The sequence below is a fragment of the Scomber japonicus genome, chromosome 17, assembly GCF_027409825.1.
Source record: "Scomber japonicus isolate fScoJap1 chromosome 17, fScoJap1.pri, whole genome shotgun sequence".
Lineage (NCBI taxonomy): Eukaryota > Metazoa > Chordata > Actinopteri > Scombriformes > Scombridae > Scomber > Scomber japonicus.
In genome coordinates, this window is record NC_070594.1 from 13,112,824 (window position 1) to 13,234,719 (window position 121,896).

General features: G+C 40.0%; 1 protein-coding gene across 2 annotated transcripts; it reads left to right on the plus strand.

Annotated features, from left to right (window-relative positions):
- Window positions 1-8,966: 8,966 nt before the first annotated feature.
- Window positions 8,967-121,200, plus strand: LOC128377130 (1-phosphatidylinositol 4,5-bisphosphate phosphodiesterase beta-1). 2 transcript variants are annotated; one of them, XM_053337030.1, is made up of 33 exons: window positions 8,967-9,269; window positions 13,963-14,040; window positions 43,210-43,278; window positions 73,610-73,750; window positions 74,544-74,623; window positions 77,136-77,189; window positions 78,844-78,919; window positions 81,126-81,226; window positions 82,048-82,214; window positions 86,781-86,927; window positions 88,275-88,432; window positions 91,039-91,121; window positions 91,373-91,457; window positions 94,843-95,017; window positions 96,413-96,499; window positions 96,949-97,019; window positions 97,899-97,995; window positions 98,141-98,225; window positions 98,594-98,718; window positions 98,855-99,009; window positions 99,111-99,275; window positions 99,825-99,924; window positions 100,098-100,202; window positions 100,295-100,410; window positions 102,838-102,976; window positions 103,133-103,186; window positions 103,360-103,579; window positions 105,493-105,661; window positions 106,846-106,922; window positions 107,136-107,225; window positions 107,362-107,419; window positions 107,606-107,692; window positions 119,016-121,200. In XM_053337030.1, the coding sequence occupies exons 1-33, from the start codon at window positions 9,171-9,173 to the stop codon at window positions 119,238-119,240; spliced, it is 3,738 nt and encodes a 1,245-aa protein (XP_053193005.1). In that variant the 5' UTR covers window positions 8,967-9,170; the 3' UTR covers window positions 119,241-121,200. The 2 variants fall into 2 exon arrangements, with proteins under 2 accessions (XP_053193005.1, XP_053193006.1); XM_053337031.1 differs by lacking the exons at window positions 106,846-106,922; window positions 107,136-107,225; window positions 107,362-107,419; window positions 107,606-107,692; window positions 119,016-121,200 and having other exon boundaries at window positions 103,360-103,569; window positions 105,493-105,653.
- Window positions 121,201-121,896: the final 696 nt, after the last annotated feature.

The following is a 121,896-nucleotide window of genomic DNA, read 5'->3' on the forward strand; positions in this document are numbered from 1 at the left end:
TTTTCAATGTCCATCCTGCTCTTATGTTATTGTACTGGCATGCCTGAACCAGATGGTGGTGCTGATCAACTGGCCTCAAACCTCTGATGGATGCAATATGTTGATTTTGCACACATACACACACAGCTATATACACATATGTATATATTTTACCTTGATACACACTGCCAGCTCAGGATGTCAATTTAAAACACAGGCTGTAGACACATACATGACACCTACTGAAGTGTTTGTAAGAAGAGACATTGCTGTAGTCCATACTTATATTGGGTCTTTCAAACCACAACAGAAACAACACAGGATACAATAAAACTTTAACCAATAAAATTGGTCAATTATAGCAAAATTGTAGCCACTCAAGACTGAATATGGCAGCATGCGGGGATCTAATTACACGCTTATAGTACATTAGACATTTGGTGTGCTTTAAGTATTTTCTTCCAATTTATTGTTTATTAAACAAATCCTATACAGAATCCTGATGTTTTATAAATGGCTATTTTAGTGTCAAATACACCTTAAATCCTTCCTTCCAGTGATACATTGCATGAAATTGGAAACATCTTTTTTGCAGATCCTTTTGGTTATATTCAATCATCGTGTCACTACTGACAATTATAAATGCAGTGGAGGTTTAGAAATATACCATCACCTGCCACTTGTAACTTTATTTGAGAAAAAGGTTTTTTCAAAACACTTGTTGTATAATAAAATTGTTGGACCTCAGTGTGCACTAGTGTGGTGGTTGTACCTGCCATTGTGGACAATTGTGTGCTGTATTTGATGAATTAGTCAAAAACATGAATAGAGAGGTCCAAAGTCCAAAACAGACTCTTTAAAGAGTTTTCATAAAATGTCCATTAACACGTATTGATATTACAATTTAAGTTATAATCCAGTTATTAAATTACAAATATACCTCAAAGAACTTCATGAGAATAAATTACAACATAGGATTTCAGTGTTCTGATCATTTAAGGTTTAAGGTTGTAGATTTTTTTCTTTTCACCCCGTAGAAATAAAAATAAAAATCATTTAAAAGACCTGATGGAGCTAGGTTGTGTGTAATCAAAATCATAATTCACAGCACCAAAACGGGTTTGTACACCCAAATCAATCAGATATTTTCATTTGTTTGTTGTTTAAATCGTCCAGTACAAGCACACAGGAATAGGTGTGAAGAGGGTGTGGGAACCACTTTTTGTGCTTTGGAGATTTATGTCAACCACTGGCCATTAATATTTTATGTCTTAAGGCTGTATAACCTTATAATAAACTAATATGCAGGGTATTCATACAGTATGTAATTCAATCTTACAATATATTATTCAATATTACAAACATTCAGTCCAATGTGAAAACACATTATCATGAAGTGCACTGGCAGGAGAGATCCAGAAGATGCTGCTAATGTGCTGCCTTTGTACTGTATGATTCTGTTTGGGTTCATACACAGGACAATACAGGCATCAACTGAAACAGACCTCTTGCCATTCCCAGAGGCTTTATTTATATATTCATATACTTTAGTCCACAGATCTCTTCGCCCTTTCACATCTGAAAGGCTGGATAACTGATTCAACAATTCTTGAAATTTAATCTAATCAATTGTCTTAGATTGATTGAAATATATGTTGAACACAGATGTTATTTTGTGCCCTGATAAATCCAGCAGGCTCATTGGCAAAAAACATCTGCATCGTTGTCACACAGAGCTGTACAAGCAATGAACCCTAACCCCTATTTGTGCTGCTAATAAATGTTAATCAGTTTGAGCTTTGACTTCTCAGGTTTTTTCATAAATACTCATATTGGTCTAATAAGATTTCAAATGGATATATCCTGTAAAAAAAACAAGCCAGTATTGACATCTAAAGATGAATGATACAGCAAAATGAACAGTGGATACTTGAAAGTGAAGGGGCAAACAGGTTTGACACATTGAGCTTCATCATAACCCGTAATTCAGTATAATCAATGGTATGCTGAATGTGCAGATTAGGGAAGATCTTGAGTTAACATTGATAATGAAAGCTCCAGCAGACAGTCATTTGAGAACACCTGCTCCTCGTAATGCACAAGTAGAAACCCTGACACAATGCTGCATTGTTTTTCATTCTCTCTTGTCACTGCATATGAAGCAAATCACCCATCTCACCTTCACAATTACACCAGTGTAAGGACCTGTTTAGGAGTCACTTGTCTGTATGTGTGTGAATAATGAACTAAAGAAACAAACAAAAAAACCCCGCAAAAAACATCGATCTACACACCAGCAAATACCAATATACATCACGCACCCACCGAAAAAAAGAAGGAAACAAAACGAGAACATACAGGTCAGAACAGTACCAGTGATCATAAGATGTTGCATATATTCCTGCAACCAAAACTCCTGCAGCCCATCCCCCTCCACACTGAGAATTGTAGTGCCCAGTCCTTTGCCACGACGCTAAGAATAAGTACCACTGTGCCTGACGTCATGCCCTACGCCGAGAATTACAGAGAATTAAATTCTAAATATTTTCTCCACTTATTAAGATATTTTCCACCATCATGATACGAATTTGTATCCAGTCTGCTACTGGTTTTGAGATATGCTAGAGAGGGGGCGAGGATTTCTGAGAACGTATAACCCAGGACCAAATTTTCGGTCTTCGTGATTGCCACAATATGATTGTGAATACTGTTCCAAAAGTCACTAATCTTCGGGCATGTATTGCATTACACTGTAGTCTTTAATTTACAGAGATACAACATTCCCCTGTGAGCAAGCACTTGGCAGTAAGAAAAACTGCCCTTTTACAGGAAGAAACCCCGACCAGAACTGGGTCAATGTGGGCGGCGATCTGTCCAGCTTGATACCCATTGCTGCTGTTAGTATTATTTGTCATTTTTTCCCCCACATCTAACACTATTATTTATACTAGTCATATTTCTGTTATCACTACGGTTATTATTGTTAATATTGTTGTTGCTGTGCTTCTCTGTGTGTGTCTCTTTCTCCTTACCCCCTTCTCTCTTTTTCTCTCAAACCAATCGGTCAAGGCAGATGACCGCCCACCCGGTTCTGCTTGAGGTTTCTTCTCGTTAAAGGGGAGTTTTTCCTCGCCACTGTCGACAAGTGCTTGCTCATAGGGGAATGTTGGCTCTTTGTAAATTAAAGAGTGCTGTCTAGACTAGCTCTATTTGAAAAGTGCCCTGAGATAACTTCTGTTGTAATTTTGTGCTATATAAATAAAATTGAAACATTGAGTTGTTACTACTGAGAGCTATAGGAATACATGGAGTTATGACTCTTTGTCAACTTGGCCAAAGTGCTAAAGAGTAACCTAGAGCTGTTTTTATTCTCCACTGTTAATGATGGCATTACAAAGAGCCTATGTTTCAATACTATTTTGCCAGACTGAATTAGATTCTCCAGTTTGGTGGAATGTCATTTCCTTTCAGGTTTTCATGTTTTTAATTTGCAGGTTATACCATGGAACTAAATTATTTTGTTTTATTATCTTCCTTTTTGAAAGGGCAATGGAGTAGAGAGTCATTCGCAGTGAGCCTATGATACTATTAACAAGATTATCAATTTGGGAGGAATATAAGAGTCTTCTGTTGTATTGAGACATGGCATTACATTAAATAATGATGGAATCACTTCCTTAAAATGTACGACATCTAGTCAAGATATTTTTGGCTAGTAGTGTGTAGTCTAGTAATAGAAATTCAAAAGTTATTAAACACAGATCCGATAAAAAGGGATTCTGTGGAAAGACAAACACAGTTTCTATGGGGTTTTGGGTGGGTAACTGCTCTAATGGAATCATGTAGGACTGTAACTCTGCCTCCTGGTCTCAACACTGAGTTGTCATGGTTTTGGTCTACTAATAAACTCCATATTTTTAGATATGAGAGCTGCACCATCCAAAGTGGAATGTATGCTGTCTCTTCAAATCAGACCAGGTCTTACCCAGAAGGTCCGCCAATTATCTTCAGTGGGTGAAAGATGATATGCAGCTATACATGTCATCGTTGGTCAGATTTGGCAGTGGAAAACTAAAGAGTCTGACATGGTCTTTACATTTGCACACATCGACTCTAATTTGTGTAAACAGGAGTCATTACCACCGCCATGAATAATTATTCTACTATATACGCTTATATCCTTAGCCAGCAGTTTTAAATATGGGATTCTATGTCATCCTCTCTGGACCCAGGAATACATTTGACTAAGGTTGCCAGTGTCACTAACTTCACATTTCTCATGATAGAGCTGTCAGAGTTAGTTTCTCAGCGGGTGTGCCGCTGAGTGGGGAGAACCTCTTAGAAACCACTTAACCAATGCAGGTTCAACAGCAAGGTCAGTGCAACATCTTGGATATTCGGTGTGCAGAGGACAGCACTATTGACCTCAAGTGGATTCTGAATGCAAACAGAGCCTTGAGTGTGGTCTTGAATACAAAAAAATTCAAATCTTAAAGGAAAATGCAAATCAGCTAATAGCCAACCAACCAATGATCCTTCCTTCCATAAAAGTGTTCAATATCTCGAACATGACTGAGATTACACTCTTTACTTGGCAAGTTGTCTGCTCAGTCTTGAGTTTATTTGTTTAATCTTTTGTAAAGCGTCCTTTGGTTTGTGAAAGGCGCTATATAAATCACACCTATTATTATTACCATCATCATTATTATTATTAAAGGTGTAGTAAACGATAATAATCCAATACATTTTTTGTCAAAATCACCAAATCTCTCCTCACTATCCACTAGCTGTCCCAAGTGCACGCTGAAAAAAAGTCCGGCTTCTATACACAGCCTGGCTCTGAGATTCAGCAGATAAACAACACAACAATGCTCCAGCCAATCAGAGACAGGGAGCGTTCATGCACGTTTACTGTCAGACCAGAGCGATATATATAATATTCTATCTCTCTATGGCTCTGGGTCAGACAGATGGGGGTAGGCAGGGGGTCACGTAGTGTACGCAGTCGTGGCGAGAAACGTCTGGTACAAATATAGTGGAGAAGGAGAGGTGGCCAAGAAACATCCAGAGAGGACAAAGTAAGAAGAACATTTCATATAAAAGAAGGACTTTGACCAGTCAAGGACTCACATCAGTGTGGTTTTCCCCCGGCGGAGGATCGGAGAGTGAAGGCGGACGCTGATCTGCCGGACAGGTGAGTAGGTAGTTAGCCATGATATGTTGTTATGATGTTATCTGTAAAGTAGCAGAGCAGAGTTGTTACTACAGCTGTTTGACGCTCTGCACATTAGCTTTGCAGCTAAAGTTAGCAGCGTGCTAACGTAACCTACGGGTGCGTACCTATGTTCCCCGGGTCCTATGTTCCCCGATCGCGGCTAACTCGACTGCTAGCTCGGCGGCTAACTCATCTGCTAACTAGGCTGCTAACTCGGCTGCTAACTCAGCGGCTAACTCAGCTAACTGGCTAACTGTAGGTCACATACAAAGCGGGGAACACAGGGATGATCCCGTAACCTACACCGTAGCTGCTGTGTATCTGTTGTTTGTTCACTGCTTTCAAAGTGTTTACAGTCATGAAAACATATAAACACAGGTTTGCTATCACAATAATCTCACATGAGATTGAGACGCGGTCTGGTGTTAGCCAGGTTAGCCACCTGTACTATCAGAGAAATAAATGCTGCAAACTTACCGTCCCACAGCAGACGCTTCAGACTCCGCCATGTTGGTCAGTTTGCGCAGTGGTTACGACTAATAGCCATGCCAGTTATTCTGTGAGGCTGTACTTAAGTCCTTTGAGCTTAATGTTAACACAGTCATGCTAACATGCCCACATTTCAGCTAATTAGCAAAAATAAACCATTTTGGTCAATAAAGTTATTACAAATTATCCTGAAGGTTACATGAATGTGTGTGCCAAGTTTTATAGCAATTAATCCAATAGTTGTTGAGCTACAGTATTTCAATAAAAACCACAAAAGTCAGCTTCATGGTGGTGCTAGAGAAAAAGTCAGAGCATCACCGAAGTCAGTGACTGGAGGAAGTCAGATTCAGGAGGAACTTCTGTTTTTGAAATGAAATAAATATGCTGTGCTGCTTACAGAGGACAAGCAACAGCTATATAAGATGAGCTTGATGCTCTTCACCAACTAGACTACTACTGTCTTTTCCAATGAACATATAGTGCAAGAGAAATTGTGATGCACGTGGACAATTTGGGTCACTTGACAAATCCACACTGCTTATTTAATAAAAGCCTCCTTAATTCTCATCTCTGCCTCATTTCCCCCTGAGACATCACTGATTATTTCTAACACGCCATCTACATTTTATTCTCTTTACCAAAAAGTAAAGAAAAAAAACCTCTATTCAGAACTTGCTAGCTTTCACTTTAAAAGCTTAGTGTTCGTCAGAATGAAAGTAATGGGAAATGTGTGGTCTAAGTGGTTTTATATACTGACAGTCCAATTATTTCACATTACTGTAGGCCTTGTCTTTCACACAAAAGCACTGTGGCTTATTTTAGAGCTAGTTGGAAACTCAGGGCTGATAGGAAGACAGATGATGGATACCAAAGTCTGAAGCATTGAGGATAACAATGAGTCATTCACAGTATAAAAACATTTGTGTCTTGGCATAACTATATAGATTTGTTGTTTTTGCCCTAAAATGAGTACCTCTGGTTTTAAATTGTGACTCATCAGAAAATACTGTCTTGAAAAGCTAATTTGTTCTTTGTTTTTTAAATTGTCATTGCCTGTTTCTCTCACACACACTTGTATCCCTCTCTCTGCCAACTCATGACTATTCAGAGCCTGGTCCCCAAACTGTCACTGTTAATCAATCATTAATGACAGGAGGCAAACTCAAACAAACTACTATTAAGACTGACATGAAAAGCACCAGTCAGGATTTGACAGATTTGACATGTCTGATGGTCAGCGGCAGTCAGTGACTGACCACAGAGAGAGAAAGAGGAAAAACTGCTCAGAGGACTCTCTTTTCGGAAATGGCAGAAAATAAACATTGTGGGTGGTACAAAGCCCACAGGGTCTCTGTTTTATTTAATAAAAAAGTTAAACTTAAAAAAAGAACCAAAAGCAATGACGCACTCTTGACTCACAGAACTTTGTGGAAGTTTAGTCATGAAGAAGTAAAACAGCCCAAAGTTGTATGGCTACATTCATTGCCCAAACATGGCACACTTCTTAAAAGCTTTCCTTATTTTCAGTCATATATATATGATCTTCTAATGTCAGACGTTCATATTAAATGTGGTCAAAGTGTTAAATAATGATGTAAATGTATGTAGAAGTAATCTTTGTGAACAAAAACACCATCCTCAGATGCTTTGAATGCTCCATTTTCAATTATTTTTTTCTACTTTCAGCAGAAGTCAACATTGGCTCATGGTGGGTGTCTTTATACGGTCATTTCCTCTACACACTGTGTGTGAATTCACTGCTCTGCTCCCCTAACATTATGGCATTTTTTTCATTGTTTTGGGAGTGATCACACTGAGCCATGACTCAAGTTGAGCTGGCTTGCTGTGTGTGTTTTTCCACTCCACAGCACAACAAAGTTTCGGTAAGGAACATGTTTGATTTCCTGTAAATTCTTTACAGTAAAAGTGTTTTATTATGTAGTCATTTAAAAGTGTTGACGAACTCAAGCAAGAAATGTTGTGTTTGCGTCGACAGTAACTTCACCCAACTCTGATAGAGCTGCACCTCGGCAGCCTTTTGGAAAGCTGGTCTATCAGAGCAAAGTGGGCCTAAAAGAGACAGGTGCTAAAACTGCCTGTTAAGAGACAGAGGCCAAATTGAGAAGCTGCATAAAGGGCCAGTATAAGATAAATTAGGAGTTTTTTTGAACTGTGAATCATGCAAAGCTACCCTAGTGGAGTCCCAGAATAGAAATATAGAACTGGAAATGGGCATAATAGGTCTCATTATACTATTCCATTATATTTTTTGTAAATGTAATCTCCATACATGATCATCAAAATAACATATAAATAATAAATCTGTCACCAACCTCCAAATCAAGAACATATGGTCCAAGTTACCTTTTTTAACATTATTATTTTAATTAAATAAGAGAAGCATAGCCTGCAAGCTGATTCAGTCAACTGAAGTCTGTCGTTACACTCACATGGCATACTCCTCTGCATAGTGCCATACTGCATCCAACACCCTTTCAGTTATGACAGTTTGTTTAAGCTTTAAGTGTTCTGCTCTTTGCAGCATGCCTCTTGTCACACTCCTCACCTGAAGGCTATGCTGCCACTTGCTTCTGCTGCCTGTACAGCATTATGAGCTTTACCTCCACTGCTGGGGAGTTACGAGGCCAGAGCCCTGACACCAACTATCAACACTATATTCTACATTCACATAATAATCCAAGCTATGATTGCAATCCTGGCCACAAAGACACACCATGCAACTCCACGAGAAAAGGCTGCACCACTGTTTTCTGCACCAAAGCAATAAATCATTAGGAAATGTTCCTGTCCTGCAGTGAAGGGCACACAAAAACAAAAAGCTTCCTGTACATCTCACAACGAAAAAGAAACTACTCTCTCATTTTGAGCACACACTAATATTTTCACAAACCATGAATAACCAATCAAAACTGTTTCATACACCTGCTCTGTATGACACAATCCAAGTTTTTTTTTTTTTTTTTTTAAACACCCGTGGCATTACATCCGGTCGTAGTTTGGCCACTTGTACCCATATCTTGGCTCCATATTGCCTCGGACGCACGGAGGCGCTAGATCACTTCAAGCATCGATCCTGTCCCTTCATTGACTTGTACAATTTGAAACCAGACGTGTAACTCATTCAGACACCCCTCCTTCTCTCTGTCACACACACACACACACACACTCTCTCTCTCTCTCTCTCTCTCTCTCCCCTCGTCTTCGCTGTAGCTGCATGTCGCGCAGTCAGTCAGTCAGTCAGTCAGTGGCCCTGGTCCGCTGCGCCTGCGTCCGCCTCAGCAGCTCTCCAAAGCCGAGACGCGCCACCGCCGCCGTCAATGCGGGCATGACATACTGGCAGCAGTAGTGGGCTTCCGTCTGCCTGCTTTTAAGCAGATTACAAAGGAGAGGAGGAGAAATAAGAGTAGAAGAGAGTGAAGTGACTCATTTCTACCCCTGCTGTGCGTCGAGAAGAGTAGATGAGTCAATGGCAGGGGCACAGCCTGGAGTTCATGCGCTGCAGCTCAAGCCAGTGTCCGTGCCAGAGAGCCTAAGAAAGGGCAACAAATTTATGAAATGGGATGATGTAAGTAATGGCGAGAGAGACCGGCAGTGAATCTTTCTTTTTTTCACTGTCGTGTGATTTATGCACGCTTTATTTTCATTCATGTACCACTAGGATGTATTACACAATCTATAGGCTACTCATGCAACAGTAGTCGATAGATTCAATTGTCAGTGAAGACCGCACTGAAAGCTGCTTGCCTGCCTTTGGCTTTGCTGGTTAACGGTTAACATGAAATGCAGCAGCTTTTGTGTCTGCTGGCATGTGCTTTGTTTACATTTCCCGGTGTGCAGCACTTGTATGTGGGCGCGCGTGTGAATGAGTGCACGCGCGTTTGAGAGTTGGTGTGTGTGAGAAATTTGCGCGCCGCTCATTAAATCAAATTAAACATTTGAACTAAGCTCGCCCCTCCCCATGCACTGGAAACGTTTGATCAATTAACTACAATTAATTAGCGTATCGGGGCACAGCACGCAGATCATAGTGTAACCATCAGGCACGAGTTGAATAAGGATGGTGCGTTTTGCTTCTATATAGTGGGTTATCATTCGCCCATACTCCTGGCAGTCTAGCTGTAGAGAAATGACCTTGATTAATATTGATTGCACACTGCTATTGAGTAGGGGGGGAAAACATACAGTTGTGGCTTTTTAACAAACAGCCTTGGCCACACTGCACCATCCATCCCCAAACAACAAATTAACACATCCCTCTAATAATCCTGTAGAGACTGGACATTTAGCTGTTGCTTTCAAAACTGAGTTTAAAACTGAATGACCTTATTATACCTAATGGATTTCTTTATCTTATGTGTTGCCACCACAGTAGCTCTCTACATTGTGACCGGGGACTTTCTGTTATATTTGTTTCACATATTTCCGCAACCCCATCTCATTTGAATAACTGCATGCATTCCTCTGGTTTCTCAAACATTGATGCATGTATATTGTGTGAGCATTTGAATATGAGCACAGTCATGATTCATGTCATTCCAAGCAAACAGTCTCGCTCTTTTTTTTCTCTCACTGAAAATGCAGAAAGAAATGTCCAGCTGTTAATAGGTGTTAATTATAGTGCTATTGTCTCCTGTAGTGGTGAAAATCTTAAATCTCATTAAAAATCACAATGTATTTAGATCTTCCATGTAGAGCAGTATAGTCAGTCAGTTTTTTTTTATGATAAACTGTTTTGTTGTGCTAGTTTTATATAAGTGACATTTTGAAATATAGTTTTATAAGATCACCAAATAAAGCAGTGAAATGATCTTAATCGCTGAGCTCAGGTGATTCAAGCACAGCACAGATGGTGTTATGTAGTGTTAGAAGAGTGTGAATTTGGTCAGTGCAGATGGCAAAGATGCAATTTTGCACCTTTTGTATACCACTCTGTCAATCAACAATCTTATACTCAAGAAAGCTGAAGTTCCTTTACTAGTAATTACTAATGAGCCTGAAGCTCTTTCAGGTCTGTGGTTGATATGTTGTGAGAATAAGTGTGAGGTGTGTGTTTGTGTACTGGAGTTTGGTACATGTGGCCCTATCTCCAGAACCAAATGCCCAAAAGGTCTTTCCTGTGAAAACACACAATCTCCAACACAGACGTACACACAGATACTTTCTCTGTTTCATTTCTGACGCACTCCTTCCTTCCTCTTTCCTCTCTCTTTATCATTTCATGGAAAGAATCACAGAGGAATACAAAGACAGACAGAGAGAGAGAAAAAAGCTATGATAAATCTCAAGTGAAAAAGGACTGAATTAAATATATTTTCATCTTGTCTTGGTTTTCAGATTGTGGGTCCACTTAAACATCTCTTAAGGCATCAGACAAGTGTGTAGGCTTTCATTTATTGCTTTACTCCAGAGGGGATTTTTGTTAGTTTCAGGGAAACTCACAGCTGAATTCAGGGGAGACAGAAAAGGTGTACACTTTTGTTTACTCTGTCAAGATGGTATACTGTATTGTATGAACAATAGATGTGGCTTTAAAATTTGAGGTGTCTGAGTTGGTGAAGAAAAAGCACCACAGACTTCAATACACAGTGCTAGGTGGTCGGTCGCCTGTTGAAAAAGAATATATATAGCAATCAGAAAACCTCTCAAAATGTTGGTGAAATCCTGGAAGATTCAGACCTGTCCGACCTGTCTCTCTCACACACACACACACACATACACACACACACACACACGCACACACACCCTGTATTTTAGGTGCTGCCACAGTGCTACTTCTTGCCTGGCAGATTATTGTTTGTCAGTCAGTTCAAATGGCAGATTCAGCACCATTGTGTGTCATATTGCTGCTTTCTGCTAAGAGGGAGTGGAGGGCAGGGAGACATCCAAAGCCTCTCGGAAAGGGACCCTTCATCTGAAAGATCATTGACAGATGCTGGCAGGAAATATGTGACAGATGATGGTGGGTCAGTGTAAACCCAGATTTGTGTAAGTTTATGCTTGTATCAGGCGTTTTGGTCTCACGTGTATTAAATAAGATATTATCAGGCTTGGCAGGGGATCTTAAAATCCCATAAAAGTAGTAGAATGTGTTATTAGCATACAGAAGAGAAATATGCTGAGCTCAAATCCCTTCTCTAACATACCCCCTCAGGTGATGGCTAATGGTACAGACTCCTCACTAAAAATAATGGCAACAGCTACTGCTTGGAATCGGATCCCTAAGGGCTTTTGTACTGTTTTCGCAAGTCAGTCACTAATCTCATCTTATTTCAGCTAAAAGAAGGCCGCCGCAGCCTAATGTCACACCATTAATAACAAATCTTCCAAATAGTCAATTGACAATAAAAACCATGAACTGTACCACTCCAGAGATAGTAATTTCAGAAAATCACTCTGAAGTCTAATCTGCAATGTTATAAGTACTGTTGTTTTTCTTATATGTGCAGCAGACCCATGAGAAAATCTTTACTAAGAGTCCATAATGACCTAATGTGTTTGTAGTGGTGGCCATGGAGAGTTAGGACATTAAGGAAGAAGCTGGTGAAAATGACTGCTCTCACGTCATTAGGTTGATTCCCAGTGCTCTCAGACTGTCCTCTTTCTTTCTCTCTGACAGCACAGGCAATCCATCAATTACCATGTTGTGTCTGCTGAGCGATGTCTTAACTCGGTTTACTGAAAATATGAACAACTTGTCATAATTTGATGAAACCCATGATCATTTGATAAAGTCTTCCTAGAATAATTGGTGCCTTTATGAAAGATGGCAAAGAGATTTTCCATCTGTAAAAACTGAATTGAAGAAATGTGGCTGTGTATCTTAACTTAAGTGGAGATCAGAGATTATGGGGCTGCGGTTGATATGAGACATTATATCTAAGAACTGTGAACATGAGGCTTTTTTCCTGCCCTCAGGCTCTAAGCACAGTGTGAGAGCATGTGTATGCTGCATGCATTTAGTGGTATGAACTCTGTCTTTTGTAATTCAATCAAGTCTGCAAAGATTGTGAAATCATGTGAACACAACCAAAACGATACCTCTTGAGTCTCTAATAGATTTCACAGGAATGGTGGGTTGCCATAGCAAACGTCACTATAGTGAAATGCTTCTGATATGACAGTTTACCATTTCCAGTTTACCATTTTCCGAAACCAGCTGCTCCTTTCCCTTTCACTCAATACCTGTTTGTTTGTTTCCTTCCTTGTTTCCTTTTTCTTTTTACATTTTTCTTTCACTTTCTTGCTGTTCTCTAGGGGTTCATAAATGTTTGGAATTCAGTATTATTCTTTCATGGAGCAGTTGCATCAGGTTCCATAAACTGTGATTGACTTGTTTAGACAGTATGAAATGATTTCAGAACACTAATGGTCCTCTACACCCCATCAGACTTTGACTCCTCCACTGTCTACCGTCTACCAGCTCCCAGCTCAACCCTTTCATGATACCCTACACTGTGTGTCACATAGGGTCGCACCCGAATATGACGAGCGAGTAGCAGATGCAGACCATTAGCTCTATCTCCCAATGCTGTGATAGGGACATCATTAGAAGCCACATGAAGACACTTTGAAGATTTTCTTGCTCTGTGCAGCAAATGCGTTTTTCATCTCTCTGATCTCATAGCCATGGCTGATTGAGAAGGACAATATGCTACTGTTCAGCTGAACCACAGCCACAGTGGACACAGAAAAAAGCAAAGGCTCTTTCTTTTTATAGAAGCATCCAATAATATCTGGCGTTGCCATGTATGCCTCAGGGTCAAACTGTGTTTGTGTGTGTGAGGGTTAGAGCCGTCTGTATGTGGGAACTGTGGGAAAGCATTTGTCTGTTACAAGAGGGGGAAATGGGAACATCAGCTGTGAAACAACCTGCACTTCATGATTGCAGTTGTCTCAAATATGCGTACGCACACATGTACACTAGCACACACATGCACACACACCAGGCTTCTTAGTCATTTGCTGTGATGTCAGGTCATGATGGGAAAAGTGTTCTACTACCCTAGAAGGAAATTATTATGTGCATGCTTACAACATAAACAGCCCTTTTGATGTCATTTCAAACTCTAGTATGCATGTGGGATTACACAAACAGCGCTTTGATACTGACAAATAAATTAATTGATTTACCCAGAGAATATTCTGCCATACACTCAAAAGCCTGCACTTATGTAAAAACACAGACTCAGACAGGGATACACAGACATAAGCAGACACACACGTTGACTCCAGATGTCCTTTTCTTTGTTTTCCTCCAGGATTCTACCACTGTGACCCCGGTGACTCTAACTGTCGACCCCAAAGGTTACTTCCTGTATTGGACCGACCAGAACAAGGTGAGACAATGCACACCAACCCAACTGTTTTGGTCTGGCCAAGCCTAGAAGCTTGCAAATTTCACCTGAGACGCCGGTTACATCCTAATCCATCAACTCTTTGGGTAGATTCAGATCAACAGTAGCAGTACAGCACAACAACAGGAGGGCAGGTACAGATAGAAGATTAAATTCAAACCAGGAAGCTCAAATTATAAGGTTTATTAAACAGCAAGACCCCCAGGGCAAGTTATAGACCTTTGAGTCCAGATTCTGCAAAGTTATCACTGTGCAAAAATGGTTTCCCGTTTTAAAAAGATACATATCAAATTAGTTCAATTGCATGACATACGGTACATGTTGTGAGGTATTGCATCTAGATTGTGTGCTTGTACATAAATTGTTGGCCAACCCTGAAAATTACTGGTTGTGCTGCATTGCGCTGTGGTAAATTGTTGCGTCAGTGCTAATCTGGATGATCTGACTGGGCTGTAAAGGAAGTAGGAAATAAGTATATTTATACCCTATCAGAGATATCAGGAGCTCCACAGTACTTCCTGTTTTGTTGCTGTCTATAATCAAAATGAATATTGCTCATTTTTTTTAACATGAACAGGTGTCAGCAGAAGGTATAGCATGCACCTGTAGACACATAATTGAAAAAATAGAATGGACCCTTGTGTTCACGTAGTGCATACATTAAAGTTTTTGGTGGCGATGTGGGCCAGCTGTCACAGAACTGGTCTCTGTTGTGTTTGAATTGTGTTGGCAGAGAATGTTACAGTACTCCAGGGTTGGAAAGCTGATAAATTACTGCAGTAAAGGCCTCACTTGTTCACTCATTTCACAGACAGTTTCTTGAACTATCCAACTTTGTCATGTACTGTCTTTGCGTGATCCAGTACTCATAACCATGGCAACACCATTAGAATGATGGCTATGTTCGGCATTTCAGCTGTAATAAGTAGTATAGCACACCTGGGATTAGAAAAGGTTCGGAAGCTGTCTGGGAAACGTCGAAGCTCTTGGAAACAGCATCTGGAACTGTGTTGCTGCCAGAAATGAGCAGAATTATGATATCTTGTTTTATCTTTTTTTCTTTGATTTGCTTTTTTTTTTTGTAAGCATGTTGTAAATCTTTCATTTATAGCCTTAGTAGCCCACCAGGAGGCCAAGTCCCTCCTATCCATTTTGAGTGAAGCCTGTAAAAGAGCAGCATTGGAAAAAGCACAGAAATATGAACTGCTGCACCTGCAGTGCTTAACTTGACACCTGTGAGAATATTCCATAGCACATTGTGTGTTTTGTCCTCCCCAGTTATGGCAAATACTTTTATAATAACCAGGAACATGGTTGTGAAATTTAAGATACTCAATGCTATCAGTAACCTTATGAAGCAGGTGACGTCCTCTCATTTTAACCTTGAAAGTGTGTACATGCATTGGCACAGACTATTAGAGTTTTGTAAAGTTGTTTTATTTGTTATAATTACATAATACTACATTTAACTACAAGTCTACCCATTCAGTTCTCAGCAGGCTTCACATGTTCCTGTTCTATTTTTGTTTATATCTGTATCAGCAATGGCAGTCAGGCAGGTAGACTAATTAATTGATACCATTGATTTTATGTTTGCCCAGATGAGGGTATTTCACTGCAGCCACACTAAAGCATAGACAGGACTGCTGACCAAGACTTCACCTCAGTACACACATGCACTTCCATACACAAATTACCACATAGACCAATCATTTAAGAGTGCAGTTACTCCGGTTAGGTAGTTGAAGAGGAATCCCATTATGTTTAAATTACAGTAATATACTATAGCTATATATAGAAATGGAGGGATGTCTTTAGGATGTTTATTATATTTTACTGAACAATCAATGAGGAAAGACTTCTCATTCTGGAAAGAGAGAGAGAGATAGACAGAGAGAAAAACTGACAACCACTTTTGATTGAGAGAAACTCTTTGGCATCAATTTGTCATTATTTCCTGTTCCTCTGTCATAAGGCGAGAATTTTGAATGATGAGGCTTTTGTGTTTGTGTGTTTCCATGTGTAGGTGTCTGTTCTGTCTCTCAGCATTGAGTGCAGTCTTGTCACACACATAATAACTCAAATTGATATCTAACACAGCCTGGACAAAACTCTATTAGGACATAAAGAAAGGCATGGTATTGCACATCTGTTCAGCAGCCCAATTTAAACAAGCGATGATGCTCTGTCCAGGTTTTACGTGTGTGTTTGTCGGAGACTCAGCCTGATGGCCTGCAGAGCAAAAGCATTCCTCAGATTCTTCAGAAGCACAGCAGAACTGTACTCAGTGTGCCCACTGTGCTCACTTTCAAATACACATAGTCACTGATGGATGCAGCTTTTACCATTTACTGTATTTTCAATACTATTATTTACTGGAAGCCTGAATCAGGCTTACGATGAGTAATTGTGCATTTGAAATACATGTTTTCCTTTAAAGGTCTGATCAAAGGAAACAGTTTTTATTCAATAAACATACAGACTCATAATGTTTAATGTGCCATTAAAGGAATTGTTTGATTTGTTTGATATTTTGGGAAATGTGCTCAGCTGTGTGCTAAGAGTTAAATATTTGACATCACTCTCATGTCTGTCTGTCATAAGCTACAGCCAGCAGCAGCCGATTAGCTGAGATTAGCATTGAGGCCGCTGGAAACAAGCTGAAGCGGCCAGCTTGCATTTGTCCAGAAGTAAATAAAATTCACCTATCAGCACCTCTCAGGCTTATTAATCAAAATATTACATTTGTTTACACAAACAGGAAAATATCAAGTTGTGGTTTTACAGGGAGTTATGTAGCTGTTTACAGTCTTGTGCTAAGCTAATATGGTCATCTGCTGGTTGAGGCTTCATAATTGATGGTGCAGATTTTAGATTTGAGAGTGAACATGTAACTCTCAGCAAGAAAGTCTTAGCACATTTTCCAAGATGTCAAACTATTCCTTTAGGGAATAGTGTGTGTAAACAATATCTTGGCATGTGTGAGACACCGAGGCAGCGAGAGGGGATAGGCAATAGAAGAACGTTGCTGTTAATCCCCAAAGTTTTGTCTTTCCCAACTAGTCGTGAGTGCTGCTGTTAGAATCTATCCACAGTGGATTTCAGCCATGTTTTAAGGTGAGAAGGGAAAAGTTTAGTTTTGACGGCAGTAGAAACTCAATGTCAGATCTGTTTAGGCGTGATGTTCTTTGCCTTTTCTTTCTGGCTAGCTTTTTATTTGATGACTCAAGGCTAAGGGATTCCTTGAGTTTCATCTGGATGCCTTTGTTGTAATCACAGTAAGACGTGCGGACAAAACTCGAAAGAGACAGTATTCTGTGTAGGTGTTATCAAAATGTAATAATACATACTTTTATTGATTCGTGACTGAGTCTGTCAAGGTAATGGAGGTGACTTAATGATAGTGGGAGCTCAGGAGATGAGCTAGGAGACCCTGGATCCAGAGATAAGCTTTAATTAGATTTTCCCTTCACTGGTGAACGGTTAAAAAGAGTTTGAACAGTGCTATTCTTGTTGAAGGTAGTTAATCTAGTCTGGTATAGTTGAAGTGTATTGCATAATCTATTTTCCACTGTGGATTAAAACAGGTGCAAACTGTGTGGATACTAGTATGATGTAAGCTCAGATCCTCAATATCATCAAACACACCTGGCATATATTACACAGTGATACATCCTTGCACAAATTGTTTCCCGAACCTCCTAAATGTTGTCTTTAGATGGGCTCCCACCATACAAGACAAGCTGGTCCACAGCCATCTATCACCAAAGACTTGTGGTTGTGTTTACCAATAAGACATTAAACAATAAATCACTTCTATGATAACATCCTATCTGGTATATTGCCTTGATTGTCCTTGTGGACTTCTCTATGTGTGGCAGAACAAAAAAGGAGATTTAAAGACAGACTTGGAGAGCATAAAACTGCCAAATGCACAAAAAACTATCCTATGGCTGTCTATTACAGTCAAGTGGGACATTGTTGATAATATTTTTTTATCGTCACACTAAAGGCCACTAAGTCTCCAGGAATGACTTTCTGCCATTTTTGTAATATCCGGTGGCTTTCCATATGCTCATAGGTTATTGTGAAATTTTAATATTTGCTCAGTTAATGACTATGTACATGTAATAACCAGTGACTATCATCAATCCATATATATAGTACTTTTATACTAATATTTTGCTGCTATTCACTTTACAGCATAATATTTTTTGATCTTGGATATGCTTGTTCATCCCTCTTAGCCCACATGCCAACTTTAATTTACAACAAACTCCAGCACCTGCTTTAATCATTTGGTCATTCTACAGGGGATCAGGTAAATTATTGTCAAACTTAGATTTGTCTATCTAGCACTTGAGCTAGATAGGACACCACACTTGAGCACTTGCAAAAGCACTTACTGTAACATATTGCTTCATTGCAATTCTTGCTGTGTGTGTGTGTGTGTGTTTGTGTGTGTGTGTGTGTGTGTGTGTGTGTGTGCATGTGCTTGGAACATATTATTTCACCCTAAGATGGACTGCTTTGGTTTTTTTCACCACAGAAGGAAACATATCAGTAAAGATCTCCCGGATCTTGTTTTTTGTACTTTCACCTGCTGTACTAAAGAGCATCTGTATGAGCCATCAGAACATGCAGCCCTTCTTCCTTCTCCCATTATGAAATGATGTCAGCTATGTCTGCATTTCTGCACAGTGCTGTATTTTTAAACAGGGCTCTGCTATGTAAACTCCTGCAGTCATAACTCTCCCTTGTTTGTATGTGTTTGGTTCAGAGTCCATTTGGCCAGCTTTTTCTGTTTCTGCAGGCGCTCTCCTTCACCTTGAAAGCCCCACTGTTATGAATGTGCATGCACACACACACACACACACACACACACACACACACACACACACACACACACACACACACACACGCAGATTTGACAACAGCAATGATGATTGTGATTATGGTAATGACAGTGATGATGCTGTTTATAACAATTATGATGACCCCATGATAACATCAGTAATGCAAATGATTACTATACAGTGACCTTATGTCAACATATTTCCATCCTACATTTGAAATACACTAACAGTGTGATAAATATTGGTGGAAAGTGACCGTATCTCCCATAACTGTGAATCAACAAAAAGTTAGTTTCAAAATCGAAAGGGTTAGGGTTAGGCAGGTTTCTGAATCTATTAACATAGAGTCTTCATACAATCAAAGCAGGAACAGGTGAGGTGCTTTCCAATATACAAGGTAAAGTATACTACACTTATGAACAAGGAAACTTAATATATTTAACGGTTCCTTGTTCAAATGTTCGAAATAACTTCCTTTTGGAAGGTTTACAGCAGTTCTGCATCACTGACTTTGAATTGGGCTATTACATAGCTTCTGTTAAAGGACCAGTGACCAGGAATTTAGTGACATCTAGCAGTGGAGTTACAGATTGCAACCAACTGAATACTCCTTCCCTGCCCCTCCCCTTCAAAGCACTCATGAAAAAACACAAAAGGCCCTATCTGGAGCCAGTGTTTGGATTGTCTGCTCTGGGCTGCTGCAGAAACATGGCAGTGCAACATGGGGAGCCGTGAATGAAGGGGACCCGTTCCCTATTTAGATATGAAGTAGAGATGTCTGATAATATCGGCCCTCGGCAAGTATCGGTATCAAGTTTTTATAACTGAAGTTTGTTCTGTAGGCTTCAGCATTTCCGAGCCTGCATGAACGCAGCATGGGACGTTTACCGGCGCTTGATGACGTATAACAACACTCACATCACTAACTGTGGCTAACAAGCTTGCTCACCCGGTGCATGACGTTATGTCTGTGGTTTGGAACTATTTCCAAGTGTGTCATACGGATTAATGATTGTATTATTTGCCTAGTTATGGCCAGTTACAGCCAGTCAGGTGTCAGGCTTGTTTATTGAACTTGGACTAAAAGAGGACTATGTTAATTGTTGTTTGAGGCAAAATGTTCGAAGTAATGAACTCTAAAAAATAATAAATATGGCACTTTTTTCCATGACTTAAGTTAAAGTTGTTCTCTTATTTTGCACAGACAGTGTTTACATTTGGAAAGGCATGTTGTATTTATGTATGCATCCAGTGGGGCATCACAATAAAATTAGGCATAATGTGTTAATTCCACAATGGGAGATATGTTATGTTGTAACAGTTTTGGTGTAAAAATGCCTGCATATATCGTTATCGGGTGATATCGGTATTGGAAATTAAGAGTTGGACAATATCGTAATATCGGATATCGGCAGAAAAGCCAATATCGAGCATCCTTAATATGAAGGACACATTCTAAGGTAACAAAAAACACAAAAATTCTTACTTTAATGGCATTATACACTAGTTAAAACACACTTATGAATATTTTCAATTTCTGCCATGTCTGTTCTGCTAGGTGCCACTAAATTCTACACAGTGCACCTTTAAATTGTATTGGTGACTGGCAAATTTATACAGCTTTTATTTTTGGAGTATGGTTGTTTTGCTCAGAAATGAGGCAGAAATTGCCTTAAAATCATCACAAGTACGCCTATGAGATACTTGACAGGATCCTTTATTGCACTGAAGTACAGCAAGTCACTAAGTAACCGTTTCCACCCTCCACTATGACTACTTTACATATCACACTTACAGTGCCATGGTAACCATGAAATCAGCCTGAGGTATTTAGAGCCAGTTCATTTGACCACATTTACATGTGTATGTTATGCTTCAAGAAACAAACTGGGATAAATGCACGTAGTATACAGTACCAGTGTTACCAATGCACCAACATACAACACAAAACACACAGAGACAAGCATGCACACAGAGAGTCACACACATTCCTGTAATGTCCAACCAGGAACAGGTGCTTCTTTAGGAGGTTAAAAATAATTTTTGCTCCTGTTGGTTGATCCTGCTTTGAAGGGGAGGAGCTATGCAACACTGAGAGGTGGACTGACTCAGTCAAATTAACGGTCTTTTGGTTTAGTTGCCATGGTTGCCATGCGACAGCACACACCTTGGAAATGTCACGTTCTCTTTCGGCCCCCGCTCATATTCTGGAGAATGTTGCCGCTTTGAAAGTGATATCATTGTTTCCTTGTCTGCATGCATATGAGTGTGAGTGGTTGTGCACTTGTGTGTGTTCTCCAGAGCAGGTTGTGGTTATAACGAAAGGTTAAATGATTTCTCTCAGGAGATTTATGTTTCAGCAGTGTGCCAATTTTCAGGACATTCACTGGACAAGCACTCAGCATATGGCATTGAATGATGTTCAGAGTTGAAAAACAGTTCACCCTGGACCACAACCAGATGCACACAGTTGGTATCAGGTGTGTGTGGGACATTTATGAATGAGCCTTGAATTGACCTAATCCTGATCATGAATAAAGCTGTTTTATTTTTATTATATTTATATTGTTAAATCTAAAACACATTTGATGCACAAACACAAACACACACACTCTTCTCTTCACTCTGTCATAGCAGAGTTCACACATCTGTTTCCCCCAACACAGCAATTTTCTGTGATTACCGGGGCTGCTGCTCCTCCACCTCCGTCAGCACTATATGGGAGTGAGAGAGAAGGCATAAATCTGCAGCCAGTCTACTGAAAGTGAATTGTGACCTCTGCCAAGTTATAGGCTGGCACACCAAGGCCCTATTTCATCTTTAACAGCGGAGAGAAACAGACAGAATAAGAAAAGGAAAAAAGAAGAAATAGGAAGAAGATGAGAACCATCATGAACATATTGAAGTGACTTTTTTGTTTTTAATGTCCCCTTTTATTATCTGTGGCATCAGTTCATTTACTTAATGAGTCTCTTTCATGGTACATATTTTAGGCTGGTATTTCATTTTGATTGGCCTTAGACTTAGATTTTGATTGGCTTTTAGCAGATTTGCTGATGTAAACTGATCATGCCATTGTTAAAAATTGCCATATTTGCAGCTAGCCTACGTGAGAATTAGCAATAATGAAGCATATTAACACTTTGGCAGTAAACATTTAAGATATGTCTAGAAATCCATAAAGTAACACAATGTGTACTGTATATTTCTACTGGAGTCACATGACCTTGCATTTTGCAGTCTTGTTACATTATGACAGATCTGCCTCTCCACTTGAGTTGTAGAATTCAGTTCATAAAGGGAGTTTGATGACCTCTGATGCAGCACTGGCTCAAATATCTAATGTTATTGGCATGAACAAGTGATAAAAATGAATTTCCAAAAATAAGTGTAAAGGCAGTTGTAGTTAATGTAGCATAACCAGTAATAGTAAAAACTGCTCTTAACAATTAAAATCAACTTATCTTGGTATTACTACACACAACATTATATTGTGTATTGTCAAAGCAGATTTGAATAGGCAAAATGATAATAGCCCTCACACAGTATTGTGCTGTAGGTTCTTTGTCAGTGCTGTGCTTCATAAAACATTACTTCTGGATAAGTTTTCCTCGTGAAAGCTGAGATAAATATTTCCAAATAGGTTTTTAAAAAATTGCTCAGGTAATTTATTCAGATGTTACCATTACTGGTAGTGAGAGGGTTAAGCGTTACAGTCCACACTGAATGGTTACAGCTGACAGCAAAAAGTCAGCGTAGGGAGTTATTGATGTCGACCATAGATGTCTCTGCACAGTAATTTTATATCTGTTATTTATTAGTTTTCAGGCACTGGACCAAAACTGTTGTCCTCATTGTCACTGCAGCACTTAAATATTATGACAGTTAGGAAAGCCACTTTATGCTGTGTTGTTTGAGAACAGCAAATGTTCCTACAATGAAATGTAAAACAAAGATTGCCTTTTTTTCATCTTGCAGTTTTTGTTATGTGCCATGCAGTTTGGCACGTTCCCCAAAATTAGGAGAATGTAAACTGTTGACTTGTCTGCTCTGTAGGGCTGTAAGTGTAACGTAGAGAACCGGTAGTCTGTATGTGTTGCACTGTAGAGTAGGCTTAAGTGTCAGAGCTGGGAGTCAAAAGCAGAAAAAGAAAAGTGTTAAAAGAAGAAAAGCACTGCCAAACATTTTGGATTAGCAGTTCCTGCATGACTTCAGAAGGCTTTGTTTGTGTTTGAGTTAGCCCTGTTTTACTCCTTGAATTCCAATTAGGACTTCTTCTTTTCTGCTGCTCTGTAGGGTTGGGAACGGAAAACTGATTCCAAGTTAGAACCAAATCCAAAAAGCCTAGAACCATGTACCATTTAAATTCTGCTTATTGGTTCCTAAACACTATTACCCTTTATTATGGCAAACAAAAGGCTAAATATTTGGCTACGTCATGCATCAACACAACAGCATGTCTTTTTTTTCTTTTGTTTTTTTAGATATGAGCATGCATGGCTGACATCACAACAGTGAAAGATAGACTGTGGTAAACGCTCAAAAACGACAAATCAAAATACAGTGATTATTGGAAGTTAATTATCTGTGAGTCAGGTTGCTCTTCAAAATTGAGCAGACATTAAAGGAAGCACGTTGTACATCTAAAAGAAAATCCAATGTCTTGCTGTCTTTTAGTCAGAATGTGTCATCAGCCAGTGTTAGCACCTTACCTGCCTATAGCTGTGACACACCATATATGCATTTACTGTATTCTTGTCATTAAACTGGAAACTGGAAACTGTTCTATGTAAAACAACACCTGTGTTGGCGTGGGGCGTGTTGTTTAAAGTGAAACTTGTAATAATCATTGACTGGATTTTACAACTCTGGAAATTTATCTCTGTGACACCCTGTTTATCAATGCACACATTACCCCCACCCCACGTCTGTGTCGTCAGACCTCGGAAAAATATATGTATGGAACTGCGTCTACGTGCAAGTCCACTGTTGTCCAGCATAAATTGGCTTTTGAGGTGACGCACTATTTACTGAAGGAAAGATGAGACAGAAATAACTCAAAACAAAAGCAGTTAAGTTAAAAGCCTTTGAATGAACTTAATTGAATGAACTTATAAAAGTCAAAGTAAATGCTTAAAGAATAAAGATATTTTTCTTTTTTTTTACCATGTTGGAATTGAAACTGGGATTAGCAGAATCAGGTTATATCCAATCCTATTGCTCTGTGCTTGTCCACTAGTAAACAAATGCTTGCTCAAGCAGGCAAACACACACACACAAACACACACACACACACACACACACACACAGTAGCACTGAGGTGGAGGAAAGACATGGTTCTGTTCATTTCCTCCTTGGAATCACACATCCAGAAAAGAAGCTGTTTTGTCCATTTAGAGCCTTTCCGTTCTGATCAGTATTGGTGCCGACACCGTTCATTGTGTCTACCAGAGCAACGGAAGTGAATAAATGATGGCAGCAGCTCTGACTGGGCAGCTAAGACATCCTGGATTCAAGTGATAAGCTTAACCAATCACATGGTTTGTGAATGATGTTGATAATGCAGCAGTAACTGAAGAATAACTGTTATGTCAGCACTGCCATTTATGCTCCAGTCTTATTGGTAGTTTGTTAAAAGGTTGTTGAATCCTTTAATGTGGTGACCAACACCTTGTAAACATGATGTTGATTTTGAATACTCAGACTGATGTATAAAAGATAACATCAGCATCTGTAATTTTAGTAGCCTCTTATCACTGTGATTAGTATCCATGACGAATAAACCTGTTTTGTCATTGCCACTGAACACCAGAACCTACCTCTGTCTGTTCCACTGCAAGTTTATTGGATCAACCAACTATTTTTTAGGAAATCCATCATCAAAACTAAATGTTCTGCTTTTCAATTTATATTAAAAAATACTGTAAAATTGTATTGACTTAAATGCAATTTTCTCATAGACAAACAAAAGTTACATTTAGGCTCCATTTAACTGCATTACTGTAATACTGCAGTCATGTGATGCATACTGTGGGGTTGAGCTCATTATAGTCATCACAACATTTCTTTAAAAATATCAACCATGTTGATATGCGGTAATACAGTGGAGATGTAGTAGGCTGTAGTATGTTGCCTTGAAGGAGTGCCCTCTTCGCCACTGAAGAGGGCACTTTGGTGCATGTTTTTGCCACCCAAGAGAGCAGTTTTGCGTGTTTTGCCAACCAGGAGGGCACCGTAGCACGAGTTTTGGCTCCCAAGAGGGCATCTTAGCACGAGTTTTGGCTCTCAAGAGGGCACTTTAGCACGAGTTTTGGCTCTCAAGAGGGCACTTTAACACGAGTTTTGGCTCTCAAGAGGGCACTTTAGCATGAGTTTTGGCTCTCAAGAGGGTACTTTAGCATGAGTTTTGGCTCCCAAGAGGGCACCTTAGCACACATTTTGGCTCCCAAGAGGGCACCTTAGCACACGTTTTGCCATCCAAGAGGGCAGTTTAGTGTGTTTTGCCAACCAGGAGGGCACCTTAGCATGCGTTTTGGCTCTCAAGAGGGCACCTTAGCACGCGTTTTGGCTCCCAAGAGGGCATTTTAGTGCGCGTTTTTCAACAATGCATCTTCTTCACTTCCTTTGTTGGTGCATTACTGTGTTTTTTTAATGTTAATGCCAACCAATTGTCGATGAGTGGAATAGCTAGAAACCAACTTCTGTATTTTTTCTGTGTTCAGCTGTAAAAACATGGCATTATAGCATCACTAAAGGTAACTTTGATAACACTAAAATTATATTGTGGTTGTAACTGTATGAAAAGTTATATTTTAGTGCCAAGTTATTTCTAAAAATGTGCGTTAAGGGAAAATGGTATCTGTGTTTTTAATTGATAAACACAAACAAAACTGTATTCATTTCAAAATAATGTAATAGTAGTAACAATTTTACAGCCTATACTCTGGCATAAAATTTATGTTCAACTCCACTGAACATGATAGCCCTTTACTGTTAATGTGACTGGAAAAAAATATGACCATATTACAGTAATTTATTAAAGTGCTCCAGTAGAATTACATCACTTACATTACAGACAAGCAATGAGTCTGTAATCTGTAAAAAAAAAAAAGGAAAAAAAAGATTGCAATCAGAAAATTATATTAGTTATCGATGATTTAAGACTTTACAACAAAATAGATGATATAATGTGATTATTGTTAGACTAAGTGCGCGTATACAGTATGGCTTACTGTCCACAAACAATAAGTCATGTTGGCCTAATCAAAGATGCTCTGTCTGACTGCCTGGTTATATGACAGCAGAGTGAAGAGGATGATTAAGCTTCTCATTGTCTCATGAGTCCAGGTATTTATAACATTTATGCTGGCCTATTTCTGAGCCACTTATTCAAAAATGATCTTTATAATGTTGACTCCTTTCATCTGACACAGTTCACACAGATTGCAGATTGACAATAAGTGCTCAGTATTTGCATGGCGGGGATGTTACACACGGTCACACAACAGAAAAGAAGAGCGGGAACGAGAGACTTCCATTGGATGAGGATGACTGATAATTATTCTGCCATTCTCTCCAGCTGTCTCGTTCCTCTCACTTGAGCATTGTCAAAAAACAACACATCTTAAAAAATAAAGGAAGCCTTTCTGGTGTCAAAGAAAAGGCTTAATGAAATTTTGATGCACAGTACTGAGATGTGTGGTTAACAGTGACCCTGTTAAATTGACTTTTATCTTTGCTCTATAGACTGCAGTCAGCTGAAATGTCTGCTTCACCCTGTTTTTTGTTGAATTCTGTCACTGTCTCTACCATTGTCTGTCTTTGTCTCTCTGTGCACTCTGTGTCATTCTACTTCCTGATAACCTCTTCATTATTACCTGCCTGGGTTCATATATTGGTTTTGCTGCAATAATAAGATGCAGTGCTCTACGAGTTGCCACCCTTATTTTACAGATGACACATGTAACAGATGTAGCAGGTGGGGTTTGGGATTGTGTGAGAGTCCTGTTGGTGTTACTTTGTTGAATCTTTGAGTTGTTGTGTTGTTTAATGTATTATCTTTACAATTACTAATGTATTCTGTTTTGTTTAAATGTTGTAATTATCCCTTTAAAAACAGGATAGTGCATCTCAAGGGGTTTATCCTCCATTTAAATGTTGAAATAAATCAATTTTACACAAGTAATTTTTTTTCTGTTGCTACCCTTACATACACAAAGTTGCTCTCTGAGGCAACGGGGAGTCATTTTATAACAGGAAGTAAGTTGTGCCAAATTTGGATCCTGAATATTCGAACCTTTACCATGAAATATCAAGATTACAGCTCTGTACTTTTTAGCTCCCCCCCCCCCCCCTCCCAGGCAGCAGCATTTGCCAGAGTTTCGAGTTGTCATTCCAGCATAGCTATTATTTGAATAGATTTAAATGTGCAGCGGAGGCCAGGCGGCTGTTGTAGCTGTCAGTTAGATATTTGCATGGATGAGACAGAGCTTAGCTGTTGGTTGAGCTCTGCATCACAACACAGCTGAATCAGTGAGTGTCATCTTGTTTGTGCTTGTTTTGCTCTGCGCTGATCAGGCAGTGCCACCAAGCTGAACAAGTAAAGAATGCCTGAAGTGCATAGATGTCATGAATGTGCATAAGACTATACACTACAAGCATTAAATGTATCCTTGCTTTCCCATTATATTGAAGGCATTTTAACTTTACCATGACACCACTGAGTAACAACTAAAACAAATGAACTTCAATGGTGCGACACGTAATCTAACCATGTGTGTATTCCCGTTCTGAATGGCCACACCCAAAGGTAGAGTAAAAAAAAAAAAAAAACTGGTGTCATAGAGAGTGGCAAGTCACAAGTATATACTTTCAGACACTCTGTCCTCAAAGGCTTTCATGGTTTTGTATTCAATTTCACGCACAAGAAGTGAAGGAAGTAGTTGTCTGAAGAATGAAAGAGAGAGAGTGAGAGCTTCACACTTTGCTTTCTTTCTTTCTCTCCTCCAGACTCCTGACCAGTCGCTGTGTGAACTATGAATGATCATTAGATTGTCAGTAGGGCAAAGCAATGCTAGATCAGAAGATGAAGCAATGCTAAATGTTGCAAGCCTTTTGTATAGGCAGGGCAGGAATGATTGGCGTGAAATCATCAGCCTAGAAATTTGACCCACATATGACCAAAAAATCAAATAAATACAGCACCACTCAAAAGTTTGGACACAGTTTTTCATTCAGCTTATAAATAAAAAAAAAAAAGTGAATGTGTTGATTCAGCTGAGCAAATTTCACTATTGTTTTTCTCCTGTCCCTAACTAACACTGATGTGAATGATTTTTGCTTGGCTCACTAGAGTGTGCCTTAATAAGATGATGGCTGCACATTGAGTGCTATGGTCAAACGTCAATAAAATGTGTGAATCTGTGGTTTGTGTGTCGCAATGGGATGACCTGACATTTTGAAGATGGGGTCAGAGATCAGAAGTTACTGTACAGTTGGTCACAGTAGTTTATAGATCTCTGATAACTGTTCCTCTGAGAAAGACTAAATGCTACTGTTACAGGTCACAAGGCGTAAATTAAATCTCTCAGACATCGATTTGCTCTATTAGTTTTAATTATGCTTAATCAGCGGTGGTGGAGAATTTATAGCTTAGACATTTAAACACTCATGCTTCTAGTAAACTGACATTTAAAATTTGTGAGGACTGTGTTTTATGAGTCAGCTGGTACACAGTGAGACAGACAGACACTCTCTTTTCTTCCTCCATTCCCTTCCTTCCACTTCAAACGCTAACCCAGCCCAGTTGCCATGACAATCCAATCCATGCAGCTTGTTTTTTGATGCTGCAAAGTACTCAAAACCCCCCTGCTGCTGTGATTTGACTGCCATCGCCGTACCGAGCCAGGTGGCTGCTTTCCTCAGGGAGCCCTTTCAAATAAAGGCATTCAGCCAGAAGACTTTGAAGTCCCACTGTAGACAAGCCCTCAATAAGAGAACACACTTCCTTCCTGTTTTATCCCTGGCTTTGATGGGGAAACTTCGATGGAGGACAACCTCATATTTCACATCATTTTGTTGCGGCGCTAATACTACAAAAAATACACAGTGACTTTTAATCCTCAGTCCAACTCTGTCCAACTTTCTATGAAATAATGTTACAGAGATTTTTGGTTGTTAAATGAAGGGATTAGAATGAAATGAAATCAAATGGAGTTACTGAAAGCTAATTAGTCTAGAAAAAACTTGGAACAGACCGTACTCACACTCATGTTCAGACAAAACAAGCAATTTGAAGATGTCACTTTGAGCTCTAAGACATTGTGATGGCTTTTTTTTTTAATTGTCGTAATTTTTCACAGTTGGGGTAAACAAACATTTTTATGCTAACAATCACTCTAATTTTAGAATCTCCAGTTAAGCTGAATTGCTGAATTTGTCTCTTTAATTGTAAAGAGAAAATGATGCCAACTGCACACAGAAAGGATTGGAACCTTGGATTTTCTTTCTTTCTTTTTTTAATAATTATTTTTATTTGCTTTTTATATCAATTTCAGAGATCACATGCTCATACCAGTACATTCATAAACTAAACAAAACAAAAAAAGGAAATAGCATGTCTACCCCAAAATTCATTATCTCTCCACCTCCCCAAGGTGCACACATACACTCCATACATTCCCACAACTCATTCTCCCCACCCATAACACTAGCACAAATACACACCCATAACAGTAGCACAAATACACACCCATAAGCATAACACATACACATCAAAACATTCACACAACTCATTTTCCCAAACATATAACTTAACATGAATTACACACCACAATATTCTCTCTCAACCAGTTTTATAACTCCACATCCACTCTTTCATTCTTACACCCACCATTCAGACTGTAATAATAATAATATTAGTGTACGCATTTTTTGTTTAAATTTGAAGTTTTTAGATCTTTATTCCAGTCCTCATATATTTTATGTAATGAATATCTATCAATTTGTGCTTCAATCAGATAATTATATACCTTGCCTATCAATTTAGTTTTTTTCTGTTTTATCTAACAAAAGTTTCTCCATAAGTGAAGGTTCATTAGCATCATTTAGCACAAAAGTTTGGGTTAACCAATTTTTTAGTTGTAAATATCTAAACATATCTTTACTGGTTAGATTCAATTTCCTTCTAAATTGTTCAAATGGCATTTTTTTATTTTGAGAAATGATATCTAACACCGTTTTTATTCCTCCATTAATCCATGATGTCCAGTTTAATTTTTCATTATTGATGGTAACTGCTGGGTTGTTCTATAATTCTGTTGTTTTGGGAACATTAATGTATATTCCTAAGATATTTTTTAGTCTTTTCCATGCTCTAAGTGTACTGTTTATCACAAAGCTTGCGTTTTTAATCTTTTGGGTAGATAACATAGCTGAAAGCCAATTGTCTGACCCAAGTATGTGGTCTTTGTACTGGCATATTTTATGACCTCAAGAAATAGAGGCCTTATGTGTAACCAAAATGTTCGATAAAACTCAGGAAGGAATACTTCAAAGACCTCCTCAATCCCACTGACATGCCTTCCGGTAAGGAAGCAGGGTCTGGGGACCCGGGTGTGGGCTCTCCTATCTCTGGGGCTGAGGTCACGAGGTTGTCAAAAAGCTCCTTGGTGGCAGGATAAGAGCCGCCCGGAGTTCCTCAAGGCCCTGGATGTTGTGGGGCTGTCATGGTTGACACAACTCTGCAACATCGCGTGGACATCGGGGGCAGTGCCTCTGGAATGGCAGACTGGGGTGGTGGTCCCTCTTTTTAAGAAGGGGGACCAGAGGGTGTGTTTCAACTATAGGGGGATCACACTCCTCAGCCTCTCTGGAGGAGCAATATGGTTTTCGTCCGGGTCGTGGAACTGTGGACCAGCTCTACACCCTCTGCAGGATCCTTGAGGGTGCATGGGAGTTTGCCCAACCAGTCCACATGTGTTTTGTGGACTTGGAGAAGGCATTCAACTGTGTCCCTCGGGGAGTCCTGTGGGTGGTTCTCCGGGGGTACGAGGTATCGGACCCCCTGATATGGGCTGTCCTGCCAAAATGAGTTTCCTCCTTAGGGTGGCTGGGCTCTCCCTTAGAGATAGGGTGAGAAGCTCGGTCATCCGGGAGGAGCTCGGAGTAGACCCGCTGCTCCTCTGTGTTGAGAGGAGCCAGATGAGGTGTCTCGGACATCTAGTCAGGATGCCTCCCGGACGCCTCCCTGGTGAGGTGTTCAGGGCACGTCCCACCGGTAGAAGACCCCGGGGAAGACCCAGGACACGCTGGAGAGACTATGTCTCTCGGCTGGCCTGGGAACGCCTCGGTATCCACCGGGAAGAGCTGGACGAAGTGGCTGGGGAGAGGGAAGTCTGGGCTTCACTGCTTAGGCTGCTGCCCCTGTGACCCGACCCCGGATAAGCGGAAGAGGATGGATGGATGGATGGATGGATGGATCTGTACATCACCATCTATCACCCTCTTATCTTGCGAGACAGCTGGATTGGCAGTACTGATTGGTCCAATCCACTTGATTGGGCTTGTGATTTGATCTTGTAAATCCAGCTGCCTCACAAGGTAATTTTTCTCCAGGTACCAATTAAAAACACTTAGCTATCCTGCTACGCATTTTTAATTCAACAATTAACATTCCAAACACATTAGATCATTTTATGTCATAAACAGTTCCATTATAAAACAAAACTAAAACACAGTAAATCTTATACTTAATATCAGAACCTTTCACTTCACTGTAAAGTCAACTAATCAAGATTAAACTAGGATATGTCTCAAAAATGAGATTCAGTTCCTTTTTCATGTGAGGTTTAAAGTCTAGGACAGAAGAATACACAACTCATTTGTTAAGCTATTTGATTTCCCTTTCATTTAAGGTCTTTGCCTGTGCTGTGTAGGTCATAAGTTTACCCAGTAATGAAGTTCTCCCTTTCTCTTCCTCATCTCTTTCATCTACACTGCTGCTGAGAACAGAAAGATGAGAACTGAAATTAAAATAATATTGAAGTCTGAATTGCACATCATAATTTAGACCCTTCTCCTCTGAAGAATGTTGTAAAATTGACACCAGTTCCCTTTTGTTAGTTTTCCCTTTGATGGCAAATCCATCATTATTTTTTTTGTAATTTAAGTGGGGCAATACTATTGTTGCTATCCTTTCATGTGTGTAAATGTGCCAGCCTTAGCAAAAGGACTCCATCTGCTTACAATGGGAAGGTTAATGTTAAAAGTTAAATGAACATATATAATTTTAGAATGCAGTATATTTTGTTGGCGTGCAGATTGTTGAACTATTAAACTACTACAATAAGAATGTCATTTGCCTGTTGAACAATGCTGAATGAGACTGAAATAGACCAACATGATGAACCTCTTCATTCATTTATTATATGGATGTATAAAGAGTTGTTATTTGTCTGCTATCCCCTTCTTCTTTCACTCTTAACTAACAGGTTTTTTCCGCATTCATGGAAATGCTCAATAAATGCTACTTAACTCATTCTGCTGGAGGAATCAGGCCAGTGGATGGCTTACACTCAAGTCCCATTTCCTAATAGGGCAATTATAGGCTTTTTGCTTTAGAACTATTTCCAGTGCTTCCTGCACGTAAATGAATGACCAATTGCTCAAGTGGGCGACTGGAAAGAAAAGGTCTTTAACTTAATTTCAAAGAGACAGACATAGAGCGATCATTTGGATAGTAAGTACAGATAATCACAAAGAGCAAAGAGTGATTTTTTTTTTCTTCTTCCGTGGACTGGTCTCGTTAATGATTTACAAACGTGTTAGAAAAAGCTGCATATCTTGTGTTCACTCTGAGAAACCTTGAACTGTGCTTGTCTTGTATTGTGACAGCTCTCAGACAGATTTTACTTTGTATTATTGATTGCTCCGATACAGGCTCATCGTAATAATTACATTAGATGATCCTCTGGTGTTTGAGAGGGCTGTAATTCCAACCAGCCAGGGGTTTCTGAGTTTTTAATACCACCCTGCTGCTTGTCACTGAATTCCTGTGTACCCTGACGCAATTATCCAGCTGCTGCCTCAGACAGCTTATTAAAAACACACTGATGGACTCATTATGGCCGCTATTTTAATTTATTAACATCTCTACATAGACACATAAACGTAGGTAAACAAAAACAAAAAAACTACAGAAATCCCCTTTATCTACTATCATATGAATGTTAACTGTGTCTTACATTGCAGACCGACTTGACACCATAGTGTTTTTTGATTGATAAATGGAGTGCTGGAGTGAATTCTGCCAAGCTGGATCTGTTGTCCATCCCCGAATTTCAGATCCCTCAGACTTCCCTCATCCTCTTGCCGTTCCATTTCTGCTCGAGCAACTAAGTGTGTCACAAATGTGGGTCAGTCGCCTTTCTTTACTCCACCAAAGACAATTCAGTTTGGTGGAATTATAAGAAGGTATCAAATTTAAACAGCTTGGAAGTGCTCTGGGGCAAGACAAAAAGCGCATACTGTGTCTGCCATACTTAAAATACAAACTCCTCTTTGAGAGCCTTCCTCGAGAGTTACATGATGGGAGGGAAAAGAGCAACACCTGGCCCATTAGAAGAGAATAAGAGAGGGACATGGAGAATTAGTTTTCATCAGTACATTAGGAGACAAACTGAGGCCAGGGTGGCAGTGAAACCTTTTAGAGACATTTTCTCCATTTGACTGTCTGATTGTGTTGATGCTGATATTGTTTGTTTGTTCTTTTTTTTTTTTGTATGAAACACTTTTAGGACCTATTGACAAGCACTCATAATTGCCTGTGGTTTTTTTAGACAGGAAAAAGGATAAAAAGACACTTTGCTTCAGTGTAGCAGCGGGTCGAGAGTGGAACCTGACCGATACATCAGCGTGGCTCATTTTACATGATTTTATTTTAGTTAGCAATTCAATAATGCCAAGGAGCAAGAACTCAGAGAAATACAAAATACATGATTTAGAAGCAGTGTGGCTGTTACAGTGTTTGGTTTGGATGGAACTGGAACCTTTATTGGCAGCAGCGCCAGGCCTATAAACGTGAATGTCCACGGCTGAGTGACTGAGACCCTTCGTCCTGGCTGGTTATCTTCTTGTGTTGCCACTACCTGTATGTGTTACATTAGCCCTCCAGCCATGTTGTAGGTTTTGACCTAGTCCTGTTTTTAGCCATGCTAATGATATAGCTGTAGTTATAGAAAATGTTTGTTGATCAATTAGTTTAAGACCAAATATCTGCAAAACTACAGATGTTCCATTTCACCTTCAGCTGTAATTTGTGTTTTGTGCTAATAAACAAACAGTGACAGAGGCCTCAGTGACATACTTATGTCTTGATAAACACTTTCAGTGGCGACTTATTCAAACTGTTCAGTTGACATCATGGAAATGACACAGAATGTGTAAACAATACTCTTAACTCTGTTTATGCTTGTGTGTGGTGTCACAAAGCCAATGTCCCATCCTCTTCTCTCTCTCATTGTATTCAAGTTGTATCTAATGTTAACATGCCATTATCAAACTGTTCAAGTTAGAGCTACAAGAAAAGTGAAGTGACAAACAGAGCGAAAAGAGTTTTGCCTGCAGAAAGAAAGTGAAAAATGTATTTCTCTAAGCCGTCCGATTTGTCCTGACTTCAAAGGGCCCATGGATTGCACTTAGGAGGTGTCTAAATGAGGTGATGTGAAAGATGAGAGCCAGAGCTGCACTGTATCTGCCACTGGCAGTGATTCTCAAAGGACTTCAGCCACAGCACAAGCACACACAGGCACGCTGCTCACTTGTAGCTTATAGTCATGAATTGAGAGACGTGTTGTGGTTGAGCGTACTTTGCCTGTGTGTGTGTGTGTGTGTGTGTGTGTGTTTGTGTGTGTGTGCGTGAAAATCTGCAATAATGTTGTGAGATCATTACTCAGAAAGAAGAAGAATAGAAGGATAGGTTGTATAGAGGCCCAGAGGAAACTGGATTTTCTGACTATAGAAATAGAAACGTGTACAGGTACATTGTAGTATGTGAGCATGTATCTACTGCAGTGTCTGGCCCTCAGTTCCAGCTTTCTGTGGGTTTTATATGTTTGTACAATCCTGTGAATGTGTTGTGCATGAGTCACTCGTTCCAGGACACTGAAGAGGATCTCAGATGTTTCACTGCAGCAGATAAGAGTCATCCACAGTGTGCCTGAAGAAAGCCACACAGATAGAGGAGCAGACTTAAATGGTGTGGAGGAGTAAGGACGGAAGAAGGGATGGGGGTGGTGTGTTAGCGTGTGTGCATGCGTGTGTCGACAGGGGATCAGACAAGATGTGAACTGTCATTCAAAAACACGAGAGCTGCTGTTAAGATGCGAGAAGACAGGAGGGAAGCACGGAGGGAGGGAGGGAGGGAGGGAGGGAGGGAAGGAGGGAGGAAGGGAGGGAGAGGAGGACTAGAGGAGGCAGATGTCCAGAGAGAGGATAGGTGAGACAAGTGAAACAGAGAGGCACATGTCCAAGACAGCGGAGGCAGAGATGGACATGAGAGGATAGAGTAAGTGAGGGAAGGAGGAGGGAGAAGTAAAAATCCAGCCAAAAGCATAACCATGAGAGAGAGAGAGAGAGAGAGAGAGAGAGAGAGAGAGAGAGAGAGAGAGAGAGAGAGAGAGAGAGAGAGAGAGAGAGAGAGAGAGAGAGAGAGAGAGAGAGAGAGAGAGAGAGAGAGGAGAGAGAGAGAGAGAGAGAGAGAACAACAGAGGTGATGGACAGATGAGGGAAGCAGCTTTGCTTTCTCTGTCATCCCACTCAGTTCTGCTATCTATCAGAGAGGAGTACACTCCCTCCAGTATCCCTCACTACACCTTCCATCCATCACTGTGTGTGTCTGCGTGTGTGTGCCCGCGATTTGATTGGTCTGGCACGCTCCAAGGAAAATGGTGACCAATGCGAGCTGAAGAGCCGGTCACATCATCACTCTCAGTCACTGAGTATTTATAATGACTGAACACAACAGACACTGCAGACTGATGATAGAGAAGAGTTAGTTTGTGTGTATGTATGCACAAGCACGCACGTGTGTGTGTATATATATATATATGCCCATAGAGTGGTTTGTGAGGGTGTGCTTTACCTGATTTGTGTGTGTGTGCATTTGTGTGCGAAGCATGAGTGTGTGCGCTGATGTATAGAACAAAGCTTCCTGTGGCCTTTATCTGAACGTTGGCTGTTTTGTGGAGCATGTCAGCAACTGATAGCCTCTATCAGCCATAGCCACGCTCCTCCACTGCTTGGCCTCAGTGTTTTTTTTTTTTGTTTTATTTTACCACAAAGCTGTTTCTCCCTTACTCCTCCTTCTCCATCGTTTCCTCATTCCTTCCCTCAATCCTCTTGACCTCTAATCCACGTGTCCTCTATCCATCTGTCAGACCATGAACCCAACCTCAAACTGATAACCAAAGTCATGCGACTCCACATATTTATGACTTAACTCACGTTTTTTTTTATCACGTAACTCCACATGTGTTTCTAGCCGTCCTTATCCAAACCATCAAAGGCACATTTCAATGTATATGTTTACCTGCATGATACCTCACCATGAGGGTTTAGTGGAATAAGGGTAAATCCAGAGAGATATTCTATTTGTAGGTGTTACAGATTAATCCTGATCCTGAATTTGTCCTGACAAATAACTTAAAGATGAGAAATCAGGAGATGAGTGAATCATACAGTCTGAAAGAAGATCCATCCACAATCCCTCCAGCTGGCTTCCATATTATCTTCTTGACATTATTCCAGTGTTTGTGAAAATCTGTACATACTTTTTAAAAAATAGCATTAAGTCTGTTGAAATTTGGCTAAATCTGTGTCAACAATCAATGAAATGTTAAAGTGAAGGGACTGAAGGTTTGAACTTGAAGGCTGCAACAGGGGACGACTAATGTACATTTAGTGACAGTGAACAAGTTATTAAAGAACCATTGTAATGCCTGTTTAGAGTATTTACATTACAGGAGGATGAGGAAGGGCATAGGACTAAAGGCTGTGCCAAAGCATTATATTAATTAACCTCATTGTAGCTGCGCAGCATCCGTCCAGTAGAAAACAAACAATGTCCCTATGTACCTACAGTGTCAATTTCCCTTTAAAAGACTACAATACAAATTGAATTAGAGCTAACAGTAACACGGAAAGAAACATGATCTTGTCAAAGATGCTCAAGCAGAATGAAGAAACAGGGATTTAATTTTTTGTTTTTGTTTCAAGGAATGGATTATTTGTGAGACCTAAACCAGTCAGTTTAGATCAGATCTGTAAGGATAGGTGTGTGAACCAGGCGTGACCGCACCTGCTAAAGATAACAGGTAGATAGGGAGCATGTGAGAGACAAAATAAGTAACTCTTTAAAAATTCTCCATGTTTTCTCTACTTGCATTTGACTTTTAAATGTCAGGGTAAAATTAGGGTCAGATAAAGCAACACATGATGGATTTAAGATACTCAAAAGCTTTCTGGCATTCACCTGACCAGGTATGGGGCATACAGGGGGTCAGACTAAGTGTGAGCAAAGCTGGAGAAGCCTTTACAGAATTTATGATTAAACCCAAACAGACGTACATGGTGGCTGGCAGAGATTTCTGCATCAGCACAGCATATTTGTTCACTGGCTGAGATAGATGGGCTGCACCCTTTCAAAACCACAGATTTTCCAGCAGTAAAAGGTTAGGGACAAACTAGTCAATTTTAGGGACCTTTCTCAGAGTGGATACAAGAGCAGCACATCAGCACAAAAAATGAAGGCTTATGAATGAGACTTTTAGGCTTTTCTTGTGCTTCTCGAACTTATTTGAATTCAATTCATTTTACAGATGTACATTTCAGAATTTATTTTTCAATTGAGAGATGTTTGACCTTTGCACAATCACTACCAAATGAGACTTTACGCAAAAATACCCAGCTGGGCTGAGGGTAACTGCTTTCAATCCATTTGATTGCCTTTGTAATGAGAAATTGTCCTTTGTTGGTTGTTTGTGACAGAGCATTGATTTGTTTGAATTGCATTTTTTTTTAATATTGCACTGGAAGATAAGCAAGGGGGAGAACTGGAGACAGAACAGAGAGGATAGATGAAAATCAGAGCGAGTTTAAATAGACCCTTGGGCAGCCCTGTGGCAATGTCAGACTCCAATTTGGCTCAAGGCCTTTGTCATATGCCATGCCTGATTTCTCACCCACTTTTGCTGCTACGCCCCACTTCATACTGTCTAATAATGCATTTGATCCATGGAAAAAATGTAAATTGAATAGGTCCTCATATGAGTTTTAAGTTATTTTAGACTACTGGTGGGAAAGGGCACTTGTGCTATCTAATTTCTTGAGAAGATGCGTACTGCATGTGTATTCATTGGACACAAAATGGTGTTCCTCCTAGAGCACATATAAACTTTCTGCTCTTTTGTCTGGCTGTTGGCAGCTCTCTCTCTCTTTAGTTAGCCACTTCAGGTAAGGAGCTTTGTGACTTACCTACTGTGGGGCTGTTTGGGTCGCTCTATAGGAACCAACGAGTGGAGCAGCAGAGTGAATGTAACTCTCAACCAAGTTCAAGTGCAGCCCTCCACAAACCATTTTCCCTCATAACATTGCATGCTTCGTGGCAGCCAAGTGTCACTGGAGTGCCACTTAAAGGACAGACACAGCACCTGTACAGCTTTGGTGTGTTTTGTTCTACATAAGTATTTGCTCGGTTTATGATGTAATGCTCCTGATAAGCAGGTGGGAAACTTGCATGGCAGCCTCAGGCATCAGTGTATAAACATGTGTGAATGGGTGAATGTTTGCATGTATTGTGAACTGTTTTTAGTGGTAAGTAAGACTAGAAAGGCGCTATATAAATGCAGTCCATTACTGTGGTTGGGGGACACCTCCATGCCCATAATCATCCAATCCTCTTGTCAGTGGGCCTTTGAAGACTCTTCCAAAGAGAATGGAGGAGTGTAATATGGTTATGCAAAAGTCCCATGTAGCTCTGCACACACATAAAACCCAAAGTGTCTCATCTATTGTATCTTTAACTTCTGTCACATTCTTGTGCATGTGTACCATATGTATAGACAGCTGTTTTTTTAACATGTTTAAGAGCCTCCCAATGCTTTCTAACAGTCCTGTTAGAGGGTTAGAGGTCATCCAGACATGTTATACCAGTATAGCCTGTGTGACCTCATGACATAAAGAGGCAGCTTATCAGAAATCCTGAAAGCTAACCACATATGACTGGGCAACAAACAATACATGTACATGCATGGTCATTAATGAGACGTGAATCTACAGTATGGACCATTAATTGCTTGTTAGTGGATTTATCTATTCTGATTTTATATTTTGTTCTGCTTTTTCATTATTCAAATACATACAGTTATATTGATTTAGGTTATTATTACTGTTTATGAAGCAGTCCTGATAATGGTATCTTTCACAAATGCCACTGGCTATAGTCATATCAGATCCCTCATATCAACAAGCATGTGTCTCCTGAATGTATCTAGAATTAAACTAGAATGTGTGTGTGTGTGTGTGCGTCGTGTGCTTTGTATGGGTGGCTGACAGTTTATTTTATTTATGTGTAGTATTTGATGTTTTCCATCTTTGTTTAATGTTTTCTGTGTTTTTACTATAAAGAACACGGAGCTTGCCTGTGCATGAAATGTGCTATACAAACTAAAACTGACTTGACAAATAGAAGCAACAGTGACGGTGCTATGTATTTTCACCATGTCTGGCCCTGGTGCACTAGACACAACAGCCATGCCTTAGATATCTCCCTCCCTCATTTGCTTTGTGCATATTCACCTCTCCCTCCTTCCTGCCTTCGCTTTTTTTTTTACTCCTTGTCTCCGTTGCTCAGCAGAAGCTCTGAGCATTGTGGAGTGCACATCCATTTTGAACCCGGAGGCTGTCAAGCATGCTGTTGGTAAATAAGCAAGCTAACCCGTGGCTGTCAGTCGACCCATTTCCACTTATCCTTTTCCCCCCATCTCTGCCTTCTACTTCATGTTTCCTTCACTTTCTTTCTCACACCAGAACATCCTTTCCCAACCAGCCTGGCCAGCCTTTAAAATTGTCGATTCTCAGTAAAGACTGTTTTATTCAAAGCACCTTGTAACAGATTTTTCCCCCCAGCCCCAAGTCAAGTTTTATGTATCACATTACATACACAGGTGAACTCAGTGTTCAAATTAAAGGGTAACAAAGAGTGGTCTAACACAAGAACACAGTGTATTAAATGTACAAAGCACCTGAAGCAGAGGCACGTTTGACAGCAAAATGATTCATAGATCAATGATGAATTTCCTGCAAAGTTTCATGTAAACATCACACTCTTTACCTTCTCCTTGGAAAAAAAGGAATGAGTTTCATTTTAAAAGGAAGGCAGTATGTTGCAGATGTTGTGAGAACAGCGGCTCCACAGCAGAGATAGACAAACAGGCACAGAAAACAGAGCCCAGGGCCGGCGCAGGTTAAGCATGTTCATTAATTTCTGTGGTTTCTCTCCCTCTGGCCCTGCTTGCTTCCTGGACGTGCCGTGGATCTTAATAGGCTTTGGATCCCTGCTCACTGTTTTGTGGCACATAGAAATGCCCTGAGAGAGGGGGGGGGGGGGGGGGGGTAAGAGACAAAAAGACAGGGTGAGGTAGAGAGAGAGAGACAGCTTGATAAATGAAGAGAGGTGACAGAAATAAAAAAGATAATGAATATATTTTGTAGGAAATAGATGAGAGAAATTAAACAGGAGAAATAATGGATGGACTGCTTGACTGAAATTAAGTGCTTTAATTAACAAACTGCAGTGTCTGCAATTATAAATCCAAATCAATATCAATAAAATGTCATTGTCATCAACTTTTATTTACATCTGCACAATGAGCAAGCTTCTCCATGCTGCGGCTGATGCTGACACAGGACTTTAGAGGTCACAGTAGTGATTACAAGCATATCATCTTAGTCACACACTGTGTAAGCAGTTTGTCACCCATACAAGCAGTTTGCTTTACCTTTAATGAGTCGACTCTATAGGTTAACACTTAACTGATGACGCTGAACCAGCTTAGAGTTGTGTTAACAGTGAAGGGCCAGAGGGCACAAAAAGGACCCCATCAGCGAGCTGTTTCCTGAAGCCCCACTGTTGCACCAGGCCCCCATGTGGAGCTCCATCTCTCTAAAGAGACTTCAAAGGCAGGCATTTGCAGACCTGATGTAGGCGTTAACCTTTGACTCAGAGGCTCTCTCTGTGCAAACAGGGACAGGCTAATTGATGCAGCGCACTGCAGTAAAGGAATAGCTTGTCCTTGTGGGTTACAGCCAAAGAATAGAGTGCTTTAATTTCTGTCTCTTACAGTATATGCAGACAGACAGTGGCTGTGCCTCAAGCAAAGTGGCATTTTATTTTATGATCTTTGGTGACCAATGTTTAGCATCTACTAATGTACATTATATATATTATTATCTATAGTTGCAAGAAATACAGATCCTTGTCTTATTCAACTTTTGACAAACACATATCTGTGGCGACTACAACTTTGTGCAATTAATTTCTGTTATGGGGCAAAATAAGCAGTCAGTGCTACATGCTGAGTATGAAAATAAATTTCAATTTTCAGTTGTTAGAAGTTGTACAAGAATTTACAGAAGACAAAACCCTGAACTTAGATACTCTGATACATTCATATTTTCATTCAAAAAAAAAATATTTTTTCAAATGAAAATATGAATAGAATATTTATTTTATATTTATCGAGACGTCTAAGGTAGGCGCGGATTTGGCCAGGGGCAATTTTCCACCAGCCTCATGGCCTTGATATAGACAGATACTGGTTGTGCGGCTGGAGATACAGTCAAGCCTCCGTCACTCCCTGCCTCTCCTGATAATCCTGAGTGGATACACAGTTCATCCTGGTTAATTTTCCACCTCATGTCTTGGCTCACTCAGAGAGATGGACAGAGCAATAATCTAGACTGATAAAGGTATATGGTGAGTGAAGGAAGGTACCAGGAGCTGTCAATATGATTGGATTTGTGTGTGTTTACTGCAAATCATATTATTGGTTGTTTAAGGTACAGCTTTGCAAATAGGCAGAAAACAAAGCTGGTTGATGGATTGGTGGATGCATGAATGGACAGACAGACAGATGAGTTAATGAATGACGAAAGTGAGGTGTGTGTCCACTTGTAGATGGACACAGTTGATAGTGTTTTGAGTACAGTTGCTTATGTAAGAAGAATGAAGGAAAGTTCAGTGTTATGCGCTGAGTGGTTATGAGCTGACACATTTGTATGGTGTCAATATTTCAGTGCCCTTATTTTGAACTGTGCCCCACTTTGCCTCTGCATCATAATAGTGTGATCTTCATAACACTGAATTGCTGGAACTGTGAGATGGGACAAGCTCTGACATTGCTCCCCACATTTTTTGCATCAATAATAAATCAACAATGGAGCCAAGGTTTCCATTTGAATTAGCAGTGATATTTAAACTGCTGTTGCAGAGAGCTTACTTTACTGATTATATTCATGGTGTTCTAATCTAATTTTAAGACTGACTTCATTCCAGTGGCATGTTGTGTCTCTTTGCCAGTTGACTACCACTTGCACAGCTGAGCCCAGCCAAGCAATGGCAAGGTGTTGTTGCAGATCATCATGCAGCAGCACATTGTTTATGTGTGGAGTGTTTTGCATCCAACTGTTTTGTCTCTTCCAACACTCAGTACAGTGGTGTATTGCAGCTACGGATAACAAAATCAGGACCTTTTTTCTTTGGTTTCTGGTATGTCACACTAGATTAGGATCAGATATTATAAGTAAATTCTCCAAAATCTGTTTTGTATTTGTGTGTATGTTCTTGTGAAGAGCAAGTTCTCCTTTAGCCAGGTCATTGGTCAGTATGAGAATGTTACACTTTGTACTAATTCTGTGCATGGCACTACAATGACAGTTTTACAGGGCAAAAAGCCATTAGGCTTGCATGTGTCTACACTGAATGACTCCCACATGATAACAGTAATGAGGCTAATGTGTGTCCCAACACATTTGTGTTCTTCACAAACACACAACGCCAACAGCCAAAGGTGGCAGATTTAGAAATAGAAAAGGACATTGAAATGTTTGCTTCCCCTTGGATCCCAAATAACTAGCATGGGCACAGAAAGTCTTTGTGTCCTTAAATGTCTTTGAAGCCTTTTATTTAACACTTGGTTGACATTGATAATGATATAGCTGTGTTTCTCCTTGTTTCCAGGATACAGACCTACTGGATATAGCATACATAAAAGATGCCAGGAATGGAAAATACACCAAAACGCCAAAGGTAAGCCCACTAGTTTGAGTTGCTTGCCCAGAGTCCGTCAGAAACATGGATGTGCGTGTGAAACAATTTCTTTAGATGTGTTGAATATTCACACTTTATATTTTTATATTGAGCTTGTGTCTGTCTAGCCAAAAACTGTATTCTGTGTGGGACTGAAATCAGTTCAGGAGTGTGATTAACAATTGATTGACTGGTGTGTCCATATAGATATATGTCCAGATAAATGGGTGCAGTTGTCTGTATGGTAGGTGTAGTTAATGACCTTCAGAATTTCATTTTTCGCGTTGAAGTGACTCTTGATTACATTTGTTTTGAACTCTCTGTGTAAAGCTACGCTATTGTTATTCACAATCCATCTGCGCATGATTAGAACAGTTTTTAGACATTGATGAGAAGACAAAAGGGAGGAAGTGTTGATCAAATGACACTCAAGATTGACAAACATGATTCAAATTTAAACCCACACAGGAACAGTACATGGACTGTTTCCCAGGAAAGCACGCCTGTCCGGGGGGTCATAATTGCTGTTTCACAGCTAATTAAAATGCTGTTGATTTTGAGCAATGTGGGAAGAATTTGTACTCACATTTTGAATCTGGCAAGCTGAAACATGTCAAGGAATTTGGCACATTATGGAGCAGTTACAAAGCCAAATTCAATTCTTGCAGTTAATTTCCCACCAAGCAACGATTAGAACAATAACCCATTCTTATCCACTCTTTTTGTTACATATCCCCACATAATGACTCGTTTTCACTATGCTTTTGGATCTACTCAGTCATTTGATGAGCTGTTATTTCATGGCAGCAGCAGTCTTCATTGGTTTGACTCCGTGCATCAGGAGAAGCGGGTGGGGGTCGCACACTGCTGCTCTTTCTTGGGAGTGAGTAATGATGGAATGAGTACAATAACACAGAGAGGATTCATGCATTTCTAAACAGCTTACAGAGTGATGCTACCCAGGGAGGAGACACGACCACGTGACAGGTAAGATGGTCGAAGCATTGGAAATCCATTACTGGGAGATGGAGTGGTGATGCACCCTGGGCATTGTAATGGGAGCACCAGTGAGACACACTGTCTGTGGAGCTGATGAGATGAGGAGAAGAAAGGAAGTTTGGAAAGGAGACAGGGAGGGGGAATAATGAACACTATGCAGGGATGAGAGAAGAGAAAAGAAAAGAGGAGAGAGTGAAGGGGACCAAGGAGAGGTTTTTTGTAAGGTTGTAAGGTTTGCACAAGGTAAAAGAAAAGATGAGTGGCAAGAGCGAAGGACAAAGAGATGATGTGAGGTGAAGGGCGAGAAGCACAGATAACACCAGGCAGCAGTTGCTCTAAGTGGACAGCTTTTTTCACGACTTGCCTTTCAAGCACTTCTCCGTCACACTTCTTAAGGATCTCGTCTGAGTGTTGAAGGTTTTACAAGGATCCCTTTGCTGTTAAGTTCATTTTGAAAGAAATGCACAAAGGCTGAAATGTTTTTTTTTTCTGTCCACACAAAAAAAGATGAATTGTGGTTTTGCATTCATTCATACATTCTTTTATGTTGCATGAAGTGAAAATTGTCTTGAGGGCGCATGCACAAATACACTGTAAGGGAACATTTTACACAGATTTGAATCAACTCTGGTTAAAAATGTTACCTTGCAATGAAAATCAATAACACTGATCAGTATTAGTGATCTGTGCTCTCTGTCTGGGGTTGTGTCCACTGTTAGCATGAGATGTTTAAAACAAGAAAGCAGAAAGAAAGAGGGATTTTTTTTCTTACACATTTAAAATTTTCACCTTAAACTATGCAAGTCAAGGTCACATAATTACTTTTATTTTGACTGTCTTGTTTTGTTATTTGTTAGTTTTATATTTATATGCCCTATTATCTACTCTCTCTATTGAGCTTGCACTCAAGGGCTCCTTTTGAAGCATTCATTCATTCATGCGCATTTGACAGGAAACCAACACACTCACCAAGACGAGATGACATGTTGGACTGGTGATGACAAGTCTCTGAAAGCATCAGAAGTGCTTTCACTGAGCTACTCAAGAGTCCCGCGTCGCAGCCAAACATTGTCAGCCTCAGATACGATCATTCTCCACAGACTGGCTTGAAATGGGCTCCAGATGGAAAGGCTGCTTTGGTTCACCTCTTCTGAGCTTCCCTTTCTACTACAGCTCATGTTTCTTCATATTGTCTTTGAGCTCGATCGGAATTTCTGACTGAACATCATTGAGATTTAGAGCACGCCGTCGTGTTCATCGGCTCATCGCAGTGCGTGGGTGGCTCGTCTGACCTCTGATGAACTTATACCACCCTGCCCGTGGGCTCCAGCTACTCAGTTATGACTCATACCATTTCCCTGTTGAGACACACACACACACACACACGTGCACACACACACAATACACAAATACATCTGACAGAGAGGAACACTCACTACGATTTGTACATTGAGTGCATTTACAGCACATAGACACACACATCTCACACCGGAACACAAGCACACATACGCTGACTAGAATAACAAAGCACGACAAAAGCAGTGTCCTTTGTTCTGCCATGTTCAGGCTGCTAATGTTAATTAGCATGTGTCCACCCCATCATCATTCAGTCTGATTAGATTGGCTGCTTGTCAGGATGACAAGAGGCAACCTTTGTTTGACGGGTAGCTCCAGAAATAAATCCCACACCCTTAGGTCTGGTGAACAAAGCACTAATAATCAATGAGCATAGATTTGTTTTTTCTTTTACTTTGTGCACCTAAAGTATTTTGTATTATTCAGTAGTATCTTAGCCCATCACAAAGTGTTAGTTTCAAAAAGCCAACATTGCTGGACAGTGAATGGAACAACAATATCCATGTCCACTATACAGCTATTAAATATAACTATCTCCTTCCTCAAAGAAAAGGGGATAATTAAATGACAGGATTTCACAAAATTGAATAAGCTTATACAGCTGATCTGTGGAGAGATATAATAGTATATCTGACATTTCTCATTCCTGAACCAGCTAAAATTTCATGGACACTGGACTTCCACTGTTATTTAGTGGCCACTAAAGAGAAAAAAATATGACATCCAATTTCTAGTTATATAAGACCATCATTATCTCAAGTTCCACATTCACTTCACTGGTGGGAAAAACAGACAAAACAAATAAAAAGAAAAAAAACATAATGTGTATATTTAATATATTTATGGCAGTATATTTGGTTTTTACAAAAGGAGATGTACCTAGATTTGAAACCAATCTATGTCCAATCTAAAATGTATTCATTGTTCTACATGTGTTTAAGCCCCTGGCCACTGATGCAGGCCCCACTGTTCCAACCATCCATTCATATTGTCCCATTATTAAATCAATAGATTAGCTTGTTCCTGCACGGCATGTTCTCTCTCCTCAGCATAAACCAAATAGCAAAAGCCAATCACACCTGCAATGTGGTTGTGTACAGCTCAGTCCACATCTAACTTTCTACACAGCTGTTCACAGATAACTTGCACTGTGTTCAATTCTGCCTCCTTGCACACCGTGAGGGGCATATTGTGAGGCTGTCTCGGCACCTTTTGTTTTCTGGAAGTGGTCGTCTGTCTGAATTGTTCTTTCTGAGCAGAACTGGCAAACAGAAAAATGTAATCAGCATCTCACCATGCTGCTTACAGTAGGTGTTTGACAGACAGAATTACATGCTTCCTCTCTGTTTCTTTGACAACCAAGCGGATATCTGTCTGTGAGATGTCCTGCCTGTGTAGTTCAGGTTGTAATATACATCTTTAAAATGGAAAACTTATTTAGTGATATATATATATATATATATATATATATATATATATGTATATATATATATATATATATATATATATATATGGCAGACTTCAATCTTGGATCTTTCCTTTTTTTTAATAATGGAAGTAACACAGCCGCTGTAACCCTGTGGGTGGGCAGAATTTGCTGACAGACTGTGGTCGGATAATTCCAATATCCTCATCTTACTGCAGCACAGTCTTCCACGCGCTAGGTGATTGTTTCGCTGTGTGCATGTGTGTGTGTATGTGTATGTGTGTGCATGTGTGTGCATGTGTGTGCATGTGTGTGCATGTGTGTGTGTTAAACAAGACATGATGTATGCAATCCATGATGACTGAGGGCAATGTAACAGAGGCAAAGAGGTTGAGCTTGTAGTTCACACAAAGTAGGATTTGTTTGTTTTTTGGCTGTAGTAATTTCACTCAACATAGGTGCTTGCAGGTGCTTGCTTGTGGAGGCTTGTACAAAAGGATTAATCATAATCAACTGAGGAGGGAGTAAATAGATTTCTGGAGTGCTGTCAAAGTATAGATTACAAAGCTTGCCTGTCTGGACAGATGCAGCCACTGTTATCAGTTAAGAAACACATGGAATTCACTCATGACTGCAGACTAAAGGCAAAAAGCAACTGTGATCATGCGGCTGCAGTACGATGAGGGTGATTTTGAAAGGTGCTGTATATCAATAGCAACACTTTTTCTCTACTTTAAGTTCCTCTTTTGGTCTTCCTGAACTAGATTGTGAAGAAAAATTTAATGAATGGGCTGAAGTCAGCAGCAGAATCTTGACTGATCATGTGCCTTCCCTCCAGAGCTATTTGTTCCTTGAGACTTATACTGTGAGGTGAGAGGAAGTGGCCGCCAGCTCTGTTACAGTATAAGCTCACAGCAGAGAGGACTGCTGCTAAATACAGAGCAGCTTGTGTGTCCCCAGCAGTGTAACAGGATCTGGGAGAGGCCAGCAGGCCATTATCACCACTGCTGTCTGGCCAACAAAGTCGGTTAAAGCTCTATCTATCACAGCAGTAAGTGCTAAACATCGCCGACGAGTACAAAACATGCTACTGTAAGGTTTAGATCCTCCCTTTGTATTAAACTTATTCAATGGATATTCAAATCAGCTGTGTTGTTGTCAGGGTGCTTAAGGCAGTGATTACATAGCTCAGGCAGTAAACATGAAACAGGGCGGACAATATTAATATCCTGGCATTTATTTTTGGCACTGTTGAGCAGTGGCTCTCTTTTTCTTCCTCTTCTTTTTCCAAAATGTAGTTACAAAATTGCCCCAAGATCCTAATTTGAGTGGGTACCAACTCAGTTAAAATAACTAAACAACTATACTGAAAATAACACAAAAATAATATTAGCAGCCTCTTTAAATATGTTTGTAGGAGTGAGGAGGGCATTTTGAATCCACTGCCTACAGCATGTTTCTTGGGGTTCATCGACACTCTTGCTGTGGCAGTGTTTATTTCCATCATCGATGCTGTCTGCTGTGTATCGATGAAGGACAGGGTCACAGTATGTGCTCCAGCAGCAACAATTACAGCCCTTCAATCTATCGCTGTAAGAGTGGCCAAGGCCTTTGTCTGACCCTGGACGCAGCTACACTCCCCGCATGACAAGATGAATAGCAGAGAAAGCATGTAAATCTTAGATAACATGGGTTCAGTAACATTATATGGTGTGCTTGGTATATTGTGTGCTGTACTGTACTGTACTGTATCCTGTCAATATAAATGTCTGCAGTCATAACAACATTAATGACAGACTCTCAATATATATGGACCTCTGCTGATATGTGAAACCTTTCTCATCACTGTTCAGGGGCTCCATTACAGTGTTTACAATTATAGTTTAAAATACTAAATGTAACCTAATAACAGCTTAGTATGTGTATTCTGGTGGTGGCATGTTGTACATTGTGATGCTCAACATTTATAGCAAGTCCAGCCGAGACGTGTTTCAGCTCATCTCTGAGCCGGAGATTGATTTATTTGTGTCTATGCACATGATTGGGTGTGGAGACATACTGTTATTTTCAGTATGTCTGAATGATGTAATGGGTGTGTTTGTGTATGCATGAGCCTATACTGTGTGATGTAACACATTAATATATGTGCAGACCCTCTCAACCATCATCTCACTCACAATCCCAGCCAGACCAATTGTAATTAAAAGCTGCAAATCTACACAGTCCCCTGTAGTCAAAAAGAAATAATTATCGATCCCTGTTTACAGCCTGACATGCGGGGATCACTGCTAACCTATGAGATTTAGTCAGGTAAGTGTTTATCTCGCTCACACTGAGGCTGTAGATTAGTGTCATAATGCAGTGTGTTCAAATTGTGGACTTGAGACCATTAGCGTTTTGCAGTGTATTAACAATAAAATCCTTAAGAATGAAAGTTGTGCAAATGAGCACTGATGGTTTGAGAGATGAGCAGCTGAATGTAAAAGGAAACTTCAGGAGGACAATCAATGATAATGAGTCTCTTTTAAAGGCTTTTGTTAGAAAAGCTGAGTATGTGTGTGTGTGTGTGTGTGTGTGTGTGTCCATACATGTATGTGTTTGAGAGACAGATTGAGAAATAGAGATTGAATGCACACCACATCTCTGGCTCTGGTAATTGTAGTGAAAAACTTAACCTTACTAAGTGGTTTGTGGATGAAACTAGAGCTTTACATTGATTATGATTTGCTGCTTTGACTTATTTGTATGTTTGTCATTCATTGTACTCTCATAGCGAGTTTTGCTAATTAGCATCATAAATCTTCTTTATTGTCTCAAACCAAAGACTTTGAAGCAGATGTTGCTCCCGTACGTTTCTCTTCATTGATCTGTCTGTTCTCCACTGGTGAAGAGGTGTGTCACTCCGTAAACCAGGGTACTATAGGGAACCATGAAACTGTCTTGTCAGTTTACAGGTCTGGAGAGAGAACTCCCACACACTCCCCATTTTAGACATGATTCACACACACATACACACAACATGAGAGCACACACGCAGTCATGACACATTGTGCTCTGTTGGCCACTGAAATAAACATGCCATGTCTTTCTCTCACTTAGTCAGTCTGGCATGCTCAGTAATAGTCAGTTCAGTCAGTGCGGCTATACGAAGAAGAGACTGGGATCCTTTGCTCCTCACTATCAGTTTCTTCAGAGGGATTGGCTGTTGCGCAAATGGCAGATTGCAGTAAGAGGTGATTAAAGTATATGGATAATTGATTTTCATAAAAGAAACTGCAGCACCATTTGTCATCAGGCAAAGACAAGCCAATTGATCGATGTCACTCATCAATGTAACCTCTAGGTGAACACCAGCAGTCCTGTGAGAATGAGATATGGGGTAAAGAGAAGGTTAGCGTGATTGACCCTGTTGGGTTTGGGTTTTATTCTTCAGTCAATTACTTAGATGATCCGTGCACACAGATGAATTCCCCTGGTGTGAAGCAGGCCATCTCATTACCGCTCATGAAGAAATCGAAAATGATGCTCACTCTCTTACCTCAGAAGCTGCTCCTTTTTCCGAGATAACATGAGGCCGAGCTGCTGGACCGGGATAAATGAGGAAAAAGAATGACTGAATGAATGAACAGATGAAATCAAGACTGTAATGACGAACAGAGTGGCCTTGTCAGCACAGAGGGAGAGTTACCCAAGTGGTTCCAGAGATGACTATCTTAGTGAAAAGGCCAGAAACACAATGAAGCACCTGTGCAAGTTAGGTCCCACCTTTAGCGGAAACCCTGCTGGAATGTCTCTGATAAACTATTCACTCTGTTAAACCAGCCTAAGATGAGAGTATTTCCTGAGTTTGTGTGTATTTGTGCCTGTCTTATTATTATTTTAGGTTAGTGCTGGAAAGAAAGCGGGAACAAGGGGATATGAGTATTGTTGTCTGCTTTATGGGTGAGCCAAAAGAAATAAGAATCATTTTTCATACCAAGCTCCACAAACAAGTTGTAACATCCAATAATAGAAGACATTCACAGTGCTGTATTTGGAGCTCAGTTGTCCCTGTTATTGAATTTAGTTAAGTCATTTCTGTGGGCTGTACATTGTCTCAAAGAAATTCAAGCAGAAGACCATTGGCTAGATGTGATCACAAAATCTCATTAAATTACAAAGCAATTCAAATGCATGGCAACAGGAGAGAAAGACAAAAACACTGTGGCAGCACTATTAAAGTAAGAAGGTTGCAGTTATGGAGGTTGACCTACACCATTTGATATACGGTTACATCATGTCTGAGCTGCCAGTACAGCAGCTTGACTGAAGGTCAGAAAGTCCAGAAAGATGGAAAATACCGAAAACCATCAATGTGGAAACAAATAAATTGCTGGACTGCTGGCTCGCCATGACCCTTTTCTTCAGTCACTATGCTGGTGTCAGTCTATTCCAGTGAAACTTGGCAAGTCACTTGATGCCCGCAATGAAATCATTTGTGACATTTTGTTAACCCAGCAAAGGTCGTCTCAGTGGAACTTGAGCTGATCAAATAAGAACCAGTCGAGACGAGAGCTCTCATAAAGAACAGGGCTGCTGCCAGCTCAAAGTCAGCATTTTAGTCGGCAAAGAAAAATTGGTGTTAACACAGACACCCATTTGTCTTTCATTTTAGTTCCTACAAGCAGTCTAAGGTTGCTCCACACCTCCGCACAAATACTGTAGGTAGATAGATTGATAGACAGACAGAGATTCATCATGCTGGCCTGGAACTTGCCCTGTGTCTTCTGTTGTATAAAATGCACTGTGGCAAGACCCTTTAGTGTAGCAGCCACCTCATTTAGCCAGCCACTGAGAGGTGACTCACTATATGTAAGTGTACAATCAGTGGCTGTTAGCAGTCCTACTATTGACTGATCTGGGTCTTAATTTAGCTGTTCTCCCATGCCGATCAATCAGTGTGCACGGTCCATATATTCAACCAGATGCTCATTTCTGTCAGGTATGGTTCGAGTCATTACTTAACAAGCTGGTGTTTGACTACATCAGGCTACCTCCAACCCTGTTTTGCTTAATTCATATGGATGTCATTGATGGTAGTGATAGCCTCAAAGGATTGATTTACTGTTTTTTTTTTAGTAAAAATGAGACTATAAATGGGATAAAAAGCAAACAAACCTGATTTTATATGGTGATAAGAATATCACAAATAATGACACCACAACACCAAATAATGGAATTCATTTCCAGTGGAGACATTCAATGCCTGCGCACACACACATTGCTCACTTTGCAGGTGAGTATGAAATACAAGGGTTATGACCAGTCTGATGGGTCTGTTACCATGGAAACCATATGGAGAAGAGGACGAACATGGAGCTAACAAGGGCACGAAAGGTTTTCTGACACATGGTAGCTTTCCATTTGACAAGACAGCACAGAAACAATCACATACACTACTAATTAACTCTCCTGTCATCTAGAAATATTCACACTCCTTCTGTTTTCCTTTCTTCTCTTCACTTCTTTTCTTCTCTATCTTCAGTCATGGTTTGGTTGAAAGGCATATGCCATCAGTCTAGGGAGTCTGTTTAACTGCAGTAATTGGAGCAACATTTATTGAGATCTGTTATATGTTCCAGACTTATGATTGAAGGAGTTAAAACGTTTTGTCTGTTTTACTGAAGACAGTTGATTTGTCTTTTTAGTGTCTGTTTCTGATTATTCTTCATCAATCATCATACTAACCAAAGACAATGTTTTGCAGCATCTGCTTTATGTAATTAAACAATGTAAAATGTACTCTTAAAGCCCATTTGCTTTGTCTTGTCTTCAGTCCTTTCAGTGTTAACACATCTGCAGTAAGCTAATAGATGGACAGGAAGACATGAAACACCACCAGCACAGCCACCACTTTTATGTTAATTCCCTTGAAAGATTTTGGTAGAAATGGCTCCTTGGCAACAAATGTCTCAAATGACTCGTAACTTTAATTGAAAACTATCATCTGCCTTACTTGGTAATGATTGCAAATGCTAATGATACAATGTTAATGATCATTGATCATTTCAATCTGTGGATATCTCATTTTGGAAACAGACTCTGCAGTTGCATAGTTAAATAAATATCCAGACATGTCTGCAGGCAGAAACCAGTTTCTCCCTTTTTCCTCTCTAATTTGTTTGGATTTAATTGAGGTGATCAATATCTCCTCCAAGTTTCCTGCCATAGTTATCATCCATTTATTCATAATAGATGTAGTGAACAGATCATAAAGGATGGATGAGATGAGCGAGCGGTTCTCGGGTATTCTTTTAATTGCCGCCTCAGTCACACTTGTCAGCTCCTTACACTATTAATCATGTAGGTGAGACCAGTGGGCAGATCCCACATGGGTGTGCATGTGTGATTGTTTTTGTGGCTGTATGTATAAATGTGTGTGTTAGTGTGTAATTTAGGGTCCTTTTCAACGCTGAGGCATAAAGAGACAGGTGACCTTTCTCACTCCCCCCAAACACTCCCTTCCAAGCACACAAGCAAGACTTAATTGGATTTTGATAGTAAATCTCAGGAGGGTTAGTAAAGAAAATGTCTGCTGCTGCTCCAGAGACCACAGAGCTCTCTCAAACTATTTCCTGTCCAAAAGACCCGTGTAAATGGAGGTAGAGGACACATTCATTTTTTCTCTCTGTCTCACTTGTTTTTCTCTTTGACTGATATTTGGTTCAACTAAGTTTGGATCAGAGGACTTGGATACTTTGTTGTTTCTCATCCTGAATGATTTCACTTTCAGTGCAATGGCTTCCACAGGAAATGGTGTTACATTTATTGTGGCCAGTTGTTTGGCAGAAAAAGTTCCCCAACTTTTCATTTTGGATACCACATTGTTTGGTGGCTGACAGACTGGAGCTCTGTTTCACACGTGTAACACTTGCCAGAGATGCTAACAATGCTCTGTAGGGAACAAAACATTTCCCACTTACTAACAAGCACTGTAATGTTTTTTCCTTATTTCCTTAAAAGCAAGTGTGAGTAGTTTAAGCCAGCATCATGTCTTTTTTTTTTAACAAATGTTATTACATATAATGTTCATACAGTATCTATAACATTCAATACTAAAATAGAGCAGTCCATTAGTGTTGAAAAAACACATTTGATAAAATAATATCAATAGAGGCATTCTGCATAAAACAAATGTTTTCACCCTACTGTGTAATGTGCTGTAACATGATGTATGGCAGTTATGGAAACATTTCTCCAAGCCATAGTACTCTGCTCAAAGGTCCATTGTTACATGCTGGAGGAAGCACCACTATTAAATGCAACTGGCAGACATTTAGCTTGAGTAACATAAGATAGTCTCTGCCAGTAAATACTGTCATGGGCTCCATGTGCTGATTAGTTTTGTGTATATTTCTTTGACATTACACATGTAATCATTACAGAAAGAGAGTGCACTCCTGCAGTTTGATATCGCTGTCAATTGTCAACTTTTTGGAGTGCATAAGAGGATCGATGAACAGAATGTTTATCTAAACCCCTCTTAGCCTGTTTCCATAATTTGTTATTTTTTATTCTCGGAAGGACAGCCAAGAAACTAAAGCAACAGACAGTGAATTTAGTGACAGTGCTCTCTCTCTCTCTCTCTCTCTCTCTCTCTCTCTCTCTCTCTCTCTCTCTCTCTCTTGCTTTAATATCTAGAAGGAAAATATTTAAAACATTGTCAAGCACTTTGAGCAACAGATTACAAGTGAGAGATTTCAATCAGCTGTTTTGAATAGACTGTCTTGTTAACAAGCAGCAGACATTTTGTCTAGACACATCTCCTGCTCTGCTTTTAGAATCCGAGACTAGCTAATTAAGCTTAGAGGTGCCATAGGTGCCTGTTGTCTGGAACAGAACAGCCGTGGACTGATAATCATCTTTTATCAGACATCGGTCACACAAAATCAAAGCCAATCAGATACGGAGGCTAGATCTGCATGGAGTGCTGATTTCTCTCATGTGTGTCATTAACACTGTGGCATCTTGAAATGGGGTGTCCCCAGATCACTGTCGGCTCATTGCATTAGTTCAGACATAGACCATAGGATTAAATGGTCATTTGAATATTGTTAAATATCTAAGAGCTTGTTTAAACATTCAGTAATCCTTTGTTGGCAGATCAGTGGAGCACACAGATGCCATACCAAATGGGGCGTTATGTGAAGGTGCTAGGTGGCTGGCATGGCCTGGCCTGGCAGATGGTCTGGGGATGTCGGGACAGCAGGCTCTCTGTGTCACAGCGAAACTAATGATGGCAAAAGGCTAAATGATGACTACAGACAGAGGATAAATCACAATTATCACTGCACGATGCTTACCGAGGATCCTCAAATGTTTGCAGAGGGATTTTGAGGCCCAATTAGGATTGTTTATGCACAGAATTATGTCACCCGGTAATTTTTTCTCTCTATGTGCAGAAGAGTAGTGTGTGAATTGGCTTGACAGCATGGTGCTAAACAACTGTTTCTTTAGACTGTTTAGTGAAGGCATGAATGATCCAGCATACCATGCTGTCTGAAACACACACATACACTTCTCTCCTCGCCGGCATAAGAGGATCCCAATCAATGGAAGAGTCACATCAAAAATAATGAGCTTTGATCTAAGTATACAGAGAGCATTACCTTATGAATACTCCAGGAGTGTAACATTGATTTTGTTGTTGCACTCTTACGAAAATGTAAAAAGGGGAAGCCACATTAGGTACGAACATGAAAAGCGTTTTAACCTTTTAGTCAAAGCCAGCAGAGTGGCGTACCTCTGTTAGGAAAAGGTTGCTGAAGTGAGAATGAAACCCCTAATCTGTCATAGCTTCAAATGAACATCAGCTGAAAACTTTCACATTTCTGAATAAATAACTTCACATTCCACATTGACTCTCAAGTCACACTGTCTTCTACATCAAGAAAATCTTGACAAAGCTTTCTTCTTTGTCTCATCATTGGGCTGACTGCTCTGTGCCAGAAAAAATAAATGAATAAATCATCATTAAAACTTCCAAAGGTGACAGTTGACAGTGAAGAACAGTTTCCACAAAACCATATTGACCTCCATCCAATTAAAACATGTATTTTATATTATTGTCGCAACAGTAATCTAACACCATGCCATGGCTCCCTCCTGCCATTTGATCATTTGTTATAATGGTAATTATATTTTCTGGCATATTCTTTTAAAAAGCCATTTAAACTAAATACTAAATACTAAATTTAACTTTAACCTTATCAATCTGCTATTGATGTAAATATAGCAAAGTCTAGAATATCTATCAAGAAACATTTGAATTGTAGCTTTGTACACAGCTGTCCCAGAGAGGCTCCCCAGAAGCCCCACCACACTCACTAACACATACAGTGCATGCATCCACACATAATTGAGAGCATTCTGAAAGACTTGGGTAAGTGTTATCAACTATTTATTATTAGCAACACAAAACTTTAACAGTCAATGACATTTACAGCTGGGGAGATTTAAATGCTCTGGGCTGCCTTTCTACTGTTTTAGTGTTAATCATCCCTGGTGATTTCGCATTGCTGGAGGAGACAGTCATTCACTGCTTTGACAGTCAGTTTTGCGCTTCATACAGGGATTCATCACAATGATAGACCTTCGGGCTCCTTAATTGTGGTCTGGAGGAGAGGGAATAAATAAGAAGGAGAAAAGAGAGGAATTAAAACAGTATGTTCACTTATCTTCCAAACCATTGTCAAACATAGATTGTGTATCAGACTAAATGCAGGGGAAAGCATCCAAGAACTGCTGCAAGACAAATAAGCTTCAGAGACAGAACGCCTTAATAAACAAAGGCAGGAAAAGGCACTTATCAGCGTCAACAAATTATGCACACCGGGTCCACTGTGTGTTAGCCCACAAGCCCCGGAAGAAGGATGGAACACTTAAAGACGGCCCACCTCCTGTTCAACCTGATCCAGTTTCTTGTGTTGGCTGGCAATGTTCTAGGGGTGGGCTAAGAAGCAAAGACATGATATTGCTACAGAGCAGCAGCATAATGTCCATAGGGATGAAGTAAGAAGGGAGGGGGTGGGCTTGCTACAGAGCAGTAGCATAATATTTGTAGGGGGGAAAAGAACGGGGTGGGTGGGGTAACTAGTCTGGTAGTCTACAAAGCTTTCCAAATATGTTCCAAAAATGTTTCCATGCTAGCATAGCAAAGCATGTTGTGACATACTTCCTTGGCTCAAAAAGACTTACAGGGAACCCATTTATGCTGATCATCATCAAATCGTCATTGTCAGCCCCAGTCGGATAAAGTCTGCAATTCTTCAGCCTGAGCCCGACCCCAGACTGACACCAATATCACTTTAAGCTCTCTCTGACACATGCTCCCTCTGGTAGACACAAACACGAGGATACTCTGTTGAGCCACACATATTCTCTGTGTTGTCAAAGAAACATTAAGCATAATTAAAATGCTAAATGTTTTATTTTATTGAAGCAAACTTCTAACATAAATAGAGGTACCACAGACAATCATGCCCACAATTGTTAATACCAACTGTCCATTGCAGAGAAGCATAAGCATGCAGTAGAGAATATCAAGCTACATTATCCAGCTGCAAATAAGTAATTAATGAGTTACAGTCTGCCTTTCTTGGATTTAACTTTACAGAAACTGAAGAACAGTGTTTCAAAGAAGAAGAAAACTCAAATCTGTTTGCAAATGCTTGCACATGATTAATTACTGTAGCGCTTTGTTTGTAGTGGTTATGAAATCAAAACTCCAAAATGTAGCTTTCACTCCGAAGCACTCTGAACTTTTAGGAAGTCCCCACTCTCCACCTTCTTCCTGATGCTCTGCATCATCACCTGTCACATCTAATGCATGAATGTGTACATATGTATGGATAATATTTATAATGTATTCAGTATAGCAATATTTTATACAGTAGGTTAGGTTTTAGAGTTAGGGTTAAGGTTAGGGTTAGGATTAGAGTCTTTGTTTGTTCTGTGTGTACTGTATATAGGCTAAATGAGAGTCCAACTTATTAAAAACAAATTGGCCCGAGCCCAGCCCAAAACGACTCAGCATGATGGGACTTTTCAGGACCTGATGGCCTTGAGATCCCCCACCGTGCATAGCACTGAAACCTCTTTCACACACAAACATGCTGCAAGGGATGGTCTGCATGAATCATGTGAGTGGTTTTAGGTTCACTTTGTGGGTGCTGAAGAAAATCTCTCATACCATTAACTCCTTGGTCCTCACAAAGCTTGAACCGCCTGCACAGTTGTTTTATTTGTGACTCACCATGCAGTATGCCAGGTGTTGATGGCCAGTTGCTTGTGCCCAGAATGCTGAGATCACAAAGCATTTCACTTAATGAGAGGCGCCTCTCCATGTTGTTGTTCAGACTTTGTAGGAAGTGCTTTGCATTGATTGCTGTGAGCTTTGCATTTGACTCCAGGGAAACTGATCCAAAATGTCCCGAAGCCTGTGCTTTCAGTGCCTCCTCCGTTTTCTCTCCTGGAGAGTCTTTGAATGATATTGAGCTTCAGAAGCTGTTCTGCCCTCAAAAGTGTGATTGAATGGGCCTGGAGTAGCTGAGACAGGTTTGCAAGTTCAGACAGTGCATTGTACGTAAGTCCAAGGTCACAGAAATGTCTTGCTTGTGGTATGATGTGTCAGGCTTTTGTAGGTTTGCCTCTCTTTGCTGTTTCTTGTTTGGTCTCCCGCAGCATTTTCAAAGACTCTGTTGAGTGCTTCATACAACTTCCACACAGCCTTTACAGCACAGAAGCTGCTGGCCACCTTTTGCAGATTTAAACCTCTGCCAGTTTTCAGGACTTGTGAGCCGACTACTTATGCTGTTTCCAGACATTTCCATGAATTTTGAATTAACTAACTGTAGAGATTGTGGATTTTCTCCATGAATGCTTTGAAGTGATTGATTAAATGAACCTCATCCAAAGCATCAGATACAGCCAGTTCCAAACGGTGGTTGATGCATTATCGTGAAGAGGTTAGGGTATCTTTCATTTAGCCTGTTAGCCACACCAGAGTTCTTGCCTAATATGACATTGGCTCCATCAGAAACAAATGAGACCTAGTTCTTTTGAAGCCACTCTTCACTGAAGTCTGCCTTGTCCAAATAGTTTGACAGTAGCTTCCTCTTTACCCTCTGCTATTTGGCTTTTCAGTTCAACCAGCTCCAAAAAGCTTTTTTTTTTCCATATACAGAGACTTTCACATTAACAATCAAGGCAGATGTGTGGCTGAGAGATGTAGCCTCATCAATGAGAATGGACGAAGGAAGAAGACAAAATGCTGTTAACATTGTGTCTCCTGTGTCTCTTTTGCTGTGTTCCACATTTTTGTGGAATTCTACCTTGAGTGCAGACAGACTAGAGCTCATGTTGGCACTATTTTTTCCCCTGAAACTCAATGAGATTGTCATGGTCAGTGAAAGGTTGGTAGTATACTGTTCTGAATACAGCATCTGTCTCAGTTAACAAAGTCACTGACACAACTCTCACAATATTTCCTTGTAAATCCTGTCCACCCATTTCAGTGAGCAACGGAGCGGTTTTGTGTGCCCTGGATGTCTGATGTAGTCGAATCCTGTTCCTCAAGAAGCCCAGGGCTGTTTCTCTGTTTGTTTGAGCCTGAGGATCTTAAAGGAAACACACTCTTAAGATATGAACACTCTTTTTTTTCTGTGAGGATGCCAGTTGATTTTTTTGTAGTGCTGCAAATACTACAACCTGGAGGTAAACAAAAACACGACTAATTAACATCGGCATACAAGTTTACAAGCTTTTTTTGTATCTACATTAGCAATAACACCTAGTGCTGAACAAGGCCAAAATCTACTCAAAAGTTTTTAATGAACTGTTTACTGTCGTTGCACCATGGATAATCAATGCATGAAATGGAGATGAATTACTTTTTGAATAACTCTATCTGACAATTATTGATATCTAATAATGTGATGGTGTAGAAGTCTGAAATTACTGCACTTTTAAGATGACTGTGAATTAACTATACTCTCATTTGCATCTTGTAATTGACTTTGAATTGATGACTTGCAATTGTTGGCTGATATTTACCTAACTTTCTGTCGTTCCACTCTACCCAAGGATGCCTGTTTTTAAATTCAGACATGAAAATCACTCGTTTTGAAACCAAAATAGATGTCCTACGTGAATCATGCAGATCCGATGAGAATTTTTTTTTTCTCTTCTTTTTTTTGGGGGGGGGGGGGGGGGGGGTCAAGTGGCCTCCGTCACTTTGTGTTTTTTTTATGTGAGTAGACCTCATTAATACCATAGATAGACGATTAATACACGCACCTATTGTCACCGATTGTCACCCACTTTGTCGTCGGTCACATGTGCTCATTGGCTTTGGAGACATGTGCTGCCTCATCCTAAGCACTGATTGGCTGGTGTGTGTGGTGTCGTATGAAACAGTCACTTGTCCCACAGATGCACCATGCACGCAGGAGTCAGGAAATGACGTAAACGGACCGTATATGGTTTGTTATGTGTGTTATTACGTTACGTGTTGGACTAAATACATGGACATATTGAGGAAAGTATTCCGGTTTTATGGAAACGGATTTCATATTTCACATGAATGGATACTTGGCGAGCTGTACAGAAAGTCCTGAGTCATAAGATGATCGTTGTGGATAAAGAGAAGACTTTGAAGGTATGTAGCATTATAGCTATTCTTACTTTAGCTACGTGGCTAGCCGAGCTAACCGCTAATACTATTACGGCTGCAACCATATAAGTCGTGAGTGGTCTTGAATGAATCAGGACAATCTAAGCTTTCCAACAATGTATGGCATGAATATATATGTTTAAAGGTTGGTGTTTAAAACATTCAGAAGAACTTGTGGCTACCTCCCAACTTCCGGTCCGTCCCGTAGGCGGAACAGCGTGTTTTACGTGTCTGCAGTTCCGATCCTTCATGTTGGCTGAAACAGACAAGTCACCCTCAAACATGCTGAAAACCATATTGAAGTTTGGCCAGTGCAGTTAGTCTTCCCTAATGTTTATGTGGCTTTGAGGATGTTCCTCAGGGTGCTGGTGACAAACTATGAGGGGGAGCGCTCATTTTCTCATTTGGGGAGAATCAAAAATGAGCCTGAAGTCCTTTTACAGGAGTTTCCAACAACTACTACATCCACACTTGTGCACTAGTAAACTAGTTGTCTGTTGTATTGATGTGTGTGTGTGTGTGTGTGTGTGTGTGTGTGTGTCTGTGTGTGTGTGTATTTGTGTGTGTATTTAACCATTTCCATATAAATGGGATAAAGATGTGGTTTTCAAGCAGAAATTTACATTGAACATGTTTCTTTTAATCTTTGCACTTTCATCAAACTGTACTGTCCTCCGTCCGTCCGTCTTCTGCTGCTTATACGGGGTCGGGTTGTAGTTCTGCTTGAATTTCCTCTCAAAATGCATCAGATTGATGATTTCAAGCCCTAACCTCCCTAGAGGGGTCGTATCCTTCTCACCCTTTTCACCCATGACCCGTTTTCATGTCTGAAATTCTCTAGCCTAACTCTGTCCACAAGGCCAGCCAGGAGTTCTCATCTTGAAAGGAATAAGGAGATATGTAATGGGATCAAAGAAGTCTGTTGATCTTGTGGTGATGTTCAGCAGCCTTCCTAGCAAAGACAAGACTGGATTCATTTTATGAATGGAAGTGAATGGAGGAGATGCCTTCCCATGCAAAACATTTTATTGTGATTATTATTACATTATTATACTCTACCCCGTATTTGCGAAACAAAAACACTGAATGAAAATCCTGCCACAAAACCATATTGTTAGATTTCCTTGCACATTTTATAAAGGGAAATCCTGTCGTTTTTTCTTAGTGGTTATACGATGAACACCTGCCTATAGATTACATCACTGTTCAATTTGCAATTACAATGTCTGAATCTGTTATTTATCCAGTCATTTTTTTACTGCATAGTTTGTCTCGCTTTTTCTTTTTTATTCTTAGTTTTGTGTAAAAGCGTACCGTACCACCAGGATTTCTTTTCGGTCTCCATAATTGCAACTCCACCACTGGTCATAGCCTGCAGTAAAAAAACAAACAAACAACATTGTATACTTTACTCCACTGCCACTTAGCTTTATTGTATTTGTTTCTTCTCGTACAGTACACTGCCATTTCATTTCATGATATCTTCCAACCATATGATTACCCTGGCTGTGACCAACCCTAATTATTAGGGAATATAAGAACAAGAAATGCTCATAATTCATGGTTGAACTACTTAAAAATACAGGGTTTGTTTAGGGTGCTGGCAATACATTTTGTGTCTCTGCCATGTGGCCTTATTTTAGAAGGCGGACTGGGTAAAAATTGCAGGCCATCTACTGTATTGTTGTGCAACTCCTGTGCGTCATTCATATTAGCCTAACAAATCAGGACAAAGCCATGTCTCTGGAATGAATAAAGCCAGGTCTCTCTGTACGTCTCCATAAGCTGAAAGACAAAGCACAGCCCCATCTCTTCAGCTTCTCTATTACTTTATACACCATGTCGACTGCTTCTGATGCTACGCAGCCTCCCCCTTAATGCTGCAAGAATGTCCCCCAATAAACCCAATTGGTTCTGGTCAGAATTATTAAAGATGTCATTGTTGCTGGAATCTGCTTAGTGTCCTGTACGCAGCAAGGAGCCCAACATATTGGAGTGTTTTGTCAAGAAGGAAGAAAGGGGGGTTGTAAGTAAAGATGACAAGAATGGAATCAGCTCGAGGCAGAGGACATATGCTGCCTCCTTAAAGCAGCAGCAGTGGCAGAGCATCTACAGCCTGAAGGCTGCACTGTGCCAACAGGGAGTCATATAAATTATTTACTCCTGGACCCCATTGTGGACATTCCCCCTGCGGGGCCTCTCTACATGGGGCTCCTGGCTCTCCAGTCTTCCAAAGAGAGGACTGGAGGCCCTCTTTCCAAACACACAGCCTCATGCACTGTGAGTATTTGCAGGCCTGTTTGAGGAAAGGAGGTTGATTTTGATGGAGTAGCAGGAAGTGTAAGTTCAAATATAGCAGGGATGACAAAATAGTACCAACACCTCATGACAAAACACTTTTGGCCCCAGTTTTTTCGTCTGACTGATATTTCTTGTGTTACTTTGAAAAGTTATCAAATTACACTAGGAGCTGGCAGTGTGATTTACCACTGTAGTGAGATTAAGCTTTCTTTTCCAGAAGGAAATGATTCATGAAGTACTTGTGTGCACTCTGTATGTGTGTATACAATTACTAATAATACTGATGATTGGACAGTTTGTTGATCACTTCTCGGTTAGGAGGTCAGAGTCACTTTAAGAATACAGCAGGTGGAAATTCAATGACTTCCTCAATAATGCATCGAAATGTGGCCGCTTGTTCCAACAGTCTTTTGACTGTTTCTGTTCCATGTCTATTTATATTCCAACTGTGTTTATTAGTCTTTGTGTGGGTGAATGTGCATCTGTGCCTTCTCAGATGCTTCTTAGTTTCACATGCATGTTTCCCTTCCATGTGTGGATGTACTGTACATGCTGATGGCTGTTAGCATTTTCTCAACATTTCCAGAGGTCTGCCTCAACTAAATTAGAGCTTCTGTAAGGCTACAGGATAATTACTGTAGTTATGTACCTGCCAGTTTCTAGTGCCTGGGAGCTGTTTTTAGTGCCACCACTGAAAGACTGCCACTTGATGGACAGCTTGAACAGAATGGGGTTCATCCACCTCACAAATTGATGCGAATGAGTCAGAGAGAGTGGGTGGGAGTAATGACCAGAATACCTGGGTTGTGCTGAGATGGAGGAAATACTTTGAAATAACACAGGAGAAAAATAAAAAGTAGAAAAATAAACTTTTATAAACTTTTTTATAGTTAGTTTTTTTTCTACCTTGTTATTATCTTACCTGTTTGTTCATCATTTCTTCAGAATAATACCTAGGTTAAATGTTTCTTAGTGAAAGGATCACACTCAGAAGCTCTCAACAACCTGAGGGCCAAACCTTTTTCTTGATTATTTGAAGTCTGGGAACATTTGCCTGTTTATAACATTTCTCAGTTTTGTTTTTGGCAATATATCCTTTCATTACACAACCCCTTTACTTCTCATGCTTTGCTGAATACTTCCACCACATGAGCTGCGTGTTTGATTCGATTGCCAGCTCAGCTATTTGACTTGTGTGCCACTAAGTTCCCAGTTTTGTTCAGTAATGAGAAGTGCTGAGCTGGTGAGTCACAGTGGTTGATTATTTTTCTCCTGCTGGAGTTCATGTGGTGTATCTGAGGTCAGCTCCCTCCTTTCTGTGCCACTGCTTTCCTGTCTGCCCAATGTGAGCTCAGCCAGCGAGAGGAAGAGTGCATGCCAGGTAGACTACTTCCACCTCATCAAATCTGCCCCTTGCCCCTTCTGTCTCTCCGTCTTTCCTTCACAATGATTCACACACAGCGTGAATCGTCCTCTTGCCTCTTTTTTTTCTGTTTATTCTCCTTCACTCATTCTGACTGTCTCTCCTAAAGACACCGACCCCCTCTTGCTCACAAGTACTCAATGTGTTCACGTATGCAAGTGTATGAACACATGTAAAATGTATAAGCTCATTTTGCTACTGCAGCCAGAACGTGCCCTTGTAAGAGATTATTATGCAGGTTGCATTACCAGGAATTGAGGTGCAATGGGATTCTGTAACAGAGATGTGGCTAGTCTCCTCTGTATAATTATCCTCATGTCCTGCCCTCCAAGCTTTTCTATTCTTTCTTAATCCATGCTGGCAGTCTGCTTCCCTACAGTTCTCTCATTCCCCCTGTGACTCAGGCATCTGCTACAAGAGTCTGTTTTTTGCCTTTAATGTCAGCGTAATCTTGTATTCTCTTGTGTCAAGTCCAGGTATTGGTGTGCGTAGTGATTTACTTTTTGTGAACATGCATATTAAGTCTCAAACAGCTGTTAATTAACTTTTTTTTATTTTTTTAACAATAAAGTCATTCTTAGGTGAGTTTACAGAGTACTACTACGGACTACTATCCACCTTGCACCCCTCTATTTATGGCTGCCACATATTGTATCTGCATTCATAATGTGTCTTGAGCACTGTTGTCTTTAAGAGCCAATAGTTCAAGGGAAAATATCTGATCCAATTTCAAGCACTGGACTGAAACTTGCTACTATTGATTACTGGGTTATTTGCTACAGTCCTATTGTCTGGATCAGTTAGAGAAATGCAAGCACATGAATTGCATAACTGCCACACAGACATACAATTTACTTGAAAATGTACTTTATTTGGCCTCTAAAGCATTGCTCCAGCTGTAACGTTGGCTTGAACTGAGGTCGTCGCATTATCAGAATTGTAGTAGTTGCTCCTCATATGCCCCTCATGTTACCGTGGTGCCAGAGAAAAGACGATTTCTCAGTAAGATTGTCCAATTTCCTCTCTTATTTCTGGAGCATTATTCAGTTCAAAGCCCTGCAGTCATCATGTGCAATCAATAAAGATTCTTTTCTTATTTGTTTTTTGGAAAGATTGTGGCCGTGTTGACCATAAAATGAAAGACATTTGTTTAGCGGGCTGGGATACAAAGATTATTGCAAGAATGAAATGATACGAGTTGGAAATTATATTACAATGATTAGGAAGTACAGAAGGCATTTCAATTATGTTGTGGTAATTGATGAGATATTTAATTGTGGGTGGTGTGCACACAAACACAAGAGCAGACACCAACACTCTAGTTTAGGAGATGAGTTATTGATAAAAAGTGGTAGGAGAAATGTCAGAAGCAGTAAGAACTCCTCCGTGGCCGATTCTGTGTGACAGTGTCTGTCGGGTGACAGTTAAATCAGATGATTTAGTTATCGGGGGGGATGTGATTTGCAGTCAAACGCTGTCAAGCATTCCTTATGTTTCCAATGAAGAATGTGTTTCTCCTCGATGACACAGCACCTGAATGAGATGTCAGGAGTTTTTATAGGTGGGCTGGCAGACTGAATTAGGAGTTTCTGCCATTTTCTGGCTTGGGCTGCAGGCACAGCCGTCAACAGCTGTCACACGTTGCAATTTTATTTCACTTTAACAATGTGACAATGGACAGGTGACTTTTGTCTTATTTTGATATTTCCTTGAAACCTGTTTTTGTCTAAGTGGATGTCTTCAGTGCTTTGAGCCCATTATCAATCCCTTTTAGAATTCAAGATTATATTTAAGAATCTGTATAGTCTTCAGTGCTTTTGTTTGCCACATTTATGTGCAATGCAAAATTGTGTATGAAAGTGAATGCAAAACATTCATATGCAAATAATTTACAGTATAAACCGTATTTAAACATAAAACAGAAACTTTCAGATTGTCTAAGTGCCACTGTCCTCTTGCTCTAGGTATCATATTATATTTCTAAGTGGTTTATTTAGTGTATTAAGTAGAATCAGGAGAACTTCTACTTCTACTGGAATGATAAATCAAACACAACTCAACTTATGAAATTCTTTCTAATACCTTTTTGCCTGCAGTCTGGAGTCTGGCTGCCCTGCAGGCATTATGAAAGTTTGACAGAAGTCTAGCTGCGCAGTAGAATAAAGTCTGATCTGTAAGAGATATTACGGGAATGAGTAAGTGCAGTCCATGATTAGATTATTCATGATGAAATGAGAAATGCAGTGGTTGTATAACTGCTCTTTTAAAAAATGCATTTTTCATTTTCCCCTCAAAGTCTGCGATGCTCGGTTCCACTATGCGTCATGAGATGATTAGCATTGGGTGTGAATGTTAGGCCACTTCTCCAAGACATGAAAATGGGTGCCTGTCAGCACAAGTTATTGCTGAAGTGCTGGCATTTTGGAAATGGCGTGATATGTGCTCTCTGTCTCCCCTCCGTCCACCCCTCCGTCTCTCGTTTCATGTCTCACTGCTTCGGGGTTAATGAAATGCCCCTATTGAAGAGCTGGAATGAGGGCTTTCAACCTCCTCCCACGCATTTTCTCAACCTGTGCCTCGATGCATGAGCACCAGAGACATATCACTGCTGGTGGAAAGCTAATGCTTATCTAAAGCTTTGCAATTATTCTTTTCATCAGGATGTGATTTTTTAAATTTTAATTCCCTTTATACCTCTCCAACCATTATACCTCTCAATCAGGCATATAAATATTTAACTTAAGAGAGTTAATATTGTAAGATGCTGCAATGTAAATTTTGAATTCCCTCTCTTACTCGGCCTTGAAGAGACTACTCAGCATCCTTGACTTCACAAACTATGACTACTGGTACTTCAGTGATGGATAGTAGCCAATACAGCTGTATTACAGGCAACAGAGCCAGATGGCTAGAAGGAAAATAAGTAATCATCATTTAAAGAAATTAACATCATTTACAGTAGGCATACTCAACCAATAACAAGCTCTTATCCAAGATTTTTGAGACCGTTATTTATGGCTTACAATATCAGGAACACAAACACAAACACACACACACACACACACACACACACACACACACACACACACACACACACACACACGCACACACATCCAAACAGCAAGATGTGTGCACAATTGGTGCCATACTGTGGTCAGTGATGCATCACCTGACAGCTGACTGATGAAGCGCTGACCTTTTACTCCTGGCCTTGTGGGCAATTCTCTGCCTCATGAAACTGTGGTGGTCTGCTCAAATGAATTATGACCATGTGGGAGAATAATAACAAGAAGCAGAGACAGTTAGCCTTTCAGATGAGGGGATGAGGCAGATGAGAGCAGGATGCAGGTAGCGGGAGAGAGAGAAATGGATGTCCCAGAAATAAAGACTCCCTCCTGATCCTTCTCCAATTCCTTCGCACCTTCCATCTCATCCTCTCCTGTTCTCATTTGTGTTCTTTAATCATGTTTACAGTGCAGGTGTTTGCGAGAGGTTTATCTCTAGTTTATCCCCAGTCTGTGCACACTGTACTGTATAGTAGCTGCGTTTCACCCTCAAGCTACAGAAATTAGTCAGGCAGTTTTCAAGCTGAGGAAGTTTCACTGCAGAGCTGTAAGGGGAGCAGACAGTTCTCCCATCCACTTGTGAAAAGCTGCCGCTATTGAGGCTGAATCAAACAGGCCGTTTGATCAGCAGAACAGCTTTAAAGCTGAGCTACATGGTGTTCCCCTGTAGCAGAAGTGCTCCAAACTGTAGTTCCCCACTGTGAGACTGTGAAGTGTAAGATGTTGTTGTTCTTTTAATTGAAGTTGTTGGTGTTTCTTTGTGTGAACCCTGTGTGTATGTGTTTTTGTATGGAGCCTCTACAATCTGTTTAGCTGCAGGTCTGTTTAACTTTTGATTACATTTTTAAGTGTCTTCATATTTGTAGCCTTATTTTTGCCATTGTGATAAACTGTAGATGGCTATACTTTACTGAGATGTTACTGTATCACACATTTGGCTATCCAAATCACTGCTAATAAAGTTGTGTGTAAGAGGGAAAACAACCCTTTATTCTACAGTGTCAGTCTGCATGTGCCTGCTTGCTGCAGTTTGAGGTATTTGTATGTCTGAAGAATGTGATATCTTCATTTTTGTGACTGTACTTATGTGTCTGTGTGAGTGTCTGCATGCATGTTTGTGGTAATTAGGAGAGTCATTTGCGGGAAATAGCTTTAGCTTGGTGAAAAAGACAGGGCTCTTCTAATGGGATCAATGTTTTAGTGCTTTCTGTCTACAGACAGAAAGCACTAAAACATACATAGATGTAAGTTATGAGGTGGCTAATGTTTAAAACATGCTCTGCGGATGCTGCATGACCCTTTTAAATAAATGACTGCATCACCAGGAGAGGGAGTCGTCTTAGGATTAGCTTTGCTGCTGGTGAAATGCTCTGCAGACACTGTGACTCATGCAGGCAGATAAACAAGAAAATGCATGTAACAGCAGATACACTTGCACACACACAAACACACACCCGCTTATACAAACAAATCACACCACAGTAAATTTCTATCAAGGTAATTGACTTAAGGCAGATCATCATCTAGCCACCACTATACACATCTATTCCCACACATGGGTGCACATAAATGACAAAACAATATTTGGTTGGCAGAATGAGCACATCACCCCCAGCTTGATTTCCCATAATTTCCTTCCAAATGCCAGAGGCTTTTTGCTGCACCACCAGCAGCAGCATCTTGCCGCTCTGTTAGTTAACAAGGCTAGCCAACAGCAGGAGAATTGGTGTCCTGCTTGTAACCTGCAGTCCTGTTCCTCTACACAGTCTTTGCTCTGTATGTTAAGCTGTATTGAATCTGAACCCTGATGTTAAAGTTGGTTTTACTATTTTCAAGCCATTCTGCTCATGTGAGGATATGTTTGCCTCTACCTGTGGTTCTCTTGGGCTTAGAGATCCTTAATTAGCTGTTTTTTTTTTTTTTTAGAAGAAGGGATTAGGAATTAATGTGGAGATACTGTAAGTGTGGGGAAGGGTGAGGTCATATGGGGTGATATGCAGTTGATGATGACTTCTAAATACCAAGCACAGCTCATATAAATGAAAACATGTTTACACTTAACATCTACCAAAATGCTAAGCCCCTAAAATGATTTCTAAAACTGGGAGCTTCGTAAACATCTCTCCGGTTAACAAGTGCAGATTCTTTAAAAATGTAGTGCGAACAGCCACAAGCTGCACATCCTGGCAGGGTCAACCAAAGTGCATCAATTCTCTCAAGATACAGTACCAACCAAAATGTCCTTTTTTTGTTTGTTTGTTTGTTTGTTTGTTTGTGTTTTGTTTAGGTGCACACTGTGAACGTCTTGTGAGAGTTTGGTACATTGTGGAGAGAAAAGTAGTTTCCACATGACTAATGAACAAATCATCAATTTATACACCAGCCAGCACCTTCCTTGAAAAAGGCACTGTTCACTTATTAAAGCAGCTATCCTTGACACCTAATCAATTATTTCAACTGGCCCAGCATATTTTTTTATGGGAAACACTTCATGAAACATAAAATATTGTAGCTACTTCACACCACTCCAATATAAGAATCACAGTTCTTCCTTTGTGAAGCATCGTCTGTTCTGCTATTACAGTACAGACATAAATGCAGACAAAACAAGTCGTGTTTTTCTGTCATTGAAGGGAAGATAGTCTGCAGAATTATAATGTCCTATAGATTAACTGCTCCTATATTTTGGTATGCATCGACTTAAGCTGTTAATATACGGTATCGCAGCTCTGTCTTATTTTAAAGAGGAGTGATGAGCTGCATGTGTGTAGGTAGTTGGGCCATCATCAATCATTCATATTGACATTTCCTTTGATCTGATGTCACCACACATGTGACCGTGTGTGCAGTCAGATGTGTGGTGATGTGTGATTTGTGCCTGCTTGAATCCAGCAGGATGTGTGTACATTCGTGGTTGTGTGTTTCCAAGCTGGCGTGTGTGAGTGTAGACAGGTGCTGTGCTGCAGGTTTAATGACCTGAGGTGTCGCTGACTTCCCTTTGCCAATCTGAATCCTTACCCTTGTGCCCAACAGAGTGTGACACAGTTTGAGTACATGGCTGGTGACAGGTTGGGCCTTGTGACAAAGTAAGGCAGGAAGTGGAAGTTTGTGTATTTCCTCAGGCTGCTACTCCACCTGAATGCTAAGTGACTGAGAAGAGTTCCCTCACTGACAAACTGCATCTGCTAACATGCTCCATGAATGGCTGGCTGAAAAGACACCCACTTATAAGCGTGGATATACATCACAGATTCACACGCATGTACTCGTACAGACTCTTAGCTCTCTATGTGAAGTATGTTGTGAATTACAAAAACATCTTCTTGCTTCAACCACACAATCGTTCCAAATCCCCCCCCCCACACACACACACACACACACTCACAACCCTTCTCCTGTTTGGCTCTAAATCACCCATCTTTGTGGTAACTGGGACCTCAGGCATGCATCCAATAGCTCCCACAATGCACCAGCACAAATTACATTTTACTCACATGGCTGAGCCCCCTCTTCCTCTTCAACTCTTCCCTTTTCATGGCTTTACTTCTTTTTTTTTTATTTTGGCTCTCTCTTCTGTTCTCCTCATCCTCCTGTCCAGCAGGGTCTGTCTCCCTGACATCAGCTCATTTCTGTCCAGCCAAGTTCAATTTAATGCTGATATTTCTTCAGTTGATGTGCTGTGAATGCCTGCAGCTCCCTCCATGATCACCCCTGCGCTGACTACTTATGAGGAAATGAGCTCTATGTTCAGCTAATGGCTACAAGTAGCATCAAAACAGTATCAAACTGCATCAACATTCGAGTGCTGTAATAAATGAAATATGCATCTTACTGTCGTCTTGTCTGTTCTCAGAAGCCTTTCATCTTCGGCAGACTGCCAAAGCATCCCTCACAGGGTACTTTGGCATTGTGTGTTTTAGCAAATTGAAAGTGGCTTTTATGTTTTGATTGATGGGGTTGGTGGCATTCAGAATACATAAGCGGACAGTGATGGATTCCCATTCAAATCAGCATTTTGTGTGCAATTGATTGGTGGTCAAGACTAGGATCATGTAACTCTTAACCCTGTTGATTGAGGAGAATCTGTCTGCGTATCTGCAAATTGCACACTGTTGAAAACATGTACTTTTTTTACAACATGCAGAAAATGCAACAAGTTGTCTGTATTCCTTCCACTCCAGAAATTATACTAAGGTATATTTTTTTCGATAAACTGGTTTTCCATGCAGCCACATAAAACTCAAAATGCTTGTATGAAAGGCAGGTCAGACAAGACGGGCTGTCAGAGGGGACAGATTCTTCAAAAGGGACAATTTATCGCCTCAGAAAAGTTCAGCATGATAATAATGGGCGCCACTAAGCCGCACAATTTGATTGGGGGGCGTGAGGGACGTGTAGAGGACATTTATCAGCGTGACACAACACACAATGCTCTTTGTTTGATTGGTTAAATTAGTGGGAGCTCATTTGCTTTCACAGCAAAATCCTTTACAGTGCTTTTTTGTTGTGTTAATTAAGCCAGAGGAACCATTTTGTATGCTGCTAGCGTACTGGGCTGCAAAGGAGAGAAAACGATCATTGTTATTCTCCTCTTGCACCTCGGAGGCATTGTACTTTGTTTTTTATATGATTTGCACCAAAGATGAGCTGCTTAAATGTATATTTGCTAAAATCAGTTTGGCTTAGTTTTCCTCAGACAATTACCTCCACTGAATACACATTCTTTAGAGTTTTCTGTCTGCATGAATTGGACCATTGCCAGCATCCGTTGTTTTCTTACAAGAGACAACAGACTTCTTACAACAGCCTCATTTGACCTGCTGAATTTGTTGGATGATTAAGGTTACAGAGGATTAAAGCTGTCTTAAATCTGAAGATTATATTACCCTTCTTATTATAAATGGTTTCCTTATGGAATCTCCACAGCTAAGGGAATTCACTAATGAATCGTTATGCAACGTTTTGTCCTGTGATGTTACACCTGGTTACAAGGTACTGCTGTGAATTGGCTGCTCTTCTCTGTAACGTCTTCCATAGTGAAGCTCAAAATGTGATGAGAATAGTGGTGTGTCCCCCTCCCCCCGTGCCCTCGTAGAAGCCAAAACGGGTGCTAAGGTGCCCTCCTGGTTGGCAAAACACACTAAACTGCCCTCTTGGGTGGCAAAAACACACGAGAACGCGCTGTATGTGCCCTTTTTTTTTCTTTTCGTCCCTGCCCTTCAAAAGGTCCGTGCATGCCACTGGAGGAGAAGATAGATTGTTTTCCCACAATAAAAACAAGGTTAGAAACCAGTAAGCTCTTGGGATTTGGAGAGTAATCATAGTCACTGATAGCAAATAACACCATAAATCCCCTGGAGATATTTTGTGATAATTTTGTACTTTGAGTGTTAAAGTCACCACCAACCCAAAAGTTCACCCTTGTCATTTATTTAATATCAGTCTATTCCTCTAGCTCTGGAAATGTGTTTACATGAGAGAAATCTCTTATCACAGTGCTGTGTAATCTGTCATATTTGCTGCTCTTATAGCCCATAATATGGAACGCTGTGATCCATTGAAGCCGCAGCCTCTCACCTCACTTTTCACACTGTCTGCCTCCGACAGCTGACCTCTCATTAATCGCACAGATCAGCTGTCACACAAGGTGTAAACTACAAAATATTGCCAGGCCTTGTTTTAGTTCAGTGCATTCAGATGGTTGTTGGGGAAACAACATAAAAAAAAAATACCAGGACACAGAGCAGTCCTGTGTTTCACTTCCTAAAAAAAAAACCATATCATGTATTTTTCCAAGGTCTTTTTCATGTAATTTGCCTTTCCACTGATGGGAGTTTTGTTTGCGGTAGTTTTTAGATGCAGGTCTGGCTGATCTGCTCCTCTACAGTTAGGATGCAGCTGGTATAATAAGCTTATTTTATGTTACTGGTACTGATGTGATCCGATATGAAAATAAATCTTACACCTTCGCTGAATGACTTTCATTGGCTCAGTTTGATCTTGCTGATGACACATTTTTTGCCTCTTTGTGTTTTTTTGTGTCTCATAAGGAAGCCAAGCTGCGTGAGCTACTGGATGTCAGCACACTTGCGGGGAAGATGGAGAACAGGATGCTGACAGTGGCGAGCGGTCCAGACATGGTCAACATCACCTATCTGAACTTTATGGCCTTTCAGGAGGAGACGGCTAAGGTAAAGGACTTGCACTAGAAATATAACAAGAAAATGATAGTGATAGCAAACCTGTTTAAGATATGCCTAAAAGCAGCTATTAAATGCAGAGTGTGTTACTACTGGGCGAAAACCTCGTTCTCTCAGCTTTAAAAATGTAAGTGTGTTAATTGAAGTCATAAATCCATGTCTGTGTGATCAATGTTTATGAAACCTTTGCCTATAAAGATTGCAGAAATGTTTTCGACTGATTAAAGCGATATGCTAAACATGCAGGGACATGTTTATACAGATAACACACAGAGACAAAAACATTTTATATTAACAAATGAATACTTTAAAATAGCTGATGGTTCAATTGACACAAAGGTTAACTGAAATCATTAAAAGCTGTGTAACAATAATGCGATTAGTATCTCAGTTTCCTTGTTTTATAGGTGGTGATGAATAGTTGAAAGGTTGGAATTAAAGCAACTTCCTGTTTATTCTGTGTTCAGATAGAAGGCTTTTTAAGCTTTGGATAAAAGCACCATTTATCTGCTGGGTCATGCTTGAATACTAACTTTAAAATAAACTAACACCAGTGTTTTCTGATTTCAGATGGAAATTATGAGCTAACCCACATAATGGGTCTATTTATTACCATTACATAGCTAAGGACCACCTCATTTAAGTCCTCTGCAGTTGTCAGTGTGTCTAGAATTGAGCATTTCTGTATGTTTGCACTTTTCCATATGCGTGTGTGTGTGTGTGTGTGTGTGTGTGTGTTTGTGTATCTGTGTATGTTTGTGTGCATGTGTTTTATTTACTGCAGGAATGGGCAGAAGAGCTGTTCAGCCTGGCATCCAACCTGTTCGTACAGAACATGTCCAGAGAGGCCTGTCTTGAGAAGGCGTATGTCAAACGCACACACATGCTTTTTATACTGTACATACAAACACACATTATTATTTCACAGTTCTCAAGATAAATTTGAAAATAAGATCTGCTAGAAACAAAAAAATGTCAGTTCCTATGAATTTCATATCATTACATAAACATAAACAGCAAGAAGAAGCAAATGAGGCGTCGTCAGTAAAGGAGACATGTGACTGACTCTTGTACCAACAAGCACTCCCACTAGAAAATTCTAAATACACAGCGAGTGGTTACTTATAAATGCAAGCAAAAACATCTTTGTAACATGCATATACACTAAGGGCACAGCCTATGCAATAAAACATGATTTACCAGCTCACATAGACTATTTTACACATATACAGTACAAGTATCAGGCATGTACTGTACACACACAGAAACAGGAAGCACGGTGTTGCTTTTTACAGCTCCACTAGGCAGCCTTAGGGTTTAAACTTATAAAGGTCACTCCACCTCACACCGATGGGGAGAGTAAGGAGAGAAAAAATCAGACAGAAAGGCAGAGTGGGGGTAAGTAAAGCTTGAAATATGTATTAGTTCATGAACCCAACTCTGTGTATCTCTGTTGTCGTATCTGCTCCTAAACCAGCAAAACGTGTATATGTGCCTGCATGAGTGTGCATTCATATGGTGCTGTTGCTTTTATTCTTGAATGACAGACCAGTGACAGTACAGTAGATCTGTAAACAGGTCAATTGGTTGCGTGCAGCTCTGGTGGTGTCTAATGATAAAAGGGGGACACCAAATCATTGGGTCCAGTCTATTGAATTAATCACCCGCTAGCCCTCATCAATGACTTTTTGTCTGATGAAACAGTTTTTATCATCAATCAACCCCACAGCACCTCTGATCCTGTGTAATAACTGTGTCTAACGACTTACATGACCACATTCATATTGATCTAATTGAAGCACACACCCACTGATCTATGGTGCACAGCTGATTTGCAGTCAGTGACTGAGTGAAGCCCATGCAGAATGAACTTAAACATGAATCTGCCATATTGTATTGAGGGAATTACGATGGGCTCTGCTGGGTGACAACTCCCAGCTGTCTGATGTTTATCAGTGAGCAGAAGCCATTAACTTGCACCCCTGAGGAAGCTAATTGACTTATGAGACAATAAAAGTGGCCATCGACCACATAGAACACTGAGAGTTGAACAGAATTGAACAGAGCAGGTTTTGCAGTCATGCTGGTTGCTCACAGCAGCAGTTGTTGTGCACTGCTTGCTTACAAAGGCGATTCTTTGTCATACCACTGCTACAACATAAGGACACTTTAATCCTGAAGTGATGTTGATGTTCCTCTGCATGTGGTTAATTCTGGTCGCTTGCTCTCAAGGCTGTGATACATTTTGGTGGGCAGCATAGATGGGAAATGTTCCCAGCAACAGGAGACAAAATAGGACCCAGCATGTCTTCAAAACATCAATAAAATAGGACTAAGGCCGCTCCTCGAATAATGTAGTCTTTTGCATCAACTATTAGGGTTAGAAACATTTGTCTTACAATTGAAAGACCTGTGACTGTGCTGGTATAATGGCAAGATACCAGTTGTTTTATATTTCATCTTGAGCCAAAAAAGTAAGTGGATGTTCAGAAATAAATATTTGTTTTAGTCGGCGCTAACTAGAGGGGAAGAGACACAGGGCAGACAGGAAGAGAGAGAGGGATACAGAAAGAGAAAGCAGTGAGTAAAGAAAAGGACACGAATGCAAGTAATCTGTTTTCCCCGCACACACCTTAATGAATAATACAAGTACTTAGCAGTAGCAGATGAGGGCATCAAGAAACACCTCCAACTGTTCCCTCCTTATTTCTTTGCTCCCACTGCCTCCTTTCTTATCTTTCTTTTAGGATAATCTCCTTTTTTAAAAGTCAATCTACTTAAATGACGTCAGCTGTTATCAACTAGTTCATTCTCACTCATGTTGTTCACTTCACATTTTTCTCTTTTTGTAGAAAAGGCACCTCAGATGGTCTGGTCCCGTTAACTATTACAGTTACCAGTGACTTTGCCTGTGGCAACTGGCCTGCCCTGTGAAGTGGACACTGTAATGGATATTAATTATTAGCCAGCAGCCACTTAAAGCCCAGCCTGTAATGATGGCTCCTGTTGCAGCTAAGCTATTTATAGCCCAGACTGCGCTGCCTGTGTTGCTGCTGCATGGCTCTGTGCTGCCAATGCAAGACTTCCAGGGATTAGCCAAAATATGAACCTGCCATATAAACACAACCAAATATTCATGGTATGCACAGAAAACTCTGCATGTGCAGTCAATCGCTGTGTGTTTGATAGTTATACCACAGAGATGCACACTCTGTCTAATGAGTCTGCTTACTCCCTCATAGACAGACATGGCAAATGAACATGTACATCAGTCACACATGTAAACTTAGGCAGAAAAATCATTTTGAGATAGTGCTTTACTCACAAAGACAAACTGCTGTTTACATGTTGAATAAGGCGTGTGCTCTGTCTGCAGATACACTCGAATGAAACTGCAGCTCAACCCTGAGGGGCGAATCCCTGTCAAGAAGTAAGTCTCTGTGACTCATCCTTCTCTCCCCTGCCACCTCTCTGCTCTTTTGATCAATTCATGTTGTCTACTGCCTTCTCTCATTATCATCCACTGCATACGCTTCAGTTTACACACATTTTATATGTCTGTGCATTTTTTAGAATATGTTACCCCCCTCCCTTCTTCACAATACTGTCCTTTTTATTCTCTGCAGTAAAATTTGCTCCATTATTTCTACTGCTGTGTCAAGAACCCATCCTTATTAGTTCTGTGCATGTGAATCTGTGTGCGTGTACAGTATGTGGTAGTGTGCCTTGGGCAAGCCCTGTTTATATCCATCACTTGCTACAGCTAAAAATGTGCCAGTATGTTAAGAGCGTGAGAATTTCCTTTTTTGTGCAACTTTTGTGCATTTCAGATTTTTATCAGCAAGTTTGTCATCAGCTCGTTGAAAATCCAACTCTTTCCGTCTCCATTAGTCAAGTTGAGCTTTCAGGCAGGCAACAGTGAACTTGTGCGATAACCTCCCTCAGAGCCGCAGAGGAAAACAGTGGGTGTCAACACAGAGAGGCAGAGACACACTCCTTGCCGTTTAGGGAATTAACCTCCTAGCTGGGAGGACATGTCAGCTCGACTGATGTCAGCTTGACTCCGCTCCCCCACTGAGCATACAGTATGTGCTCATGGATCCGCACAGGCATACCTCTGCATGTAATTAAAACAGGCTACGGCCAGTGGAAACAGATCAAACAGCCAGAGGTAGCTGTAACGACACTGGAGTTCATTGCAGTAAATATGATTTATTGTTCATAAAACAGCACAGTAGGCCCACCGCACAGATAAAGCATGCCTTTCTCTGCACTCAGAAGAATTGATGAGGCAGAACAGTGTATGCTAGTCTCATAATGAATTATTCAGATACATGGGTGAAGAAGTTTTTGTCAATTGTATTTTGTTTATTTAAACAATAGATGATCTAAGTACTCTCTGAGAAACTGTGATAATATAGCAGCAATTGTAATGGTTATGGGAATGATAATGATAATAATGATATGAAGAAATTCAGATGCAATTTTATTTGCTCTTTTTTATAGTCTTTATAAAGAATTACATACAAATATTGTTTTTATATGCATATGGTGTTGCCATCTGTTTGGAGTTTAGATGAACTGCAGTATTCAAGTCAGTGTGTTTTATATTGTACATACCATTTACATCAAGTGAATATTTATATATTTTATACATTTATCACATTTGCACATCTACAGTCACTTAAATCAGTAAAACCCTTTATTGTATATCACTGAGAAAGACAAATGATCAGAAACAGCTCTTGTTTGTTTTTGGTTTGTTTGTTTTTTTCTGGGTTATAATTTTTCATTTAAGCCTTGTTTGTCTAATTTTTGTCTTTAAAACTATATTTTTTCCTTGGAGCTTTTGGTTGCATATTTTCCTAACGACCATATGTTGCATTGTTTTTAGTTTCTCTTTTTCCCCTTCGATCCTGTTACTGTTTCCTGCTGCTTCAACATCTTTTGCTCACAGGATATCCTAAATAAGTATCAGTTAAAAGCTGTGATATTTTCATCAGTATCTATCTGAATGAAAACATCTCTGTTTTTTGGGGGGTTTCTATGAATTCTCAGAAGGGTGTGTTTTTGTGTCTTTACAGTATCTTCAGGATGTTCTCAGCAGACAGGAAGCGAGTGGAGACAGCCCTGGAAAACTGTAGCCTCCCTTCTGGAAGAGTGAGACACCAAAATACTGATATCCCTTCTTTTTTTTTTCAGCGTTACTGTCTCCTCATATTTCCTCAATCTCTGAACCCATGCTTCTTGTGTGTTCCCCCTCTGTCCCTGCCTGCATCTCTTATCTTAGTCTTCAAGTTCTTTCATGTCCTCCATACATCCATCAGTCTGCCTTCTCAACATTCAGCTCATTCTCTGTCCCCCCTGAAACAGCAGCTGATTGCCGTCTTGCTTATTTGTTTGTAGTCTTATTTTCTGGATGTCTGCATGACTTCCCACTCAGAACTGATTTAGCCTTGGTTGTAATGAAACAAAATAGACCCAGTGGGAGCAATAGAGATGACAAAAGCTGTTTTATCTTTACCTCTCTCAGATATCTCTAGGGAGAAGCTGCCCTCTCATGCAAAGAGGAGTAAACATTACCCCCAACACAGCAAACAATCTCTATATTCTAGCAGTAACAAGCAATTTGCATATTTAGAAGTGAGAGAAAGCAGTCTAGTCGAACGGAACACCGCTAAAACATATGCATATACAGCGGGGCAGACACATTGTAGCTGTTAGGGCTTCTGAAGAAGAATGAACACATACACATGCTGAAATACAAACAGGCGTACACACACACATATACATGAAACAAGCTATACATAATTAGCACAAGGAGAAAGAGCAGGAGGTAAAAACGTGTTGCTGTATGAAGGTCTTGTGGGATTTGCTGTTGTTCCAACGCACAAGTAATTACAACTAAATGTTAGAGCTGTTAATCCCTCAAATACACTCACAGGCAAAAGCACATACACACCACAGCACACACCAAGGTCTTTAGAATGACTCATTGAGTTTCGGCAGGGCTTGACCTGCATCCCCCTCCCTCTGTGCATCCTTCCTCATCTCCCTCACTTTTCCCTCACTCCTTTCTGAGAGTGTTTGGTTCTGCTCTGTTTCTTGCTGGCACAATGCTACTGCTCGCTGCTGAGCGTGCTGTGTTTTCATCAGGCCTGTTTGGCTCGGATAGCTCCAAGAGGAGCCCGTGTGGCCACAGCTTTTTGTCGAAGTCAAGGTGCAAATTCCAGACAGTCCTTGTTTTAGTTGTTTGCATTTGAAATAAATATTTGTGAGTAATCACTTCCAGAGGGAGAGTCAGGGTCAGCTAAAGAGCATACCATGGCATTGAAGTATGTGTCCCGCTCATACACACATCAGGATGGTGGATAGATGTCTTTTAGTTAAACAGTCAGAGACAGTGCACATCATTATTTGTACAGAAAATACTATTGTGCACAGGCTGTGCAAGTCTGACAAGTCATGCAAAAGAAGGGCTCCTCAACCCAGGAGAACATTTTCTGTACATTTCAGTGAGCCTCATGCAAGAATGGGTTAAAAAAATGATTTCTGTTAAAGTGGCATGTACAAGTGACTAAAGAAAATGTGGCATTCAATCATTTTCTCTTACATAAAACAAAATTCACAAGTGGTCCAGGCTTGTTATATGAGTCATGTATAAACAGTCAGGGGAAAACGCTTGTTTGACCTGAGAATCATAATGGCTGTGGATTTGGATATGTAACCAAAGTCATTTTCTGTTCACTGCAACTATGTGATGTGCATTGTGGCTGCAAATTTGTGATTTTGGGCTATATAAATAAAATGGACTTAACTTGCATATGCATCTGTACAAGATATTAGTTCAAGTAAAGTCTGTTTATTTATATGGCACAGTTTAAAAACAACGAGCAATGGGCACAGTTTAAAATGAACAAACAAGAAGATATTAAATCCATTTTGTGCAGTTATGTGAGTTTTCTGAATTCCTCTTGGAAAACTTTGTATGAATATGTGTGAGAAGGTTGGGATAAGAATATGAAGATGTTCTTGCATGAAGTCCATTGTGTGCAAAGCCTAAGAAATAGCAAGAAAGCAGGCACAGCATACAGGTGGAATAATCCCCAAAGAGCTAATAATAAGATAATATTCAGCATTACTACAGGACTATTGGTCTTTTTCACACATCTCATTATAAAGCAGTATTTTATTTTTGTTGGTTTGTTATGAGTATTAGGGAAGCAAAATTTGGAACTTACAGATACCAAAGATTTGTAGTTCTTCCACAGTGTCTCTACACACCAGGCCACATACTGCCCCATCATGTGTGTATATGTTTATACCATCATGTATCTGACTTTGCTGCTGTCATTGTCTGCTGCAGAATGACTCCATCCCTCAAGAAGACTTCACTCCAGAGGTTTATACTATGTTCCTGAACAACATTTGTCCCCGGTCTGAGCTGGACCACATCTTCTCTGACGTGTAAGAACCATGTTTCTTTCAGTTGTCTTTGCTTTTTTTTTTAAAGGTCAGTCAGGGAAGTAGTCATGTTGGCAACCTCCAAAAAAAAAAACATTTTAACAAACAATGTGAGAGTGATTCATTTGATATTAGGTGTTTTATAGCCATCTGTAGCTCTTTTCAGACTGCCAACTAGATAATGGTTGCCAGGGCAATATGGCTTTGCAGGTTTAAGACACCTGCTTTAGCCCATTAGAGTTATCATAAGCAGTTAATTAGTCTATGAAAGTGTGTTGTAATGGCTGTGGTTGTGACTCCTCAAGCCTGGACGTGTGGCTCCTTGTGCTGCAAAAGCAGGTCTGCCCCTTGGCCCAGAGGGACTCAGACCATCAGCCGAGGCAGCATGCCAGCACGACCGGGGCCACTCCAAGTCATAAATCTAGATTTTAATCACAGTTAAGTGAGATGGCAGGAGAGCCAGGAGGATATGGAGATTATAATTTAGTGGAACAGGCTTAGATATGAAAGGCGTTTTAATCAAATCTCATGATTTACTCAACACAACATTTAATCCTCAGCTCCTTTGTGAGTCTGGTGTTCTCCCTCTCTACATCTCCTAGCCGCTTTAATTACCCCTCCACCTCCCATCATCTTCTCCTCGTTTTATTTCCTTATATTTCAATTTTGGAATTCCGTTCTTGTTCAACATGTTGCTTAGTGACTATTCTCATGCTGTCTTCCTGCTTCCTTATTTGTATCCCTCTCACTCTCCCTCTCCTCTCCTCTCCTCTCCTCTCCTCTCCTCTCCTCTCCTCTTCTCTCCTCTCCTCTCCTCTTCTCAGGGGGGCTAAGAGTCGTCCATACCTCAGTGTGGAGCAGATGACAGAATTCATCAACAATAAACAACGAGACCCTCGTCTGAATGAGATTCTCTACCCTCCTCTCAAACCAGAACAGGTCCAGCTGCTGGTGGACAAATACGAACCCAATACCTCGCTGGCACAGAAAGGTCAGTGGCTCAAATGTCTGTCAGTACAAATGCAGGCATACTAACATGCTCACGTGTACACCTGAACACACGTAAACACAAGAGCCAGGAAAGTTTGCCGTTGTGTTTTGTATTAAGATAGAAAGCGCAGGCAAACACCAACCTCTTTCAAACCTCCACTCCAGCTCCCACCACCAATACATTTGGTAGGGTTGTTGACATAGTGTCACCCAAAAGCTCAGAAAGTGAGGGGACATAGTGGGATGCCAAGGAATGGGATGATTGAAGTTTAAGAAAATTTTATGTACAAAAGTTGGATTACAAGAATAGTACTAGAGAGAAAGTGTGAAACAGAAATAGAGACTGTGTGTGTGTGTGTGTGTGTGTTTGTGCTTCAGGAGATATAAACACCATATATAATCCATAATATGTGCAAATGACGATTGTACTGGTTAAATCCCAAATAATCCGGTATGAAGGAATCTACAGTGACCGAGGGAGCTCAACACACTCGAACTGAAAGAGCAACTTCTCACCTCACTGCAGTGATGTACAAGCAGACTGCAGGGTGTGTCACACCCGAACACCCCCATCAGTTAGGAGTGGGTGTGATTAGAGGTGTAGCATATGTGAAAATGTCAACCAGACAGGGTAAACACATTTAGAGAAAAAAGAACCAGTGCTAAAAAGTAAAACATAAGAAAATTAATGAACACATTCATCAATTTGACGTGAAATGTGCTGCATATGAAAAACCCACCGCAAATAAAAATGAATGAGAACTACAACAGATATTTCTCCAGTTATATCACAATAATGCAGTCTGAGATTTGAAGCTAAAGTAAATACAGTTTCCTCATTTTCCAACATTGTTAATGAGTGGTGGACTTTCACAAATAGTGCATTCAGGCATGTTCATTAAGTTGGAAACTTAGTGTTGCAGCTAAATGATTGATGTTTGAATCAATTTGCAACATACATGTTATCAAATTGGTAAATGTGTTTCTCCCTCATGAAAGTGGTGAACTTATACAGTAGGCTGCGGTGTCCATGCAAAACCATCTGTAACAAATAATGTGATCAAGCCAGATGAATAATAACTATCATCATCAACACAGGACTGCACATTTGAGCAATTTTGAGTTGAAGTTTTAAGTATAAAGGAGCAGTTTTAAAATTTAAACATCAGAAGTGGCACAGAATAATTCATGAAGAACCTAGATGGATGAGTGCAGTGAATCTAAAACGCCTGGACACGTTGTGCTTTCATGTTGTCTGAAGTGTCAGTGGACAGAGAGCTGCCAAAACTGGAGAACATCCCACTCCAGATATCAGGCAGCAAGGTCGGATATGTGCCAATTCACATTTTAACTGTGCTGGAAAGCAACTTGTACAAGTGTGCCAAAAATGGCGACTTATTTACACCATGTTCCCTTCATTATTTTGCAAATAACTGGGTTGTTTTCTCCCTTTTGAAAACACAAAAAAAGTGTTGAGAATTCTACCTCTATTTGAAATATTTATGCTTATTCATATATTCAGTACATATACAGTATAATCCAATGTCAGTGTAGTATTTCATGACCTAGAAGAGACAGAGTTTAATGTCAGATCTGTGTGCACAAAGATTGAAATGAATGGGGTTTATTGATAACATGACAAATATTTAGCCTTATGCCACATGATGAGTAAAATGTTTGTGTTTCCATGCAGCAACAGTGGATGTGACTCAACCTTCTTAGTAGGATAGATCTTCAGATTATGTACCTACGTACGGCTGTTCATCCAAAACTTTTGGCATTATGTTGCAAATCTGAAGTTTAATACTTGGTTTAGTATGGCTTAAAATATTTGGAGAACAAATAACATTGTCTGGAGACTATTATTAGATAGGTTTTTCTGTTTTAAGATTTAAAAAATGCTAATCTTTGCTGCCAGAGGAGACTGATTATCTAAAAAGCTGTTCACTATATCATCATCAAACCAGTTACAGATTTGCACGTTTTGTTATTTATTGAATTTAAATTAAATTGACCTCATCCGACTCAAGCAGAGCATATTTTAATAATCTCTCATGAGTAAAATACCTGCTTTTGTGGCTTTTTAAATGTGTGACAAAATGAATCAGGAGTCCCTAAATCATTTTTTAAACCACATTCAAATATCTAGTTTGACCTCCCAGTGATTGACTCTGATCATAGTGATGTGCTCCTACCGTGATGGTGTATGTTCATCCTGTCCCAGGCTCTCTGGAAGCCTGCCCTTCTCTGTCCCAGTGACAGATTTCCCCATGTGAAGTATTTATCTAGCCGGAGGAAGTGCTGCCATCTGCTCTGCAGAGGGGTCCAGGGCTCCACATGCGACCTTCACACACACTCAGAGACACACTTTTCAAGGACACTCACACATGCATGTAGAAATGTACATGCATTTATGGGTGGCTTTGTGCATACTAGGCATTTACTTTAGTATTCACAGAAAAAGCTTTTTGTGGATGTGTGTACCATATGCATAGATGCATTTGCCTGTATAATTTAGTAGAAAACTGTTACTTTAAAATGTTATCTTTTCTGATTACTCTCCTTGTTGCTTTCTCTGTCTCATTCCATCTATTTCTATCTTCAGTTGTGCAGATATTATACCATTCATCCATCTCCTCAGTCCTCTATCATTGTCTTTGACTACTTTAGACTGTATTTGCTTAAACGTTTCAATATTGTTTAAAGCGAATGAATAAAATGCTAAATGAAACAAAACACTTGAAGTCTCTTACATCCAAAGTGGCTGGTCGCATATCATTGCATATTCATGTTTGGTGATTGTAGAGAGGAAGCTCTTTGTCAGTGGTTTTGTCAGTTTGTGCCATTCTTGTCTTGTAGGTTATCATTATAATCAGAATGAATTTCCTGTACAGTTTCCTCTTTGCTGAACGCAATCTTTACTGTGGCCAAAAGCCAACTGAAAAATGGATTGAATGTAGCCTTTCATATTCTCCTCCTCTCAGATCTAACTGCAGAAGTCACACCTTTAGAATAACACTCACTCAGGTAGACCTCTAATCCCAGCCATGTTAACACACATTTTCCCCATTAGACCTACAAATGTCATGGGAACTTGGGAAACTCTGTGTCCATATCTGTGTGTGTGTGTGTGACTGTGGTACAGAGGTTATGTCTCAGCTTGGCAAAGGGAGGTCCTGGCAGTCAGCAGGGAGTAAGACACTGAATGCGACTGAGCTCAGATGTCACAGACAGCAGCCAGCGTTAATTAGTCCAGCAACTCTGCAGAGGGCGGCACCGCATTAATTAGCATAAAGTGGCCGGAGGGACCTGCTGCACCCGTCAAGCTTGCATCACTTAGCATATTTAGCATAACGTCAAGTGAGCGTGTATATGTGTGGGTGGAGGAGGCTGCAAGTGTTTTGGTTTCGCTGTGAGCACTTGTTATACGCTGAACATAATGTAATCCATGCAGGTGCAGCGTGTGATGTGTATGGTAATGCATGGAAATTTTAATCCTGTGTCTAGATAGTTGGAGATGTGAACGTTTTTTTCAAATGCATTATTAAGTATTTATCCAGCAGTATTCACTTTCCTCAGTATTCAGTGAAGACATGAGCTCAGTGATGACAGCAAAAAGGCAAAGCTTAACATGAGTGACCTTGACAAACAAATCAAGCAGGGAAAGAAGAGCTTCAAGTGTAGTTTTCTTAGATCTGTTTTTAGCTTATTATAGACAGCAGTGGTAGTGGAAGCTAGTGGATTAGAGTTAGGGTAAGCCTGAAATGTAGAAAATGATCTGTGTATTATAAACAATCTTGTGAAATCAGGGGACTTATTATCCAGCTTTGCACCTTAAATCTTTTTCTAAAGGCTTTCAGTAGACAGTGAATCAGACTTCCTGCTAATTTAAACTTAATGTAATCTCAGTGTGGCTTTATTTAATGATTACGACCATTTTTGTAATGTAACCTCTAAAATTATTTGACAATGCTGCTAACAACTGCTATCTTGAATGTACATGCAAGTATACAGTATGTACACAGTATGTTATGTGTGTATATTGTACACATAAACACTCAAACATATTGCCATTGCTACATGGCTTAAGGGAGGGCAGTATTTCTTTGTTGGTTGTTTGTTGAGTTGGTCCACCACTTTTGTCCAGATTGGAACACCTTAACAAATATTAGATTGATGTCTATTAAATTGTGATGAAAGCTATTCATGGCCCCCTTAGGGTAAATTCTTATGAGCCTGGTGACTTTTACTGTAATCACACTACCCGCAGGTCAGTGGTTTTCAGTGAAGTGTCTCAACAGTAATTACATTGATTGCCATGAGATTTGGTACACACATGCATGACCTTTTTATAATAATTGTAATTTGCCCATTATTTTGATGTATGACCAAATACTTGCAACAAATATCTTTTTCCTCATTCAAACCAAGGGTCTAAGAACAGAGGATGTTGTATTGCTGTACAGATTGAGGCACATTTGTGATTTGTGATATTTGTAAAAACTGACTTGACATTTTATACTTATCATCTTGAATAACAGGCCTGTGCTGTGGTTTGTTTGTGCAGGTCAGATCTCGGTGGAGGGCTTCGCCAGGTATCTGAACGGTGAGGAAAACAGCATCATTCCCCCCGAGAAGCTGGACCAGAGTGAAGACATGACTCTGCCCCTCTCCCACTATTTCATCAACTCATCACACAACACATACCTCACAGGTACACACTTACCCATCACACATCACACAAAATCTGTTGTGTATATAAGCTCTTTCTGTCCCTTAGTCTGATTTGCACTCACGTACTCACACCCTAGCCGATTTTATTCCTGACTGATTGCACGCACGCATCTTCATTTTTCTACACATGAACAGGTTACTCATTCATTTATAAATACAATTATGGATGCACAAGTGAACACACCCGACTTTATACCTCACTGGTCAGTCAATCAGACTTGCTCGTGCGTATCAGGCCCCTTCTCCTGCATTACCTCTCAAGAGGTTATCCAATCAAGTCATGCCATGAGACTCAATTCATTGATATTCATGAGTTAAATATTTCTTTAGAGTGGTAGTCACAGTAACTGGCTCCCGGCAGTACACAAGCATGGCAAGCGCCATACAGAGGCCATTTTCTTTTCAATGGATATTAGAATTCATCTATTCAAATCTATTCTGGGGGGAACTGGAGAGCATTGAATCTTTCAAGTGGATCAAATTTCTCCAGCAATGGAAAAATGGAATTTCTGTAATAGGCCAGCCGCATAGCCTGCGAAATGAAGAAATGAGAAAAACAAACAACAGGTCCTTGATTTCCTCTTCACGATCACTATTTATGTAATGTGACACATTGTAATATTATAATAGGCAATAGAGAGGTGCAAGTAAGGTAGAATACATTTCTGTCTTTTATTTACATTTCATAACTTTACAAGAAAGATCCACAAATTATTTTTAGACTGACAGCAGCTTGTGTACATATTAATTTGTGTTGATGTATTTCCATCCTATTGTTCCATGGTAAATTAATGTTTCAGACAGTGTACAACACATGAACTCATTATGTAAAGAGAGTGTTTCCCTAATGAGTGTTGAATGAGGATGTCTATCAAAAGAAGAGAAAGAAAGAGTGGGAAGAAAATGAGAAAAGGAATGAAAAAAATGAGAGGGAATGGATGATGCTGCCTGAAGTGAGAACACAGATCTGCCTCTCAGTTTGACACAGTTTCCACCATGTTGGAGGAAAGCATGCTGCTTATGTGAAGAGATAATTGCTTTGCTAATGGTGACAGGGTGATGAGATTTGCCTGATTCAGATAATGACTATTGTATTGTTTTTACTGCATGCTAGTAACTAATGTGGTTAATGAGCTCTTGAATAGTGGGGGGAGCCTTTATAGGTATCCTGATACCTTTGGGATCAATATAACAGTTATCTGAAGTGGTGTGTGTGTGTGTGTGTGTGTGTGTGTGTGTGTGTGTGTGTGTGTGTGTGTGTGTGTGTGTGTGTGTGTGTGTGTGTGTGTGTGTGTGTGTGTGTGTGTGTGTGTGTGTGTGTGTGCAGCTGGCCAGCTCGCAGGAAACTCTTCAGTGGAGATGTACAAACAGGTTCTCCTGTCAGGGTGCCGCTGCATTGAACTGGACTGCTGGAAGGGTCGCACCACAGAAGAAGAGCCTGTCATCACTCACGGCTTCACCATGACAACGGAAATCTCCTTCAAGGTATCACAAGTAGAGTAGACTGATAGCGATTGAGGCAAGAGGTTGAGTGGGGTGTGGGGTATGGGGAGCAACATATGTAACACCTTTCTGTGGAGATACATTTTAATATATTTATATACAGACACAGAGAAGATACAATCCACTGCAATAAACACTGATTGGTTGGGAGGAATGTCAGTAAAGTGCTGAAGTTTAGCTAACACCCACACCCAGCTGTGTTAAGTTCAATGTCTCTTAACCTTTTTTGTCTGACTCCCACGTCTCTATGAGATCAACTCAAGTACCCTTTCATCTACACTACCTGTCAAGTTTCAAATGTGTTAATTTGAATTGATTTTAAAGTGGATGTTAAGTAACACTACAAAAAGTGCATATTGTTTAGAGTCTCCAAATCATTCATTTGCCAGTTTTTAGGTGTGTTTGGTCAAGTTTGCTGTGTGCAGCTGGATCTTTCAACCATTTATTCATTGCTTTTAGCTCACTATTGTATTTTTTTTTATCCATTACTTTGGCTGATTATTTCAGATGTTTATTCTATCATACCTAACTATTTAAACCATTTTATCTTCTTTAAACCAAAGCAATATGTTTTCATTATCGCTATTTCACATAAGAAAACCTGAACTGTGCAGTAACAATATATATTACACTGTAGAAGTAACTATAGAACAGGAAAAAAACACATTAGTATGCAGAAGTGCAATCTCGTTAAACAAAATGGACCAGAGAATTTTATTTCCATAATTAAATTGCTAAAATAAATAAATGAATAAATTAAAAATAAATATGAATAAATACAAATGAGAAAAACAGAACTGTGTAATTAGTCACATATAACTTTGCAAAGGGTGTAAATTACACTATAAAGAAGTATAGAACAGGCAAAGTGTTTTTCAAAGTACAATTCAAATAAAACCAAATAAACCAAAAAAGTATATTTTCATCATCACGTAAACTAAAAGTCTGAGTATTTTAGTCTTTTTTGTCCAAAAAAAGTCACTATTTTAGTGTCATTTTAGTCAATGAAAACTTATGACATTTTTTATCTTTTTAGCCATCAGATTATATTGAACATTTGATTCAGTGTAGACTAGCCAAAACCAATCATTTTTGACATTTAAGTCAAAATTACTTCAGAGAAGATTTTATCTTGTCACTATCTGAAGAAAAACATAGATTGAAGGATGAAGAATGCAGCTTTGCAGAACAGTGGGTGATGCATGTGTATGTAGCAGCAGCACTGATCTGCGGCCTCAAACACCAAGACACCACAATGCAACAGCTTGTTTAAAAAAATAGTAAAGCAAATACAAAGTTTTAGATTTATACTGTAAATGATATTCTGTGTATGACTAATGGCTTTAATAACATTATATACAGCAGGGACGACAATACACAGGTAGAAATACAGACAGATAAAGAGTCAGACACAGATGATAAAATTAAGAAAAGTTGGAGAAAACACAAAATCGGGCATGCATGCAGCAGATGACAGATTGAAATGGACAGGAACACACTGAATGGTCCTGAACAAAGCTGCTGAAGGGTGTTTAGTCGGCTCAGAAGATGAGAGGACAAAAAGAAGAAATAGATGAATAGGAGGAGAGGATGAATAGGCCAGAGTAGGTGACAGGAGATAAAGAAAGAAAGGTGGTTGGATTGATTGATGGAGGAAATTTGGATGTAATGAGAGTAACAGAAGAAGTAGAACATGCCTAATGGAATTAGACTGAGAGTGAAATGCAAAAAGAGAAGAGTTGTGAAAGACAGGAAGAGAGCTACAGATGGAGAGGGTTGGATTACAGACAAAGATTTTTATTGGAGGAGATGGAGCAAATGGAAATGAAGGCATTAACTGAACTGACACTGTCGTTAATGACGGTGTAATTGACTTAGACAATCAGTGGCTTGGATATCAAATATCAGATGTTGAACTGTCTTCACTGGATTTAAGCACTTCTTGCCTCAGCTCCCATTTCCGTAAACTTACCCGTGTTGAAATTTGTGGGACACAAATGACATAGCACCCTCGACTTACCATCAGCTACTTATGATATGCTCTCGGGGATTTTTTTTTCACATTATTAACCAGAAAATGTTACAATATGTTGACATCCAGCATAGCCATAAAGGACCTTGACAATAGAAATCCACTGTACTGATGTTACACTGATACATGCATGTGATACACAAAGCCGCACAGAGAAGACCATAACGCCATGTAGACATATTGCATTTGGAGTAAGGCACGGTTTAATTTATTTTTCCGTACCATGAAAGGCTATCTTCTTATCTTATCACTGTTGATATTGCATTCTCCTTTATTCAGCATGTTTGGGCATTTTCGCTGGGGGCAGCCCTCAGGCATCCTGGGAAATGTAGGGAATCACAACATTGTAGTTATACATTTTTCTGGCTGTTATATAAAATCAAAAATTCAAGCGTATTTGAATTCTTTTGACTCTCCAGTGACAGCATTGATCATTTTTACTATGCATCATATTTCTCAAAGTGTATTAATAACATTCTATCTTTAGGGTGTGTATTCAGTGTCATTTATAGTTACATTATAATTTTGTATTTTTCCTCTGTATTTGTGTATTTAGGAGGTGATCGAGGCTATTGCAGAGTGTGCCTTCAAGACCTCGCCCTTCCCCGTCATCCTGTCTTTTGAGAACCATGTGGACTCGTAAGTCAGCAGATCATCTGACTATGATTGTCAACTTTATTAATCAGCACTGTTTATCTTGGGCTGGGTTAACGTCACTAGGCCAAATCAGCCGTCTTGTTTATATATACAGAGCTTTAGCGAGGCAATTTTCATATGTCATCTTGGTTGTTTTGGCTATTCATGGCTCTAAGGGGATACATATTCAGTACGTATTGGCATTTAGTAGAAAAATCCTGATGGGGTGTGTTTGTGTGTTTGATGATTCCCAGACCGAAGCAGCAGGCCAAGATGGCAGAGTACTGCCGGTCAATATTTGGAGACGCATTACTGACAGAACCTCTAGAGAAATATCCTGTGAGTACATAAGATGTTCAAATGCACTCACATGTGCATTTGCTCACACATACATTCACACTTTGGTGCTCTCTCTCTCTTTCTCTCTCCCTCTCTTGCTCATACACACACACATATATAAGAAATGGCCAGCAGCGAGGGATTCAGTGGACATTATCGCACAGATGAGTGCACTGAAGAGGTGTCCTTGAACACTGCTGTCCAGCATGGTACCCATACATGACATTCGACTTACACTCACATGTTCACACACATTTATTCATTTATTTGTTTACATACGCTACTATTTCTCTGTAATCATATCTTTTTTTCTCTGTCACTCTCCATCTTCCTCACATACAGCAACATATCATCATGCCCTGTAGCACCTGGCAGAATGTGTTGTCACTGTTATTCCTCTTTCTGTCACTCCGGGCACGTTTCTAAATGGCCTCCTACAGGCTTTATACCTGTCTCTGTCTCTTTTTTTCATTCTCATTTTCAATCACAGACACAAACATACTTGCGGCTATTTAGCTGCCACGGAAGCCAACTTTTAATGATTCATCCCACATTCATTTTTATTACTCTCCATCACCTCTCTGTTATCACAGGAAAGACTGCAAACGACAGCCTGTGTGAGATTAAATGTTCAGACAAAAGTGTTTTACCCTGTAATCTAAACATGGCTTTTCTTGGCAGCCCTTTATCTGTATCTCCTCTGTTGCCATGGCTACCAGTCAAAAGCTTGCTTTGTCCCTTTGTGGCCAAACTCCCCCCCCACCCCCCCAAAGGCGCCTTTGTGTGTAATGACGCAGGCAATTACGTGAGGCAAATGTAGACACTTGTCACACACTCTGTCACCCTTCATGGTGTCTGGTGCACACGTGAAGATATACCACATATACAATCCTGCGCACTTATGTACTTTAGCGTATTACTTACTTCCTCTGCGTTATTCACTAGGGATGTCTTGTCACTGTTGGTATGACACTACAGAGCAGCTAAAGTTCCCAGCAGTCAGATGCAGTATTATCTCACACACGCAGGGAGCTCCTCCAGTGCCGCTGCCTGCCAAAGACACAGCCCTCTGAGAATTACAGCTTTCTGACTGGATTTGACATTGAAGTATTATCAGGGAGAAGCCTTTTTGAATGGAGTGGAAGAGGAAGGGAGAGAAGGAGAGAGATATGAGAAGACAGACACCAAGGGAGAAGTTAGAGAGGACACAGAAAGAAAAAGTGCCATTGAGGAATCAGATTACTACCACAGAGCATGTAATAACTGGGAGAGGTGAGTGCAATGACAACCACTCCCTTCTGGCGCCGAGACAGCCGTATATACAGCATATCAAATGGGATATCAGCACCATGAGTCCATAGGGGCAGGGGCAGATAGGGTAATATAGCTAGATTGGTTCCAGCTAGGCCTGGGGTGACAGTAAAGAGGATTACAGTTTTCTTAGAAACTCAAGCTCCTCCTGTATCTTCACCCCACAAAACTGTCATTTATGGCACTATATGAGAAAACCTGGTAACGGGTTTATCTGTGTGTGTGTGTGTGGGGAGGGGGGGTGGGAGGGGTTGAAATTAAGCTGAGAACAGTCTGCTCTTTAAAAAAAAGAAGAATTTGAAATAATTTAATCTGATTAGCCAAGAACATGTTTTCATGTTTGTTATGTGGCTGCTCATCACTGCATTCATTATGCTGATGAAGGCCGTATTGCCAAAACATTTTCATTATAACTGCTGAAAAAATATGTTGAGAAATAAGCAATTTTTCTTGCAATTTGTTCAGTCTTGCTGAGGCTTAGTTTTGAGCTGCAGACATAGCAGAATTGGCAAGGAGAAATGTACTTGCATGCAGAAAGCAGGCGGGATTGGTAATAAGTTGGACAGAAGAGCAAGCATAAACTGCCAGAGCTAGCATGGCTAGCAGGCTAACAGCAACACTCCACAAATTGAAGATGATACACCTCTTTAGTAAAGCAACACTTCATTGCCCTTGTACTTCATGTCAGCACAGCACAGCTCTTACTCTGCTACACGTGTTCTTTCAGCACAGAGTTATACAAACAAGATATAAATAGTCAATACTTCCTAAAAGAAAAGCCAATACCAGCTTTTCTAAAAATGAGGCTCACATACGAGAGTCTTGTCATTTAACAAGTCGATTCAGCAGTGCCTGCAAGTCTACCACACCTGAAACCCGTTCTTGAATTTGTCAGCTTCTCAAGGGCTTTAAAGTGATGAAAGCTGGAGCGAATATTCCCAAAGACTATTTCAAGAATGACTGAGTGTTTGCTTTTAACTCTGAGTTGACTGTTTCCAGTGTCTACCAGCTCTGTTGATGCCCTATTTTCACTTCTTTATTACAAAAGCTTAATTGAATCCACCTAGGTAATTTGTAGCTTAAATCAAATGTTTTTTTGCTGAGCATTTGAGTGGAGTCAAGATTACATGCTACATTCAGCATTAAACTGGTTCCATTTAAGAGGAAATGTTTGAGTGGAGCCAAAGCAAACAGGACGTCAAATCTTTATTTTATCACTTTCCAACAACAACAGTAGAAAGGTGCAGATGAATGTGTGTGGGAGCTGGGAAAGGAGGTTACTGTATGGAACAGCTTGGCTCATGTTCAGTTTTAAAACCACTGTTTCCTCGCTCCTGAAAGAAGTGAAAGTAGGAAACATTTAAAGTTCGATTATGTTTATAGCTGTAGTTGTAAACACTGTGGTTGCGCTCGCGTGCACATGTGTGTGTGTATATTCAACATCAGTACTGACTTTCTCAATAATGCATTATTAATATCCCTAAACACTGTGATCCAAAAGCAGTGTACCCCATAAATAAATCAGAGATCTGCCTACTTCTAGTCAGCTCCCTTGAGAGGGTGTGTGTTTGTGTTTAACACTCAATTTTCCTCCAGGAAGCTGAATTTAGTGTTGAAAGTTTAAACTTTTGAGCTGTTACATCAACAGACTTTGTAATGCTCAGTGCAGATCCTGCTGGTCACTAACAAGCTCTATTCAGCAATATTCTATCATGAATTTTTAACAGAATAGGTTTTTTTCCTAAAGCTGCCATGAATGTTAAGTGATTCCCTCCATTACAAAAATTTTATGGAACTTTTTTTTTTGCAATGTCAGTATTTTGTCCTTATCATTAGCCTAACTAATTTCTCTCAAAACTTTGGTAAAATATGAACGTAAAAGAGAAATCTCCAACATTTTGGAACTGAGTTTTGAAGAACCTTCCTATATTAGTCCATCCTCCACAAGATCCTATAACCTTAGAGTATTACATTATCGTGCAGAACTTCTATTCTTGTCTCTTTCTTAATTTATGTGACCTTTCTATGATTTACATTACCACTCTGACCCTTTTATTTTCTACAACGCTTCCAGCTGGAATCTGGTGTTCCGCTTCCCAGCCCGATGGAACTGATGGGGAAGATCTTGGTGAAGAACAAGAAGAAACATCACAAGCCAGATGGAAGCACCAAGAAGAAACTGTCCGAGCAGGTTTCAAACACCTACAGTGATTCTTCCAGCGTGTGTGAGCCCTCCTCTCCGAGTGCAGGTAAAACATGCCCCTCAACACAAAAGTACACACACACACACACACATACTCACTCGCATCCCACAAACAGAGCCATCAAGTCAGACTGGGGCCACTGAGTTACGATGTAAAATTTAGCCTGTCTGGGTCCATCTACACACAATGGACCAACACCTCTGTGCCCGTCCAGAAACTGATTCAGGGGAGCGAAACACTGCTATTGTTTATCATTCATCATTTTCATGGCCCTCTCCATCAGCTGAGGATATTATTGGCGGTTGCATATACTCGCTGTCAGGCATATACCCTGCTAGTCACTGGGGTGTCTTAAACACTGGCCAGTCGTGGTCTTGATTGTGTGGGAGTGTGTGCATATTACTGTGTGTAGATTATACTATAACTGTCTGGTGAAACTTTATGTATCTCACTTTATGGAGTTTTGTATTTTCACAGCTGCTATATGTTTTTTGTTTCCTTCATCATTCATATATGCATTGGAGGACACTCCCTCATATATGTGTGTGTGTGTGTGTGTGTGTGTGTGTGTGTGTGTGTGTGTACATCCATGTATCTGTTTTCTTTTTTTGTACTTCACATTTCCCAATTTTTGCTCATGTTTGTACATACAGTTTATCATTCAGCTGTAAATGATGATAGCCCTTATACATTTCATTTGCCTTGTTTTCCGGGCCACAAGCTTCACTCATACACTGAGACACACTGCCCTCTGGTGTAAGAAAATAAGCAGCACAAGCATTTGACTATTTTCTAATAGTCAGAAATCACTTTTTTTGTCGTGTACAAGGAATTTGAGATGGTTAGACTGTACTGACACATTATGAGACAGTCAGTGCAAGGGCATAGGTTGGATTTCAGAAGAGGAGATGGACACAATGACATTTGAACTCTCTAAACACAACAATCAGGATGGCTGTTGTTTCATTTCTTAGCTTTGACATATTTCAATAAGAGTATAACTACATTCTCATCTGTAAATAGAAATATAAATTTAATTTTTTTTTTGCCAATAAACATGCAGAGGAGGGCGAGTAGTGTTTTGAAGTTGGGAGGCTGCAGAGAAGCCTGTCAGGCTGCTTACAAGCTCAACAAATTCCACCAATCAGAAGTGTAGGACAGCCTCTATATGTCTTGACAGCCACAGCTTGGTGCAAAACATGATGGACTGAATCTTGCTGCTGCTCACAAAGCATGCATTGAACACAACTAGCTAGATGAGTCCATCAACACTAGACATGGGAGCTACACTGACAGTGTGTGGAGGGTTGTTAATGAGTAAATGAAACTTGAAATGAAACTGTAACAGTAGAAAAGACAAACAGCATTTTAAAAAGTGAGATTAGTAGTTTGGTAGTAGTTTGCTGGTCTGTTTTTAATGAGTTTGTTTTCTCTTCACAGGTTCAACCAAAGAGGAGATGGCAGATTCCTCGCAGCCTGCTGAGGGTGCTGAGCTCAGCCTGAGGCCGCAGGGCAGGAAGTCTATTGGTGAGTCAAACATAGAACACGGCCTCAGATTTAGTGGGATATCTTTAGTAGAGCTCTCATTTGGCTGGCACAGAAGCTATTGGTCAGTTCAACCATTACAGTGTTAAAATTAATTTCCTCTGTGTGACAACAGACTCAGTGGTAAATCTTTAGTAGATCTCTCATTATGCGGGTGCGCACAGGCTGGGTCAGCTCAACCAAAACAATATTAAAATTAATTTCCTCACTCCATGAGCTATTTGATTTGGGAGCTGTCAGTGTAAACCTTATTTGTGTTGCTAATGTAACGGAGGTAACTGATCCTAGATAAAAGACTTTAAAAGATATCAGCTTTTTGCATGTCCTTTAGTGTGTCAAAACATCCATTACATTGGAACAAATGTAGCTTTTGATTGTTTACCTTCATTTATTTTATTCATGTCTGACCAAATCTGTGACTGTGATCTTAGGTGAGGTGGAGGCAGAGAGCGAGGATGATGACGATGATGATGACGACTGTAAAAAGGGTTCAATGGACGAGGTTGGTTTCCCACAAGTGACACTCAGCATTCACTACAAATACCAGTAGTCATATACATATAGGGCCAAATCCACAAAAAGATTTGCGCAGTTGCTAAACCTGTTCAAATAAAACAAAAACATAGCATGTAATTCACAAAAAACTCACAAGGCGTGAAATGTACCATAAACTGTTCTGCCATGCAAATAGCAACATGGTGTCCTGGTACTATTTGCATGAATGTAAATCTTCAAGCCTGTGAGGGTTGAATGATATTGAACTATATCCAAGGTGAAATCTTTAGTCAGACATTTTTGGGGGCAGTCTTATCTCAGACTTTCAGCTACTTAAAAATAAAACTGTCCTGACAGCACTGTTAGAGCTCAGGGTTCATTCACACAGGGGCTGTTTTATTACAAACAATCTCAGCTTATAAATCTGGAATATGTTTACAACAGCTGAGCTGTGTGGATCTGTAGCAGAACACAGAACATGAATTATCATCAGATCCTGACCAGTCCAGTGCTAATAAAGTTACCACTGCTTTGCCTCTTTCTCAGTTTGGAGATGTGCTTATCATTTCAACAAAATCTTTTCCAAAGGACTTTAAAATGGTACAGATAATGGTTGCAAATGCTGCACAATCCATTTTTTGTGTATTTTGTCCTTACTGTTTAGTGTACTGTTTTCATGTCATATGCTGAGGCTGCCCTCTAGTGTACATTTTTGATTATGCATTTTATTCCCACTGTCTCCAAAGCCCAGAGAGTTCTTCAATGAATATCTTTAAATGTGTTGCAATCATTGTCTTCATGTGTCTCTGAGAAACCCATAATCTTCCTTACTTTTCACAACACAGAACTTGTCCGACTGATGCATTTGGTGTGCTTTCATGTACAGGGTACAGCAGGCAGTGAGGCATCTGCTACAGAGGAAATGTCCAACCTGGTCACCTACATCCAGCCAGTCAAGTTCAACAGCTTTGAGGGTTCCAAAAGTACATACAAACAATAAACATTTATTTATAGATGTGACATGTGCTCACAAAATCAACATCAGCTTCATAGAATGGATGAGAACAAATGTTTTTTGTAGAACGGGTAACTTTAGTCTGATCAGCATATCGCCATTTCTGTCTACAGAGATCAATCGCAGCTTCCAGATGTCGTCCTTTGTAGAGACAAAAGCCTTGGAGCAACTGACTAAATCTCCTGTGGAGTTTGTGGAGTATCCTTCTCAATATTACTGAAGCGGTGGTTTGTGCTACTTAATAAAACTCACAATGTTTGAATCTAATTTCTGTTGATGTTATATTTTTTGTTTGTTTTGTTTTGGGGGTTTTTTTAGGGGGGGGGGGGGTTGTAATTGTGCGTATGTGTCATTATATTCCTTAGGACTTTTTCACCTTGTTGCATAAAAGTTACAATGGGAATATGATTATATACATATAACCGTGTGCCATTTGAAGTAAGTTATTTTAGTATTAAGTTGTAATACAAGCAGAAGTTGAATAAATAGTGGTAGTAGTAGTAACGGCAACAGTTGTATTTTCTAATGCAGGCCATGCAGAAATTGGCCTTAACCAGTTTGTTCAGGTACAACAAGTTGCAGCTGAGCAGGATCTACCCTAAAGGCACCAGAGTGGATTCATCCAACTATAACCCTCAGCTTTTCTGGAACGCTGGCTGTCAGCTGGTGGCTCTCAACTTCCAGACCATCGGTGAGGGAGGATAGTGACAGGCATTTCTAAATGTTAACATTTTGTTTGAGGAAAAAAAATATTAATTGATGAACACCAACATTTCTGTTATTGACCCTCACATATTAACTGTTGTAATTCTGTTTTTACTCCACAGATTTGTCAATGCAGCTGAACTTGGGCATGTATGAGTTCAATGGAAAATGTGGCTATAGACTGAAACCTGAGTTCATGAGGCGGCCAGACAAACACTTTGATCCTTTCACTGAGAGCACAGTGGATGGGATAGTAGCCAACACTCTGTCTGTGAAGGTGTGTGTTTATTTTAGATAGTCTGGTTATCTATTTTCACAGCTTTCTTTCTGTTTTATCATAGTTTTTTTCTTTCTTTCTCCCATGTTCCTTCCCTCCAGATCATCTCAGGCCAGTTCCTGACTGATAAGAAAGTAGGCACATACGTGGAGATCGACATGTTTGGCTTACCGGTGGACACCAAGAGGAAAGCTTTCAAGACCAAGACATCTCAGGGCAATGCCATCAACCCCGTCTGGGAAGAGGAGGCCATTGTCTTCAAAAAGGTCAGATAGTGTGTTGTGCATACATGTGATGACAAACTTAACACCTTTTCAACTGAGTTTCGGATTGAGTCTGAAGTGTAAAACGAATGTATTAAGGCAGAAAATGAAATGGCATAAACTGATATAGGTGCTGAAGATGTGTAAGCATTCACATTTTAGATTGATATATATTGAAGTATATATTTTACAATGTTCATTACACATAGTATTAGCATAACTCTTTTAAATACAATCAGCTTACATATACAGTAAACACATAAAACATCTTTAAAGAGTTTAAATTAATCCCTGAGGGAAAATACTGCATATACTTAATGAGATAGAGAGAGGTGCATGTTGAATCTAAAAATTTTAGCAGTTTATCCTCATTTGCAGTTCAGGAAGTACAGTATATTCTGATGGCCATGCATATGCGGTCAACATTAAGTGTAAAAAGTTTTAAAACTACATGGAATATAAAAAAGTTTAAGTGTAGACAGTTTCTTTCCATTTGCTCTCTGAACAGTAAATGACATATATAATATAGTACTTTTTATACATTTTCCTCAGGTTGTTCTGCCCACATTGGCTTCATTAAGGATAGCAGTGTTTGAAGAAGGAGGGAAGTTTATCGGCCACCGTATTATCCCTGTGTCAGCCATCCGTCCAGGTTTGTTTTAGCACTTATCTCTTTACCCACCATCATTCCAAAATAATGAGGCTAATTTAGCATTTAAAGACACTAGACAATAGAAAAAGTCAGAGACAGCACCAAAACAATTGTATACTTTGATGATCATTTCTGACAACTGATAGACCCTTAATCTGACTCCCACCCTGCAGGCTATCATTACATCAATCTAAGGAATGAGAAGAACCAGGCGCTGACGATGCCGGCTCTGTTTGTGTATGTAGAAGTTAAGGATTATGTCCCTGACACATTTGCAGGTGAGTCTGATGAACATATTGAAACACAAACTGAAACAAGTTGAGTTTCATGCTCAGCTCAGCTTCTCTGTTTTCTTCTTCTTGATCCCCAGATGTCATCGAAGCCTTGTCCAATCCCATCCGCTATGTCAACCTGATGGAGCAGAGAGCCAATCAGTTAGCTGCTCTCACTTTGGAGGAGGGGGGAGAAGAGGAGGGTGACAAAGAGGTGTGTGAATGTTTGTATGTACAGGTCACCCCACATCTGTACATCTGTGTGTGTGTTCTCATAATTGTTTGTTTTCATGAGTGGAAAGCTTTATGTCCGCTGCCACTGATCAGCTTCTGATTGAGATGAGAGGTCCCTCAGCCAGCTGGCAGCTCTCACTTACTGGTTTAGAAAATTTAAACATATAGTGGCTAGAATGAGAAGATGCAGGGAGAGTTCTCTTTCTTTCAACAAAATCATATTAAGGTGCAATGTAATGGAAGCAACATGAGGATTTTTTACTGATTATAAAGTAATTTAAAACTCACAGACATCTACCTGCATGTTTGTAGAGAGAAGATAGATTATGTACCACAGCTTGCACAGATCCCCACAGATATTATCATCAGGCTTTGTTTTGGCCATTTTCCGCTCCCAGTCCCTCTGAGATAATCTGTATTGCAACCACAGCTGCAATACAGTATTGTGACTGTGTTTCATCAAGCCTCTTCCAGACATCCACCTCCAGGCTTTAAGGTGTACACTTGCAGGAAGTGGCACGTTTGTACATGTACAATGACAATAAAGTCTATTATTTGTCTTCTTCTTCTTCTAGAGGTCAAAAATAACACTGCTTATCCCACCATTGATTATTAAAACAAAGCTGTTCACATTAGTTATTCGACTGAAATAATACAAAGGCTGATAACTTCTTCTATGGTGTGTGACTCAACTTATCTGGGAATGTTGAAAGTGTTGCAAGGCTGTGGTGGTACTTTACTGTTTAGTGACAACAAATAGAAATCAAGTAAAGGGTTGCTTGCATATTCACGGCATCGACACTATCTAACCCTGACTTTATTGAGGTCCCCTGAGCTTGGTGTGAATCCAGAAAAGTCAGCCTTTTCCTTTAGTACCCCAAACTCCTGGAATGATCTTCAATACACACTAAAGATCAATAGCCTACCAACCTATGAACAGTTTAAAACCTTGATCACTTAAATCATTTTCATTTCATTTTGTTGTGTTCTGTGTTTTATTTTTATATTTAACTTTAACTTGTAACTCCATACCATTGTAGGTGAGGGCAACCTCAGTGGTTCTTCAAGTTTAAATAAAGGTTTGTATAAATGAAAAAAGAAAGCTTAACAGAAATCCTAAGTCAAACCCTGATCCTAAGAACTTTAAAACTACTACTGCTGACTAACTGGACTGATGTCTTTTTCTGTACACTGGGAATATGATTGTCAGTGACCTGTTAACTTTAATGCTTGCTTTAGATTGAACATTACCTAAATGCCAAGCAGCTCAGAACATTTGAACAAGTCATCGCTAGAGAATGTGATGTTCTACTTTGTTCATAGTTTCATATACAAGGACAGATTGCACTGCAAATATCCCACACTAACGGTCTATCAACATTACAACAATAGCAGGAGAATGGATTTTATGGATTGTGTGAACTTGTAAGTGGGTCATTGAGGGTAAAGTAAGCGGTGGTCTCTGTTAATGGGTTTAGTCATTTAAAAAGTACAAGGTTAAGGATTATTGTTGGTGAAATGCAACAAGGAGTGATGTCTGAGAAGAGATGTGAGCAACAATTTCTAAGATTGAAGTACGGATACATTCAGGGTGAAAGGCAAGGCAGGACACAGGGTTATCTTGGGTTATAAGAGGAGGGGGCTGGAAAGAAGGGATGTTCCCGAGGGGCTTCTTTTATCTGATTTACCAGCTGATATGATTACCCACGAGGATGGCCAACGGAGAGCTGCTTCATGTTGTGACCATGGCAACAGTCAGCAAAAGTGGGAGAGCATGGGAAGGCAGAGCACAGTGTAAGGAGATGAGTATAGAGAGAGCAGGAAAAGAAAAGAGTAGAAGTGGTCAGCATGATCAGAAGAGAGATTATTTTCTTTCAAAATTAACCTTTCAAAGATAACAACAATAATCCATGATTCAGCAGAGCCTAGGGGAAATTAGGATTTGCTGAGCCTTGGCACAGGAAGCCATGCTGAGAGTGGGTTACCAAAGCTATGTCTACAAATTACACTTGAAGACACAGGTACAGCAAGAGATTTCTGAAAGCAGACATCACCAGTGTAACTGTCTTTCAGGCTCTGTGACAATGAAAAAGGAAATATTTAATTTAAGTCTAAACTAAGAAGACGAAAAAGAAATACTGGAATGGCAATTTTTTTCATGTAAGAGTGTGTGCGTCTGCATGTGGCAAATGATATAGTGTCTGAGTGTGTGTGTGTGTGTGTGTGTTTGTTTGTGTACTATTACATTGTATCACTACCAGCAACACTGACCAGGTATATTTAGGTATTTTATTGTAGTTCATGTGTGAGAAGCTTGTAACATATAATATTCAGATTCAGCGCTGCATTCAGTTTTGATTGGTGAGTGGAATTAATCCAAATGTTGAATCTTTCATGTGCTGGACAGGTGGAAGCAGGAAGCGATGCCCCCTCAGAATCTAAAGTGGACCAGAGGGTAGCATTGCCTGCAGAGAATGGACTGAGCCACACACCCATCATCGCCCCCAAACAACCTTCACTGGTTGGCCACCAGCCTCAGTCTGCAGGTATTGTATAATCCATCCACTACATGTGTAGCAGTTATTTTTATCTGCATCTACGGCTGTATTAATGATAACAGTTCTTCCCTGTATCATAATATTATTAGTTGTGATTCTTCAGTAAAACTAACTTGCAACTCAACCTGGGAACTTGTTTTACAGGCTCTCTGAAACCTTCAGTGAAGACTGAAGACATCATTCAGAGTGTCCTCACTGGTAAGAGTTATGATCCACCTCGAGAACTTACTATTTTATCTAGTGATTGATTACTGATTTGTATCCCTACTTAAACATAAATTATTTCAGTATTTATCTGACCTTCAGAAACTCAAACTCACTGGTTTTGGTGGTCGTGTACATACTTCTCAAGAAAACCATTTTGTCTACAGATTTGGAGGCTCAGACAGTGGAGGAGTTGAAGCAACAGAAGGGCTTTGTTCGAGAGCAGAGGAAGCAGTACAAGGAGATGAAGGAGCTGGTTCGGAAACACCACCGCAAGACCAGCGAGCTGATCAAGGAGCACACAGCTCGTGTTTCTGAGCTACAGAGTCAACATCAGCGTCGGCGTTCCACCCTGCAGAAGAGCCACAAACGAGATGGTAAGAAAAGGTAGGTGGCCCTCCTCTTCTCCTGTTTAAATTCTTATGTGCTTTACCTTTTTCATTTGAAGTCTTTGCTGTATCCAGACAGATAAGATGTTTTGGGGGGGTTTTGTACTGCAACTGACTGGCAAAATGTAGACACAGTGTCACATTGATAGATTTCTAGCATAGCTACAGTTTATTGTGAAAGAGGGAAAAGTCACTCATAATTATAATGCTACAATTATCTTAGTAATATATAGCATTCTATATAAAACATGAATGAACTTTTGTTGTTGTCTCTCTTTATTTATTTCTTTAATCTGCAGAAATACACTAACATGATTCACCTGAAAACATGCATCAAAATCTACTGAATCAGATTGAGTTGCAACAACACAAACACTAAGAGGCACACATGTCCTCCTAGGAAAGACAAAAGGCTGTGCTGTGTGTAGAATAAGAATAAGTGGATAAGGCCAGCTCCAAGCCTCAGGGACTCATTCAGGGCCCTCAGGAGTGCATCATGCACTGAAGAAACTAAACTGAGCACGCAGCAATGATTACAGTCCAGTCAGCCAGTGTGGAACTCAGAAGGGAAGTCAGATAACACATTTCAGCCGAACTGCTGTGAGACCAGTGTTTCTGCTAATGTTTGAAATGACTTAAACATCCATGTTCTTAGTAGCACTCCCTGAGAAGGTTCTCTGCAAATATATAAAAATGTTATTTTGATGACCAAAGGACAAATCCTCTATTGATTAAGGTTTAGGATTAACTTTCTGAAACCAAACACTGTAGAGGTGCATAGCAGAATGAAACTGTGTTACCTGGTTCACATAGACAACAAGCAATAAACAGCAATATAAACAGATGTAATTACTAACTAGGTGTAGCTGTAAACATACGTAAGCTAAGCAATATGAATATACACATAAATAAACATATATATTCTATATACAAGATGACAAGATGTTGAGATTGTTGAGTCTTACAAGTATTTAAGATGATGCTTGATAGAAATACAGAAATGCTGAATAAGAAAAGCCAACAGCATCTTTTGTGTCAGAGGAAGTTCCAGGTTGACAGGTCCCTGATGACATTGTTTTGTAAATCTTTTATTGAATCAATTTTCACTCATTCTTTCATTTGTTGGTATGCCTCTCTTATCTTCAAACAGAAAAATTAACAAGAGTGATGAAAGGCAGTAGCAAAATTATTGGCACTAAGCACAAAAGTCTACCTGAAAGCAAAATCCATCATATCTGACAGTAGCCAGCCCCCGCACTCTGAGTTCCTCCCTCAGACAAACATCAGTCAGAACTAACAAATATACATTCTCCTTCATGCCCTCTTCCATTTCACTGCTCAACTCTGTAAACTATAGTCGGCATCAGTTCAGACAATGCCTGTTTCTCCTCTTTTACTTCACTAATATTCCCTCTCTGCATTTATATGTGGTTTTTATTACGTGGGTTTTTATCTTGTGTGTCTTGCCTTGTATTAGTGGCTTTTTATTGCTACTGTGGCAGAACCAGTTGCCTCTCAGGGACCAATAATGGTCTATAACTTACAGTATAGTACCAGTTAAAGTTTGTACACAGTTTCTCATCCAAATGAATGGGAAGGTGTGTCCAAACTGGTACTATAAATAAACAACCAGACAGCTATATTACACAACTAGATAATTATAAAGCACAGCAGGTTTGTTTTATAAGATGCATCTCATTCATTCATTTACAACATCAATAGAATGAGTACGGACTACTAAGGACCACTCTACTCTGAAATTGAGGCAGACATTTTAATTTGTGGTTGTGTGCTTCTGTGTGTGCGTGTGTCTGTGTGTGTGTGTGTGTGTGTGTGTGTGTGTGTGTGTGTGTGTGTGTGTGTGTGTGTGTGTGTGTGTGTGTGTGTGTGTGTGTGCGTGTGCATGTGCAGCCGATCCGAGCACTCTCTGTCAACCCTGGATCAGGAGCTGTGTGAGCTGGAACTAGAGTGTAGCCAGAAGCTGGCAGAACTGAAGGAACAGCAGCAGCAACAGCTCCTCACACTTCGCCAGGAGCAGTACTACAGCGAAAAGTACCAGAAACGAGAACACATCAAGCAGGTACTCACAAACACCTGAAATACAAATATGAAGATGTGACAGAAACTGGGTTGGCTCATGGTTAATGTTAACTCACCAGTTTATGGCAAAGCTGCATCAATTCACTGCACCATATCAACATCTGATCCCTGATATCCTCATACAGTATGGACATATCCCTTGGAAATGCCATTTGCATGTACATGCAGTGAAATGGCCTAATAATAGGCAAATCTGTGAAAGTGGACATTAAGACTTTTCTCATATCTGTGCTAGCTAAAACTGCTGTTTTCAGAGGGTCCACAGAGTATTGAATAATCATTGGCTCTAAGGACAGAGGATGTTGTATGCTGTACAGACTGACAGAAATGTGTGCTTTGTGATAATGGGCTATATACACATAAAAATTGTCTTGATTTGACCAGTTGTTTAGTACATGCTGCACATACTGAAAGACTTGAGTCTGATTTCCTGTCAACTCTATACATCTATTAGCTGCCTATTTGTGGCCGCCACAATTTAAACTCATTTCACACTTGTCTCTACTCAACTTGTGTGCCCTTGTGAAGTTCTTGCAGCAGATTGATTCAAATGTTCATCGTCATATGTGCACATTCCCACAGTTAATAATACCAGCCTGCTAAGTTAGAAACAGTACATAAAGAATTATATATGTACATCATATAATCAAGTAGATTCAGTGTGTTTTATTGGGACATGCACACATATGCAGGAGCCTGCCCTGACTTGTGTGGGTCTAGATAATTTGCTGATTGCCTCCTGCGCTCAGAAAAGCAAACACTGACTATCCATATTAGACAAATGAGTAAACAAATGCTGCTCTAGGTCAACCCCCCTTCTCCTCATCTACAATATTACAGCCATCATTCTGCTGCCTGTGCACACGTTCTGTTGTATGGTGTGGAAAAATGAATGTCTTCTGCTCCGGTACACCTGCACAGTAAGCACAGCTGAAGCATCGGACGGGTTTATTCAAGCAAATGACAACAAACATAATGGAGATTGAGTTGTTTCCCTTATCTGAATGCTGTTTAATTTGGATCAGAACCTTTCAAAAATTAAAAACAGATGTTTCCTGTCTTACTCACTTCACTGTTTTCCATTCTTACCATCGCATTATTACTCACCCTCTCTCTCTCTCTCTCTCTCTCTCTCTCTCTCTCTCTCTCTCTGTCTCCCTATAGCTGGTTGAGAAGTTGACCACTATAGCAGAAGAGTGCCAGAATGCTCAGCTGAAAAAGCTCAGAGATGTCTGTGAAAAGTAAGACTGTGATCCCTGTACAGCTCAACATATATTCACAAATGCAGATGCAGAAATCATTTTAACATCTTAATTCTCTCTCTCTCTCTCTCTCTCTCTCTCTCTCTCTCTCTCTCTCTCTCTCTCTCTCTCTCTCTCTCTCTCTCTCTCTCTCTCTCTCTCTCTCTCTCTCTCTCTCTCTCTCGTCCCTATTCTCCATCTCACCATCTATAGAGAAAAGAAGGATATTAAAAAGAAAATGGACAAGAAAAGGCAAGAGAAGATCAATGAAGCCAAATCCAAAGACAAGAATGTGACAGAAGAGTAAGTGTCTGTATTTGAACAAGAATTTTAAATAGTCTGCATCCTTGCTTTGTCTGATTTTTTTATTTGGATGACCACCAGATGTCACTAAATACTAAAGATCTGTTTTCTCTGTTTGTTAAAATTCTCCCCACAGAGAGAAGCTAGAGATCAACAGATCCTTTGTGAATGAGGTGGTGCAGTACATCAAACGGGTAAGACAGGATATGGCTGTGGTTTGGTACAGAACATATAATAATGATTACCAACATGAAACATGTGTAGCTGTAGTCTACAGTCAAAGTCTTACAATTGCAGTCAAAAGATTATTAAAAATGTACATTCTCTCCTGTCATGCAAAGACCTTATAGTATCTGTGTGTGTGTGTTTTGTGTGTGTAGTTGGAAGATGCACAGAGTAAAAGACAAGAGAGATTATTGGAGAAGCACAAGGACATCCGCCAACAAATTTTGGATGAAAGGCCAAAGGTAAGATGTTCACTACAAAAATGTTTTTAACTCCCATAAATGGTAATGACGTCTTCATTTATGATGTCGCTCTGATAGCGTACCTCAGGTTTTCTTTAATTCCATCACATACTTACCACAGCTTTTTGTTTTTTTTAAGTTAGTGGTCTATTGTAAGGCAGGATCCACCACCAGGGTGTCCAGGGTGAATACAAGCCTATTGCAAAGCCTCTGCATTTAGTTTTATCTGATTTACACTATAAGTTTGCAAAGATAGGAGGAAATGTAAGTAAACTGTTCTTGATGAAAAACTTAATCTTTATTTCTGGTTGCTCATTTTTACCACTGGAGGGAGACTTGGGCCATGATTAGTGAGATACAGCACTGGCTCTTTGGTACAAAACTATGAGTTGGACATTGTTTAAAAATGGAGATTGCTGTGGCCTCACAAAACAATAGTTGTGTGGTTTCATTTTAAGGAGTCTTAATGTCATTATAGGTTATGTATTATTTGAGACTGGTTAAAGTGGATGCTTTAGTGTGTTTGTGGGAGTTTTAGCATGTCTGTTTGTCCTGTTTGAGTTGCACAGTTTCCAACCTTATCACTGTGACTGTCATTGTAGGATGAATGTGCAGCTGGAGAGTATGGTAAGACCATCGTTCCAACCCGGTGTTCAGTATTAATACAGCAATAATGTGGCAGTATGAATATGCAACTGTGCCACTGACTGGCAACAAGTGAATGTGCATTGCATTTCTGTAATGGCTGAGCCCTGCCTGGCAATATGTAACTTTTTACAATACACAATGCTATATTAATATTATTACCAACATTTTTCAAATAAGAGACAAAAATACAATGTGGCTGTGTTTTTTGGCTGTAAAGTTTGTGGTAATCTGAAGAGCGTGGCAACATAACATCATAACAGGTGCAGCAGAAGGGTGAATTTAGTGAGATCACACCCCAGTTGGAGTGTTCAGATTTTAGCCCACCTGGCGATGTGGCTTTTGTGCAAGATCCTCTAATTAAAGAGCAACTGAAGCTTTTGGGATTTTAAATTATATCAAATCAAAATAACAATATCTCAGCCATGACAGGGACAACATTTTGCACCAGAATGTCTGTACCTTATTAGGAGGCATAGTTTTCTCACTTGTGCATACAGCATGAGGTTTCATAATTTAAAGGCATATTTCTAATTATGGACATGCAGTTTTTCATGATTATTACACAATGAATCATGTAGTACCACAACATCCACTAAGATATATTGGTACTAATTTCTCCTCTCTTCTTTTGTCTAATTATCTTTTACTTTAAATATCTCTTATTTTAAACAGATTTATGTATTATTTTGGGTTTGTGTGATGTATGTGTTGTGATGTTCAGGTTATTAAGAAATTGCCAGTGATTTTGGCAAAATTTCCAATGTAATCAAACCATATTGAAACCTACTGTTAGTATGAGATACCTGTGTTTACCGCTCACATTTTTACTCTTGTTGTCAAATCAGGTCTAAATCAGAAGTACTCTGTCAGAGACAATTTCATAACCACCCACTCTCAAAGTGACAGCTCCTTGTGCCTTTGAAACCAGTTCAAGTTGAGTGTGGGATGAGCAGTAAAGACATCATATACAGTAGGTCTACCACATTTATCCACAAAGCTGGTATGTTGCAGTCGAGGTAAATGACTTAGTGAGACTAAACCACTGGCCAAAATGTTAAATAGAAAATGGGATGAGCAGAATAAGAGATGATTGTATTTCCCTTGTTAACCATCTGCTTGTTGTCTAAATCACTCGAGTTATTGAACTGCGCTTGTTTATATGTGACTACACTTAGAATTGTTTTAGCTTGAGCATTCTTGTCAATAATAACAACATTATAATGATTTCAGCACAAGCGGAATATGAGCACTATGAAACAGGGTCATCAGGGTCTAATCAACATTGAATTAAGCAGAGTTTCTCAGATGAGAGAGGGCTATGCCGCTGCTCTCGGTTGCTGCTCACTTCAGTGTCGCAATTAGATTTCAGCAGGTTAGCAATCACTGTTAACCACAAAATTGCAACTCCTAGCCCCCTGTCACAATCATCTTCTCCAAATTGACATCCGGACCATTGCAAATTTAATACTCCTGAAGAAGACTAGTACATGGTAATCAGCCATCTCTGCCATATCTGCTCTAATGTAACGGCAGTCATCTGTATGCAAAATATGCAAAAGATGGTAGAGGAAAAAGCTCTGGAGACAACTAGCAGAAGACGCCCAGGGTAATGTTTGTTAAAAAATTCAGGATGTTACCCACAACATTAGAATACAACAACCAAAGTTAAGAATACATCTTGTATGACATGATATGGTTAAATCAATGGAATGAAAATATTGCAACTAAATAATGTGGAGCAACCTAGCATTGTTCACTTAAAAACACCTTCATGAAAAGGCAAACAGGCTGTAATCACTGAGAGCCTTGTTGTCTGTTATGAACGCTCATAGCAGTGGATGATTTTCACAACCATGGCAGTCTCTGACTTATGCTCACCATAGGAGAGAGTTTAAGTGCTTCTAATAATTAAAAAAAATGCTGTAACTTCACTTCCAATCATGGAGCAATACATTTGTTTTCATACTTTAAAACAGAGTCTGTGACTATTCCTAACAGTCTCTGTCACAGATTTTTTATTGTACCAGTTTTTCGCTGTCCTTATTTCATGTTTCACTTTGGTCACGCTTCAATCAACTATGTAATGTTCACATCCCTGAATGCTATTTTCTTTTAAAACCACCTTTAGAGAGTTAGAGGTTAACAGAATTATGATTTAGTGGGAATATTATTGCCATTACAATGTGCTTCCAACTTATTATATGACTTAACTAACTTAATATGACCTCACTAACACATCCCAGTCAGTTCAGTCAATATACGCTTCAGGTAACATCAGCACAGTTCTTTAAATGCATGCTTTCCCTCCCCTCAACCAGGACTTACTTACTTGCCTGGTACTGTACAGGTTGATTACATACAGCTCTGTATAGTAAGTCCTCAGCTCTGCCTAATAGCATGTGAGAATGTCCTTGAGCAAGACACCAAACCGAAAACCGCCTTCAATGAGCAGATCATTGTCCTTGCATGGCAACTACGACACAATCTCTGTATGAATGTGCATGTGTGTGTGTGTGTGAGGATGAATATAAGGCATTGTATAGAGTTTGGCTCTTGTGATGAAAAACTTTGAATGCAACCCATTCATCATGGTTAAAACCACCCAAAATTATATTTGGGGTAAAAGGGAGATTTTGTTGACAACCTCTATTAGTCGGTGAATTAGTTGACAAGAAATCCTTTTATTAGTCATTTGGTCATTGAATTAATAGACAGACACTTAAACATAGAAAGCAGAAGAGATCCGGACTGGCAGACAGGATGTTGAGAGCTTCATTGGGAGATAATTGATGAGGGCATAAATAACCAGGGCACAGCTACTATAAAAAATACTTGTGTGTCTCTACGGCTGGTGTGTGTCTGTGTGTGTTAGTCTTTATGAATCACAGAGAGGAAGACACAACGTACTTTCTCTCTCATACAGTTCTGACCCAATTTCTCCTCTGGGCTGAGAGCAGCCACTAATGGACAGCTATAACCATCCCTGGTGGAGACCCTGAGCGCTGAGCAACCCACCAGTGTTAATGCCACACTAAAGCGGTAGTCAATGTGTGATATATACCAACTTAAAAACTATCTCTATCTATTTAAGAAGGCAACTAACAGCTGTTTAAAGCCTGTTCCAAGCAATTTGAAGATGAAGGAGTAAGAAATGAGGCACATTATTCTGAGCTCTGACTCAGTACCTGACACTCCTTTTTTAAAGTGGAATTGTATGGTCATAGTCCTGGTCATTGATAACATTAGGTTCACGTACTAGATGGCGTGAGGAGGGAGAGAGAAAAAGAGAGACATGGCGAGGTTTGTCGTCACTCCCAGCGTGTTCATACAGGTGACAGTGTCCTGCTAATGATCCAATCAAAACGCCCCACAGGAGTCAACAATACCCAGCACGATGGCGACTGCTGTTTCGGCACACTCTTGATACTCTATAATGTCATGTGGCTATTCCTCATTTTCTACAAGGGCAAAGGTCACATTGAAGTTAAAATTGTATTCATCGTTTGAGATGTATAGTTTGAGGCTGACTCTTACAGCAAGAACTAGCATTTCTTCCTTCACTAGTTGAATATTTAGAGTTTTGGCTTTTTGACTAAATATGTTGAAAGGTTGTGATGCTCTGACTACTCAAAGCGAGTGAGCTTTTAAATGTTAACTTTTTTTTTTTTTTTTGAATAACAAGTTGGACCCAAGAGTCTTACAAGAAGAGTCTCATAAGAGTTTTTGACTGCTTTGTACATCTAACCTTAGACGGCTTTTTCTCTTACACCATCCCAGATGCGACCAGATTGTGCTCTTGTCAAAGCAAAAAGGACAGATAAGACAGACAGCTAATGAAAAGAATTCCATCTCAGCCTCTTTTTTATTTTGAAGGTTTTATATTAGAGTAGATTATTATCTTACCCCCGCCTTGTTGTAAGCACTAGTCATCCCCTCCACACATTTTCTGGCCATGAAAGGTGTATGAAATAGTGATCAGGCAATATGTTTCATAGCTGTGTGCGTAGGTGTATGTGTATGTGTGTGTGTGTGTGTGGTGTGAACGTGTAGCATTGCGCAGGAGACATGCTGATTCTCTCTTACTTAAATGAAAAACAGAAAGAAAAAAAAAACCATGGTGTCTCCCCACTGTGCAAGCCTTGAATCAACACGCAGATCTCACAGACACAGGAGCTCACATATATGCACGCACACACTAATTTGTTCGACAAGCAGGAGTCCTGTACGGTTGTCATGGAAACTCGGGTCCCCCCCCAGCCCCACCCCCTCGCCTCTTATATCCTCTTCTATCCTTCATGACTCTCTGCAATCTGTTAATTTGGAACTGAATTCTCATGACGCAAGCGCAGGGATGGTTACTGGAGGTGGAAGAAAGCAGGAAGAGGAGGGAGGGACAAAGAGAGAGTGGGAGCAAACAGGTTGGAGGAGATGCGAGGGTCTGAAGTTGAAGAGGAAGGAAGCAAGTATGTGGCAACCTTCCCTCGTTCTCGCTCTCTCTCTCTCTCTCTCTCTCTCTCTCTCTCTCTCTCTCTCACACTCTCTCGCTCTCTCTCTCTCTCTCTCTCTCTCTCTCTCTCTCTCTCTCTCTCTCTCTTCTTTCTCTCCCCCTCCCTCCCTCTCTCACTGCATGGTGTAGGGGTGGCCACTATGTTCCCTCATCACAGACTTTGATCTGCATCATCTCTGCCTGCGGGGTTTGCATCAATAATGCACTTGTGCCTATGCATACACACACACACTCACACACTCACACACACACACACACACACACACACACACACACACACACACACAAACACACACACGATACCCACAGGGAACACTGAGTGCAAACCAGAGGCAATGGGGTAAAATCCATTGTGTATGTGTGAGTGCGTGTACATGTTGCACGCTCGGTTACTCTTCTTGCTCTATTATGCTAGCTGCATTAGATCAGTGCACGAGTGTTCATTATGTATGCCCACATGTGCTAATGAAGCTCTCTGGGTTTATGCTCTGTCTAAGGAACATTCACGACTGAACTCCTGCTGAAAACGGTCCTCTCTACAGTATGATTTTCGTGTTTCTGTCTTCAGCATGAGCCACTTTTTATTCATTTAATCTGCAGCACTGCAAGAGCAAAAAAAAAAAAAAAGAGTGAGAATGGAAAAAAAAGATTAATTGAGATTTAGACTTTCCAAGAATTTTGCTGGAAAGCTTTATACTATCGCACAAAAGGCAGCAGGGTGTTCTCAAAATGCCAGGCAAGTAATGGAACAAGAGAAATAATGAATAAGAAGGACTTTTAACATTCTGATAGATAGGATAAGAGGATCGATACCAGTTTCATGTCTAAGTGTTAACTACGGAGCTAGAGCCTGGAGTTTGTTAGCTTAGCTTAGCATCAACCCTTGGAGCAGAGAACACCGTTAAATGCTGGGACTATAACCGAGATAGGTACAATAGGGTACAATGACTTCCTGGAGTCACATTGTCCCTGTGAAAGTTGTCAGGCAGGAAATAGTTCCATATCAAAAACAACCTATCACTTTTTGTTCACAATAAATAAACCTGTTATGAAAGACATGGCATTTTAATTTTACAGTAATGGATTGCTTAAAAAAGTTTTCTTTTCAAATGCTACATGATGCACCTTCTACTGTGGCTGACTTCATCTGAATAGAAAACATCACGATACCACCGAGCACATTTCACAGCTAACCTTCCCTTTTGAACCAATCCATCTAGGGGAAACACTCATTACAAGCATGGTGGAGGTATGCAGGGGTGTTTTTTTTTTTTTTAATAATTCCTGGACGTGAAGAGAAGAATGCAAGAAAAACAGCAGATGAATTATTTGAGAGGAGTTGGGAAAGGGCACTGACACACACACACACTCTCTCTCTCCTCTCTCTCTCTCTCTCTCTCTCTCTCTCTCTCTCTCCTCTCTCTCTCTCTCTCTCTCTCTCTCTCTCTCTCCTCTCTCTCTCTCTCCTCTCTCTCTCTCTCTCTCTCTCTCTCTCTCTCTCTCTCTCTCTCTCTCTCTCTCTCTCTCTCTCTCTCTCTCTCTCACACACACACACACACACACAAAGAGATAGACTAGATGGAAAGGAGCATACAGTCCATTCTGGGTAACAGCTACTTCTGTCTCTCTCTCTTGCCGCAGTTCATTTTCATAGTTATGACCAATACAGTGGAAAGAATGTAAATGAAGGAAAGCCGTTCTCAGCTCTCGTTCTCACTCTCACTCTCTCTCTCTCTCTGTCATATTGCTTGACAAACCTCTCTTTTCTTCAAAAAACCTGTAATGCTGACAGGGTGGTGACCCTGTCTCATCTCGTGGACATGGGATCTCGGGTTTAGCCTAATTGGGCTGTGTTTGGGCTGTGTTTGGCTATATAGCTCAAGGTCAGGACACACACACACACACACACACACACACACACACACACACACACACACACACACACACACACACACACACATCCCTATACACATCACGCAATCCAAGGCTCTGCTTTGCTGTTTTTCATACACGGCACAGGAGACGTTTGCCATTAAAAAAGGAAAAACTGGCTAAAACATAAATTCAAAGGCAAGACAGAAACACACACATTTCCCTTAGACGTTATTATTCTGACGATAAGACGAGGCACAGTTAACATAGCTGCATAGATGCAGTATAGTATGGTTGCCGGCTGAAGGCTTTTTTGTGGCGCTGCAGAAGGCGTTATGTCACAGCTCAAAGCAAAGAATTAATTTGGCTCTTTGGAGGCCTTCTCTGCTTTCTGCTTCCCTCGATAGCTTCTCAAAACGAGGACAGCTGGTGAAGAAGGTCACTGAGTGCTATATTTTAAGAAAGGCAGAAATGTGTGCGTGTGTGTGTGTGTATGTGTATGTGCATGTCTGTGTGCATGTGTGTGCATGTGGTTTGTTGACAGATGACAGGTCTTCGGAGATGAGAGACAGATTTAAAAGCTGGCTAGATAAATGCTGCTGGTTGGTGTCCAAACAGAAACTGGACCATACACACACACACACACACACACACACATGTATATATACTGTATGCAGGCAACATACATGCTCAGGCAAAAGTTCACCCATTCACATAAAGAATAAACTAGCAAATTAACACTGACCTTATTTTTGTTGTGGTTCTCATTGAGTTTCTAAAGGACTACTGCTATATAAAGTATCACAGTGAGATCACAGTTCAACATTTCTATGCTTTTAATTTCCCAAGTCAAAATTCAATCTGACAAATTTTAACATGGCATAAATTAACCAAAATGTAGCTCCATAAGGCTCCAGGAAGCCTGAAGAATACATTTCACTGATGCTTTTACTCTATTCCCTGTACGCTAACTGTCAAACTGATAAGATGTCAGTTTGAAGGTGATACTCATCATGCCATAGATCTGAAAAAAACCTCAACAGATAGCAGCTCCAGTAGCTGTCTGTTTTCCCATCCATCTTTCTATCATTCCCTAAGATTTTTTGTAACTCAAGCTGTCCTTTGGTGATAGCAAAGTGCTGTCTTTGTCGCTCAGCAGTCCAACTCTAACAGACGGCAGTCGCTGTTCGCTTCTCAGCTGTTGATCGCATGCAAAATGACGCACACATACATGCATGCAGATACACACATGCATATGTCTTCCTGCCCCTCAGACACTTCTGCCCGCTGCTCCCACCACCTCCTTCACATGTGCCAGGGTGTCATCAGATGGGAGAAAGATGACAGTTTTAATCAGAGGGTGTTTGTTCCTCAGCAGGCAGGGTAAAGGCAGACTGCACATGTACATACACACACACACAAACATGCACGCACACACACACACACATACGGCGTGCAGACTGTCCCACCCCTAAGTAGGTCATGCGCAGTGCAGAGCAGGGAGAGAGAGAGGGAGGCGAGCTCTGGTGCATCTTTTGCCATCTGGTTGTGATGTGCTGGATGTCCGCTCTGTGAGACCCACAGAGAGAGTGAGGAAGAAAAAAAGAAGAAGGAAAAAGAGAGAGGGAGACATGTTCCAGAGAAGGTGACCTTGAGATGCAGTGCTTGGTAGGGGCTTTAGCAAGCTTGGGTGTACCACTCAAAACACCAGAACGGCACAAGTCAAGAGCCCCTATGTTTTACACAAAGACAGAGAGCATCAAGGACAGTACCTGGTAGTGTTGTTTGGCTGATTGAGTCAACACTCAACTCCAGTTTGGCTCCAGTACTTCCTGCACTCTTTTTCATTTTGAGAGGTTTTTTTAGGTTTCATGATCATAATGCACAGACATTAGCATGTACCTTAAGTAAATATAACAGGTCTATGTAGACCTTTTTTAGCCTCCTACCTCCTGCATAAGTGTTTGTTCACTTTTGGTTAGTCTTTGTAAAATATAGTGATAAATTAGAACATTATTATATCATCACATAGTAGGTAAACAAGCCTAGAAATCAAAACCATGCCAATTTTCAGTATTCTATATGGAGTTTCTGATACTTGAAACACGATACGCGCTAAAGGTCAGCACTCAAAAAGTATTGAGGTTGTACACTCAACCCCAGTGATAATCTACATAATCTGATATCAAGCTTCAGTATAGCAATGCATTTAAGTGCTGGGAAGGACTTTGCAACAATGACGTATCATTTTGCTATGCAGTACTCTCAAATGAAATGGATGTGCCATCTCATAAACTGAAGTGGAGAGCGCAGAAAATTGGAAAGTCGAGAGAGCAGGATGGCAATCCTTGACCTTCATTCTGTCTCCTCTTCTCTCTCATCCTTTCTCCTCTCCTTTCTCCTCTCCTGTCTCCTCTCATCTCTCTCAGTCCTAAATATGAGCCTATGAATATTTCTGAAGGACCGAGGCCTTGTGAATTTCATGGCCACTGTATTAACTTGGAAGCTTGCTGGAGGTGAATTCATCTAGGAGAATCCAGCTTTGTGTTTAGTGGTTTCATCCATATAAAATGCCTGCAGGGCTGCGTATATGCCTCAAATATTTGCAGATTCATGCCGTTCACATTGCAGACCTTGGCTTTTCAGTCCATTGCCTATTTTCTATTAGTATTGTGCTCAGTTTTGAGTTAGAAATTGGGTGTGTCTGAAGTGGGCCATTATTTGATTTTATAGAGGCATCTCAGACTAGAGTATGGATCCTTGAGAAATCCTCTCAGAACTCACAGGTATTTTCAATAACTCATAATGCTGATGTGACTGTATTGAGCTGTGAGACTCTGACACCATTCATCTTACCGGCTTTTCTTTTAATTACTGCTCTCCCATGGGAGCCAGTCGAGTAGTTAAACAGAGAAATCAGCATTACAGCAATTATTGGCTCACAATGAAATGAATACAATCTTGTCATCTGTAATCATTGGGGGCGTCTATGCCTGGGAGAAAACAGCTTCTCCTTTCCAGCTCTCAGTGAGAAAAGGGAGTGAACAGTACAGCTGAGGAATCCCTGGTCTACCTCCAAGACTTCCTACCCAAGGCCTTATCTATCGCTCTGTCTTTGTTTTGTTTTTTTTTATTAATTTTTTTTATCTCTATTGTATGTAATGAAATAAAGCAGAATAACCATAAAATACAATCTTTTGATAACGGTCATGGGAAAAACTGTGTAATGTGAAATGGCCCCAAGTAGTGACAATCCCACAGACAATTATAATCACCTGACTATGCATTTCGATGCAGCTCTATGGAACATTTCAGCTCACTGTTTGAGTTTCACAGACCACATTTTAACTGGTCAGTTCACTCTCATCACTATCATTGTGGAGCATTTAGCTGCTAAAGCGCCTGATATTTCCCTCAGGGGTTGGTGGACACCAAAATCAGAGCTAAAACAGGAGTGAATATTGGACTTGAATGCTTGTGTTGCTTAGTGCCATGTAAATAATAATTGTTTTTTGAATTGTACTCATGCTAGCATGGCAAGGAACTGTTTTCTATCTATCTCTATTTTGCTGGCTCTATCTGTATATTTGTCTCTATATATCTACTTAGTTACTTTATGGTTGCATGGAAACTTTTAAAGATCTTGAGATTTAAGTGTAGCTGCTGAAATAGGTCAGGGAATGCTGTCAGGGAAAACAAGCAATTAGCAAATGTGTTTTGATAGTTAGTTTGTTCCTTGTATTAAAATGGTTTGTGATCAGCAGCTGAATTCACAAAGTTTTCAAAACCTAAAACCTGATTGTTGCATGAATCTCTGATGTTGCTGGGCCTAACAAGTTGGCTACATACTGTAACGTGGTTGTTGTCACTGGTTCTACTCTTTTGCTGGCTGTTCCCCTTCTCCAGGAAATGAACCTGTGGTGGATGATTATACTGTTTTGAGAACAACTTTGCCTAAAAAGGAGATAAAGCAAATAAGTGAAATTGGCTTTTAAACTTTTAAATCTATAGGCCACTTATTTAACCTGCATGTACATAGAGAATGTTTATTTGGGTACTTCTAGTCCCAATAAAAACTTTGATCATTTACTGTTGGACATCCCCACTGAAATAGCTAAAAGGACAATCAGCAGCAAATGAAGTTGGGGAAATTTCTCCATAACTTCAACAGGGAATTGATCCTCTTGTCTTAAACTAATGTGACCAATCAGGTTTAATCCAATATATAATCTTCTAGTGGTATCATTTTTCCTCATGTAGAAATCCTTGGTTAATGTTTACATTCTTCCTCCACAGCTACAGAGCGATCTGGACCAGGAGTACCAGGACAAATTTCGCCGACTACCTGTGGAGATCCAAGAATTTGTTCAGGACAGCGGCAAAGCCAAGTATAGCGACGATAGCATCCATGGGAACCTTGTGGTTTCCCCGACAACGGAGAAGCTAAACAACAAGGCATCGCACTCGGAGGACGACATGGAGGAGGGCTCATCGGAACGAGTCTACGACACGCCTCTTTAGAGATCTGACCTCAACGCTTTGCTTCACACAGAGACACTGATTGGTGGATGTGTTTGTGACCACAGATCTAGGATGAGACTGCCCCAACTTCAGCCCTAATTTTAACCAATGGGAGAATTAGATCAAATCTGAGCCTGAGTTGGTGAGTAGAGGTCCTCTCTGCATAGAGTGCAGTCCTGTCCAGAAAACCGTTTCATGTAAATAGTATCTTTTGTGTATTTGTATGTTACCTGTACGTTGTCGTCTCTTTCGGTACGGCCACAGGATGTGTTACAAGGCACTAACTATTTGCAGGAAATAACTTACTTGAACTATTGCACAGAGAGAGTAGTTTCTTTTTATTATTTTTTATTATCATGATATTGGTAGTAGTGGTGGTCAGTAAGGTGTGTGGTGCCAAGGTTTTGAATTCACTTACAGTGGACATTTAAGTGGAGTCATACTGTAATTCAGCCTTTGAAGCTTCCATCTTTATAAGATTTAGATTCACCCCTACATATTTGCACTGAAGGCTCACGACATAACTATGTAACTTAAAATAACTTTAACCCAGAGGCACAGGTGGCTTGCTGGTTCTCGATTTTGTTCTCACAGAACTAAGCCTATGTGTTGCTGCTATTTTGTTTTAATACCCATCAGTTTTTTTAATCCTTATTTGGTTTGTATGATATTAGGCATGATAATATTATGCAGAGCTGTTATTAGTCTTTTTTTCTGGTTAGTTTTTAACAAGTTGGTGTTGTTTGTGGACATTTTTTGCCCAGAGAGAAAGTCAAGGGAAAGTGTTGTACAGTATCTGCATGTATTTGAACTAACTGTAAATGTTACAGTAGCTCTGTAGCAGAGATGTTTATTAAATTTAAATCTATTTTCTCTGAAATATTTAAACTAAACCTGCAAAACAATGGACCCAGTGTGACTTGATACATCACTGTGGCAAAACTGAACAGGACTAAAATGAGTAATGATACACTCCCACTCCTAGAGCTAACAGTAGCTGGCTCAAGTTAACAAGTTGCACATTGTATTCTTTACGGTTCTCCCTTTGACCTTTAACAGAGGAAGAGGACCCTGCTGTAGATTTACAGAAGTGGCCTTCCTCTTAACTGGCTCATTGTGTACCTACTGTAGTGGGGAATTTGTGTGTAGTTCCCCAAGTACACAGAGCAGATGCCTGGGATCACAGGAAATACTATATGTGATGCCCATTGGCATAATTCACAGTAATCCACTCACTATTGGTAGCTGCATTAGTGTTTGAACTGTGGAAATAGTCCAGTTACTGTATGTTAACAGACTCCAAATGCTTTAGATGTGTAGAGCACCAGCGTTAACATGATCTCATAAATAACTGGACAGTTTCCTCTTTTTAACTGTGCCCATTCAGTTTCCACAAGGAAGTGTTTTTTACTTCCCAAGTATCCAGTGCCATTTAACTCACTGGTGTGTCATTTGATATCAATATTACATTTCAGCAGATTTTTCCTTTTAAAAAAAACCCATTTAGAGTGAAGGATTACCAGAAATGTAAGTACAAATTACTTTTTAAAAAGATGACGGTTCATATTGATGTGAGAGTCCTGTGCCTTTGAATAGGTTTGCCTTGTTTGATGTTGAATGTGTGAAACGCATCATTGTTTAACTTGCCATTATATTATATTATACAAAGCTGTCAGATATTAAATAGACCGTGTGCACTTTTTAGTACAGTACCACTACTGAGTAATGCTTGTGATGAGCAGTATTTGACATGTGTCTCATAAGAAATGCGAGACATCCCTCTTTTTGTCTTGAACCACTTTATTGAACAGTCCCCCCTCCCCCCTCATCAGTTTAAGTGTATGCACTCTGGAAATGTAAATGTATGTATGGCATAAAGGATAAAAACATGAAGTTGATTTAAAAAAAATAGTGTAAAGGGAATTTGCCTGTAATTAAAATAAATGTGGCTATTATTGTACATTGCTGGAGTGAAGTTGTGTGTCTTTTCATTTGTCTGATTATATGTCTTCATTTTTTGGTGGGGGGGGCGTTAACTGTCTTTTATCTGTGTATGTGATATACTGTATTTTGAAGTGATTTGTTCATCATTTTATTCTCTCCATGTTTAGCTCTTCCATCACTGACTTGTATTCAGTTATCAAACATTTTATCAGTAGGTCTGTTCTTATCTTATTATTTTGCATCAAATCCATAATTACAAGTGTGTGTTTTTAATAAGTTTGCCTCCAAATTTGTAATTTGCCATTGTCTTGTCATGTCTTATCGTTTAATTTGAATAGGATATTTCAATGTTTAACCCATAATCTTTGTAGTTAAGCAAATTTGACAACAATACTTGCAAAACTTGCATTGCAAGAATATAGGACACATTTCAAGCATTGATCAAAATCCAGCTGTAGAGAGATAGGGTGTTTGGTAGCATCTGTGGGCACGTATGTATGTATGTATGTATGTATGTAGGTGAGCACGTATGTGAGTGTATGGTATGTATGTCACACTCTGGGGCAGGGGGGAAGCGGGGGGAAAGCCTTAATGACCTACTTCTTATCATCTCCTAGGTAACAATATCTTTGAAATAAGCCTGAGAGGAACATGAAATCAAGCTCGTCCATAACGAAATCACTGGTTACCACTTGACTGACTGAGTAGCGTT

Excerpts from the sequence above, each read along its gene's own strand:
- LOC128377130 (XM_053337030.1), top strand. The coding sequence starts at position 9,171 with ATGGCAGGGGCACAGCCTGGAGTTCATGCGCTGCAGCTCAAGCCAGTG. Across the intron at positions 88,433-91,038 it reads CAACGGAAATCTCCTTCAAG|GAGGTGATCGAGGCTATTGC; the intron begins GTATCACAAGTA and ends TTGTGTATTTAG. Across the intron at positions 105,662-106,845 it reads AACGAGAACACATCAAGCAG|CTGGTTGAGAAGTTGACCAC; the intron begins GTACTCACAAAC and ends GTCTCCCTATAG.